The sequence below is a fragment of the Pan paniscus genome, chromosome 5 (genome assembly GCF_029289425.2).
Source record: "Pan paniscus chromosome 5, NHGRI_mPanPan1-v2.0_pri, whole genome shotgun sequence".
Lineage (NCBI taxonomy): Eukaryota > Metazoa > Chordata > Mammalia > Primates > Hominidae > Pan > Pan paniscus.
Window position 1 is genome coordinate 22,142,685 of NC_073254.2, and position 144,179 is coordinate 22,286,863.

The following is a 144,179-nucleotide window of genomic DNA, read 5'->3' on the forward strand; positions in this document are numbered from 1 at the left end:
ATGGTGGCAGCAGGGGTCTCAGGCAGGAGAATCGCTTGAACCCAGGAGGCAGAGTTTGCAGTGAGCCGAGATGGCACCACTACACTCCAGCCTAGGCAACAGGGCCAGACTCCTTCTACAAAGAAAAAGAAAAGAAACAAAGGGCCTTGGATTAGGTTCAAAGGGCTTTCAGCAGGTGAGGTTGCAATGGAGAGTGTTCTACAGAGAAGAAACAGGTAGGGAAACATGAGATTGTGTGTAGGGAGCAGTGACCGTATATTTTGGTCAAGGCGCTCCATCTGTGGCCGGAAAGGTGTTTGAGCTGGCGGCATAGAAATCCTGGGCTGGGCTTGCTGACGGAAGGCTGTCAGGACAGATCTAGGTTGGCTTAGAATGGGGAGATACTGGAAGTGGGGAGACCAGTTTGCAGGGTTTTGCAATGATGCAGGGAAGAGGTAAGGTGCCCTTGGATTGGGTGGGGATGCTGGTATTGGAAAGAGGAGGGTGTAAAGGGACCAGGGACATAGAGTCAACAGGCTTTGATAACTAGAGGTAGGGCTAAGCAGGTAGGGAAGTAGTCCAAGGCCATCCTGAAATTTTTGGGCTTGGGGTGAAAGAAATAAATTCATTTTGGGGAATACTGTGGTAAGACAACCATTGCCTATCCAGGCAGTGCAGCCCAGAAGGTTGACAATGTGTCTGGAGAAAGTCAGTGCTAGATTTGGGATCATCCTCCCAAGGTTACAGCTGAAGTCTTGAACAACAGATGATACTGTGGAGGACAGAGTGAAGAGACAGGAAGGCAGCAGAGGACGTAACCTTGCCAAACAGCCCGTTTTTGGGGCAGGAGAAGAAGGAGGCATCAAAGGTGACTGAGGCGATGTAGGAGGAGAATGAGGGCAGTGCCAAGGTTCAGAAGTCTGGAGAGGGATTTCAAAGAGGAGGTGGCATAAATCAAAAATCACCTCAAAACCCAGGACCCGGCAGGGCGTGGTGGCTCACGCCTGTAATCCCAGCACTTTGGAAGTCCTAGGTGGGTGGATTGCCTGAGGTCAGGAGTTCAAGACCAGCCTGGCCAACATGGTGAAACCCCGTCTCTATTAAAAATACAAAAATTAGCTGGGCGTGGTGGCGTGTGCCTGTAATTCCAGCTACTCAGGAGGCTGAGGCAGGAGAATTGCTTGAACCTGGGAGGCGGAGTTTGCAGTGAGCTGAGATCGTGCCGCTGCACTCCAACCTGGGTGACGGAGTGAGACTCCGACTCAAAAAGACAAAACAGCTGGGCACGGTTGCTCACACCTGTAATCCTAGCACTTTGAGAGGCTGAGGCGGGCGGATCACCTGAAGTCAGGAGTTCAAGACCAACCTGACCAACATGGAGAAACCCCATTTCTACTAAAAATAGAAAATTAGTTAGGCGTGGTGGCACATGCCTGTAATCCCAGCTACTCAGGAGGCTGAGTCAGGAGAATCACTTGAACCCGGGAGGCGGAGGTTGCGGTGAGCCGAGATCATGCCACTGCACTCCAGCCTGGGCAAAAAGAGTGAAACTCCATCCCAAGAACAAAACAAAACAAACAAAAAACAAAAAAACAAAAACCAGGACCTTAACTATTTAGCAAGCTGCTGCTGCTTTAGTATTTTGGCCAAGAGTAGATACAACCCTTTCCCTCTTTTTCCCCTCTTACTGTTAGATGCTGGAACTTTCAAAGACTTTTCTAAGTATTGCCAACAGAGAGCAAAAGAATACAGTAAACATCAGATCTGCAGGGTATACAGTTCTCATTGCCAGCACAGCCATGGTGCTCTATGGGGCTCGTGGGTTTCCCTCCAAAAGGGAGCAGAGTTCCTCACACCCCAGCCCGAAGTTGGTATGGCCCCTTGGAGTTCTTGGCTGGGCTCCCTGCTTCAGGGGGTGGCTTCCACTCGCTGGCCTCTTTCTGCTCCCATCACATAGGGGCCCCTGCTCTGACAACTGGCATTTGCATCTGGGCAAGACGGCAGCCTGTCCAGGCCTGGCCTCCCTCTTCCTTTGCCCAGCATGAATGACCCCTTGTCCTGGTCAGGGACACCAGGAATCCTGTCACTCTTCCCAGGAGACAGTGACTACAAGCAGGGCCAAGAGCCCAGTGATAGGCTAAAGAGCTACCAGCACTGCAGTGTGTAACGGACCGAGTCATGCGGTGCAGCTGGGGCATGCGGGAAAGGAGGCAGTGCTCTCCCTTGGAGCCAGGTGTAGCAAACACTGCCGCGGTGGAGGAGGCTGGGACTGAGATGAGCCTCTAGGAAAGGACGAGAAGGACGCTGGTGGCTTTTGGCAGAGCTCACTCATCGTAGGGCAGGTTGGACCAGACAAACTGCAGACGGTTATAGCGTGAGCGTGGAGGCTGTGGCGTGGACAGCCCCGCTGGAGAGATCTGGCCCATTCCTCCCTTCTCCTGCATCCCATGCAACCTGGCCGCTCCAGCTCCTGTTCAGGTCTCACTAGTCCAGGTGATTCAACCACATGGAAGCAGAGGCCCCATCATTCCCCGCAGGCTCGCTGCCCTCTGTGGGGTGGGGCTGTCCCTTTACCTTTCCGAGAGTCAGCTCTTGTGGCTGCACCCTCTGACTTAGGTTTGGGGTGTATCCTGGCAATTTAAAGATCACCCAGTGTTGCAATCATAGAATTGTGGCATTTTAGGGCTGAAACGGATTTCACATATACAATGTCATAGAACTTCAGAATTTAAATAACATGTGGTATTGATCCTATCTGGTGTTGTCCTGGAACTGGTTCATACTGGCTCCCCAGAGCCACCCTAAGAAGGTGGAATGCACCCTCTAACTAGAGTTTCCATCTCTTCCATCCATCCTTTCTTTGCCTTGCCTGTCTAACACTTTAATTTTTTTTTTCTTTTGGTGACAGTCTCGCTCTGTTGTCCAGGCTGGAGTGCTATGGCTCAATCGGGGCTCCAGTGATCCTTCTGCCTCAGCCTCCCCAGTAGCTGAGACTACAGGCTTGAGCCACCACACCTGGCTAGGCTTCAAGTTTTTTGTAGAGATGGGGTCTTACTATGGTGCCCAGGCTGGCCCTCAAACTCCTGGCCTTAAGTGATTCTCCTGCCTTGGCCTCCCAAAGTGCTGGGATTCCAGGCGTGAGCCGCCATGCATGCTGCTCTGATTTATAAGTGTCCATGCTTTCTTGACTTTTATCCTCCTGTAAAAGTCCTAACCAGAACTTTGAGCTCAGCTGTGCAAGTACAGAAAAATCACACTGTGGGGGAAAATGCAAGCATCAAAGTTAATTTGCTTTCGTGTTGAATTCACATTTATCACAAAGACAATAGAGCGAGTCCAATAACCCATTCTAAATGACATATTTCCAGTCTAGTTTGTTTCTTCTTACTTGTGGTCACGCTGTTGACCCCAGCCTACAGGGCATGCCACTTTTCCCCTCAAGGGCAAAGAAGCCTCTAATTGTTGAGGATATTACAAATACACGATTGTGTCTGCATCTCCCTGTTGCATTCCACCTAAGTATAGTAAGAACATTGCCCCATATTCAGCTTAAACTATGAGAGGGAATTTCAGGAGGGGTTTAATAGCAGTCAGTCTCTTTCCCCTGAGAACCTATTTTCAGAGGAATTATTTGTCCCTCACTCCCTATTAATAGTGCAATAACATCCTCCTGCTTCTGTTTTTTGACAGGATTCTAGGCTGGTGTGACCAGACTATGCTTTCAGCATCCACTCATTGAAATAGAATGCAAAAGGCCAGGCGCAGTGGTTCATGTCTAGGACTTTGGGAGGCTGAGGCAGGTGGATCACTTGAGGTCAGGAGTTCAAGACCAGCCTGGCCAACATGGTGAAACCTTGTCTTTACTAAAAATACAAAAATTAGCTGGGTGTGGTGGCGGGTGCCTGTAATCCCAGCTACACGGGAAGCTGAGGCAGGAGAATCGCTTGAACCCAGGAGGCAGTGGTTGCAGTGAGCTGAGATTGCGCCACTGCACTCCAGCCTGGGTGACAGAGTGAGACTCTGTATCACAAAAAAAAAAAAAAAAAAAAAAAAAGAACGCAAAAGATTTGGATTCTAAATTCTGCGGCTAATTAATAGCATGACCCTGGGTAAGTCGTTTCCTGTCTCTAGGCTGAGGTTTTCTCATCTATAAATGAAGGATTTGGACAAGGTCAATGATGGGCTGGTACATTTTTTAACAATCAGCTCTTAGTGAAGTGGGAGGGGAGAGAAGCCTGATTTGTAGTGTTTGTCAGTTTCTGTGGTGTAAATAATCCCGCTAAAGGCCCATTTCAAACTACCAATTTGAAGTAAACCGGCTTGAAAATATCCTGAAAATGAAGGCATTGGCTCTGGTGAGCCAGTTATTTAAATTCTGAAGTTCTATGACATTGTATATGTGAAATCCGTTTCAGCCCTAAAATGCCACAGTTCTATGATTGCAACACTGGGTGATTCTTTAAATTGCCAGGATACACCCCAAACCTAATTAACAGCATTCGCTTGCTGCCTCCCTGCACTGGCATCCTGATGAAAGCTGGCTTTGGTCCAGATTCGGAGCCAGACGCCGTGGAAGCAGAAGCTGTTCTGACGCTGTCGTGGCTGTGAGTTGGGGAACTCGGGCCTTGAAACTCACTCAATCAAGAGCTGCTCTTGCCTTCCCTTCTTTTGGTCAGGTGGGGATGATTCATTCCTGTGTTATTTCAGCCACTGTTTCCCAGGGTGCCTGGAAGCAGGGAAGGCCTGAGAGCTTGAAGCAGACAGAGGAAAAACAGGGAGAAGGAGGAGAAAGGGACCCGCCTTGGGTAGGGCCCCTGCTGAGTCGTGGGCAGGTGTGAGTCATTCCTCTCTGCTTCAGCAGCCACACCTTTTGTCAAGTTCTGAATGCCAGGTGGAGAATCTGCCTAGACCAAGCGCCCTTGATCAAGTCAGAACAGGTTTCCTGCAAGATCATTCCCATTAAAATTAATGGAATCAGAATAGGCTGATCTTTTCTGTAATGCGACGTGTTTCTTTTCAACATGTTTCCTAAATGCTTGGAGAGAACCCCTAAAAGTATAGAAGAGGGAGAAAAGAGGAAGAAGTGTGCTTTCACATCCCCAGGGCTCGGGACTAGAGAGAGAAGGTAGTTTTATATTATCCATTCCTGCCTTCCCAACCAACCACCTTACCAGCTTACCAAAGAACTGACCAGCAAGGACAGTGAAGAGTGTAATGAGCATGAATCCTCATGAGCTGCCATATTATGATCAAGATCTTTCCATTGAGTGTGTGTGTTGCTATTGAATTAAGAAGAAAAGATCTAGAAGGGAAAGACTTGGCATATAACTAATTTCAAAGTCTTAGGGACACACTTTACAGCCATAAGGATGGCAACTATTGAAAACAGAAACAACTCCTGTCTCTGGTCCGTGTCTTCAAGATGATGAAGAAAAGAAGGAACAATAGTTGTGCCAAAAAGAGCCGCGGCCACGTACAGCCTATTCGCTGCACAAACTGTGCCCTATGTGTGCCCAAGGACAAACCCATTAAGAAATTCGTCTCTCGAAACATAGTGGAGACCGCAGCAGTCAGGGACATTTCTGAAGCGAGCGTCTTCGATGTCTATGTGCTTCCTGAGCTGTATGTAAAGCTACGTTACTGTGTGAGTTGTACAATTCACAGCAAAGTAGTCAGGAATCGATCTCATGAAGCCCGCAAGGACCGAACACCCCCACCCCGTTTAGACCTGCGGGTGCTGCCCCACAACTGCCAGCAAAGTCCATGTAAAGAGCTGAGTCCTTAAAGACTGAAGACAAACTATTCTCTGGAAAAAAACTAAATGGAAATTGTACTTAAAAAAAAAAGAAAACAAACAAAATAATAATGGTGGGTGAGGGTGTGGAGAAATTAGAACCCTTGTGCATTGTTGGTGGAATGTAAAATGGTGTAGCCGGTGTGGAAAACAGTATGGGAGTCCCTCAAAAAAACTACACAGACGATTACCATATGATCCAGCAATCTCACCACTGGGGTTACATCCAGGAGAACTGAAAACAGAGTTCTTGGCTAGGCACAGTGGCTCACGCTTATAATCCCAGCACTTTGGGAGGCCGAGGCAGGCAGATCACTTGAGGTCATGAGTTCAAGACCAGCCTGGCCAACACGGTGAAACCCTGTCTCTACTAAAAAATACAAAAATTAGCTAGGCGGCCAGGCGAAGTGGCTCATGCCTGTAATCCCAGCACTTTGGGAGGCTGAGGTGAGTGAATCATTTGAGGTCAGGAGTTTGAGACTAGCCTGGCCAACATGGTGAAATCCCGTCTCTACTAAAAATACAAAATTAGCTGGATATGGTGGCACATGCCTGTAATCCCAGCTACTAGGGAGGCTGAGGCAGAAGAATTGCTTGAACCCGGGAGGCTGAGGTTGCGGTGAGCTGAGGTTGCGGCGTGCCATTGCACTCCAGCCTGGGCAACAAGAGTGAAACTCTGTCTCAAAAATAAATTAGCCAGCCGTGGTGGCACGTGCCTGTAATCCCAGCTACTCGGGAGGCTGAGGCAGGACAATCACTTGAACCCAGGCATGGGAGGTTGCAGTGAGCTGAGATCACGCCACTGCACTCCAGCCTGGGCAACAGAGCAAGACTCTGTCTTGAAAAACAAAAAAGAAAAGAAAAGAAAACAGGGTCTTGAAGGTATATTTGTACACCAGTGTTCATGGAAATATTATTTGTGATAGCCAAAAGGCAGAAGCAACTGAGTAACCCATGATGATGGATGAATGGACAAACACAATGTGGCCTGTCCATACAATGGAATATTTATTATTCAGCCTTAAATAGGAAGGAAATTCTGGCACATGCAGCAACAAGGATGAACCTCAAGGACATTACGCTTAGTAAAAATAAGCCAGACACAGAAAAACAAATACTGGATGATTCCATTTATTTGAGATACCTAGAGGAGTCAGATTCATAGAGAGAGAAAGTAGAATGTGGGTTACCAAAGGCTAGAGTGGGGGAGGGGAATGGAAGTTATTGTTTAACAGGTACAGAGCTTCAGTTTGGAAAGATGAAAACGTTCTGGAGATGGATGGTGGTGACGGCTGCACAACAGTGTGAATGTGCTTAATGTCAGTGAACTGTACACTTAAAAACAGTTAAGATTTCTGTGAATGTGTATTTTACCACAATTTGGAAAATATTCTACACATACACATAAGAACGACAATAACCAAAAACGTTGGAGACAAACTCCCTGGAAAAAAAAAACTCTCTTTTTTTTTTTTTTTTTTGAGACAATGTCTCACTCTGTCACCCAGGCTGTTGTGCACTGGCACGATCATGGCTCACTGTAGCCTCAACCTCCTGGGCTCAAGGGATCCTCCCACCTCAGCCTCCCAAGTAGCTACGAGTACAGGCACATGCCACCGCACCCAGCTAATTTAAAAAATTTTTTTAATAGAGACAGAGTTTCATTATGTTGCCCAGGCTGGTCTCCAACTCCTGGCCTCGAGCAATTCTCCTGCCTCAGCCTCCGAAAGTGCTGGAATTACAGGCACCAGCCACTGCGCTGGGCCTTCAATCTCTATTTTGTGTCTTTACAAGAAATACGAGCTCAGGCCGGGCTCGTGTGGTTATAGATAGATGTGATTATAGAAGTGGTGGCTCACATCTATAACCGCAGCACTTTGGAAGGCTAAGGCAGGTGGATTGCTTGAGGCCAGGAGTTCAAGACCAGCCTGGCCAACATGGTGAAAACCCCTCTCTACTAAAAATACAAAAATTAGTTGGGTGTGGTGGTACATGCCTGTGATCCGAGCTACTCGGGAGGCTGAGACACAAGAATTGTTTGAACCTGGGAAGCAGAGGTTGCAGTGAGCCAAGATCGTGCCATTGCACTCCAGCCTGAGCAATAGAGCGAGACTCTGTCTCACAAAAAAAAAAAAAAAAAAAGGAAAAAGAAAGAGAAAGAAAGAAACAAAGAAAAAAGAAAAAGAAAAAAAAGAAATATAAGCTCAGAAAAGTAACTTGATCAATATGAGTCTGTTTGGTTATCTGTAAAATGGAGATGATAATGACATGTACTTCTTAAACCTGCTGTAAGGTTAAAATGAGACAGTCAAGTAAAGCCCTTGGTACAGTTTTGGCACACAGTATGTGCCCAATAAGTGTTAGTGGCTGGGTGCGGTGGCTTACACCTATAATCCCAGTACTTTGGGAGGCTGAGGAGGGAGGATCGCTTGAGCCCAGGAGTTCAAAACCAGCCTGGCAAATACAGCAAGATCTCATCTCTTAAAAAAAAAAAAGTGTTAGCCATTACTATTATTGAATCATCGGACATCATGGTTGAAAGTCAACTAGAAGCTCTCCATGGGCAGTCTTATCTAATTTATCTTTTTAAACTGGATCCAAAAAATGGAAACAATTTTCTGCCACATATTCACATCCATCAATACATGCATCATTGAGACCTACATATAAGTGGAGCAAAAACAAGCTACTATCTCTAGTCAGCATTCTTAACCTGTCTTCGTTGCTTATTCTGTATATCAGAGTCCTGCCTTTGTCCTCAGACAAACTGCACTTGGAGCACAGGTGTTTTATGTTTATCAACACCATCAAAGATGAGACATTTGTTTTCTACGAGGAACTACCAGAATAATGTCAGCGGTGCTATGGCGTCCACATAAACTTAAGAGGAAGGCCCGCAGGAGCAAGCCAGCTCTGCAGATGAGGCAGTGGTGATGGTAGAGTATGCCTGCATCCCCCAGGGTCCCACCCTAGGATACATGGATCCTCCAAAGCCATTTCCGTGCTCGCGGCTGCAGCATCCAGCATGTCACCTTCAGGATATTTCCTGGGGAGTTCATCCAATGAGGGCACAAAAGGCAAGGACAGGGAGAAAAACAGAGAAACAATACTGGGAACACCTAATACGTGGCCTTGAAATCTTTGAAACAATAGTTAAGGATGCAATATGGCAAAATGTGAACGTGTGGGGTTGCAATGCCAGTGAATATTTCCAGAACAGTGGTTCTCAAACCGGGGTGATTTTGCCCCTCCCTCTCTACTCCCCAGGGGACATGAGGCAAGACATTTTTGGTTGTCACACTGAAATGAGGTGCTGCTATGTCTACTGGGTAGAGGCCAGGGATCCTGCAGAAAATCCTACAATCTACAGGACAGCCCTCCATAACAAAGAATTATCCCATCCAAAATGTCAATAGCACTCAGGTAGAGAAGTCCTGCTCTAGAACAACCAGAAGGGATGAAAGGAAATCATTTCCTCCTCAGTGAGGGAAGGATGGAAGAAAATAGCTATTACTATGGATGGTTACAGACGAGGCCCAAAGAAAAAGAATCTAAAGAAAAAGACTGCCCTGCCGGGCACGGTGGTTCACACCTGTAATCCCAGCACTTTGGGAGGCCAAGGTGTGTGGATCACCTGAGGTCAGGGGTTCGAGACCAGCCTGGCCAACATGGTGAAAACCTGTCTCTACTAAAAATACAAAAATCAGTCGGGTGTGGTGGCACATGCCTGTAATCTCAGCTACTTGGGAGGCTGAGGCAGGAGAATCACGTGAACTTGGGAGGCAGAGGTTGCAGTGAGCCAAGATCGCACTACTGCACTCCAGCCTGGGGAACAGAGCAAGGCTCCGTCTCAAAAAAAAAAAAAAAATAGCAATAATTTTTTAAAATGCCCTTTACCTTTTTAATTTTTCTTTTCTTTCTTTCTTTTTTTCTTTTTTTAGAGATAGGGTCTTGCTATTTTGCCCAGGGCTGGCCTTGAACTCCCAGGGCTGGCCTTGAACTCCTGAGCCCAAGGAATCCTTCCACCTCAGCCCCTCAAAGGGCTGGGATTACGCCCAGCCCAAGAATGCCCTTTGTATACTACTGGACATTTCTTAACTTTCTTACCCTTATATTCACACCCATACACCCACTACTGAGCAAAGGATACATTTATTTATCATCTTTTTGCAACAGAGATATCAACATTTAAAACTGGATTTGGTGAGGAGGGGAAAATTCCTTTATAAAAGTAAGACTTCTTCATTCAGACCTTCATCTGTGTTAGTCAGAACTTGTTTCCTATCTAGCTTAACATTCAGTAGGAATTTGTCCAAACATGAAATCATTTTAAACTTCACAGTGGGTTATACGTGTGGAAACACTTTTATGGACCACATATTAAAGTGGGGAAAAGATTTAGAAAAACTGCACTCAGTGGTCTGTCGAGAACTAAGAAAGAAGCAGCAGCTGCCCCAGGTTCTGGAATCCTAAACAGCATTGCTGTGTTCCTGGAGCACCGTCCCCCATAGAACAAGCGGCCCAATAGTGACCAGCATGTTCTATGACTGCCTGGGTTTGGGTCCAATCTTCAGGAAGACAAGCTGTGTGGCCTTAGGCCAGTTACTGAACCTCTTTGTGCTGCTGTTTTTTTCATCCAAAAAATAGAGATAACAATAGAATGTACCTCATAGCATTGTTGGGTAGATCAAGTGAGATAATACAGGTAAAACACTTAGCACCTGTCAAGGCATTGCAAGCCCTCTAGAAGTCTTAGCTGTTACAGTTTGGATGAGAAAGTGAAACATGGTATATTGATCAAGGTTAAAGAACTGGGTCTGTTTGCTTTTAAATATAATCAACTTTTGTATCTCTGTGGCCTAAAATAATCTGTAGTTTGTTTTAAAACTAGACAAAATAGAATTAATTTTCTTTTCCTCTACTCTGGAAATGACAAGCCAAAATTATACCGGTACCAAAGAATGCTTATACAATTAGAAAACAGCATTGGTGGAGAAAGAGCCCAAGAAAGATAATTTAGATAATTTACTGTGAAAGGAAGTTTAAGAATGGGTTTTGTGTTTGGGCAAATCCTAGGTGCTCAATAAATGTCTACTGAGAAATAAAACTGAGTGATATTTTTATGGAAGATGAGAAGTAATGCAATCTTAAGGGAAAGTTGCATGGGAAAAAAAGGGAAATCACTATAGAGATGATACACTGGGCTCACAAAATATTGTAGGAGTTTTGGAGAGTTCCCGTGAAGGCACTCACAGTGTTTCTCTTCCCTGGCAGCTCACTGGGGCACCTTTAAAAATCCTATTTTTGGCCAGGGTGTGGTGGCTCACACCTGTAATCTCAGTAGTTTGGGAGACTGAGGTGGGCGGATCGCTTGAGTCCAGGAGTTCAAGACCAGCCTGGGCGACCAAAAAATACAAAAACTAGCTGGGCTTGGTGGTGTGTATCTGTAGTCCCAGCTACTTGGGAGGATGAGGTGGGAGGATGAGGTGGGAAGATGGCCTGAGCCTGGGGAGGCTGAGGCTGCAGCGCCACTGCATGCCAGCCTGGGCAACGGAGCGAGACCCTGTCTCAGAAGAATCCTATTGCTCAGGGAGGATTGATTAAATCAGGATGGGCAGAAGAGGGCTGCAGCTCAGGCTCCAGAGTTTTTTATATGATTGCAATGCACAGCCAAGGTTGAGAGCCAAGGCTCTAGTCTAGACCAGTGGTTCTCAACCTTGAATGCCAAAGGAATTGCCTGGGATTTTATTAAAACTCAGATTCCAGTTCAGTCGGTGTGTATAAGGGAAGCGGGGAGCAGAAGGGAGCAGGAGGCAAAGATACCTTTTTCCTAAATAACTCCCAGAAGATGTCAGTTTTGCAGTTCTGCAGATCCCATTTGCAGCTGCAAGGCTCATATGCTTTGAAAATGGCTCTATATAAACAAATGTATGATGTCATTATAAAATGCTACTGTTGTTCTTTCAGAGGAAACTCATTTGTTCTACAAATGTTTAGTAGCCTACGTGCTTTTGGAGGGATACAAAGATGGATAAATAGATGGCTTCCCTCAAGTTATTTACAATTCAATTTATAATAGATGACATTTAAGTTAAGCAGAAAATAAAACTTCCTGATTGTAAGGCTTTCTGCTGGTGGTGAGATGGGATGGGTGTTCGAGGACACTAGGAGGGTGTTGATGGGTATTGGGGTTGAGGATATTAAGGGGAAGTTTTGCTTCAGGAAAGTAATGAAGGAAGAATATCTGTGTCACGCAACAGAAGATAAGTGGAAAATTCAGGAAAGAGGTAGAAGAAGTTCATAGCAAAAAGAGATTGAGCATCAGGGTTTGTTTTTGTTTTTTTGAGACAGGGTCTCACTCTGTTGCCCAGGCTGAGTGTAGTGGTGCAATCATAGCTCACTGCATACTTGACCTCCCAGGCTCAAGCAATCCTCCCATCTCAGCCTCCTGAGTAGCTGGGACTACAGGCATTCACCATCACACCCAGCTAATTTTTTTATTTTTTGTAGAGACAGGGTTTGGCTAATGCCGCCCGGGCTAGTCTTGAACTCCTGGATGCAAGCAATCCTCCCACCTTGGCCTCCCAAAATGCTGGGATTACAGGCATGAGCCACTGCACTGGACCATGAAAGTTTGAAAGAAGTCGTCTTATAGATGGTTATGAAGAGTTGGAAGTTTCTGAGGAAAGAGAGCCTTGTTGCTGAAGGTAAGAGGACATTGCTACTGGATTTGAGGTTGTACCTGGGAGGTCCTACTGGTCAATGATACTCACTGGGCTTCTCGGGTAAGCCAAGCACATAAGTTCAGCTAAATTTTCTCTAAGAGATTCATCCATATGCCATTTGCACCTGACTTCCAAACCAAATAGATTTATAGACATTGAGAGCAGCTTCGGTCAAGTGTTGGAACCTAGGGGTTTGTACCATGAATCTTTCTGAATAGTTTCTCCTCGTGTCTTCTCCGTGCATTTAACATTATCAGTCAACAGCATCAAGAGTGTTCAGATGCGTTCGTATGTGTCAGGCACCAAGTGGACAGACAAAAGTTAAACTGGAACCTCATCTTTATTGGTCACCTGGCTGATACCAACTTTGCTGATGCTGGCAAGCTCCACACCAGGCTTGCAAAATCTCCACCTGCTTATGAAAGCACTAATGGACCTTCTGAGTTTTCAAACTGTTGGGCAAACCTGCTCCTCCTTGTCTAAGTGCCAGCAGATTTACAAATGCCTCTGATAGTCATTCCCCAAGCTTGAGCACCTTAAATTTTTTTAACCCACCTCCTGCACACACACACACACACACAATTTTTAAAGAATAGTGTGTTTTTTTCTTATTAAAAGTAATATCTGTACTAGGCAGAACATTCAGAAAATAGAAAAGTATAAAGGAAAACATAAAAATCACCATAATCTCTCTATCCAAAGATAACTATGAGCCCTGTTCATATTTTGGTAAATTTCTTCCAAGTCATGTTTATTACAAATGTGGGATTATGCAGCAGAGACAATTTTGCTATTCTACTTTGTCGGTTAACATTCTTGTTAAATAAGTTAAAAGGGGAAATCATTTTTCTTTTCCTAGTCTGTTCATATCCGTGAAGGCAAATAGCTCTTCCATAGTGTAAATTCCTACTGGTGGGTCGTGGTCTTCATTATATACTGGAAACAGCATTTGGTAAGAGAATTATCCAGTGTTCCAGATGCCTTGTGCTGAGACTGCTGTTGGATTCAGTAAAGAATGGTTCTGTCTGAGGTAGGGATCAGTTAAGGTAGGTAGAATTTGCTGATTCTCACTATCACAATATTCTTGGGGATAAGGTGTCGTGCCAAACTCCTATTAATCTCAATAGGGAAGGTACCAGGTTCAAGAGGCCAAAGAAGAGACCAAGAGCCAGCAAATGAGACACAGGGTTTTATTAGGGAATTACATACAGGGGAGAGAGTCCAGCGGTGGCAGGCTGGACAACATAACCACATAGCCCAGTGGCAGTGGGTTGGGCAGGAAAACTGCAGCCACCTGCAAACAGCATGCAGTTTCCATAGCATTTCCACTTAACACCCTCCCCGTGACAACCTCCACCTGGCAACCTTCATTTAACCCAAAACTCAGGGCCTTGATGTACAGCCTGTGTTCCATGGAACATGCAAGGGGCTCAGATGTTTATCATAGATAAGGAACGAACTTCCAGGTTAGCTACTTGGGTTCCCCAGCTTGGAATACACATTTAGATGCATCTGCCATCCAGGGGCATTCTCAGAGTATGCTTAAAGAATTGCTACCAGGTGTGTTTACCCTACGTAAGACTATCCCAGGTTTAGGATAGCAGCCTCTACGACTTAAGAAGGCCACCTTTGTGTTCATAAAATCATCTGCATATTGTCATAATATTTGCTTAACTAACTATATAATCCACCCTCAGGACATTTTCATATTAAATGCTCATTATTTCTTAAACTTGCCCTTTTCTTCTCACCTGTCAATAGACATTGATTCTCGTGAGGCAATTCTTTCAACAAGCACTTATTGAACACTGACAGTGCTAGAGTTTTCAGAACGCTGATGATCAGGCCCTTCCCTGAGAGATGATTTTAGACTAAGGATGCATGGTTTGGGAAGCCTATGAGCAATGGTTCTCATATCTGCTATACATTAGCATCACCTGGAAAGCTTTTGCAAAGGCCAGGGCTCAGGATGCACCCAGACCAGGTGATTGACTGTTTCTGAGGATGGGACTTAGGCATGTAGCTTTCAAAGCTCCCCAAGTGATTTTAATGTGCAGCCAGGGTTGAGAACCAGTGCCAGAAAACAATGATTCTCATCAAATTGGCTGCATATGAGAATCAGCCAGGGAGATTTTTTTAATAAATAAAACTACCTGGGCCCCACCCCAGAACAAATGAGTCAGAATCTTTGGAAGAGGGATCTGGGCAACTGTATGTTTTCCAAAGCTCCTTCATATAATCTGATACATGGCAAGTACTGAGAATCATTGCTACAGGCAATCTAGTGAATGAGAAAATCTAGAGTTGAACCCATTTCTGGCTCTTTGGCTTTGCAAGCCACGCATAACTGTAGGATGAAGAGTCACCTCTGAGCGGCCATGTTGGGTAATGAACAGCAGGGCTGAGAACCTGAAGGCATGGGTCAAGTCTTGGCTTTGCCATATAACATTTGCTCTGCAATGTCACACAAATCACGTAACTTCTCTGGGTTGGTAGTCCTGTCCACCTGCCTAAAAATCCAGTGCTCTTTCTACCATACCTCTGTTTTTAGACTTTTTATCTACCTTAATTGATATTTTACTGTTTTGTTTTTGTTTTTGTTTGATGATCAGTACATAGACCTAATGATTCATTTCTATATAGTTCTTTTATTTTTTTTCCCAAACCTCCAGGTGGTATTAATCCCAGATTCCAAACTCTCCTGTGGCCTAAAAGCTATTTAGTCTATTGGAAACATTCAGCAAGCTCTTTACAAAAATGACTGCAGTGTCTTCAACACGTTTGAGTTGCACTCATAGTTTGCTCCAGTCATGTGCAAGTTTAACGTACAACTCTACATCACATAATGGGACATCTTTAACAACAAAACCTTCCCGTGCCCAAGGTCATGGACAGGAGAAGAAGGGAGTGAATTTCTACTTTATGCATATTTTAGGGAACAATACTGTGGCTATCACTTACCCTTTGAGCACTCTTGATTTTGGTGATTTATATTAGAACATGAGAAACAGTGACAGTGAATACAAATGAGTACTAACCGAATTCCTAGGCTGCTACCAGAAAATAAAATTTAAAGTCCCTTCCCATATTCACAAAGGTGGCAATAACAAAGGTGGCAATATAGACTTTTATATATATATTAAAGTCTATAAACTTACACAAAAGATAAACTCTAGCTTCTAAACAAACTACACAATCGATTTTGCCTTTATCCTTGAGTGTGACACAGAAAAATGAAAACCTGTAGACCTAGTTATCAAAAGGCACTTATCCTCCTCAGCCCAGGTATGAACTTAAAGTTTGGCCTGAGCCAGTTTGATCTTCAAGTTTTCTCCAAGTTTGTCCATGAACTCAAAAGTATTCAAGTAGTCAGAACATTGCGCACTGGGTAAACCTTTAATGCAAGCAGCCAAGTCCTTGGTCATGAAACCAGCCTCAATTGTCTCAATACAGACTTCTTCCAAAGCATTTGCAAAAAAGGCAAGCTCTTTATTGTTATCAGTCTTTGCTTGGAGGGCCAACCCTCTGGTCCAGGCAAAAATGGAAGCGATGGGATTGGTGGATATCTCCTGGCCTTTCTGGTACATGCAGTAGTGACGGGTTACAGTCCAGTGGGCAGCCTCTGCTTCTACTGTCTTGCCATGTGGACACACCAGCATGCTGGTCATCATGCCAAGAGAGCCATACCCTTGGGCCACAGAGTCTGACTGCATGTCACCATCATAGTTTTTACAGGCCCAGATGAAGCCTCCTTCTGATTTCATAGCTTGGGCCACCATGTCATCAGCGAGCCTATGCTCATACCAGATCTTTTGGGCTTCAAACTGGGACTTGTACTGCTTATCATATATCTCCTGAAAGATGTCTTTAAAACGTCCATCATATTTCTTCAGAATAGTGTTTTTGGTGCTCAGCTACAAAGGCCAATCCTTAGAGCCATTTGGAAGGAACTGTGTGCAAAATCTTCGATTGACTTATCTTGATTATACATCCCTATGGCAACACCACCACCTTCTTCCAAGTTATGTACCAGGTATATCACCTTTTGGGTTCTGTCACTTAGTGTGTAGGTTATCTCTACTTTTCCAGGCCCAGGAACAACAAAATCAGCTGCTCTGTATTGATCCCCATAAGCAATGCGACCTACGATGATGGATTTTACCCATCCACTCACAAGCCAGGGGATATTTTTGCAGATAATGGCTTCTCTGAGGACCGTGCCAACCAGAATATTTTGGATGGTGCCATTTGGTGATTTCCACATTTGTTTCAACTTGAACTCCTCAACCCTTTTCTCATCAGCAGTGATAGTGGCACACTTGACACCAACGTTATACTTCTTTATAGCTTCTGCAGCATCCTTGGTGACCTGGTCGTTGGTGGCATCACAGTTCTCTATGCCTAAATCATAGCTATGTAGATCCAGTTCCCCATAGGGAAAAATGAGTTTCTCTTTAATCAATTCCCAAGTGATTTGTGTCATTTCATCTCTTTGCATCTCTACCACAGAACCGCCATTGAATTTTTTAGACATTTTGAGTTTAATAAACCTTGAAAGTGAATCAATTTTTTTTTTTTCTGAGGCGGAGTTTTGCTCTTGTTGCCCAGGCTGGAGTGCAATGGCATGATCTCGGCTCACTGCAACCTCCATCTCCAGGGGTTCAAGTGATTCTCCTGCCTCAGCCTCCCTAGTAGCTGGGATTACAGGCATGCACCACCACGCCCGGCTAATTTTGTATTTTTAGTAGAGATGGAGTTTCACCATGTTGGTCAGGCTGGTCTCGAACTCCTGACCTCAGGTGATCTGCCCACCTCAGCCTCCCAAAGTGCGGGGATTACAGGCGTGAGCCACCGTGCCCCACCAACAGTGCATCAATTTCTTATCACCCCAATTCCTTCCAGTCTTGCAGACTTAACTGAACGTAGTTTATCTCCTGCCGGGATGATATGCTGATGGGGAGCTGGGGCGCTACAGCTGCTCACATGCTCAGACTCACACACACAGGCTGGCAATCCCAAATCGGACTCCCGCTGCCTTGGCTTCTGACACAGCCTCTGCAGAAACCCTGTATATAGTTCTTAACTGTGAGTACTGAAAATATAAAAAGCTATGCAACTGTAATTCTTTTCCAAACAGTTATTCTATTGACTTTTTAGCTTATGATTTGGAGACAAATTATTTTTTTTAGAAACAGGTTTTCAAATGCCATCCTCTTAAAACATTGAAAATTTGTTTGGTCTAAAATTTGACTAATTCACGATTTAATATAGATACTACATGCTCAAACCTGTCCAATCTTTCACAACACATTGATAAAATTATTAGGAAAAATTGGATTACCAGGAACGAAGGTGTCATGGAGGACACCCCGTTCCATCGGGGAACCCAGATCAAGGAGTAGTTTTATAAATAATTTTAGTAAAAGACAAGGGAATAAAGCTAAGCAGTATAAAATGTTTATAAGTTAAATGCATGATTACGACTTTAAATTGCCATTGGATTGTGTTTTTTGTTGTTGTTGTTTTTTTGGGGTTTTTTTTGAGACAGGGTTTCCTTCCGTGGCCCAGGCTGGAATTCAGTGACCTGGTGCGATCTCAGCTCACCGCAACCTCTGTGTCCCGGGCTGGGGTGATTCTCTTGAGTAGCTGGGACTACAGACGCGCACTACCACGCCCGGCTAATTTTTCTGTTTTTAGTAGAGACAGGGTTTTTCTATGTTGCCCAGGCTGGTCTCAAACCCCTGGGCTCAAGTGATCCACCCACCTTGGCCTCCCAAGGGGCTGGGATTAGAGACACACACCACCACACCCAGCCTGATTGTGCTTCTTGTAATGGGATGTTGGAAACTGCCAGCACGGTTTCCACCACCTCCCCTCCCCCACCCTCAGACTATAGTCAATGTCTCCGTTAATTCGATTTCCACTTATTCTATGAATAGCTAAATTGAAAAATGTATGATGTATATGGAAAAATATACAACCAGGGTGGGGAAGGGGCACTAAATAAAAGGAAAAGAAATCTAACCCCAGGCCATGAGCTTACTTCTTTAAAAAAGTATTTACCCTTATCAAAAACAATTTTTTTTTTAAGGGAAGGGGTAGGTTTCCTGCTTCTTACAAGTGTGTTTCTAGAACTATTAAAAACTTGCCTTTACAAAATAGTTGGTAAAATGGCTCTTCTGGCTTCTGCAAGAAGGCAATGCTGAGATAATCGAGGGTACTCGGTTGAGGATACTCACCAGATTTGGCTGCTTTCTCTCCTGCTTCCCCAGAGTCTGGCCTCTTCTGGTTTTAGCATCTTCATTTTCTGCAGGTGAGTCTGATTTCATAGTTTTGCTCCCCCTTTCCCTTTTGTTTACACTTTCTTACTTTTATTGTTTGTATATTTTAAAATCAGTTTCAGCATCTGCAGGAACAGGTTTGGATACCATCTTGCCAGTCTCTCCATGACTGTCTCTTGAGCTGAACTGCTCCTTTTCCCCGGCTTCCTGGCAGTGTTCCAGGCCGGCACTGCGAGGGCCTTTGCAGAGCTGTCCTGGCTGCAATTCTTACCACCCCTAAGCTGCTGGGACCCTTAAAACTTCTTAAAAGCATCAAAACTCCTTTTTTACTTGCGAAATCTTGCACAGAATCCTGATATTTCATAGGGATAGAGATGTAATTGTCCCTGCTGAAGTGGGAGTAAGTACACTTTTGTGGAATGCTCATACCCTTGATCTGGAAATTCCACCAGTCATCACATGATGCTGACAGATTTTTACCTTTGAATATGAAAAATGATTAAGAATACTTTGGGGGATTTTCTTTTCATAAAGAGAAATTACCAGTCACTTCTCCCAATTCTTTTTATTTTTTATTTGTATTAATCTAATTTTACAGAGATGGAGTCTCACCGTGTTGCCCAGGCTGGCCTCAAACTCCTGAGCTCAAGGAATCCTCCCACCTTGACCTCCCAAAGTGCTGGGATTATAGAAATGAGCCACCATGCCTGGGCTCCCAATCCTCGAAGTTGGAGAAAACGGAAAAAAGGTGATATTGATGGTGAGGAGTTTGGGAACAAATAGCCCTCATGGTCCTGTCTGCTCATGTCAATGAGGGAGGGGATCCCTGGTGGAATACCTCACGGGAGAGGCAGGAGTCAAAATCTGACTGGGTAAGAATACACGACCCCGGCAGGCCCACGTTGTATTGGCCTCCTTTATCCATAAAGGGTGAGGTGGAAAGTGAGAGGAAGGAGCATTTCCTCCTGAGAGAATAGAGTTGTGACCCAGCCATATTTGACCTGGTCATCTCTGATGGTCTATCAGGTGCTACGTAAGACCAACAGAAACTACTCACTGAGCCATCCCTATTAGGTGACCCATGACCTTAATTAATGACCACTAATCTGTGTTCATTGTTTACCAGCAGGTTAATAAGCCCTTTAGTAATACCAGAGAAGAAAACAATTAGGAAAGTACAGGCTAGATGACTGTATGACCTGCAGAGAGCCTAGACTTTTATCTGGCCCATCAGTTTGGGCTCCATGGTAAGTGTAGCACAATATTTCCTTTAATAATTATGTAGGACTAACGTCTCATCTCCCTGGGAAGCTCCAAACACTTGACTTATGAATAGGCTCTCTTTCTCTTCATTGCTAGAATTCCATCCATCACCACCCTCATTAAAGAAAATATATATAAGTTTTGAAATTGCTTGTGTTTTTATAGAGATTCAATTGCCAATGAAATAATCTTGAAATTTCTAGATAGCACTGGGCATGGTGGCTCACGTCTATAATCCATGCACTTTGGAAGGCCGAGGTGGGAGGATTGCTCGAGCCCAGGAGTTAGAGACCAGCCTGGGCAATATGGCAAAACCTATCTCTACAAAAAATACAAAAATTAGCCAGATGTGGTGGCAGGCACCTGTAGTCCCAGCTCCTTGGGAGGCTGAGATAGGAGGGATCACCTGAGCCCAGAGAGGTTGAGGCTGCAGTGAGCTCTGATAGTGCCACTGCACTCCATTGGGCGACAGAGTGAGACCCTATCTCAAAACAAAACAAAACAAATGTCTATGTAGGCATTTTGAGTAAGCTTTTTACTAAAGTGTAATATTCATATAGAAATACATACAAATCGTAAGTAGAGAGTGGGATGAATTTCCTCACTCATCAACACACCATGTCCCCAGGTCAAGAAACAAAACATTACTGTCATCCCAGAAGTCCCCTCTTTGGACCCTTTTGGTCACTCCCTACCCAAGGTAACTATTACCCTAATTCTTTTTTTTTGAGACAGAGTCTCACTCTGTCACCAGATTGGAGTGCAATGGTTCAATCTTGGGTCACTGCAACCTCCGCCTCCCAGGTTCAAGTGATTCTTGTGCTTCAGTCTCTTGAGTAGCTGGAATTACAGGTGCATACCACCACACCTGGCTAATTTTTGTATTTTTTGTAGAGACAGGGTTTCACCATGTTGGGCAGGCTGGTCTCAAACTCCTGGCCTCAAGTAATCCGCCTGCCTCAGCCTCCCAAAGTGCTAGTATTACAGGCGTGAGCCATTGTGCCTGGCCACCACTACCCTAATTCTAACGCCATGTATTCATATCATCTGTTTTTGAATGTTTCCTTTTCAAGTTAACCAGTTTAAGTTTGTTCCTGTGGACAGAAAGCTGTCTTGTCAGTATTTTTATCTCATCAGTTATAATGATAAAGAATGCTATTTTTTTTTTCATCTTTTTCCTTAGTGCCCTAGAGTGATTGGACGAGCTTGATATAAAGCTGTAGAGCTCAAAGGCTAAAACATCTTTCCCACAGATGCCATCAGTCTTTTCGTTTAATCGTTTGACCTAGAGGGGCTGTGAACATCTCTGTTCTGGTGTATTTTACAGAGAACATCTCTGTAGCTGGTGTATTTTAGTGCTTATTTGTGGATCCAATTCAAGTCATATATATTTGCATATTTTACTTTTATGCACGTGTGAAATGTGCACATACACACACAGAGCTTCCTGTTCTTCCTGCATTGATTTCTCCTTTCCTATTTCTATCCTCAGTAGACATCCTTCTCTACCCCACGCTATCCTTGCCTTGGGCTCCTCGTACAAACCTTCCTCAACAAATCCCACTCTCCAGAATCAGCCACCCCTGTACACACTGCCTTAAAATGATTGACTATTTATCATTCAAAAGGTGCACACAACCATGGAGAATCCGCTTTCACTTCTACTTTTGACGTAAAGACCATAAGAAATCCAAGTTTGGAAGGGGAAACAGTGCAGTTAAAGCAACTGGGAGAATGTGTGGTTTTCACCATCTGCCTGAAGTTCCATTCTGAGTTTTTCCTGAATGAGGATGGGATGTCTGTGTTCATACATTTTTTTCTTTTTAAAATATGTCTCAGGCTGGAGTGCAGTGGCTATTCACAAGTGCAATCATAGTGCACTATAGCCTCAAACTCCTGGGCTCAGGCAATCCTCCCACTTCAGCCTCCCGAGTAGCTGGGCCTACAGGCAGACACCACTGCTTGTGGTTTTGTGTTGAGACATTTGTTTGCTGAAGTGACAGGCACCCCATTCATGAGCTCATTCATTCACTCACTCATTCATTCATTCAACACATCTTTCCTGAGTCCTATTATGTGCCTGACATTGTTTGAGAAGCTGAACTTCTCAAGGGAGAGATCTGTTCTTCAGACCAGAGGGAAATTTGGAAGCCCAAATAGAGAACAGTATTTCTAGATCTGACCTTTAGACTGTAAGAGGCACCTAATTCCTTAAAATAGAATATTGTTGCTTTTCATTATGCCATGCACATGATAAGGGCTCTGTATGTATTTTGGGATGAGGGCAATAGTATTGTCCATGTTTCTCTAAAATAAACTGGTAAAACTCTGAATTGTTTAGATTGAAATGAATAAGATCATTATTACTTTTTAAATTAAGTCTAATCTCTTAGTTAAGTCACCACAACGTATTTGCAGTTGTTTGTGTATGGGCCTGTTTCTTTCTTGGAATAATACTCCTTTTTAGGCTGCCACCTTTCCTGTTAGTTCTACAATGATGGTGAGCATCATATTCTACCTTTGTGTATTGCCTTTCATTTTAAAGGCTTATGGCAGAAGGATCTGAGGCATCCTTAAGGAAGAATTAGGTAGATGTATGAACAAAATACTACATATCCTTTTTGTGTTATGCAATAAATCATATAGTTCTTGCTTCAGATGATTTCTTCCAGACTCACTCAGCAACACTCTTTACCCAGACTATATAGCCTTGACTTTCAATAAAAAACAAAGATGAGGCCAGGTGTGGTGGCTCACGTCTGTAATCCCAGCACTTTGAGAGGCCGAAGTGGGAGAATCACCTGAGGACAGGAGTTCGAGCCCTGCCTGGCCATCGTGGTGAAACCCCCTCTCTACTAAAAATACAAAAATGAGCTGGGTGTGGTGACACATGCCTGTAATCCTAGCTACTTGGGTGGTTGAGGCACAAGAATCACTTGGACCCAGGAGGCAGAGGTTGCAGTGAGCCAAGACCACTCAAGGGTGGTGCCTGGGTGACAAAGTGAGACCCTGCCTCAAAAAAAAAAACAAAAACGAAAACCAAAGATGAGTTACCAAAAAAGTTTTAACAAAGGGCACAGGGGAGAAACTCCTCGTCTTCCCGTGGCCAGCATTCTGTTACCAGTTGATAGTTTGCACACAGCCAGCTTTGACTGAACTCACCCCTGTTAGTTCAAATTTCTCTGAGATCTGAACTGGAAAGAGGAAAGAGACATTAAAAATGAGCTCACTGAGTTGTTTTTAAATTTGTCGCACTGAACCCACGACTGTTAATCCCAATCCCGGCTGTGGTAATTATATCGCATAATCAGTGAGGGGAGACCCTCCCCCTTTTGTACTCTTATTGAATAGAGAAGACAGAAAAATGTCAGAGCTCCGCCGTAAACTAAGATTCCTTCCCACAAAAGAATTCTGGACTCAGAAGGGAAGCATGATCCTTTACAAGGTGAGCTCACCCTGTCCACTCTCAGCTCAGGGGTAGCGAACTCATAAATCAGTGATTCCTAGTCTATAGGACATGGATGCCTGATGAGGCATTTAAAATTGTGGGGCTGCAAGCATTATCTATAGACTGCATGCATAATATTTTACACCTACTCATACTATTCTAAAACATGGGGAAGTGTAATTGCAATTAATAAAATACAAGTTTGCTCGAAGGCATCACTAAATTCATGACAGTTTTAAAAATAATACTAATACATAATATTTATTCCATTAGTTATTGTCAGAAGCTTTTCTTTGCTTAGAAGCAAATTAGGAGTTTCTAATAACAAGATGGCCCTTGTAATTTAAAAGTTTGGGGGTCACTGTTTGAGACTGTTGCTGATCTATGTTTAACTCACGGATGACCTCCTCCTAGTTCTATAAAATATTGAGGTGTTGACATCCCAAACCTGTTTTAACTGGAACATACATATGAATCCCACTCTGCACAAGGCATGATATTCTTGATTTCATCCTTTCCTAACTCCCTTTGTCTCATGGCATTTACAAATCTTTTTATTTGAGACGGAGTCTCGCTCTGTCGCCAGGCTGGAGTGCAATGGCATGACCTCGGCTCACTGCAACCTCCGCCTCCCGTGTTCCAGCGATTCTCCTCCCTCAGCCTCCCAAGTAGCTGGGACTACAGGTGCACACCACCACGCCCAGCTAATTTTTTTGTATTTTTAGTAGAGATGGGGTTTCACCATGTTGGCCAGGATGGTCTTGATCTCTTGACCTTGTGATCCGCCTGCCTTGGCCTCCCAAAGTGCTGGGATTACAGGCGTGAGCCACCGCGCCTGGCTCAGCATTTACAAATCTAATTGAAGAAATACGAAATAAGTGCACACAGAAGTTACCTAATGAGTTAAGAAAATGCAAGGAGAAAACATATAGTACATGATCAATTGCGAAATGCTGTGAACTCAAAGAGACAGCAGGAGGGAAAGGTAGAGAGAGAGGGAGAGGAAGCGTGTTCCCAGGGCGGACATCAGAGCAGGTTTTTATAGACTCGCATTCCTGGCTCTGCTGATTGCCACCCGAGTGACCATGGATAGATAACCTGACCCCGCTAAGCCTCTGTTTTATCGTCAATAAAATCAAGATTATAATTATAATACCTCTCATATTGTGTTATTGTGAAGATAATTTATGACAAAATATATTAAATGCTTTGTACTATAGCTAGTGTATAATATGTGCAAACTAAATGGTAGCTAGTGTTTATTCTATTAGACTGTGAATCCCTCCGGGATGGGAAGTATGACTTACTTATTTTTGCTTCCACAGAATCTAGCACAATGCTTGACTCATAAGTACTCAGTAAAAGGAAAACATTTGTTGAATGAAGGGAAGGATAAATGGATAGATGGCGGGATGAATTTTTTTTAAATGAACTATGGGCTTTGGTGACATGGAAGGGTGTCATGGAGAGCAAGAGGTGAATCTAACCGTGCATGGAGAAGAGAGGAGGGCACTGCAGTGGGAGAGGGCAGGAACCAAAGCACAGAGGCAGGAAGGCACCTGGGATTGAGTATTGGGATTCGGCTGTGGAGGGAGTGGCCTGCCAGGCTGCGGAGTGTGTATCTTACCTGTGGATAGTGGGAGCCAATGAAGATTCGTGAGGAGGAGAATGGCATGAGGAGGGAACTTTTCAGAGGGTTAGCCTGGTGCTGGTGTGGAAAGGAAGGGGGCAATCCATACTAAGCCAGAAGTGGTCAAGTTCCTGACCAGAGTGACAACTATGGAAATAGAGACAAAGGACTGACTGTGGAGAGGTCAGAGGTCTCACATCTCAATTCATTTGGAATTGGTAAGGTGGTCACTTAAACCATCTACCAACACGCCTGCTGACTCTTGAAAGGCCACATTTTTGGCTGGGCACAGTGGCTCATGCTTGTAACCCCAGCACTTTGGAAGGTCAAGGTGGGCGGATCACCTGAGGTCAGGAGTTCGAGACCAGCCTGGCCAACATGGTGAAAGCTTGTCTGTACTAAAAACACAAAAATTAGCTGGGCGTAGTGGCACACTCCTGTAATCCCAGGAGGATGTACTCGGGAGGCTGAGGCAGGAGAATCGCTTGAACCTGGGAGTCGGAGGTTGCCGCGAGCCAAGATCATGTCATTGCACTCTGGCCTGGGCAACAAGAGCAAAACTCCGTTTCAAAAAAACAAAAAGAGAAAGAAAGACCACACTTTTGAAAATCACTGTGGGTGAGTACTGAGTTAGAGAAGAGACATTGGAGGGATGGATTGATGAGAAGTGTGGAGCCTGCTGCATGAACTGAGTCAAGGAAAGGTGATTTGAGGGGTAGGCTTTCTTTTGTTTTTGTTTTTTTTTTTTTAGAGACTTGGGAAGATCAACAGCGGTGAGTATTAGAATGGGCAATGGAGAGGGAATAATCTATAAACATGGAACTGAACTCAGGGCTAAACTGCCAATGACGGAGACTCACTTGCCTGAACAAAAGTGAACTGGAAGTCCAGCAACGGGGGCAGAGCCTGACGGCTCTGCCTGTGGTGGGGCCGAGGGCACAGGTGAAGCCTGGTGGTTGGAGCCACACTGGGCCACTCCCCTTCCCTGAGGAGGAAGCAGAGCTGTGGTCACCTCCCTTCCCCCTCCAGCCTCCATGGAGATCTCCCCTCCCTCCTCCACATCCCGCGGATACTTCCCTTCCCCTCCACGATGCACGGAGACCTCCTCTGCCCCCTTCAATTTCACTTGACTAGGAAGACACAGTGGAGCTAGCGCAGGTGGCCTGCTTCTTTTATGTTTTTGGAAAAGCGGTCTGTCTTTCTGGAGGAAGTTATTTTTTCTTAGATAAAGGGACTATCTCTGGGGGGAAAATGATTCCAAAAAAAAAAAAGAAATAAAGAACAAAGAAAAATAAGGACTCTCCTTTCTCCTACCCTTGGGGGGAATTCACTCATTCATTACCACATTTAACTAAATTGAAAAAATAGCCACTTTCTTCTTCCAATAACTACTATTGTCGGTGACTACTTGATGTTGTCTTCTGTTAACCACATGACATCCTCTGTGAGTCTGTGGAGCACCAGGGAAGAGGTAAGAACACCCAACTCAGTACTGCTTTTCCGTAACACAGGAAGATGCTGTTAGGGCTAGGTATTCTCTGGGGTTCTTAAAAATTAGATCAATCCAAGAAGACTGAGAAAAATCACATGTATTTCCCCAAAGAACTTTACAAAGGGTAAGACGCTCTAGCCCGGAACTAGAACTTTAGCATAAATCTGGTCTGAAACCTTGGTTAAGGATGTAACAGTTTATATTGGGGAATCTGTATGTGGATCTGAAAAGCAGGCAGCTTTCTAGGTTTCTTATTCACAACTGGTGCAGATATAAAGTGGTGCCACCATCTGAGATGACACTTTGGCCTTTTTGTGTGTGAAAATTGACATACTCTATGTGAAAATTCATATATTCTATGGTCTAACCTTCCATCCTTGGGTATATACCAACAAGAAAACCCAGGAGACATATCTAAAGATGTTCAGAGTAGACCTTTTTGTAATAGCAAAAATGTATAAATCAACCAGTTGTCCATCAACAGCAGAAAAGATAAATCCAATGTAATACGTTCATACAATGGAAAGTTATTAAATCATTAAATGGCAGATGGTCTTATAGTGACACGCAACAAAGTGGATAAATCTGAATAATATAATAGTGAGAAAGTTAAAGCCGGGTGCAGTGGCTCATGCCTGTAATCCACTTTGGGAGGCCGAGGCAGGCAGATCACTTGAGGTCAGGAGTTTGAGACCAGCCTGGCCAACCTAATTAAACCTAACTCTACTAAAAATACAGAAATTAGCTGAATGTGGTGGCGGGCATCTAATCCCAGCTACTCAGGAGGTTGAGGCACGAGAATCACTTGAACCCACGAGGTGGAGGTTGCAGTGAGCTGAGATCACACCATTACACTCCAGCCTGGGTGACAGAACAAGACCCCATCTCAAAAACAAACAAACAAAAAAACAAAAATAAAAAAAGCAAGTTAAGTCCAAGAATTACACACGACATTAAGCTCCCTTCACAATGTTAAAAACAACTAAAATGAAACAACAAAGTTTTCCAGAATAGGTATATTTATGATAAAACTATAAAACACACATATACTTAATAGGAAGTGAATAGTAAACCAAAAACTCAATATCCAGGAGAGTTCGCTCAGGTGAGCAGATGGATATAAATTACACTCGTTTTGGGTGGTGAGCTGGTGGATGTTCTTTATCTTGTTTTACAAATAGGGTGATGGGGAATGCAGGGACCGGTGATGAGTGTGTCATGAGCCATGACGTATGATTAATCCAGTTCTGCACATCTGAGTGGGGTAGGGGTTGTGGGAAACCATCGCAGGTCTTGTGGGACACAGACAGACCTGATGACTTTTCAGATAGAATTGCAGGCTGAGTAGGCGGAGGAATGGAGTAGATACATTATTAGAGTTTGTCATCCAGGGCCTGGCAGGATAATCAGTGTCATGAAGGGCAGCACTCCTGCCTGGAGGAGTTTTCAGCTTATTCCAGACAAAACAACAATGGAGACATTGAGTCTGAGTTAAACATTATGGCCATGGAGTCTACTGTTTTTATTTTTCTAAAGATAAAGATATTGTAACTCAAATGTCTTTATTTTATTTTTTCTGTCAAGAAAGTTATTGCAGAGACAAAAATTTGGAAAATAAAGGATAAAAAAGAAAATATTATTCCAATATCCAGAGATCATCACTGTCAACCTTTTGGTGTGTTTGCCTCCTGTGGACTGTGATAGATAAGAACCACTAACTACCCACCCGTTGTATATTTTCTGACCGAGGCGACCTAGCAAAACTGTTTAGAGCTTAATTCTATGGAGTGAGAAGAACTGAATTTGAATCCCAGCTTTGCACTTACCAGCTCATGGCAAGCCAACAGCCTTCCGTAAACCCCAGCTCGGTGATGGCACTAGTGGGATTTGTTTTGAGGATTAACCAAGAGGAAACGTTTACAGTGTCTGGCACACAGTCAACCTTCAATGAGAGTTGTGAGTTATTATTAAGATGATGTGCCTGGTTTGGGGCAGTGAGGTTCATTTAGTTAAAAGATGGGGAACTCCAAAAAACACCCAAACAGTGGAAGGGATCCTAGGGTTGTGAAGGTGGAAAGGGCTGTGTTATGTTTGATTTGAAGACAACCTGACGGGTGACTTCCAATGTGTGAAGAATGAAGGCTGTCTCAGAGGATTTGAGAACCCAGAAAATAAGCTTAATCCTGCTCTTTCAGCATAATAGAAAGTTTATTTATCCTCCTCCAGTGAGAAAAAAAAAAATAACTTCAACATGAGAAGAGGAAAGGGCAGGGGAGGAAATGACAGGGACAAGCAGTATCATCTTTTGAGCCTTTGTCTTGGCCACAGCAACTCTCTGAGAATAATAATATACTCTATTTCTCCTGCACTGGGGACCGAACAAGGGGGTATCTAGGTTGAATGCCTCCAAATTTATGTTCTAAAAGTGATGGGACATCCTCACCACTGAAGGTTTTATAAAATGTACAACGGACCAGAGTGGCCTTGGGCTTCTCAACAGCAATTCTGCCAACAGCAGATAATGGAGCAATGCTTCCAATAGTCTGAGGGGCCATTATTTCCAAACTTAAATTTGATATCTGGCCAGATGATCAATGAAGTTTGTAGTGGAATAAAGACACTTTCAAACACACAGGTTCTCAAAAACTTTACCTCCCATGTCAGTGGAAGATGTGTGCCACCCCACTGAAGGAGTAAACCAAGAAAGCAAAAGACACTGGACCCAGAAAAGAGAGGATCCAACCAACACGCAGCAGGCAGAGGGGATGACGGTGAAGGAGACCCCACCTCAGCAGCTGAGAATCAGGTCAGGTCTGGAGAGCAACCAGTTCAGATTGGAGCCAGCCAGAAGATGCCAGGAAAGATTGCTTTGAGCAATGAAATTAATAGAATAACTGATACGAATGTATTGAGAAAATCTTTACTCAACTAGGGGAGAGTGTGGGGATAAATTAATAATAGTAACAGACTACTAAGCAAAAGGGGAAAAAAAGACAGTTCTTAACACTGGGTGATGGGGAAATTGTAATGAAAAGGAAAGTTAAGGCTGGGCGCGGTGGCTCATGCCTGTAATCCCAGCACTTTGGGAGGCCGAGGTGGGTGGATCACCTGAGGTTGGTGGATCACCCAAGGTTAGGAGTTCAAGACCAGCCTGGCCAAAATGGTAAAACCCATCTCTACTAAAAATACAAAAAAAAAAAATTAGCCCGGTGTGGTGGTACGTGCCTGTAATCCCAGATACTCCAGAGGCTGAGGCAGGAGAATCGCTTGAACTCGGGAGATGGAGGTTGCAGTGAGCCGAGATTGTGCCATTGCACTCCAGCCTGGGCAACAAGAGTGAGACTCTGTCCCCAAAAAAAAAAGAAAAGGTAAAGTTTATAGTAATTTTACTACTTAGAAACAACATAGCAGTGTTATTTACAGTATCCAAAAAGTGGAAGCAATCCAAATGTCCATCAATTGATGACTGGTAAAAAAAAAATGTGGTGTATTCATACAGTGAAATGTTATTTAGCCTTAAAAAGGAGAGAAATTCTGACACATGATATAACAAGGATCAACCTTGAGGACGTTAGGCTAAGTGAAATGAGCCAGACACAAAAGCACAAATACTGTGTGATTCCGTGTTCATATGAGGTCCCTGGAGTAGTCAAATATATTATAGAGACAGAAAGTAGAATGGCAGTTACCAGGGGTGGTTGAAGTTGGGGAATGGGGAGTTTGTGGTTTTTGTTTTTGAGACAGGGTCTCACTCTCTCGCCCAGGCTGGAGTACAGTCACAGCTCACTGCAACCTCCGCCTCCTGAGCTCAAGTGATCCGCCCGCCTCAGCCTCCGAAGTAGCTGGGACTACAGGTGCACACCTGTATTTCTGTAGAGACGGGGGCTTGCCCTGTCATCCAGGCTGGTCTCAAACTCCTGAGCTCAAGTGGTCCGCCCGCCTCAGCCTCCCAAAGTGCTGAGATTACAGGTGTGTGCCATCGCGCCTAGCTGTGAGTTAGTGTTTAATGGGGACAGTTTCTATTTGAGATGATGAAAAAGTTCTAGAAATGGATCGTGGTGATGATTGCACAACAATGTGAATGTACTTAAGATCACAGAACTGTACACTTAAAATGATTAAAAAGATAAATTGTGTTATTTATATTTTACTGCAATAAAATATCTGTGCAGAAAACCCCAAAACACCCGGTAAGGTGCTGTACAAATGAATTGAATTACAATTATTTTTCTCATAGTGATATCAGATTTTAAAGACTCAGATATTAGTGAGATCCCAATACCTCACTTTGGTAAGGAAAAGGAAATTACCTTTTCCCAACAAAATCACATATCTTTATTTTTAAAATCTATAATTCGAAAGGCATACCCTAACAAATAATCCTGTATATCCATCTTCCAGTGATAACCCCTATGCCTCAAGATCCTTTATCTGTCTCTTCTAACATATAATTTTCAGTGTAAAAAAAGTCTGACCATACTACATATATGGTTTAAAAATTGCTTTCTAAACAACTTTACAATATATTTTGCCTTCTTTCCACATCTATGTTTATATGAACACACTCATTTTTTAACTTATTTTTGGGAACTCTGGGATCAAGGTATATTTTATATTAATGTAAGTCCCTCTTCTAAAGACAAGCCCCTCTGTAGTTAGAGGTTTTCAAAAGCCTCCTTTGTATGTTTTCTATTGTCTCAGAGACACATGAAATAAAAATATTTATTTTTGTTTTAAGAACACAGAAATTCCAATTTTAGATCATGAGATTATTTTTTCCTTATTCAGTAAAGCAAAATAAAAACCTGTTTAGAGATGATGGTGATGTTTCTTCTGTGTGCCTTGGTGGGAAAGGACTCCGAGTTGCTTTGTTCATTTCCACCTGAAGCCAAACTGCTAAGCAGTTAAAACTCAAGGAGCCATCGGACAGGTTTAACGAGAGTGAAGTGTGCCGCTCCACACCCACCTTTGCAAGACAGAACTGCTTCACGGGTTTGTTGAAACTGCTGTGGAACTGTGCTATAACTTCTTCCTATATTGGAAATGTTTCTGTCTCAAGCCAGCATGGTTTAAATGTTTCAGATTAAAATTCTGCAAATTAGTAAAAAATGCACACATTGAATCAGGTTAAATCTGCTGTCACGTATATTAACTTATTATTGGAGAAGAAACAATCCCTGGGTCTGTTCTCCTGATTTGCACGACTTTTTCTTGAATCCAGCTCTTGCTGAAGGGAGGCTTTCTCATTTGGAGGTTTATTTATTAAATTGTGAGGAGCTGGTTAAAGAAAGTAGAAGTATGCCGGTTTTCTTAGAGTTTCCTAAGTATGAATGGCTGGTGAATTTCTCAAAGTTTAAGGAGGAAACTCTCCTGTTTCTGACGTTTGCAACCCACCCTTCATTGAGGTCTAAGGAAGCATTGCTGGGAAGATTCTACAAGGAATTGTCTGCACCCCGCAGGGCTGGATTGTTTTCCTAAACACCATTTGGTGGTGGTTGTAACTCCCACCACTCAGTGATTGCCACTGCCTCACCCCTTCCTGTTTCCCATCCATAGCGAATGCTATTTGCCATTGATGTGAAAAGTTCTAGAACAGGAGTGGATCACTCGCATGGAAAGCTCCAGGACCGGCTGGGTGTGGTGGCTCATGCCTGTAGTTCCAGCACTTCGGTGGTATCGCTTGAGCTCGGGAGTTTGAGACCAGTCTGGACAACACGGCAAAACCCTGTCTCAAAAAAAAAAAAAAAAAAAAAAAAAAGCTCCAGGATCTGTACCTTGTCACTTTCAGAGCCTTTTTAAAAAATCAAATGCCACCAGGAAATATTATGCACCTTTAAAAGCAATGCTAACAAGACATTTACACGAGGTTGGAAAATGCTCATGATATTATGATCAACTAAGAAGCTGAGGCTGGGCGTGGTGGCTCACACCTGTAATCCCAGCACTTTGGGAGGCTGAGGCAGGTGGATCACCTGAGGTCAGGAGTTTGAGACCAGCCTGGCCAACATAGTGAAACCCTGTCTCTACTAAAAATACAAAAATTAGCCGGGCGTGGTGGCAGGAGCCTGTAGTCCCAGCCACTAGGGAGGCTGAGGCAGAAGAATTGCTTGAACCTGGGAGGCGGAAGTTGCAGTGAGCCAAGATCATACCACTGTACTCCAGCCAGGGTGACAGAGCGAGACTCTGTCTCCAAAAAAAAAAGAGCTGAATACAAACTTGTGTATAACCTGACATTGGTTGGTTAAAAAGTTCATTAGGGGAAAAAACTGGAAGGAACCTTCCAAAAATATTTAGAATGATCACCTTGTCTGGTTGATAATTTGCTTTGCTTTTCTTTGCTTCTCTCCATTCCCTTCTGCCTTTTCTGAGTATTTTACAGCAAATACATAGACTTTTATAAGCAGGAGGAAAAAAAATCCTAACTTCAGGTACATCCTTCTAAGCAAGCCTCTTAATTGATTTGCTGAGTGAGCTCTCAGCTCCAATCTGGGCTTTGCCCTTTACAGACTTGGGCCTTGGCAAGTAATGCAGGTTCTTTCTCATGGCCTCACTTTTCTTAGCCAGTGTAGGATAAGATGAGGAGTTTGAATAGGGTTTCTTCCCTGTGATCTGTGATCTTACCAAGCTTCTGACAAAAACAAAAACAAAAACAAACAAACAAAAAAACAAAACAACCATAAAAACAAAAACAAACCAAAAACCCCAAACTTTTTGGGACCCTAGATGAGGGGAGTCAGTTGAAACTTGAAACTAAAGATGACCTTCCCCCAGCTCCTGCTCTATTTAAATGATCACTTTCTTTTTCTTTTCTTTTCTTTGAGACAGGGTCTTGCTCTGATGCCCAGGATGGAGTGCAGTGGTGATCTCAGCTCACTGCAGCCGCTGCCTCCCAGGCTCAGGTGATCCTCCTGAGTAGCTGGGCCCACAGGTGCGCGCCACCATGCTAGCTGATTTTTGTATTTTTTGTAGAGATGAAGTCTCGCTATGTTGTCTAGGATGCTGTCAAACTCCTGTCCTCAAGTGATCTGCCTGCCTTGGCCTCCCAGTGTTGGGATTATAGGCATGAGCCACTGCACCTGACCTAGATGTTCATTTTCTGTGTGTTGCTATTATAACCAGTGGGTTGTTTGATATTTTGTCTCCTGCTTTAAATGTTAAGATCAGTGAAGACAGAAATCTGGACATTTTTCTTATTCTTTAGTCTCCCGTATACCTACACCTCTATCTGTAGCAGGGAAACAATGTATGTGCAATAACTAGCTCATGATGATAAGATACAAATGGTTTATGAAATTTGTTGTTGCTGATGCCTAAGATTTTGAAAGGTGGTCACTTTGGAAACCAGGTTACATTTCGTTGGCATTACAATCATCCAAAGTCAGATCATTTATGGCTTAGTGTCCATTTTGATTTCATGTTGTTTAGTATATGAATCTCTAATTTCATTTTTTCTTAACAATGGAAGCTACATTCAAACAAAACAAGACAAAACAAAACATGCAAATACATGCACTGTGATTTGAGGACACCAAGAAAATCACCACAGCTTTGGGAATACAACTAAAAAAAATAAGAGTAGCTGGATGTGGGAAGATCACTTGAGCCCAGGAGTTTGAAGCCAGCCTGGGCAACATAGTGAGATCTCTAAAAATAGGTAATAAATAAATAAATTCATTAATTCAATAATAACTGTAATGCATTTTGGTGTGACTTCTGCAAAGCAGGCTTATTACTCTAGTGGACGAAAATAACAATTGAGGTTGGGTGTAGTGGCTCATGCTTGTAAACTCAGCACTTTGGAAGGCTGAGGCAGGAGGATCACTTGAGGCCAGGAGTTCAAGACCCGCTTGGGCAACATAGTGAGACCTCACCTCTACCAATAATAAAAAAATTAGCTGGAGGTGGTGGCACATGTCTGTGGTCCCACCTACTCAGGAGGCTAGGTGGGGGAATCGCTTGAGCCTAGACAGTTAGGGTGCAGTGAATCCTGATTGCCCCATTGAACTCCAGCCTGGGCAACAGAGCAAGACCCTGTCTCCAGAAAAAAAGAAAGAAAATAACAATTGATGGGATAATTTCTTGGTTTCAAGTTGATACCAAATCATTGCTCAGAAATGTGTTCTTTCATGACTGATGGGACAGGAATTTTGACATAATGGAAAGGGCATGAGACTAGAAACAGATGGAATTCTGCTATTTTAGGTATCAAGTAACTCACGGACGTTTCTTAACTTCTTCAGGACTCACTATTTTCTGTTTAATTAAAAGGTGAGTTCTGGTTTATATAGTGCTTATGTTGGGGACATGCCTTCCTGGCCAGAGCATGTGTGGTCCAGGTGCAGCAGGTGGGAAGTGTCCTACAACCACTCTGGCACCACCATGATCTGTTTCCACTGGTGGCCATGCTCAGGGGGTTTCATTTGGAGAATGAGTTCTGAGGCTTTACAAGTTTTTAAATAACTGGTGCAAAAGTGTTTTAAGCAAGCTTCTGTTTCTGAAATTCTCTATGGAATATAAATGTTGAGTGCCTTCAGTAAAGGATGATTAGCTATTCAAAAGTTTCTTCATGTAACCATTAGCACATTATATCTCCACGTGGTGTTTGCTGATAACTGGGTTTACTAGCAATAATCTGCATCTTGCATTTGTATATATATAAGTTTGAGTAAGTGTTCCAATCCTAGCATGTTCTATAGATTGACAGTCCCTCACAATCATGATAAGCTTAGAAAATTACTTCCAAAGTATTTTTAAAAGGTAAACTTACGTGGCTCACGCCTGTAATCCCAGCACTTTGGGAGGCCGAGGCGGGCGGATCACGAGGTCAGGAGATCGAGACCATCCTGGCTAACACGGTGAAACCCCGTCTCTACTAAAAATACAAAAAATTAGCCGGGCGTGGTAGCGGGCGCCTGTAGTCCCAGCTACTCGGGAGGCTGAGGCAGGAGAATGGCGTGAACCTGGGAGGCGGAGCTTGCAGTGAGCCAAGATCGCGCCACTGCACTCCAGCCTGGGTGACAGAGCGAGACTCCGTCTCAAAAAAAAAAAAAAAAAAGGTAAACTTACTTGGCTGTTGTATTATATTTATTGACTGTGTGGCTTACCCACTAAAGTAAGTGGGAGTTATTGTTTAGCTTTAGATGTCACTTGGCCATGGGTGTGAGTGGCTCCTCTGTGGTCCATAGCGGTACTTGCCCTCACCGGGAACTTTAACCTCCAGCCTCGCATCTTGCAAATCTGGGTGCTACGTGAAAACAGGATCAGGCAGGAAAGTATGGATGAATCCCCAATATCCATGCTATCCAATGAAAGGCAGTCAAAAACTTACTCTATTTTTTTTCTTTTTGGAGACAGGGTTTCACTCTGTCACCCAGGCTGGAGTGCAATCGCTCAATCTTGGCTCACCGCAGCCTCGACCTCCTAGGCTCAAGCGATCTTCCCACTCTAGTCTCCCCAGTAGCTGGTGTATACGGCCATGCCAGGCTAAGTTTTGTATTTTGTATTTTTGTAGGAAGGGGGTCTAACTATATTGCCCAGGCTGGTCTCAAACTCCTGGGCTCAAGTTATCCTCCTGCTTCAGCTTCCCAAAGTGCTGAGCTTACAGGCATGAGCCACCGTGCCCGGCCCAAAAAACATATTCTTAAAGCACAATGGATAGCACAATTTACCTGTGCCAAACACAAACCAAATGGCAACAACAATAACAATAAAAACTCATCACTTCAGTGACAAAAAATGAGAAGTTCCTTTGAGCTATTTAATTTCCACAAAGTTAAGTACCCTCCCCCAGCAAAAATGAAAAATCACTGCAAACAGACAAACTCCCCTGTTCCTGAATGACACTTAAACCAAGTAAACCAAAGATAGTTTGGGGTTAATGTATATATTTTACAAACATTTTCCTATTTTTGAAACGAGCTTTGTCAAACAGCTTTCTTCATTTTCACAATTTTAATTAGGAGAGGCCAATCTTATTTTTGTGATAATTCAGATCCTAGATTCATTATTTCTGGAGGATTCTAATTTATTCAGACAAATGGAAGAGAAAAAGAAAGAGTAAAATATACATATCCATTTTATTATTAAGATTTTAATTGTCTGACATTTTAATAGGCATTTTCTTTTCCTTCACATTATGGTTCCAATCCTAGCTTCTGCCTGTAATTTTGACTTATTAAAATACTACTCCTTGGCCGGGCACTGTGGTTCATGCCTGTAATCCCAGCACTTTGGGAGGCCAAGGTCGGTGGATTGCTCGAGCCCAGGAGTTCCAGATCAGCTTGGGCAACAAGGTGAAATCCTGTATCTACAAAAAATACAAAAATTAGTCCAGTGTGGTGGTGTGCGCCTATCGTCTCAGCTACTGGGGAGGCTGAGGCAGGAGGATGACTTGAGCTCAGAAGGCAGAGGTTGTAGTGAGCCAAGATCATGCCACTGCACTCCAGGCTGGGCGACAAGAGTGAGACTCTGTCTCAAACAAAACAGAACAAAACAAAAACCCCAGAACTATTCCTCTGTTAGGCAGAACAGTTATTTTAACTCATGGGCTATAAATCTTCTTGTGATGAAGAGATATCATTTACCAACACAAAGATATAGAGAGTTCCCATGGGATTTTGAGCAAGTAAATGATTCTTCTTAATCTCACTGAAATCGAAGTGTCGTTTTCTTTTAAAAATCTGCTCTGAATATGACTGATTCGTCTTTCCTAACTGCAAGGTGATTTCTAAGGTCAGCCAGAGAGAAAGTTGCCTGTCAGTGATCTGTTTTATCACTACAAGGGGAGCTATCTATGAGTGGCAGGGAAAAAATAGCTGACCTTAGGTCAGCCAGTGAAGACTCTGCCAGACTTTGGATTCTGATTTTTTAAACCAAGTTGTAGGAAAACAAGCTACTTTTAAACCTCTTTGCTGCGCTTTCAAAATTCTATAAATGTATCTTCATTATAGCATACTTAATGTTGTATTGTAATTATTTGTTTTGCTACTGCAGACTTTGATATCCTGCAGAAAAAGAGTCATGCTTTATTCATCTTCATGTGTCTAGCATTGAATCTGTTGTGTAACATGGTAGATGTTCAATAACTTCTTTCTAAATGAATGCATCTTAAATGTGTCCAAGAGGGAGGTTTACTGATTTACATGTGGGATAAAGACAGGAACATTAACGGTTAAAATTTCGCATCCAGCAAAGAACTTTTGGCTTAACAGGTGGTACCTTAAGCTTTATATGTTTCACAGTGTTCAAGAATGTTCACGTATTTTATCTCATTTGACCCTCACTGTGGATTTGGAAGGTTGGCAGAGCAAGTGTTATTTCCATTATACACATGAAGAAATTGAGCTCTTGCATAAGTAAATTGTAGCACTAAGATTATAACTATGGGCAAGTTATCCTCGCTCTTCACTGTGTGATGAGCCAACCTGGACAACTGATGTGTGTGTGTGTGTATGTGCATGTGTGTGTGTGTGTTGAGGTGGGGGGGGTTCCATCTGTCGGGCATGTCAATCTGTTTATTTTATCCTCTTATCTTTCTTTATCACCCTTAGAGAAAGATAAATGAAAGCCACTGTCTTCCTAGAGCAGGCATGTTTGGTAGCTGGAAGCCGTTCGTGTTCTTGGGGATGCCTGGAGAAGCCCAGGAAGCAGTAAGATGGGTGAGGAAGCAACACAGCCAGAGGTGTGATTGGTGGCGTGGGCTCTTCGCCTCCTCCTCTGTGTTGCCTGCAGATTGAACAGTTTTGTGAGTCTGGGTGGTGTTTGGGTCTGTGTGGAGCCTGGTTCCTATGACCGTAAGGGGACCCTTGGCTAACAAGAGCTTTTGTTACCACTGGGGGGTGGTTAATAGATATGTGGTTTTTTTTTAAAGGATAATTCTACTGTGCAATTGTGTAGCCTTTTTATTACACATTAGGGAAGAATAATCCCTGAATTTTTTTTTTTTTTTTTTTTTTTTTTTTTTGAGACACAGTCTTGCTCTGTTACCCGGGCTGGAGTGCAATGACACGATCTCTGCTCAATATAATCTCCACCTCCTGGATTCAAGCGATACTCGTGCCTTTGCCTCCCAAACAGCTAGGATTACAGGCGCCTGCCACCACACCCAGCTAATTTTTGTATTTTTAGTAGAGATGGGGTTTCATCATGTTGGCCAGGCTGGTCTCGAACTCCTGACCTCAAGTGATCCACCCGCCTCTGCCTCCCAAAGTGCTGGGATTACAGGCATGAGCCACCGCACGGGCCCCTGAATTTCTTAAATCAAAGTTTTACTATGATATATTTAAGGGCAGTGACTGGACCCTATTTATCTTTATATGCTGCAGAGTATTTCCATATCCTAGGTTATAATTATTTGCTGAACAAATGAGATGTATAGAGGGAAAACATCCTAAATGAAATGTTGTACATTATGCACTGACATCTTCCCTCCATGCATGTCTTTCTCTCCTCCACCAATGGATATTATGGGCCGTTTGTGCAGAGGCTGACTTCCAGCCATTGATTCTGTTTGAGAAAAACCACTGTCTTGTCTATAGATCAGTGTTTGTACAGGTTGAGCATCCCTAATCTGAAAATCTGAAATCCAAAATGCTCCCAAATCCAAACTTTCTGAGTACTGACATGATGACCACAAGTGGCGAATTCCACACCTGACCTCATGTGATGACTTGCAGTCAAAGTGCAGTCAAAACTTTGTTTCATGCACAAAATTATCTAAAATATTGTATAAAATTACCTTCAGGCCATGTGTATAAGGCATATAGAAAACATAAATAAATTTCATGTTTAGGCTTGAGTTCCATCCCCAAAGATCTCTCGTTACGTCTATGCAAATATTGCAAAATCCAAGAAAATCCAGAATCCAAAATATTTCTGGTCCCAAGCATTTTGGATAAGGGGTACTCAATCTGTATAATCATTTAAACACTTGACCACTTTGGTTTTATTAAAGATTCGAGGAAATTGAGACTACGATGCAAATTACTGGTTGTGCTAACAGTGATAAACTTTTATCTCATTATATGTGTTTACTCCTTGAATTTAAGACGTTCAGCTGTAAAAAGAAAAAGAACAAGACATTTTGTCAAAAATTATGCCTAAAGGGTCAAGTTGTCATGAGAAGTGCTATAATACGACAAATTTTAGAAAGTCCCCCCCACTCCCTTTACAACATAAAAATGTAGTTTTTTATTTTTGTTTTCAGTTCATAAACATTTTGGAAACGCACTGTATCAGAAGGTAATTAGCGGCATTGTTTGGAAAGATGAAAAATTTTTTAGAAAAGATCTTTAAATGGCTTTTACTAAAGCGTCATTTAACAATTTTCCATATTATAGAAACAGCTTTTCATGGATGGTGTGACTGGGTCTGTATCCAAACCCGGTTCGGTTCCTGGAGCCAACGGTGTAGTTAACACTCAGCCTCTTAACTGGGAGTGGCCCTGGAGCAAGTCGCTGGAATGTTCAAGCTCCGCGTCACTCATCGGTACCAAGTTGATGATCTCTGCCTAGGGTTCTTTGCCACCCTCAGGCTCAAGTCCCAGGAGGCCTCCTCCGCTGACTTGGGTGAACAGCTCTGAGTTCCGGAGAGGGTTCGGTCTGCGGAGAAGCGCGCGAGAGACAAGCATCCGCAAGGTTCTGGTACAAAATTTGGAAACGACCTGGCGTTGAAATCTTTACTCCTCGTTTAAAAAGACCATCGAAAGGGAAAAAATAAAAGAAATTGCAACTTATATTTTTGTTATCCCATGAAAAATTAGCAGCAGTGTTTTCCTCTTCATGCCAAAGAGATTAATATTTACGGTGAAGACTTTTCCAGGAAGTCGTGGTTTTCTGTAAAAAAAGGTTTTACACATCAGAAATCGGACTTCTGGGGCAATTTCCTGAATTCCTGGAATAAAACAAAACAAAACAAGCCCCCAAACAAAACTCTATCATCTAAAGCGTTCCCTCCTCACTGTGGTCCCTAGTCAATGCGTGGTAGGCAGCGTTTCCAGTGATCAACAAAAGTAAATATTTGACCAGTAAGTCTCCAATCGAGAGGCCCCTCCATTCCAGCTATTTCCGCCCGGGGACCGAGGAAATCCTCAAAAGCCGGGCCACGCATTCCCAGCCCGAGAGGCCCCAGCGCAGAGCGCAGCAGCCCCCGCGAGCGCACGTCCTCCCCGCGGTGGCTTCGCCCAGGGCGCTTGGGTCTCGGGGACCCCGCCTCCGCCCCGCCCGGTGTTACTCAGGCCTCGGTGGCGCAGGGCGGAGTCGCGGGCGGCGGGCGCAGGTGGGGAGGGGCGGCCGGAGCGCGTCGGTGACACCCGCGGGGGGGCGGGGAAGGCGCGGCGGCCGCACCCCACCCTGGGAAGAAACCGGCCAGGTGTGGCCTAGGCGCCCAGTGCCAGCGGGGAGGAGACTCGCTCCGCCGCCGACCAACACCAACACCCAGCTCCGACGCAGCTCCTCTGCGCCCTTGCCGCCCTCCGAGCCACAGCTCTTCCTCCCGCTCCTGCCCCCGGCCCGTCGCCGTCTCCGCGCTCGCAGCGGCCTCGGGAGGGCCCAGGTGGCGAGCAGCGACCTCGCGAGCCTTCCGCACTCCCGCCCGGTTCCCCGGCCGTCCGCCTATCCTTGGCCCCCCTCCGCTTTCTCCGCGCCGGCCCGCCTCGCTTATGCCTCGGCGCTGAGCCGCTCTCCCGATTGCCCGCCGACATGAGCTGCAACGGAGGCTCCCACCCGCGGATCAACACTCTGGGCCGCATGATCCGCGCCGAGTCTGGCCCGGACCTGCGCTACGAGGTGACGAGTGGCGGCGGGGGCACCAGCAGGATGTACTACTCGCGGCGCGGCGTGATCACCGACCAGAACTCGGACGGCTACTGGTGGGTACCTGCCCGGAGAGCGCGGGCTGCGGGGCTCGCGGGACAGGGAGGGACCATCCTCCTCTGGACGACTGGGAGACTCGAGTCCCGAAGGTGGAAAGGTTTTTTTGCCCCAGGTCCCGAAAGAACTTCCCGGCCGCGCTGGGAGCAGGACCGGGTGTCCTGACGCGTGCGGAGACAGGTTGGCCCCTGTCCTGCGAACAGGAACTCGGTCCTACCTTTCTCCCCTCCCGCGAGCCCGGGCGGGTGGTCAGAGGGGGCGTCGGGCCCGCGCGGGGCTGTCCCCTGCCTGCTGGACACGGCTGCAGCCGCCTTTGTCCCAGCCCGCGAATGGGAGGTCAGGCGAGGTGGGGCTGCGACCACAAAACCCAACCTCTCCAACCGTAATCAAAGTAAAAGAGGAAAGGAGCGGGGCCCCGGTCCTGTCTGGTGGCCGAGTGGTGCTCGGGGCTCCGCAGTCTCTACCGGCTCACCCCCAATCCCCAGTAACCCCGAGACCACGACTGCAACGACTCCTGGACTCCTCGGCCACCCAAGGACGTTTGTATCAAGGCTGCGCCTCCCGGCGGCGCGGGGTCCTGTCCCGAGGAGGCGCTTCGGCTTCCCCTGTCCGGGAAACGAAACTTCCCCGCCGGGGCGGCTGCCGGGCCCGGGTCTCGAAGTTCGGCCGGGACGTGCCTGTTCCCTTCGGTCGTCCGCGCCGCAGCCCCCGCGGGCGAGCGCACCTGGGGCCCTGCCTCTGAGCCTTTTGTTTCCTCCTTTTTAAAAACACCGGATGAAAGACCCCAGTGTGCCTTGGATCGCAGAGCGCCGGCCGCATGTCTGCTTTGATCCAGAATGTGTGGGCAGGGGAGTGGGGGGGTGGGGGAGGACGACGCTGGGGGTCCGCCCTGGCCTAGGTGCCCCGGGAAGACCCCCCGGTGAGAGGGTCAGCTTCTCCGGATCCTAGCGGAAACAGACCGAGGGCGTCATTTGGGTGGGTGGGGAAGAGATCCTGTCCCTGCTTTGACCGGGTCTCGGGAGCTGGACTAGATGCCCACGTGAGCCGTGCGCGTTTTGCAGCCCGCCCCACCTCCCCGCCCCCTGCTAGTTGTTCCCACGTCGGGCGTTTGGGAAAGAGGCCCTGAGCGCCGGGACGTTATTTACCAGGCGTTGTGGCCCTAGGCCTGGGAGGAGCAACCTGAATGCGCTCCAGGGAGTTTTGTTTTGCAAGCAGTTTTGAAGGCAGGGACTACTCGAGTTGCAACCTGTTTTCTGCTTAGATTCATTTATTTATTTCTGGGGCATCCTGAAAATCTATTTTCGCTTTTTTTTTTTTTTTTTTTTGAGTTAGCAAAGAATTGTCTCAATCGTGGAGTTCTTTGTTTCCTGAACAAAATGTGTCTGGGGATTTCCAGGGAAAATGTGCCAAGCAATAGGAGGAATGAAAACTTGGGTTTTCATTACATTTGTTTTAAAATTTTGCCAGCCATTTAAATCTGAAATTTAAATTTTCTCTCGCAGTCCTCCAGGATTTGAGACGCACATCCTTTAAATGTGTGGGTTACACACAGTTTAAATCCAAGTCAGAATAGAATGTGAAGGACTCTTTAGTAGCTCTTTTTGGCGTTTTCATGAACTAAGTATTTATTTTGATTATTATTTATAACTATGCTTTTGCTAGCCTGGATTTCTTATCTTTTAAATAGACAATAATCAGTACTATTAATCGAATGTTTCACTCCCTTGGCTTCTTATACCTTTCGTAGGGAAGTAAAACTTTAATAAGTTAATTGGTTAATGAACTGCATCAAGATACATGTTTTATTAGGATTCCCCATTGAAACATTTAATTTTGGGCAGGCTCCATGTTTTTTCCTTGTGTAGTATCATCTCTTGTGCTCTGTTTTTCCAACTTAAAGCCTACTTATAAACTTGTCAAGTCTCACATCTCTCTGGGAAGGGGAAAGAGACCCAAGTGAAAAATTACCTGACTTTGAGGAAGGATGTTTTTTCTTCTCATTAATGTTGCTCTGCCCGGCAGTAGGGCGTCAAGCTCAGGGCTTGAGTCGGGAGGCGGTCATTCTTTCTGGGGATCCTGGCAATGGAGGTTCCTCTCGAGCTTGACCCAGCCTGCAGTGGTGCTACTGACTACAAAATAGCCCACAAATGCTGACTTCTGCGTTTTCAAATAATAGCGACTGCCTGAAGGCAGGGCATGTCGCAGTTTTTCTGGTGGCATTCTGGTTTTGTGTGGAGGGATATGTTTGGCTGTGGCGTGCACTTTGTAGAAGCAGGGTGCCCTCTGTGCCCAAGGGAGCCACTGCTCTCTGCTAAGTGAATGATGATTAAGAATTTCATAAGTATTTTTCTGACCCGAAGGTTTTCTAAATAAAGGTTTTTGTGGTTTTCTTTTCTTTCTTTCTTTTTTTAGTATGAAAATTAGTATAAAAACTATTGGTTGACTTTAAACTCATTTATTTCAAAAACTGCTACTTTATGGCTGAATTATTAATAGATTGGTGATTTTTGAGATGAGTGTTTTGTATCTAGCCCTTCCCTGAATAAAGAAATTTGAATGTGTGGAGGGCCCAACTCTTAGTTTTCCTTTGAAAATGACTTTAAAACATCTCTCTCTCTCTGTCCTTTCCACGAACAGCACTTACCCGTTTTTAGGACAGTATTAGATCTCATTGTATCCTAATTCCCTCTTTTTCCCCCCCGACCACCTGCCTGTTCTTTGTGTCTTTGTTTTAGATTGAATGGAATCTGCAACTACTTAATTTTGTTAACATTTGGTAAATGTTACAACCTTGATAATGAAATAATAGACATGTACATGTTTTGAAATGTAAATTTTGGATTCTTCTTGGATAGGACGTTATATTAATACTGTTTTCAATTACAGCAGAATTACTCTAGTCTTATTCCTGTCATTAAAACAAATTACAAATAGTGAAATTTGTTACCAAAGTAACAAAGTCTCACAGTTAGATCTTTCTTTCACCCATCAAAGGGTGAATTTGTGGGAGGATTAAAAGCAGAAAATAGTCATTAAGTTTCAGAAATATGTGGTTATAATATTAATGCTTATTTTTCTTCAGATCTCATGATTTCAAAACTGAGATACATGTGATCATTATTTCATATACATTTTAAAGTTAGTCTTAAATTAGGTTTTAAGAGAAGCTTATTTCTTACTATGAGACAAACAGGTCAATTTGCCTGAATTTTAGAGCAAGGGGGACCCCTAAGGATCACTTAGCCTAGGCAGAAACCCCACACGCACACGTCAGAGACAGGAAGCTGAGGACGTGCCCAAGATCCTAGAATCCACTTAGGGCTGGGTTGGCCTGAGGACCCAAGGATCCTCACCTTGGTTTTCCCTGTGCCTTCACAGCCTGACTTTTAGAATGGACAGGCCTGTAATTACACCATGAAAGTATCTCAAATTCCATTAATTCCTTAATTCAGCAAGTATTTACCGAGCATTGGCTGCATTCTGTGTTAAGTGTCAGGGGAGATCAAGGCGGAAATCTATAGCCTTGAAAGGAGTGTAGGCCCTTCCAAGGAAGATAAGTACAGGAAGACTAGCACGCAAAAGCGGAATGCACAGGAGGGGTGGACGTGACTTCAGAGACTTCACAAGGAGGTGAGAGAACATCTGTCCTGGGGGCACTGGGAAGACTTTATAAAGGAAGTGGTGTCGAACTAGACTTTGGAGTATTTCAGCTGTGTCAAGATGGGTGGGCAGAGAGCCTTCCAGGGGGAGAGAAGAGCATGAGAAAAGTCTGTGAAGCCTGTGGAGTGATCTCCTTTTTGAGCATTCCCTCTGAGCAGGGAGGCAGTAAGATGAAAAGAGGAAGCATCCTTTTTGACCAAGGCATTGGAGACCTTGAATGCCCTGGAGAGGGATTTGGATAGGCAGAGGGAAGCTGGTGCAGGTTTTCATTGAAGCCATTGAAAGTCTCCTTCATTGGAGGAGCAGGGAAGTGAGACAATCATAACTGAGCTTCTGGACTGTTTAGGCGTTGGCTTAAGGAAGCCATTGCACCAGTGAAGGAGGGAGGGAATGAAAGTCTGAACCAGGGTGAGGGCGGTGGATGGGAAAGTAGGTATTGCCAAGGTGGAGTGACAGCTTCAGCTAAGAATTGGATGCGAGAGACAAGGGAGAGTCTGAGAAAACAGGCCCAGAGCTCGAGTGACTCATAGCGTAGATAGTCTAAACACTTTTCTGGGAAATGATTGCAAAGCAAGATTTAGTTTCGCTTAATATATGGCAGGTAACATTTACATGGTTATTAAATTTAACTTGTATATTTTATAAAAATATCAGGTCTGTGGTTAATAATAGTTACCATTACCCAGCAAATACCTGTGATGTGCCTTGTATAGGATGTTTGTTATCTCAAGCCTCATAACAAAATTCCCAGTTTACAGATGGGAAGCTGAGGTTAAAATATTTAAATGGCTTGCCTAAGGTCACTCAGCTAGTTAAGTTGTTAAGCTAGATTTGAATCCAGTATACCACAATGACCCAAGAGAAGATTAAACCTGCAGTGTGAGAATTCACTTTTTCTACTTGTAAACCCTTTTCTATATGAGTTATTACTGATTTTTAATCTGTTGAATTCCTCAGTCTGCGTTCCTGTGAAATATTTCATAATCATTGTATTCTTTCATTAATACTCTTGTAGAGTTTCTATCTGCTTAGGAAAAAAGAAACTCAATTTGATTCTGCATTAAGCCAACTAATTGTTAGTCAGATCTATTTAATGGGATAATACAGCTTTCAACAGTCATTTTTTTCTCTAAATATGGGCATAATTTCATGGTTCAGGTAATGGAAATGTCTTGGAAAGGGAAAAACTGCTGATGCCCCTGATGCCTCAGTGCTGACTTCTTAAGGTGGAGCAAAGGAGGGCTTGGGTGTGAGACTTGGAGAGTGTGTCTTGACTCTCAGCTAACCAGTCTTTCCAGACCAGGAGGTTCTAGAAGGAGTGGTTTCAGTCTGGAGGCCTTGTTGCTGCAGCTGGGAGCAGTGCCCCACCCCTTGATTTTCTCCATCTCCCTCCCGCTGGGCTGGTCCCAGTGGCCCTGCCGCTTGAAAACGTTCAGGTGTGGTTCTGATTTTGAAGTCACAGCCCCACAGATCCTAAGACTCAGACATAAGCTGCTCATTTGAGGTGACATCTTGTAAAATACTAGTGTAGTCCAATAATTTATGCCTCACCACCGACACCTTGGGCTGGAAGGGCTCATGAATGTGAAATCTACATTTCATGAAAATGAAGACAGTTTAGTGAGAAGCTGCAGCAAACAGATAAAGGTTCTGCTTGGAATTACATTTTGTTTGTTTGTTTGTTTGTTTGTTTTGAGATGGGGTGTTGCTCTGTGGCTCAGGCTGGAGTGCAGTGGCATGATCATAGCTCACTGCAGTCTTGACCACTCAGGCTTAAGTGACTCTCCCACCTCAGCCTCTCGAGTAGCTTGGGACCACAGGCGTGCGCCACCGTACACAACTAATTAAAATTTTTTTTTTTTTTGTAGAGACAAGGTCTTGCTATCTTGCCCAGGCTGGTCTTGAACTCCTGGGCTCAAGTGATCCTCCCACCTTGGCCTTCCAAAGTGCTAGAATTACAGGCAAGAGCCAGTGCACCTGGCCTTTGAATTTTCTTACCCTCAATAAGTTTTTCTCATGCTGTTAAAGGGTATCACTCTCTATGAATTGTCTCAGTTATTTTTGAGTCTTGTAGGGAACCTGAGGAACTCCTGAAATGCCTCACACTTAATACCCAATACATTTCTTCCTTCTCCTCTTTCTCTTTTTTTTCTTATCACCCCACTTCCATTTTGCTGCAGGACATCCTTAAAGTTATGGACTGGGGCAAAGACAAAACACAAAACAGCCGGGCGCGGTGGCTCACGCCTGTAATCCAGCACTTTGGGAGGCCGAGGTGGGCGGATCACGAGGTCAGGAGTTCCAGACCAGCCTAGCCAATATGGTGAAACCCCGTCTCTACTAAAAATACAAAAATTAGCTGGGCATGGTGGCGGGCGCCTGTAGTCCCAACTGCTCAGGAGGCTGAGGCAGAAGAATCGCTTGAACCCGGGAGGCAGAGGTTGCAGCAAGCTGAGATCATGCCACTGCACTCCAGCCTGGGCAACAGAGCGAGACTCCATGAAAAAAAAAAAGAAAGAAATTTCAGAACCATAACAACAGCAGCAGCCTCCGCAAGTAAGAGCTATCACTAAGTGAGGTCTCCGCCTCTGCAGTGCCCCTCTGAGCCTCACCTCAGCCCCAGGAGGGGGGTGTTCTACCTGTCATAGAGGCAGAAGCTCCAGGCACTGCCAGTGGATGTCACTTTAAGTTGCTCAAGGTCACAGGCTATATAACTGGAAGTGGCTGAGCTGGGCGTGGACTCCAACTGTGCCCTACTTCAAAGTCCTTCTGAAGTTAATGATATGTGATCAGTTTTCCACTATCCCACAAACACAATCTGCCAAACACACAGTGTGAAAATCGAGAAAACCGCCTGAAAAAGAAGCAGAACTTTTATTAGAGTACTGTTTCTGTAGCTCCTGGGCGAAGACAAAATGCAGGATCAAAGGAGGCTGTCTTTCTAAAATCTATAGAGACAAAAAATCCACCATGTTTGCTCACTGCTGGAGTGGGAATGGGGAGGGGAGAGCTGTGCTCTCTGGTTGAGCTTTTGAAATCAGGGTAATGAGATGAGCCATAATATCCTCAGATGGGTCTTTTGTTTGCCTTTGTTTTTCTTCCACTTTACTAAGCCAAACAAACATGCATTCAGTACCTTCTGTGTGCCGAACCTTATTTCTGTTGTTAGGTTAAGTGTTTGTAGGAGTCCAAGATGACTAAGACATGGGACTTTGCTCTCCAGGAGCAGGTAGCCAGGTGTGTTTAAACTAATGCAAGAGAGGAGACGATGCAGAGGTGTGATATGGAAAGCTCCTTGCAGAAGGCTGTAACTTTTGAAGTTCTGAACTTTTGAAGGATGGCTAACACGGCATTTCAGCTGAAGTATATAGAGGGTGTTCAATGAATTTTTTTTTTTTGAGACGGAGTTTTGCTCTTGTTGCCCAGGCTGGAGGGCAATGGCGCGATCTCGGCTCACTGCAACCTCCACCTCCCAGGTTCAAGTGATTCTCCTGCTTCAGCCTCCTGAGTAGCTGGGATTACAGGCATGCGCCACCACGCCAGGCTAATTTTGTATTTTTAGTAGAGACGGGGTTTCTCCATGTTGGTCAGGCTGGTCTGGACCTCCCGACCTCAGGTGATCCTCCCGCCTCAGCCTCCTGAAGTGTTGGGATTACAGGCGTGAGCCACCGTACCCGGCTAGTGAATCTTAGAGGTAAAGTATCATCCTTAAATGAAGTATTAAAAATGTATTTTTCTTTTTATGCAAGATCCTTTCAAGAAACTCAAACAAAATAGTATATGTGAAAAATGCTTTGAAAATTATAAAGAGCTAAGCAAATAGGCCTCACGGTCAATATTAAAGCATTATATAACTATCATAATTCCTAACACGCATTTCCTGAGTTTTTCCTAGGCAATTATTCTGTGAACCTGAAAACAGAGAGACATATGAGTCTTTCTGGCATATGTACAAGAGCCTGTGTTGACTGAATGAACAAAAGAAGAGGAGAGAGAGGAAGGGAGAGATGGAAAGAGGAAGGAAGGAAAGGAGTCCAGTTAGAGAGAAAATATATAAACAAAAAGAAAGGCAAAGTTAGGGGGCATGGTCCAAGTGTCTAATGAGCAACGTAGTTATTATAAAAGTATTTTTATAAAACAAAGAGAGTAACTCTTCATTTAAAAACTTTTTTTTTGCCTATAATGTCCCTCTTTGAAATATTTGTCTTGTTTTTTTGTGTTTTTTCTTTATCTTTTTGAAAGTATGAACTTTTTTTCCTTTATCTTTCTGAATATTTTTATTTTTTTAAGACAAGGTCTTGTTCTTTCGCCCAGGTTGGAGTGCAGTGGTGCAATCTCGGCTCACTGCAGCCTCTGCCTCCCAGGTTTAACCATCTCATCTCAGCCTCCCATCTCAGCCTCCCAAGTAGCTGGGACTTACAGGCGTGTGCCATCATGCCCAGCTGTTTTTTTTTTTTTTTTTTCTGTAGAGATGGGGTTTCGCCATGTTGCCCAGGCTGATCTTAAACTCCTGGGTTCAAGCAGTCCGGCGGCCTCTGCCTCCCAAAGTGCTGGGATTACAGGCATGAGCCACGGCACCCAACCTTGTCTTGTATTTTTAAAAATAATATTTTTGGCAACACATGTAAAGCTAATGCCTTAGGACAGCTAGTTTTGGAGTCCTATTTTTAAAGAAAAATGTTTTTTTGAAGGTAGTAAAATGAAACCTTGAAATCTTGGTAATATTGTTCACACATTCATGTGGTCCGTCTTTGGATTAGAATCCAGAACTTGTTTTCTTTTTAACCACTGATGAAGGGCTCTCTATGCAAATATTTGGAACACTTACTTGTTTAAACAAGTTTTAGGATGAACTTAAAAAAAAAAAGTATGTGCAGGTAGGTTCTTTGTAATATGACTCATTTATCTCTCAGAAGAGTTAAAAGCTTTTAAGGATGAGTTATTTTTTTCAAGGGCACCTATTAATTTTGGTTTAGAAGTCAATATTCTTTTGATACATTTGACCCAAATGAGTTGTTTTCTTTTTTTTTTTCAAAAAGCACATGACATCTGCCATCTTCTGTGCCACTGAAATGGGATTTAAAAATTGAACTTCATGGCTTGTTAATTTAATTCCTAACATGATTTGAAAATCTCTCAACCCCTAACACCCATATGTAGCAGTATTAAAAATTTCTTTGAGGGTAGGGATTTAAAAAAATGTGTATACGCTTGTAAGTACATCATTTTAAAATTATTTCTTTATCCATTATAGAATTTTGCATTTTCCCAAACTGCACTATATGAATTAAATTTAATTCAATTAGCATGAATTAATTTATTTACCATGAACTTAACATAGACATTTGTATTATTTTCAGTAAGGAAGAATGAGTTTGGTCATTTCCTAAAATTGAGTTACAGAATGAATGAGGTGAAGAAATCTTACATACCATTTAGCCCAACAGATGGAGATAGAAATTTCTGAGATTAAAAAAAAATCTAAAATTGTGTGGTCAATAACATATATATATATATAATCTGACTTAGAAAGGTTTGAATTACAGCTTTTAAAAAAATGCATGTTTCCTGGCTGGGAGCGGTGGCTCCCATCTGTAATCCCAGCACTTTGGGAGGCCAAGGCGGGTGGATCACTTGAGGTCCGGAGTTTGAGACCAGGCTGGCCAAAATTTGGTGAAACCCTGTCTCTACTAAAGATACAAAAATTAGCTTTGCGTGGTGGCAGTGTGCCTGTAATCCCAGCTACTTGGGAGGCTGAGGCAGAAGAATCACTTGAACCCAGGAGGTGGAGGTTGCAATGAGCTGAGATTGTGCCACTGCACTCCAGCCTGGGCGACAGAGTGAGACTCCTTCTCAAAAAAAAAAAACAGGCATGTTTCCTGAAGCAAGCTCTCCTGGCTCTCGTGCTGAAGAATCCAGTGCTACACATACAGCTGGTGTATGTCTGACATCAGACTGACCCGATGGGTCGAAATCCTTTCCGCTGAACTTCCTCCCTGATTAAGTACAGCGAGTTCTGTGTGGATTCTTCATTGGGCTAAGACAAGCAAACTGACCTGGCAAGGTGGATTCCCTATACCTTAGTTGGCCTGAGTCTCCCTCTGTCTTGTTTTGATGGACCGAGCCATTCACAAGGTGTATACCTAGTTCCTTTTCTTGCCTTGGTCTGTTTCCAAAGGGAATTCTTGGCCACACCTAAGACTGAAGTTGGATCTTACAGATGAAAGATAGAAGTAGACCTTGTTTTAAGGATCAGACGCGGTCTTGAAAAGTTGTGTATATGATGAAATTTGGTTAATCAGATCACACTTCCCAATAGACAAATAATGATATCAAAGATTCTTTACTTCATTGTTCCAACACTTAAGCTTTTTATATTTTCAACCCTTCAAAGGATTAGATTTCTGTGCATTCCCCATTCCTATACAGTTGTTAATTTATTTACTAAGATGCTGTGCAAAACATGTTTTTTAGTGGGTATCAGGAACATATGAGACAGGGCGCGGTGGCTCACGCCTGTAATCCTAACACTTTGGGAGGCCGAGGTGGGCAGATCATTTGAGGTCAGGAGTTTGAGACCAGCCTGACCAACATGGTGAAACCCCATCTCTATTAAAAATACAAAAAAAAATAGCTGGGCGTGGTGGTGCATGCCTGTAGTCCCAGCTACTCCAGAGGCTGAGGCAGGAGAATCACTTGAACCCAGGAAGTGGAGGTTGCAGTGAGCCGAGATCATGCCACTGCACTCCAGCCTGGGCGACAGAGCAAGACTCCATCTCGGAAAAAAAAAACATATGGAAATGGAAATCCTTTAGAAAACCACGAAGAATTTATTTGGTATTATTAGCAGCATATGAAGTTACCTGTTGTTTTTTTTTTTGTTTTTTTTTTTGAGTTCAAATATGGGTAGGCAAGGGAAGGCAGGCAAGGTGTCTTCTCTTTATAGGATGTCAACTGATCTCTAGAGAAATAGGAATGTCTTCTAAAACTAGGGGGAGGGAATTAAAAAACAGAGCAAACCCACCAATGTTTTAAGCCAGTGTTTGGTTGCCTTACCTCCTTTATCCTGGATATAATTCGTTTCTAACTGTGGTATAACTAACCAGTCTAGTTCTTGGGTAAAAAGAAGTTGGCGAGTTTTATATTTTGTGGTCAAATGAATTTGGTCTCATAAATTCACTTTTAAAAACGTGTATGTACACTTCGGTGCGTTCATTCACAATTGTGTTTGTCCTCCCTGTCTCCGTTTTTTAATACATTTTAATTCTAGAATAGTTTTAGATTTGCAGAAAAGTTACAAAATAGTACAAAGTTTGTGTATACCCTCACCCAGTTTCCCATGCCGCCATCATTTTATTTTTTTTTAACAGCTGGGTTTTATGCTGTGTTGCCCAGGCTAGTCTTGAACTCCTGAGCTCAAGCGATCCTTTTGCCTTGGCCTCCCAAAGTGCTGGGATTACAGGCATGCCCCACCCTCATCTTACAGCTCAGTTTGTGATTGTTTTTACAGTGGCACACATTATTAAATCATTTAGGAAACTCTGACTTTCCATTGTGCTAAGAGACAACTCTTTCATTTATCTGCTTGGGACTGGCATTCTTTGTGGGAATCACCTTCGGAGCCAAATTGCTGAACAGAATTTCTTAATGTTTCAGAATAAAGGTATTCCTATGCCCCTTCAATGAAGAAAATAAAGATAATTACACAGGACCTTCCTAATTTTTTAATTCATCCTAGGGTTCTAAGTGAGGTTGCTGGGCTTCTTAATGTTTTCCTTTGTCTCTTGAATTTCTTTCCTCTGTTTGATAACAGGTACGTTTTGGAAGGTGTTCTAAGTCAGTTGGAATTCTGCACAAGTTAGGACAACAAATGTGATCTTGCTTGTACCTCAGCAGTATGAGAAACGGACCTCATTTCCTGTATAATTCGGAGTGGAAGACAGAGACTGGTTGCATTGGTGGTGGGTGGGGGCAGTCCTGGTTTTCAGAGCTGGATGGCTCTGGCACCACCTCCCCTGGGCCTGCCTGGAGGAGCCTGTGTCTTCTTCTGGGAGTAGTTCCCAGGGAGGTCTGGGCTCCTCACCCACATTCATCTAGTCCTGGCTTGTTGGGGAGCCTTGCCTGCAGGGAGAAACCCCAAATGGGTGGCCAAAAAAGAAATGCTTTCCCATGGTGAGACAGTGCAGCCAGGTGCTTCGGGAGAATTCCCACATTACTGTGATCGTATCCCATCTATGCATAATGCAACCATTGTTTGTCAAACATTTTTTTTTAAACAGTGAAATTCTTTCTTTAAAACACACACACACACACACACACACACACACACACACACACACACACACAAATATCCAGTTGGTTAGACAGGCATCAGATAAAAGCAGGCTCAGGCTGGCCCTGGCTGAAGGTAGGAAGAGCCAACCTCTTGTAGCACATCCATGAGGACTTTTCGCAGACGTTAAATAATCACTTGGTCTGCTTTAAATCTCTCTGAAACCAAACTACAGTAGGCTGTGCTGTGGCATAGTATATCTTGGTAAATTTAAAAGCCAGACTTTGGTTATACCTTGCTTGAAGAGCAAATGAAACTCTGTCATCTCTTTCTTTAAGATACAGACCATCTGCAACATTTTCCGCCAACACCACTGTTGTTTTAAGGTTTCTGCTAGGTGTCTTCCAGAAAAGTGCCTCATTTGAAATGTACATTGAATGAGCTTCACTGTAGAGAAAAATAGGTATTCTAGGAACATCTTGAAAGGAGAATGGGTTTGTTTTGCGATAAAGATAATGTATTTAAATTTTCCATCACTTTCTTCACACCATGATTTTTTAAAAAAACATTATTGTCTTTTACAGGAATTACAGAAAATATATATATATATTTTACAGACAGGGTCTCACTCTGTCACCGAGGCAAGAGTGCAATGCTGTGATCATAGCTCACTGTAGCCTCCAACTCGTGGGCTCAAGTGATCCTCCCACCTCAGCTGCCTGAGTAGCTAGAGCTACAGGCATGCATCACCATGTTTGGCTAATTTAAAAACAATCTTTTTTTTTTTTGTAAGACAGGGTCTTGCTATGTTGCTCAGGCTGGTCTCCAACTCCTAGACTTAATCAGTCTGCCTGCCTTGGCTTCCCAAAGCACTGGGATTACAGGTGTGAACCACTGTGTCCGGCCAATACTTTTGTAGAGTAAGCTTTTTTCTCCTCTCCTACCTTTCCTTCAGCCCGACTTGCCAGTGAAATCTTCATGCTCTGTGTCTGACACCATGAGGTCTTCCTGCAGAGGGACTTGTGGTGTTGGGGACTGTCATTAGGGACCACTGTGTGATGAAGCAGGAGTGAAGCTGAAATAGCTCTGTGTCATTGTCATTGCCAGAAGTGTGTTTTTATAACTCAGAGAGATATATTTCTGGATTGGATCCTGGACCTGGGCGGGGAAAACTTGCTGTGAATGACATTATTGGGCTAATTGGTGAAATCTGAACAAGTTCTATAAATTAGAAAATCGTTTGTGTCAATTGTAAATTTTCTGCTTCTCATCATTGTATTGTGGTTATATATAAGTGAATGTTTTTATTCTTAGGAATGATATGCTAAGATATTTGGGGGTTAAAAAGCCATGTTTATTCTCAAATGATTCAGAAAAAATAATATGTATACATAGATAAATATATGCTAAAATATTTGGGGGTAGAAGGGCATGGTTATTCTCAAGTGGTTCAGAAAAAATAATACATACACACAGATAAATACACACACATCTATGGAGAGGGGAGAAGGGGGATAAAAGAAACACAACAAAATGTTAACAATTGGGATTCCGGGTAAAGGGTCTCACAGGAGTGGTTTTGTCCCGTTTTTGCAACTTTTGCAAGTTTGAAATTATTTCAGAATTGAAATAGGTTATTTGATGTCTGGTTTCTCTGTGTTTGCCTCCTTAGTCAAACCGGCACGATGTCCAGGCACCAGAACCAGAACACCATCCAGGAGCTGCTGCAGAACTGCTCCGACTGCTTGATGCGAGCAGAGCTCATCGTGCAGCCTGTAAGCTTTCCCTGTTCCCATCGCTTCTCCCAAAGCCTTGGCCACACCCGGCTGTCCTCTGGTTAGCTTCTGCTGGCCGGGGCCTATTCACTGACCTCTTTCACGTAGTGTTTAGAGACACGCTTTTTCGGAACAGACTACAGAGAGATGTGTGTCTTCTTAACCTATTTGTAATGTTGGTTTAACAATGGGAACCAGCTTTCAGACAGTTCCCCGTCCCCCTCCCAACAAATGTTTACACTACAGATTGCCACCTTTTTGGAAATAAAGCAATTTATGATTTACGTGACTTTTTGATACTTTCCCTTCTGAGAAATGCAACCTGGCATGTTTCTGTTCCTGGGTTGGGATGGATCTTCATGTGCACCATCAATTTAGTATGATTTTTTTTTTCAGGGAAAATGACTATATTGAGATAACAATTCTATCTGAGAAACAGAAAAATGGGGAAAAATAGGCAATGGAAAATGGAGGAGAAATGGTAACATTTGTGAGAACCTTGCGATGTTTCTTAAGATAACTGAGACATCCTAGGATCTCATCGAATCCAGATTAGAAATCATGGAGTTCGTGGTATTTGCTGTGTGAAGTCTTCATTTTAAAACACTAGCATTCACCTTTGCTCCGAGTTTGCTAAAAACAGAATAGAGAATGGTGGGGCCGTAGCCATCTTTTCTATCCCTTTCCTGAGTCACTGAATCTTTTCAGCGAAGTCTCCCTAATGCTGACACTGGTATCAAGGTTACATCTGGCATCTGCCTCTTCACAAAGTACCCCTTCTAAATAGCCTACATTTGAAACAGATTTTAACCAGATGAATTTACGGGCTCTGTTTAGATAATATTTTAATGTTCTAATTTCTTAATTTAGATATTGTGTGGGTTCTAGTTCTGAATTTCTTCATCCAGTTAAAAAAAGAATGTCACGTTTGTCCATGTTCAGAGATATTTGGGGCTCAGCAAACTAGCTTGGCTCCAGTTCTAGTTGTTTCGAGTGTCTGATTTGAAACATACTCCTTGAAATGTTCCTCGCAGTGGCCCGATTCCTTTACACAAAACAAAATAGCAGACACCAGTGACTTAATAGTGAACATACACACACACACGTCATTTGTAGTGACTACGGATACGTTTTACATGTAGCTCTGAAAATTTTGCATGGCCTCGTGTTCTCAGTTTATTTTTGCTTATATGCATCAACGTGCAATAAAAACAGGTTAGGGAAATAGTGTCATATTTGCTAACATTTCTGTTTAGAGAAAAGAGGTTCATTTGACTAAAGCCAAGTAAAAGCAGCAAATAGAAAATTCCAGAGAAAGATCAGTAGGTGTTACTGAAGCAGAGGAGGAAGCTTTCTGTTTTTGTTTTTCTGAATACAAAACCCTTTTTAAATTTTGAAGTAGTTATAGACTCATAAGAAGTTGCAAAAATAGTACAAAGGGGTCTCTACCCAGCACCCAGCTTCGCCCAGTAGTGACATCTTATATGATTATAGCGCATCATCAAAACCAGGACATTGATTGGCCCAATACAGTTAACCAGGCAGAAGCCTTCTTTTTAAGAACTAAAACGTTGGCCAGGCGTGGTGGCTCACGCTTGTAATCCCAGCACTTTGGGAGGCCGAGGCGGGTGTATCACTTGAGGTCAGGAGTTCAAGACCAGCCTGGCCAACATGGTGAAACCCTGTCTCTATTAAAAATACAAAAATTAGCCTGGCGTGGTGGCACATGCCTGTAGTCTCAGCTACTCAGGAGCCTGAGGCAGGAGAATCGCTTGAATCCAGGAGGCAGAGGTTGCAGTGAGCTGAGATCGTGCCACTGCACTCTAGCCTGGGCAACAGAGCAAGGCTCTGTCTCAAAAAAAATAAAAATAAAAATAAAAAAAGAATTAAACATTATGTTCTCATAAGGTATAGGAAAAACTCTGTGCGTAAGAGGCCCCATCTGGCATAATGGTGCAGTGTCCTTGTCACAGTGAGATTCCCATTAGATGAGACTTGTGTGTAAATATGAAAGATCAGCATTTAACATACTGAAGCAAGGGGAAGGTTAGCATTCAGCAAATGTGACTTTAACGGCCAAGTGCAAATTTAAAAGACAGTCCACAAACTTTGGTTCATGAATCTCCGTCTGTTTACCTTCTTATCTCAATAAGATCATTTTCACTGGGGAAACTTACAGTTTTTGTCATGTTTACAGTGGAAGCTCTTGCTTCCATTAATGCCCATGAAGGTTTTCTTCCTGGTAGTATGTGTTTTCCTTCATGTGAGTGTTTTCTTTCAGGAATTGAAGTATGGAGATGGAATACAACTGACTCGGAGTCGAGAATTGGATGAGTGTTTTGCCCAGGCCAACGACCAAATGGAAATCCTCGACAGCTTGATCAGAGAGATGCGGCAGATGGGCCAGCCCTGTGATGCTTACCAGAAAAGGTATTGTCCACAGAGCATGGATCGGGCAGTCCCCATGAAAAAGAACACCACATAACCAGTTACACTCAATTCCATGACCCAGGTCTTCCTTTGAAGGCAGCACAAATGTTCCCAAGGAAAGGTTTGCTTACTTGGTATTTTGCAGCTTTATTATGTATCTCTAATACAAAGTGACCATTTCATTATAGGTGTTAACTGTACCTCCCTTTAGAGGACAGAAAGGCCTTTGGCATGGCATTTGACTTTTTTTTTTTTTTTTTTTTTTTTTGAGACAGGTTCTCGCTCTGTCACCCAGGCTGGAGTGCAGTGGCACAAATGTGGCTCGCCGCAGCCTCAACCTCCTGGGCTCAAGCAATCCTCCCACTTCAGCCTATCAAGTAGTTGGGCTATCGGCATGTGCCATACCTGGCAAATTAAAAAAAAAATTTTTGGGGAGACAGGGTTTTGCCGTGTTGCTTAGGCTGATCTCGAAGTCCTAGGCTCAAGCAATCCTCCGTCTTGTGCTTCCCAAACTGCTGGAATTACAGGTGTGAGTCACTTAAGGGTCTAATATCAAGTCAAGCTTAGTTTAATAAATATGAAAATGAGGCCCTTAGAGTTGGAAACAAAGACTATAAGGCAGAAAAATGTAGTCTGAATTTGTTCTACTACTGCCTGGGGCCCAGGGTACTAGGAAAACTCCCAGGACAAAACGCAAGAGAAAATGAAAGTTGCTCCCAGGTTAGGCAAAGGCAGTGACGCTTTCTATGCTGTTACGCACTTTGAACCTCTTCCTAAGATTTAATTTTTTGTATGTGATTAAGACTTAAGTCCTGGGGTAAAGAAAAAAAAATCTTCAAATACCATAAAACATTTATAGCTTCTCTATTGACACAAAAGACTCAGAAAAGGGGAAATTTGCCCAGAACGGGTTTTCATAGGCTGTTTTCCTGCAGTGGTTTAAAGGTTTTTTTTCTTTGCAGGCTTCTTCAGCTCCAAGAGCAAATGCGAGCCCTTTATAAAGCCATCAGTGTCCCTCGAGTCCGCAGGGCCAGCTCCAAGGGTGGTGGAGGCTACACTTGTCAGAGTGGCTCTGGCTGGGATGAGTTCACCAAACATGTCACCAGTGAATGTTTGGGGTGGATGAGGCAGCAAAGGGTAAGCAGCTTCTTGAACAGCCCAAACCTGTGCAGGCCAGACGTTCCAGCACGATGAGGTCAGCCCATGTGTTTGTGTGACAAAGAGTCTTCTAGACCTCAGGTGGCAGCAGCAGCTTGCTGTTTGCAGGATTTTCCTCCTATACAATTTGAAAAGTGGTCTTCTATTTTGGAATGAATGAGATTTCAGTGTGGTTGGAGAATCAGCCTCAATGCTTTATAGTCATCCTTTATCACACAGGTCATATTTAACATGTGTAATTTAGTTAGTAGACTTTGAATATCCAGTTCTTATATTGACCACCGGAAAAATCTGTTGTGGGAGTTTATGTGCTAAATAACTTCATTGTTATATGTGAGTGGCAACTGACCTCATCTGTTTTACTCATAGGTACTTGAAATAATGCCCATTGTGGCAGTTCATTTAAAATGGTCACAGATTGGAGGAGCTGGAAACAGTGAAACTAGCCATTCTGGTTTAGGCTCATTGGTTGCTTACCTTAGACTTTTGAAGTCTCAGTTGTCTCATTGTGCAACCATCACGTCACCAGTGTGGGAGTGAAGTAAAATAATGTTGGAAGGATATGCTGATCCTTTCCCTAGAACTGGAGTTTCTGCAAAGTATTTTTCAAGACTAATGATTGTTGTGTTGTTTCATGTAGTCATTATGTCCTATAATGAACAGGTGGTGGTAGAAATATGCCACAATCATGTAGATGGGAATTTTATAATGAAAACCTACTCCTAACCCTTCCCTTGAGAATGTGGATGTATTAGAGTGATAAGTTGTGGAGAGATTGTTACGCAATTTAGATGTGGTTGTAAGAAAGCTTGGTTTGATTAGTTGTTAGACTAATTCAGCAGTGGTTCTAAAATTTCTCAACTCCTTTAAAATTTTTATGTATTCTTTCCTAAGTAGTGAGGACTTCAGTGACTAAACGTTTATTCATTCATTCAGTTACCTTTTTCTCCCATTTATTATAAAGAATATAAGCTATTACAGAAGGTAAGGCTTAGAAAGAACAAAAGTCAGTTAAAATATCAGAAACCTAAATACAAATCTATTTGTATGTTTTTCAAATTTCCTTCTAATCTTCGAGCACATTTCTTGAGGATTTTATATGTAGTGGCACCCAAGGGTACAAAGATTATGGTCCCTAGTCCTGAAAATGAATGTTATTGAAGAAAACAAGATGCATACGCTCAAATGCCAAATTTCTGTCTAGATCAGCTATAATACATTCTTGCTTAGTTAGAGGGGAGGGTGGCCAGCTCCTGTGGAGTGGAACAGTCACAGGAAGACATAGCGGAGCTGATGGGGCTTAACTACATCTTAAGGATCCACAATGATGGGCAAAACAGCCTTCCAATCAAATTAGTTATGAAATGTCATATCTCCTAAAGTTTTCTTAGTATGACAGTTATAAAAAAAGACAACCTGTAATTTGTCGTTTTTTTTTTGTATTTATATTGGGTGTAGCTTAAGAATGTAGTAAATGCTCAATGTTTTTAAATTTTGGAAAAGTATTACCACATGAATTCAGTTTTATGTCATTTTCTTTTTTTTTTTGAGAGGGAGTCTCACTCTGTTGCCCAGGCAGGAGTGCAGTGGCATGATCTCGGCTCACTGCAACCTCTATCTCCTGGGTTCAAGCAATTCTCCTGCTTCAGCCTGCCGAGTATCTGGGACTACAGGTGTGTGCCACCATGGCCAGCTGATTTTTTGTATTTTTAGTAGAGACGGGGGTTTTGCCATATTGGTCAGGCTGATCTCGAACTCCTGACCTTGTGATCCGCCCGCCTTGGCCTCCCAAAGTATTGGGTTTACAGGTGTGAGCCACCGCGCCCAGCCAGTTTTATGTCGTTTTCTAACAGAAGCAATTGATAAGCGATGCTTTCCGGGTTAGGCACGCAGCCCTCATGGTTGCAAACAAACTAAAAGCTGTTTGATTGCTTACTGCAGGTTCGCTCTGGGATTTGCTGTGGCTCCTTTCCTCTTATCGCTTGTTCCCCTGCATGCTTTACCTCGTTCCCAGGAGACTGAGCTGCAGGGCCCAGCTGATAAGGGAACTGTTGCCCCAGCAGCCAGTCAGGAGGCAGGCACTCCTGAGCCAGGTTTTTGTTTTGTTTTCCCGATTTGTGTTTGCCGATGGACAGGTCAGATACGATACACCTGGCTGGTAATGAGAGGCGTGAGCTGGAGCCTGGTCACGTTGCTAATGTCCCACTGCACGCACCTGGCTGTCTCTGGCTTAAAGCCGAGACAGCTGTGGGAGAGAAGGGTCAAAGTCCCGGGTAACCTTCTGTTGTCTGACTCTGAGATGGCTCCCCTTTCTGAAGCCTTGCCAAGTGTATTAGAACATGGATGTGGCTTAGAACAATGTGTTTTATGTTCTTGCTGCAATCCCAGATTGGAATGTTTGCCCTTGGCATGTCCAAGAGATGACACAGGTGATTTGGAAATTTACATGTACTCATGCAAAAGAAGGGTGAGATAATGGACTTGCCCCAGTGTGGAACTGGCGGAACAGTGTGTGTGATTCTTATTGTGAAACATTCTTAAATTTGAGGCTCAAATAATAAATTTAGTCAGATTTAATTTTTTAAAAAAGGTAACTTAAGTCCACAATCCTAATATTGCCAACACTCATGGAAATTGAATCCTTGAGTAGATATAGTGACTTCCCTTTGAAATGGCCCATAGGGAGTTTTGCATCCTAAAAGGGAATGGTATATCCTGGATTTTAAAAAGCCAATAATTACATCCATCAAGACAATATAAAGAAATAAACAATGAAAGATGCTTTTAGGTCGACTATTTAGTTTGGGGAACAGTGTATGATTGCATTTATGTAATGATTTTTTATGCACATTTAAGAATGATTAAATGAGTATTTTATAACATATCATACATATATATGCACACATATGTTCTGTGCACATGCTTGCTTGCCTGTGCACAGGTAGATTTGGTGTTTTTTTTTTCAGAAGACATGATCTTGGTTTTCAGGTTCCCATTTCTTAATTTCCTTCTCTGCCCATCTTGAGCTGGGGTCAAGCAAGTCGAGGGAAGTATTTGGCAACCCTGCATTAGCCATTTGGGAACCTTTAAAAAATATTCTGGCTTCAAAAATACTCCATATTTACATCTTTGGTTCTATCTGAAATAAAGCCGTGATGCCGTATGTAAGTGAAACAGGTGCAAAGGGGCAAAAACAAAGGGCGCCTCTCTTTGTCTTTGTGTCGCAGGCGGAGATGGACATGGTGGCCTGGGGTGTGGACCTGGCCTCAGTGGAGCAGCACATTAACAGCCACCGAGGCATCCACAACTCCATCGGCGACTATCGCTGGCAGCTGGACAAAATCAAAGCAGACCTGGTACTTGTCTGTGTTTCATTTTAGAGTCTTCAAAATATCTACCGAAGGATCGTGTAATTACTCAATCCCAGGGAGTTTCTTCTGAAACATTGCTATTATTTCTTTCCCAGAAGGCTGGAAATGTTTAGAAATCCCACTTCTTAAATGGGGAAGTGGAATCAGTAGCCCTATTAGAGATTATGTTAACACTTGAAGAGGAGTTAAACCAGAGGCTGAGGGTGTGCAAACACTCATTTGCAGTTTGTGAATAAGTCTCTTTAGGGGTGGCAGTTTGTTTCTGCGGTAAGCAGAACATCTTTTTGAATAGGGGAAATGCAACAGTCTTATACAGTAGTTTGTGTCATTGGTGAATCCTTTCCTAGGTGGTAATTAAAACATTATTTCTACTGAGCAAAGCCATATGTCATCCCGACACCCGCTCTCCCATGCTGAAGTCAGACTTGAAACTGGGTTGAGAATTACAGCATAAAATCGTAACTGATCTTAAGTGCTTAGTTTCCCCCAGGTCTCTACACCTGTAAATCACTAAACTTTTTTTTTTTTTTTTACCTGAGACCAAAGCTTCTCATCCTCATTTCTTCTTCTGGCTTTTTGGGGGCTTACTTTTGTCCACCTGAGCACCTGACCAACTTTCTCCTTCATTTCTCTAAGACCTAGGGAATCCTAAATGATGTCTTTAAACTTTAAGACAATTTTCTAACAAGTGAGTCTTTAAGTGACCCTGATCTGGGCTTTCCTTTGTGGAGACGGTGCTGCCAGGCCAGCAAGGGTTTGCTTTCCAACCGCCTAGGAAAAGGTCCCCATGGGTGAAATATCTCATAGAGCTAGTACTTCTTTCTTTCTATGGAGGGATCTGAGGCCAGTATCTGAAGAAAAGGAGGCTTAGAAGGGCCACTCTTTTCTATACAATCCACAAGGGGATTTATATCTACCTGCTTTTTGTTGTCTTCTAGCGTGAGAAATCTGCGATCTACCAGTTGGAGGAGGAGTATGAAAACCTGCTGGTAAGCTGATTTATTTCTCAAGTGCATCGACTTTCTGTTGCTTCCAATTCAATTCAGTTCGAGAAATACCAAGCACATCCTGGCGGGGAGGCGCCTGTTCATCGATGCTAATGTTGTTGCTGCTGCTGAGTTTCCTTTAGAAGTGAATTTTAAAAGTTGTTCTCTTTTCTTTTTTTCTTTTAAGTAGAGACAGGGTTTCACCATGTTCACCATGTTAACCAGGGTGGTCTCAAACTCCTGACCTCAAGTGATCCGCCCGCCTTGGCCTTCCAAAGTGCTGGGATTACAGGCATGAGCCACTGCGCCCGGCCTAAAAGTTGTTTTCAGAAGTCAGTCCCTACTGCTGTTCTGTTTTCAAGTTGTGTCACATAAATGGCACTTGTTAAATACTTGCAGTTGAAGCAAGAAAACGTTGCCACTTGTGAATTGTGGTCTTTTTTAAGAAGTGGAAGCAAAAATAAGAGTTATTTTTCTCAAGATAGAGGTCTACCAGATCGTCATCACAATTTTATGACACTCTGTCATATCAGTTACTTGATTCATAAGAGGAGAGATATCCATTCTTCTGCCTATTTGTGTCATCATATCTTTACTTTTTAATGTTTCCATGTTGGCAATGATAATTTTAAAATAAAGTCACTCGTGGTGACACAGTGATTTTCCTATTGGGCTGGGGTGTGACTTATGGCACTTTGAATTTTTGGGGGGAAAGTAGGAAAAGCTTGATTTCTCTAAGAGTCCATTTTCCCCCTTATAGTCCAAAACTAATTATTGATGGGTACAAAAATACAGTTAGATAGAAGGAGTAAGTTCTAATATTTGATAATACAATAGGGATATTAATAGTTAATTATAATTTATTGTATATTTCAAAATAGCTTGAAGAAAATATTTGTAATGTTCCCAACACACAGAAAAGATAAATGTTCGAGGTGATGGATATCCCAGTTATCCTGATTTGATCATTATACATCGTATACATGTGTCCAGATATCATGGGTACCCCCAAATATGTACAACTGTATCAGTAAAAAATACCAAAAAAAGACCTTATTTAGAAGAATAAAAAAAATTTAAGGCCAGGTGTGGTGGCTCACGCCCATAATTCCAGCACTTTGGGAGGCCGAGGTGGGCGGATCATCTGAGGTTGGGAGTTCAAGACCAGCCTGGCCAACTGGTGAAGCCCCGTCTCTACTAAAAGTACAAAAATTAGCAGGACGTGGTGGTGCATGTCTGTAATCCCACCTACTCGGGAAGCTGAGGCAGGAGAATCGCTTAAACCCGGGAGGGGGAGGTTGCAGTGAACCGAGATCGCTCGTGCCACTGCACTCCAGCCTGGGAGACGAGAGCGACAGTCTGTCTCAAAAAAAAAAGTTGCTGCCTTCTTGTTCATTGCAAATTTGGATGGGTCTTTTCCCATACCAGGTGGTCAGTGAATGCACAAGGTTAACATTTTTCCTATCCGTGTGATTTTTTTTTTTAAAGGGACCACAGGGTTAATCTTTAAACCTGCAGAGAACACCAGTCACTGCATATTGTTATTTTAATGCTGCCTTTGAACTTCCTGTGCAGAAAGCGTCCTTTGAGAGGATGGATCACCTGCGACAGCTGCAGAACATCATTCAGGCCACGTCCAGGGAGATCATGTGGATCAATGACTGCGAGGAAGAGGAGCTGCTGTACGACTGGAGCGACAAGAACACCAACATCGCTCAGAAACAGGAGGCCTTCTCCGTAAGTTCACCCCACGCGGCTGTAGACGCTTGTCTTGAGCCTGTTGCCTTGAAGAGCTGGGGTCTCGGGGAATGAATGGTCTATTAATAATTTAATCAGCCACTTGCAATTCAGCCTCCTTTGAAATGGTCATGAAAAATCCTTCCTTCCTGAAAACTTCTCCGTGTGGAGGCCATTATCCTTAGCAAACTTATGCGGGAACAGAAAACCAAATACCACATGTTCTCACTTAGGAGTGGGAACTAAATGATGAGAACACATGGATACATCGAGGGCAACAACACACACTGGGGCCTTTCGGAGGGCAGAGGGTGGAGGTGGAAGGAGGGAGAGGATCAGGCAAGATAACTAATGGGTACTAGGCTTAATCGTGGGTGATGAAATAACCTGTACAACAAATCCCTATGATACAAGTTTACCTGTGTAACAAACCTGCACATGTATCCCTGAACTTAAAATAAAAGTTAAAAAGAAAAAGAGGGGCAATACCTTGTTTAATATCCCAGAAGACCGTAGTTTGTTTAGAGAGGGTAAGAACTGGTACATTCAGATAACCCAGGGTATGTGTGGCACTGCAGGCGGGTGGGTGGAAGCCTGGGATTAGAAAACCTCAGGATGGATGTAGCTCTTCTTTCCTCCTGTGTCATCTTGAGTAAGCCTCCGCCACATCCTCTCCTGTAGCAAACATCCTTTTCAGCCTTAAAAAATGCTGTGATTCTTGAGGAAAACAGCGTGATTCTTTGGCATTGTTCATTTCCAAAATGCAGTTTTGTATTTCACTTTTAAAAAGTACTGTGGGGGTGATGGAAGTTTAATGATGACTTGCTGCAAAGGATTTATTTCTTCATTCACAGATACGCATGAGTCAACTGGAAGTTAAAGAAAAAGAGCTCAATAAGCTGAAACAAGAAAGTGACCAACTTGTCCTCAATCAGCATCCAGCTTCAGACAAAATTGAGGTAGGCTTCATGAGGTTTATATTTTTGTTAGGAAAAAAAAAAAACTTTTCACAAAATAAGACTAACCAAATGAGTAATTCTTATATGACTTAAAGCCGTGCCAACTTTATTTTCTATTTTGGGATCAATACCCTACACCAGGGGTTGGCAAACTCTTTTCAGGAAAGGACCAGACAATCAGTATTTTAGACTTTCAGGCCATTTGGTCTCTGTTACAATTACTTAACCCTGCTATTATAGTGCAGAAGGAGGCATAGACACTGTGTAAATGAATGAGTGTGCCTGTATTCCAATAAAACTTTATTTACAAATAGAAGTGGGCCACATGTGGCCCTTGAGCTATAGTTTGCTGACCGCTGCCCTAGACTGCCATCTTTGGGCCACGCTCAAGGCTGACATTAGCTGGTACCACTGGTATGGCCATACTGCTTGTTAAAAAACACAGAAAGTTCCATATCAGTTGGTAAGAATCACTGTCTTGAGCCCCCTAAGCCCTTTGCTTGGATGCCTCGAACCTCCCCATGATTCAGCAATCCTCCAGGAACAGGGCTTGGTGTGGCAAAGGGATGCTACTTCAGTGCCAGTCCCAGTGACAGTTCTGATTGGTCAGTATCTCTGCTATTTGGGTGATACATATTTTGACTAAGACTCCTCATGGTGTCTATTTGTGAAAGCTGATTTTAAAATTTAGTTTTGACCATACCAAGAGATATATGGTGAGAAATTCTCTTTCCAACTTTTAGAAAAATATCTGCTTGACTTAGAATGAGATAAAAACTGCTTACTAGCTTTCATGCAGGCTCACCTATCTCTTGGTGTTCATGCATCTGTACAACTGAGCTAGGCTAAGACAGCTGACATTTTCTTGTTTCAGGCCTATATGGACACTCTGCAGACGCAGTGGAGTTGGATTCTTCAGATCACCAAGTGCATTGATGTTCATCTGAAAGAAAATGCTGCCTACTTTCAGGTTTTTATATTTAGTGATAATTTTGTTGTTATTTAGGTCTTAATACCTAATCTTTTGAGTGTGTTTTATAAAGCACTGAAAATAATCTTCAAAATGTTGCATAAATCCTCTTCATTGATTTTGAGTGCAGAGTAGCATAGATTTGTAACCTTGCCATCAGTCCCACAAATAGTTTCCCACTGTCACATACCTAAATAGTTTCTGCACGAATTTTTTCCTTTAGCCACCTGTCAAAGAGACGTTTAGGGATGACAGTCCTTGAAACAGAACTACTAGATGAAATTGCTTATTGAGTTGCTGTTCATTCACTGATCACTCTCATCCTTCACAGTTTTTTGAAGAGGCGCAGTCAACTGAAGCATACCTGAAGGGGCTTCAGGACTCCATCAGGAAGAAGTACCCCTGCGACAAGAACATGCCCCTGCAGCACCTGCTGGAACAGATCAAGGAGCTGGAGGTATCGTCTCAGACCCAGAACCTCAGCAGCTGTGCCTGGTCAGGGAGATAAAACACATTCCTTGGATGCAGCTGGCTCTGATTAGTATTATTGTACAATGCACGCCCAGAGCCAAGCAAGCATTTTCTTCAGCTTCCAGTGGCTTTTCTCAAAATTAACTTCTTTACATGCCCAACTACTCTTGACAGTTACTTTTGCTTCAGTCTGGGCAATTTGTTGAAAATAAGAACAGGGAGAACATTACTTCACATGACAATTCCTTTGGGAACGCATACTTCAAATTTTATCATCATAGCCCTTTCACACAAGGATGTTCTTCCCTGCCCACTTAATTCCTGCCTGCATAGCTTCTGGAGAGTGTTGTCATGAAAGGTTCTCATGTTTCCTGCCGACGAATTTGTGATTTTTTACAGCTGATGCAACTGCAGTGATACTCAGTGTGTCATGTAGCTACATTAATGCAGGTTGAAAATCTCCTCTAAAACTCACAGGGTATCTATGTTAAAGTATGATTTTATTCACAATTGCAGAAAGAACGAGAGAAAATCCTTGAATACAAGCGTCAGGTGCAGAACTTGGTAAACAAGTCTAAGAAGATTGTACAGCTGAAGCCTCGTAACCCAGACTACAGAAGCAATAAACCCATTATTCTCAGAGCTCTCTGTGACTACAAACAAGACCAGGTGTGTACTCATTTAGAATGATACAAAAGTTTTCCCTGTCTTTACACACAAATTTTTGTCCATCAAGAAAGCAACATTTAATCTAGAGTTCAATAATCACCACAGTCAATGTCTTTGATCTATGAAAGCAGCAGCTATGGAACAAAAGCAGCAGCTCTGTTCTGAATCATATGGTAGTTGTCAATAATAAGGACAGTAGTTATTTTTAGAACTTTTAAAAATTCGTAAGGCTTAATACTTTTCTTCTAGTATGTCAAACTTGTCTGTGATCACTCTCATCTTTAAATTTCTGATAAAAGAAATGAGAAATGATGCTTTTATGTTGCATATAAAGTGAATGTCACTCACTATGGGTGACACAGTGAGACCAAATAAATAAATAAAATGTAGCTCACTTCATGTATACCTTTTAGGCTCACATGTATTATTTAAAGCATCGGTATTGTTGGGTTGTATGATGATCAGCTTCATTTGAGGGGAAAAACGTAAAAGCTTTAATAATTTGCATGTGTTCATCTCTGTTTCTATCATTGAGAAAAAAAATAAAAACACATACTTATGAATAAAGCCAAACCCTGGGGCTGCTTGCCTTACAGAAAATTGTGCATAAGGGGGATGAGTGTATCCTGAAGGACAACAACGAGCGCAGCAAGTGGTACGTGACGGGCCCGGGAGGCGTTGACATGCTCGTTCCCTCTGTGGGGCTGATCATCCCTCCTCCGAACCCACTGGCCGTGGACCTCTCTTGCAAGTAAGTCATCCAAGTTCCCAAAGCCACGCATGCACGCATGAATGTGAGGGCAGAGGAAGAGGGCAGGTGTTTATACCTGAAGCTTAGACACACGATGCCTTGCCATAATAAACACCTTCTAAAAAAAGGAACCTTGTGAAGGTCACCTTCACTTTGTCTTGCAATTTTATGTTGAATAGACAGTCGTTATTGAAGAATAAAAGGGAATATCTGGCCAGGTGTGGTGGCTTATGCCTGTAATCCCAGCACTTGGGGAGACCGAGGTGGGCGGATCACCTGAGGTCAGGAGTTTGAGACCAGCCTGACCAACATGGAGAAACTCTGTCTCTACTAAAAATATAAAATTAGCCAGGTGTGGTGGTACATGCCTGTAATCCCAGCTACTCGGGAGGTTGAGGCAGGAGAATTGCTTGAACCTGGGAGGGGGAGGTTGCAGTGAGCTGAGATCGTGCCATTGCACTCCAGCCTGGGCAACAAGAGCAAAACTCCATCTCAAAAAAAAAAAGGATGTCTGACTGTAGGGGGGCCAGAGTGAATAATACTTGTCATGCACTTCAAAGGCATCATTTTAAGGTTCTCCTTTTCTTAGAAAATCAGTTGTTTTACATGTAGCCACAAATACAAAATGCCTTTAATATCAATATTCACTCATTGTAGGAAGAACATTCATTTAACAGATTGTCCATGGCAAATTCCTTTAAACCATTTAGTATGGAAATCTTCAACCACACACAGAATAGGGAGAGTAGTGTAGTAAGCTGCTGTGTGCTCATGACCAAGCTTTGGGTCATTGGCATCTAATGCACCTGCCATCCTGCCTTAGACCTCTGTCAATTACAAAGTTGCCAAAAAACAAGACAACAACAAAAAGTTGTAGTATATATGTCAGCCAATAATGTAGATAATTCAGAATGTACTTCTGGGGAGTAAATGAATCCAAATCCATGGACTGTTTTCAAAGTTATACCTCTACCTGTTACTTTATCAGTGACTGTTGTAGGTTTATTGTGCAGTGGTGTGAGCGTGTCCAGGTTTCCCATTTGGGATGAAGTGTGAAAGCCTGGCTCTAGCATGTTTTCCCTTTGTGCCTCTTAGGATTGAGCAGTACTACGAAGCCATCTTGGCTCTGTGGAACCAGCTCTACATCAACATGAAGAGCCTGGTGTCCTGGCACTACTGCATGATTGACATAGAGAAGATCAGGGCCATGACAATCGCCAAGGTATGTCCTCAGGGCCACTTAGGCTTCCTGGAGGGAGGGCAGCGCTGCCCCCCGCAGTGCCTGTGTCCAACAGTTCAACCTTCTTGCTGTGTAGCAGTGCTTTTGTGTCTCGTCAAGCAAGTCAGCTCAGCCCTCCTTAGAGGTTCTGGTCTGTCCAATAGAGAACGGGAGGGATTAGCATATGGCTGATTATGAGAGAAAGAAGCAATACTAATTCAGGTGGCCTGACAAGCAAGCCAGAAGTGCCTGTGGAAAAGCCATGCACTCCTGTAAGATTCTGGACCCTATGCTCCTTTGATGTAATGAAAAGTTAGGTCATAAAGGATTAACTGGGTATCACAGAAGTAAAAGGTGGGATAGAATTCTTGGAAGAGCACCCAAAGCATTACTTACTCTAAATCAGTTGTTTTCAGATCGTGGTCTGAAGAATCCTAGGAGAGGGAGATCCTTTAGGAGTGACAGGGATGGAAGTGAGGAGAGGGGCACTGAAAGTACCTTTTGGGGTCCCCCGAGCCCTTTTCCTCTTTTTAGTTGGAGCAGCTTTGCTGGGCTCTGCTTTACATTTAGGGCTTCTGAATAATATTTCATTTGAAGAAAAATATTCTGTAGGCAAAAAAAAAAAAAATTAGCAACCCATTCCTGTGGCTCTTGGGAACAATGTCTAAAACCTAAAAGACCTTTTACATCTTAATGAGCCTGTGATGAGTGTTGCTTTGAGTCCCATCTAGTGGGTGGCATTTTTTGGCCAACTCTTCTTGATTGCATTGTGGGGCAGTCATAAATCCCAAATCACTTCTGCCTGTCTCCTTTCAGCTGAAAACAATGCGGCAGGAAGATTACATGAAGACGATAGCTGACCTTGAGTTACATTACCAAGAGTTCATCAGAAATAGCCAAGGCTCAGAGATGTTTGGAGATGATGACAAGCGGAAAATACAGTCTCAGTTCACCGATGCCCAGAAGCATTACCAGACCCTGGTCATTCAGCTCCCTGGCTATCCCCAGCACCAGACAGGTCGGCTTGGGACATCTTTCTCTTAGTATCAACCATCCATGCCATTTTAAAAAGAAAGGAGTTTGCATAAAACTGGTTTCAGAACCATTTCTCTGAATGCTATATAGCCAGTGTTCTTCATGCACTAAATTTTCAGAATTGATTCTGAAATTCAAAGGAAGAAGGTATACTTTTAGGTAGTGTGGATGTTTTTTGAGGCCTAGCACCTTGATACCTAGGTATTCTCTGATTTTTGTGGCCCTAACTTCTTTTTACAGTGACCACAACTGAAATCACTCATCATGGAACCTGCCAAGATGTCAACCATAATAAAGTAATTGAAACCAACAGAGAAAATGACAAGCAAGAAACATGGATGCTGATGGAGCTGCAGAAGATTCGCAGGCAGATAGAGCACTGCGAGGGCAGGATGACTCTCAAAAACCTCCCTCTAGCAGACCAGGGGTCTTCTCACCACATCACAGTGAAAATTAACGAGCTTAAGGTAGGTATCTGCTAGTATTTTGCCTGGTTACCCTGTATATTTTTATTTACCTGCAAATGAATTTTAAAAAATCCTGGTTTAAATGTTTGTAGGCAAAAATATTAATTTTCAAGAAAACAGGCTTCTGGCAGGATTTCCTTATGTCTTATGTTTCCAAATTTGTAGACGGTTATCAGGCTGGGGGTTAAACTGTTCGTTTGTGTGTTGTTGAATCAGGCTACCGTCCATCTCAAAAGTTTTCACAACCATTAATTTGGCTTCTTGCAGAGAACAACCTATGATATGGGTTAGACAGGGGGAATGATCTTTATTTGTAGACATGACACTGACATGAAGAGATTTGGTTGGTGAGATACGATCTCAAAGCCATAGACAGAGTGTGACTACGGCCCAGGTGTGTCAGCTCCTAACTCAGTGATGTTTTCTGCTCAACCAAGCCTGGGCACACTGCACTGGAAGGCCTAAATAGAGATATTCTAAGAGGATCACATTTACAGTGCTAATGAGGCCATACTCAAGAAAGAAATAGAAGGTCAACTCCTCTCTCTTACTTGAATCCTTTACTTTTAGTGGACTTTTTAAGAGCAAAAATGATCATAAGATTCACACAGCTACAATGCAGAGTACTAACCTCTGTGTGATCAGTATGCCAAAACTGTGGAATGTAGTTGTGTTGCTTAATGACAGGGGCACATTCTAAGAAATGCATGGTTAGGCGATTTTGTCATGCAAGCGTCATAGAGCATACTTACACAAACCTAGATGGTATAGCCTACTATACACCTAGGCTACAAACCTGTAGGGCATGTTACTGTCCTAAATACTGTAGGCAATTGTGACACAATGGTAAGTGTGTATCTAAATATATCTAAACGTCAAAAAGATACAATAAAAATACAGTATTATAATCTTATGGGGGCTGGATGCAGTGGCACATGCCTGTAATCCCAGCTACTTGCTTGAGCTCAGGAGTTGGAGGCTGCAGGGAGCTATGATTGTACCACTGTACTCCAGTCTGGGCAACAGAGCAAGACCCTTCTCTTTAAAAAAAATGTGTGTGTGTGTGTGTTTATATGTATGTATGTACGTGTGTGTGTGTATATCTTAAGGGACCACCATTGTGTATGCAGTTCATCATTGACCAAAACATCATTAGTAGACACATGACTATACACACACACAGTGGGGTACTATTTACCTTTAAAAAAGAAAGAGATCCTGGGGCCAGGTGCAGTGGCTCACGCCTGTAATCCCAGCACTTTGGGAGGCCGAGGCGGGTGGATCACAAGGTCAGGAGTTCAAGACCAGCATGACCAATATGGTGAAACCCCATCTCTACTAAAAGTACAAAAATTAGCTGGGTGTGGTGGCGTGCGCCTGTAATCTCAGCTACTCAGGAGGCTGAGGCAGGAGAATCGCTTGAACCCAGGAGATGGAGGTTGCAGTGAGCTGAGATCACGCCATTGTACTCCAGCCTGGGCGACAGAGCGAGACTCTGTCTCAAAAAAAAAAGAGAAAGAGATCCTGCCATTTGTAAAAGCACGGATGAATGTGGAGGACATTATGCTAAGTGAAATACACCAGACACAAATACTGCTTGATTTCACTTATGTGTAAATTCTAAGAAAAAAGTTGAATGCATAGAAACAGAGAATAGGATGGTGGTTACCAGGGGTGGGGAGGGAGGAGGAAATGGGAAGATGTAAAGGATACAGACTTGCATTTGTGTGGGATGAATAAATCTAGAGATCTAAATTCAGCGGAAGACTACAGGTAGTAATCTTGTAGTGTGTATTGAAATTTTGCTGAGAGTAGATTTTAGGTGCTCTTACCACACATACAAAAAAAGATAACCATGGAAGTTGACTGATGTGTTAATTTACTTACCTGATGTAATCATTTCACTGTGTCTATGTGTATTAAAACAGCATATTGTACACCTTAAATATATACAGTAATAAAAAGAATCAGCTAAATCAAAAGAGCTTTCCTTCATTTTTGACAGAGTGTGCAGAATGATTCACAAGCAATTGCTGAGGTTCTCAACCAGCTTAAAGATATGCTTGCCAACTTCAGAGGTTCTGAAAAGTACTGCTATTTACAGAATGAAGTATTTGGACTATTTCAGAAACTGGAAAATATCAATGGTGTTACAGATGGCTACTTAAATAGGTAAACTCAGCTAACACTAATCTCATATTTTCCTTTTCTCAAGCTTCTTTTTCTGGGTTTTCATTTGCTTTAGATGCTTGCCTTACAGTTTCTCTGTTACTAGAGATTTACTTACATCCTTCTGTGGTTTGGAGAGCATGTTAATTCCGTTAGCCTCGCATGTTAATTCCACTATTCTGAACTATAATGTTATCTTAGAACTAAGTTATGCTCTAAGGGCCAGAACTTGAGAATTCTTCAGCGAATACAGAATGTTGGTCTGAATCACAATAGACCAAAAAATAGACAAAATAAATTTTTATCTGCTTTGACGTTGTTCTCTTTCATTACTAGCTGTGAGAGGCAAATCTTCACAGACTAATTATGTCACTGGCAATTTTATGTGCTTCTTTTGCTCTTTCCAGCTTATGCACAGTAAGGGCACTGCTCCAGGCTATTCTCCAAACAGAAGACATGTTAAAGGTTTACGAAGCCAGGCTCACTGAGGAAGAAACTGTCTGCCTGGACCTGGATAAAGTGGAAGCTTACCGCTGTGGACTGAAGGTAACTTGAAAGCTTATAACAGTGGCCCAACTTACAGGAACGAATTCAGAACTGAGCTCCCAATTATAAAGCCTCACTGGGTTTTCACGAGTTTTGAGGATTATTGGGTTTCAGTGGCCACACAGGTTGACATCAGTTGTCATCTCTGTAACTCTGTTTTCCAGACTGTGTTAGCAGGAACTACATAAGAAAGTAATTCGTGATGGGATTAGTTTGGGGAATGCTGAGTTAAACTGGTTTCTTTACTGTGGGACTTCTTAGAAACTTTAATATGTTCATATTATTATTATAACAGGATAGCACAAGGAACTAGATTATTGGAACAAATACTGGGAAATGCAATTCAGTAAATATATTTCCCTGGATTGACTGTTAGCACTTTAAATTATGAATATTCTAAAGTGTTTTATAAACTTTGCCCCCCAATTTGGTGACTTGTAGTGTAGTATACAATGGGAGAAGGGATTAATTTGCAATCTTTTTTTTTTCATCTTGCAGAAAATAAAAAATGACTTGAACTTGAAGAAGTCGTTGTTGGCCACTATGAAGACAGAACTACAGAAAGCCCAGCAGATCCACTCTCAGACTTCACAGCAGTATCCGCTTTATGATCTGGACTTGGGCAAGTTCGGTGAAAAAGTCACACAGCTGACAGACCGCTGGCAAAGGATAGATAAACAGATCGACTTTAGGTATGCCAGCCTCCTCCTGCTCCTTCCCCATCTTCTCCCCTTTTGGTTGTTCACAAGATAATGTCACTTGAAGGGAACCACTGTAGAAAACAGAGGTTTAGTTTTTTGTGTAAATTAGGCGTAACAGATGCTCTTTTCATGGACTGCCTGTATGCAGCTTTGTTAGAAATGGAAGGAGAATGCATCACGATAGCCAACCCTGTGCAGGCCAGGTGCCATCCAGGGTCTTAGAGAAACAGCAGAAGCCCTTTAGCCAGCTCTTTTGTGTCCTATAAACTCTTGTTATGACTCTTGGAAGGAGTAGCTGCCTTGAGTTAGCATTCTCCAAAAGTTTATGAAAATTCAATCTTAGACCAAAAAAAAATGCCTTTCTGCAAATAAGAGTTTAAAAAATCTCTGGAATATGAATCTGCCTATTCTGGAAATTTTATATGACTGGAATCATACAATATGTAGTCCATTGTGACTGGCTTCTTTCACTTAGTATCGTGCTTTCAGAGTTCATCTGTGTTGTATCATGTTTCAGTACATCATTTTCTATTTTTTTCATGTGTTTTTATGATTGAATAATATTCCATTGTTTGGCAGTGCCACATTTTGTTGATCCTTTCATCAGTTGATACCTGAGTTGTTTCCAGTTTTTGGCTGTGATAACAAGTGCTGCTATGAACATTCATGTATAAGTTTTTATGTGGGAATATGATCAGTTGTCTTGGGTATATATCAAGTGAATTTCTGGGTGATTCTATGTTACATATTTTAGGAACTAATAAGATAATGATTTTATTGTTATCTATTTCCCCCCAGATTATGGGACCTGGAGAAACAAATCAAGCAATTGAGGAATTATCGTGATAACTATCAGGCTTTCTGCAAGTGGGTCTATGATGCTAAACGCCGCCAGGATTCCTTAGAATCCATGAAATTTGGAGATTCCAACACAGTCATGCGATTTTTGAATGAGCAGAAGGTATAAGCCAACTTTTTGTTCCATAGCTGTTTTGAGATTAATTGGGTGTAATTCATGTTTTCCTCTGGTTTTTGTATCAGTGCGTAGGCTAGAAATGATGAATATTTAATATTACTAATCCATTTTGTGAAGGCTTAAAGAATGCCCAGAGGAAAAGCAACTGAGATGTTTACAAGGAAATGCAAATTATGAACATAGAAATAACGTGATATTGTTCTCTTCATGTTATCATAAATTATCTTTGTAAATTGAGGGGATAGGCCCAGAAAACAGGCTACTAGAAAGTAACCTCTTACAGATAGTAAGTTAAAGGGCTTGCTTCTCTTCTCTGAATGGAAAAAATGCTCATCTCCTAAGCTGTAACTATAAGAATATGAGACAAGTACATGTAGTAATAAACTGAAAAAAGGGTACAAATAACAGTGGTAAAAGAGTGAAATCACATTTATTTAAAAATATTTGTATGCATTAACATTGGTAAATATTTCACTTTTTGTATAGAACTTGCACAGTGAAATATCTGGCAAACGAGACAAATCAGAGGAAGTACAAAAAATTGCTGAACTTTGCGCCAATTCAATTAAGGTATGTTGGTTTCATAAAGAATGTTGGTATTTCACCAAGATTATTATTAACTGCATGACTTGCTGATTTGTTGTAAAGAGTATACACTTCCTGAGGATAGCAATTACGGTCTGTATATATTCTTTTCTGAACAAACCATAAAAATTAAAAATCTATTAGCTTGAATTCATTCCACATTGGCAGTATCCATTTGAATGGCTGGTTTCTGTTCTTTGACTGGTGGTAGGTGCTGCATTCTCCATTTAGCATACAAAGATGTACTGCTTGGTTTAATAATGGTGTTTGTTTGTTTGTTTGTTTGGAGAGAGTTTCGCTCTTGCTGCCCAGGCTGGAGTGCAGTGGTGTGATCTCGGCTCACCGCAACCTCTGCCTCCTGGGTTCAAGTGATTCTCCCGCCTCAGCTTCCTGAGTAGCTGGGATTACAGGCATGCACCACCATGCCCGGCTAATTTTATATTTTTAGTAGAGACAGGGTTTCTCCGTGTTGGTCAGGCTGGTTTTGAACTCCCGATCTCAGGGGATCTGCCCGGCTCGGCCTCCCAAAGTGCTGGGATTATGGGTGTGAGCCACCGCGCTAATGTAGTATTAGTTGCTTGGCCACTAGTGGCGCATTGTCTTTGGAGTGGGCAATTAGACATGCAGCCCAATGATTTAAAACTGTGGAACTGTGGCTGTTAGTGATGCTTTTTAAGTCTATGAAGGACACTTTTCTTAAACTTCATTATGCTGCAGGATTATGAGCTCCAGCTGGCCTCATACACCTCAGGACTGGAAACTCTGCTGAACATACCTATCAAGAGGACCATGATTCAGTCCCCTTCTGGGGTGATTCTGCAAGAGGTATATATGTTATCACATATCTCTTAAAACCTGCCCCTCCTTCTGCTTCTTCCCTTTTCCCTGTCTCCTGCCTCTTCCCTTTTCCCTGTCTCCTGCCTGTCTTCCTTACCATTGCTGATTTCATCCCATTACAGGGTACCACTTTAAGAGGTTTAATAGCAGGTTATGTGCCCTCCAGTGTGAGTCATTGATGTATGATACATTTTCAGAAATGATCAGGAATCTGTTATTTAGAGTCTTTGTAGAAATTGGGCTTAAATTTCTGGGTTTGATGAGAGAGACTTCTAAAAAGTGGAAAATACAGAAATTTCTAAAAAACAGCCTCTTCTCAAAGATGTCAGAGACTATCGTACCTGTCAGATGGTTTAGGGGAAACAGCCTGGAGAGATGAGAATGGGATACATTTTTGGCCCTTTGTTTTGCTGTACTTTCTTTTGCTGATTTTGGAATGAACACACTAAAGAAGAGAATTCACTCTTTATAATTTCACTATTTTAGAAAACAAAATCGGTCAAATTACATAGGACTTTTTTTTTAATGCAATATCTTTTTCTTTCTTTCCTTCCTTTTCTCCAAGGCTGCAGATGTTCATGCTCGGTACATTGAACTACTTACAAGATCTGGAGACTATTACAGGTTCTTAAGTGAGATGCTGAAGAGTTTGGAAGATCTGAAGGTAATTTATACTGTCTTTTCTTGGAGCATCAAAAAAGAAAATAGAATAGAACCTTATTATTACTTCCACATTATAACATGGATTTGGACATATCCTGGTGAAACTGTATTTCCTCTAAAGGTTTAGTGTAATACTGCTTGTTTGTAAGTCTGGGGTTACTTCCATGCTCCAATACACTGCTTTAAATGAACTTAAGTAATAGTTATAATATTGCAACAACTTTGCCAAACAAAAGTCACTTGATTTAATGTTTGGTTAAGGAATTTGCTTTATTTCTCTGTGTTAAAGATAACATCTTGGACTAGGTATATTTGAATTTTTTACATTCAGTGATTGTTCCCTTTATTCCTCATTTATGATACTTAAATTGAGATTATATGTAAACTTATTTTAATGTAAACTTGAAATAAAGGGAATATAATTTATGAAATCATAAGCTTTTGATTTTGAAAGAAATTACCTCATTTTACAGATGAGGTAGCTCAGACTCAAAGATAATATATCATTTGCTAAGATCATATGAGCAGCTGGTGCAAGAATTATGATGAGAATCCAGATGTCTTGAATTTTTGCCTAGTCACTCTTTGCATGTATGTCCGTGTGTGTAAAGAGAAATGAGAATGCACATTGGTCTGGGAGGGGAAAAGTACTGCTTCTTTCTTGGAATGTGAGGTGTTTTTCTTTTGACATAATTTCTGATTTCATTCCACAGCTGAAAAATACCAAGATCGAAGTTTTGGAAGAGGAGCTCAGACTGGCCCGAGATGCCAACTCGGAAAACTGTAATAAGAACAAATTCCTGGATCAGAACCTGCAGAAATACCAGGCAGAGTGTTCCCAGTTCAAAGCGAAGCTTGCGAGCCTGGAGGAGCTGAAGAGACAGGCTGAGCTGGATGGGAAGTCAGCTAAGCAAAATCTAGACAAGTGCTACGGCCAAATAAAAGAACTCAATGAGAAGATCACCCGACTGACTTATGAGATTGAAGATGAAAAGAGAAGAAGAAAATCTGTGGAAGACAGATTTGACCAACAGAAGAATGACTATGACCAACTGCAGAAAGCAAGGCAATGTGAAAAGGAGAACCTTGGTTGGCAGAAATTAGAGTCTGAGAAAGCCATCAAGGAGAAGGAGTATGAGATTGAAAGGTTGAGGGTTCTACTGCAGGAAGAAGGCACCCGGAAGAGAGAATATGAAAATGAGCTGGCAAAGGTAAGAAACCACTATAATGAGGAGATGAGTAATTTAAGGAACAAGTATGAAACAGAGATTAACATTACGAAGACCACCATCAAGGAGATATCCATGCAAAAAGAGGATGATTCCAAAAATCTTAGAAACCAGCTTGATAGACTCTCAAGGGAAAATCGAGATCTGAAGGATGAAATTGTCAGGCTCAATGACAGCATCTTGCAGGCCACTGAGCAGCGAAGGCGAGCTGAAGAAAATGCCCTTCAGCAAAAGGCCTGTGGCTCTGAGATAATGCAGAAGAAGCAGCATCTGGAGATAGAACTGAAGCAGGTCATGCAGCAGCGCTCTGAGGACAATGCCCGGCACAAGCAGTCCCTGGAGGAGGCTGCCAAGACCATTCAGGACAAAAATAAGGAGATCGAGAGACTCAAAGCTGAGTTTCAGGAGGAGGCCAAGCGCCGCTGGGAATATGAAAATGAACTGAGTAAGGTAAGAAACAATTATGATGAGGAGATCATTAGCTTAAAAAATCAGTTTGAGACCGAGATCAACATCACCAAGACCACCATCCACCAGCTCACCATGCAGAAGGAAGAGGATACCAGTGGCTACCGGGCTCAGATAGACAATCTCACCCGAGAAAACAGGAGCTTATCTGAAGAAATAAAGAGGCTGAAGAACACTCTAACCCAGACCACAGAGAATCTCAGGAGGGTGGAAGAAGACGTCCAACAGCAAAAGGCCACTGGCTCTGAGGTGTCTCAGAGGAAACAGCAGCTGGAGGTTGAGCTGAGACAAGTCACTCAGATGCGAACAGAGGAGAGTGTAAGATATAAGCAATCTCTTGATGATGCTGCCAAAACCATCCAGGATAAAAACAAGGAGATAGAAAGGTTAAAACAACTGATCGACAAAGAAACAAATGACCGGAAATGCCTGGAAGATGAAAATGCGAGATTACAAAGGGTCCAGTATGACCTGCAGAAAGCAAACAGTAGTGCGACGGAGACAATAAACAAACTGAAGGTTCAGGAGCAAGAACTGACACGCCTGAGGATCGACTATGAAAGGGTTTCCCAGGAGAGGACTGTGAAGGACCAGGATATCACGCGGTTCCAGAGCTCTCTGAAAGAGCTGCAGCTGCAGAAGCAGAAGGTGGAAGAGGAGCTCAATCGGCTGAAGAGGACGGCGTCAGAAGACTCCTGCAAGAGGAAGAAGCTGGAGGAAGAGCTGGAAGGCATGAGGAGGTCGCTGAAGGAGCAAGCCATCAAAATCACCAACCTGACCCAGCAGCTGGAGCAGGCATCCATTGTTAAGAAGAGGAGTGAGGATGACCTCCGGCAGCAGAGGGACGTGCTGGATGGCCACCTGAGGGAAAAGCAGAGGACCCAGGAAGAGCTGAGGAGGCTGTCTTCTGAGGTCGAGGCCCTGAGGCGGCAGTTACTCCAGGAACAGGAAAGTGTCAAACAAGCTCACTTGAGGAATGAGCATTTCCAGAAGGCGATAGAAGATAAAAGCAGAAGCTTAAATGAAAGCAAAATAGAAATTGAGAGGCTGCAGTCTCTCACAGAGAACCTGACCAAGGAGCACTTGATGTTAGAAGAAGAACTGCGGAACCTGAGGCTGGAGTACGATGACCTGAGGAGAGGACGAAGTGAAGCGGACAGTGATAAAAATGCAACCATCTTGGAACTAAGGAGCCAGCTGCAGATCAGCAACAACCGGACCCTGGAACTGCAGGGGCTGATTAATGATTTACAGAGAGAGAGGGAAAATTTGAGACAGGAAATTGAGAAATTCCAAAAGCAGGCTTTAGAGGTATTCACAAATACTTGATCACAGCTTCACTGTTTCTCAAATTATTCATCACATTATTATCTCATCTGAACTGTGCTCTTGCTGCTTAAATAGATGCTTATAGAAAATCTAATTTTTCTTTTTATTGCTCTACTACTTCCTGTCATAATCCAGGTAACTGCTTTAAAATAATTTCAGTGCTGTGTGCCCTGCTGTTCTTTAATTGCATCAAATGCTGATCTCTGGGTAGCCTGTGTTTGGCCCTGCTTTTAAGAACACTAATACATGTATAACTTCCTCCGAATGTTCCATTCTACTTCTTAGAAGTTAGCTCTTATTTAGTGAGCTATGACATACATTTGTAATGAAAATTTTCTTAAATAGAAGCCATACTAAAGTGTTTCCCTATGCAATTTTTAAAACACTTTTCTTTTGCCTGCTTAGATGATTTTGTTGCATGGATTATTTAGTGTTCGCTTTTGATCATGGCCCTAGTGTGTTTCCTTTTGTTTGACTTTCCTTCTCCTAACCCTTAATTTAAAAATAACTTATTTAACTTCTACAGACAATATTTGTGTGTGGCTGGGTTGGTGTGTGTGTGTGTGTGTATATATATCTATATATTATATATATAATTATATAATTACATAATATATATTTATCTATAATATATATTTTATATAATATATATCTTCATATATTTGTATTGCTTCATTAAGTATGTTCATCTAGCTGTAACAGGTGAGATGTAGGTGTAGCAGGTATGATAACCTGAAACAAAACTCCCCACATTTTTTCAAAGCATAATTATTGTTAAGAGTAAGACAGGTCTGCAACTTACAGTTCCTTCTATAGAAAAAAATAGTAAGTATGAAGCCATTTATTGAAGTGGCAACATATACAGAATTTTTCCCACAAATTTGTAAAATAACAAGCTCACAGTGTATCCAGGGACAATATAGAAAGAAAAAATAAGCAAGGCTTTTTTTTTTTTAAAGATAGACACACAAAAGAAAGTTAAGTCGTAATAGTAATATGATATGATTCAAAACATTATTTTTTCCCATTTCTTTCTTCTTCAATTCCAGGCATCTAATAGGATTCAGGAATCAAAGAATCAGTGTACTCAGGTGGTACAGGAAAGAGAGAGCCTTCTGGTGAAAATCAAAGTCCTGGAGCAAGACAAGGCAAGGCTGCAGAGGCTGGAGGATGAGCTGAATCGTGCAAAAGCAACTCTAGAGGCAGAAACCAGGGTGAAACAGCGCCTGGAGTGTGAGAAACAGCAAATTCAGAATGACCTGAATCAGTGGAAGACTCAATATTCCCGCAAGGAGGAGGCTATTAGGAAGATAGAATCAGAAAGAGAAAAGAGTGAGAGAGAGAAGAACAGTCTTAGGAGTGAGATCGAAAGACTCCAAGCAGAGATCAAGAGAATTGAAGAGAGGTGCAGGCGTAAGCTGGAGGATTCTACCAGGGAGACACAGTCACAGTTAGAAACAGAACGCTCCCGATATCAGAGGGAGATCGATAAACTCAGACAGCGCCCATATGGGTCCCATCGAGAGACCCAGACTGAGTGTGAGTGGACCGTTGACACCTCCAAGCTGGTGTTTGATGGGCTGAGGAAGAAGGTGACAGCAATGCAGCTCTATGAGTGTCAGCTGATCGACAAAACAACCTTGGACAAACTATTGAAGGGGAAGAAGTCAGTGGAAGAAGTTGCTTCTGAAATCCAGCCATTCCTTCGGGGTGCAGGATCTATCGCTGGAGCATCTGCTTCTCCTAAGGAAAAATACTCTTTGGTAGAGGCCAAGAGAAAGAAATTAATCAGCCCAGAATCCACAGTCATGCTTCTGGAGGCCCAGGCAGCTACAGGTGGTATAATTGATCCCCATCGGAATGAGAAGCTGACTGTCGACAGTGCCATAGCTCGGGACCTCATTGACTTCGATGACCGTCAGCAGATATATGCAGCAGAAAAAGCTATCACTGGTTTTGATGATCCATTTTCAGGCAAGACAGTATCTGTTTCAGAAGCCATCAAGAAAAATTTGATTGATAGAGAAACCGGAATGCGCCTGCTGGAAGCCCAGATTGCTTCAGGGGGTGTAGTAGACCCTGTGAACAGTGTCTTTTTGCCAAAAGATGTCGCCTTGGCCCGGGGGCTGATTGATAGAGATTTGTATCGATCCCTGAATGATCCCCGAGATAGTCAGAAAAACTTTGTGGATCCAGTCACCAAAAAGAAGGTCAGTTACGTGCAGCTGAAGGAACGGTGCAGAATCGAACCACATACTGGTCTGCTCTTGCTTTCAGTACAGAAGAGAAGCATGTCCTTCCAAGGAATCAGACAACCTGTGACCGTCACTGAGCTAGTAGATTCTGGTATATTGAGACCGTCCACTGTCAATGAACTGGAATCTGGTCAGATTTCTTATGACGAGGTTGGTGAGAGAATTAAGGACTTCCTCCAGGGTTCAAGCTGCATAGCAGGCATATACAATGAGACCACAAAACAGAAGCTTGGCATTTATGAGGCCATGAAAATTGGCTTAGTCCGACCTGGTACTGCTCTGGAGTTGCTGGAAGCCCAAGCAGCTACTGGCTTTATAGTGGATCCTGTTAGCAACTTGAGGTTACCAGTGGAGGAAGCCTATAAGAGAGGTCTGGTGGGCATTGAGTTCAAAGAGAAGCTCCTGTCTGCAGAACGAGCTGTCACTGGGTATAATGATCCTGAAACAGGAAACATCATCTCTTTGTTCCAAGCCATGAATAAGGAACTCATCGAAAAGGGCCATGGTATTCGCTTATTAGAAGCACAGATCGCAACCGGGGGGATCATTGACCCAAAGGAGAGCCATCGTTTACCAGTTGACATAGCATATAAGAGGGGCTATTTCAATGAGGAACTCAGTGAGATTCTCTCAGATCCAAGTGATGATACCAAAGGATTTTTTGACCCCAACACTGAAGAAAATCTTACCTATCTGCAACTAAAAGAAAGATGCATTAAGGATGAGGAAACAGGGCTCTGTCTTCTGCCTCTGAAAGAAAAGAAGAAACAGGTGCAGACATCACAAAAGAATACCCTCAGGAAGCGTAGAGTGGTCATAGTTGACCCAGAAACCAATAAAGAAATGTCTGTTCAGGAGGCCTACAAGAAGGGCCTAATTGATTATGAAACCTTCAAAGAACTGTGTGAGCAGGAATGTGAATGGGAAGAAATAACCATCACGGGATCAGATGGCTCCACCAGGGTGGTCCTGGTAGATAGAAAGACAGGCAGTCAGTATGATATTCAAGATGCTATTGACAAGGGCCTTGTTGACAGGAAGTTCTTTGATCAGTACCGATCCGGCAGCCTCAGCCTCACTCAATTTGCTGACATGATCTCCTTGAAAAATGGTGTTGGCACCAGCAGCAGCATGGGCAGTGGTGTCAGCGATGATGTTTTTAGCAGCTCCCGACATGAATCAGTAAGTAAGATTTCCACCATATCCAGCGTCAGGAATTTAACCATAAGGAGCAGCTCTTTTTCAGACACCCTGGAAGAATCGAGCCCCATTGCAGCCATCTTTGACACAGAAAACCTGGAGAAAATCTCCATTACAGAAGGTATAGAGCGGGGCATCGTTGACAGCATCACGGGTCAGAGGCTTCTGGAGGCTCAGGCCTGCACAGGTGGCATCATCCACCCAACCACGGGCCAGAAGCTGTCACTTCAGGACGCAGTCTCCCAGGGTGTGATTGACCAAGACATGGCCACCAGGCTGAAGCCTGCTCAGAAAGCCTTCATAGGCTTCGAGGGTGTGAAGGGAAAGAAGAAGATGTCAGCAGCAGAGGCAGTGAAAGAAAAATGGCTCCCGTATGAGGCTGGCCAGCGCTTCCTGGAGTTCCAGTACCTCACGGGAGGTCTTGTTGACCCGGAAGTGCATGGGAGGATAAGCACCGAAGAAGCCATCCGGAAGGGGTTCATCGATGGCCGCGCCGCACAGAGGCTGCAAGACACCAGCAGCTATGCCAAAATCCTGACCTGCCCCAAAACCAAATTAAAAATATCCTATAAGGATGCCATAAATCGCTCCATGGTAGAAGATATCACTGGGCTGCGCCTTCTGGAAGCTGCCTCCGTGTCGTCCAAGGGCTTACCCAGCCCTTACAACATGTCTTCCGCTCCGGGCTCCCGCTCCGGCTCCCGCTCGGGATCTCGCTCCGGATCTCGCTCCGGGTCCCGCAGTGGGTCCCGGAGAGGAAGCTTTGACGCCACAGGGAATTCTTCCTACTCTTATTCCTACTCATTTAGCAGTAGTTCTATTGGGCACTAGTAGTCAGTTGGGAGTGGTTGCTATACCTTGACTTCATTTATATGAATTTCCACTTTATTAAATAATAAAAAAGAAAATCCCGGTGCTTGCAGTAGAGTGATAGGACATTCTGTGCTTACAGAAAATATAGCCATGATTGAAATCAAATAGTAAAGGCTGTTCTGGCTTTTTATCTTCTTAGCTCATCTTAAATAAGCAGTACACTTGGATGCAGTGCGTCTGAAGTGCTAATCAGTTGTAACAATAGCACAAATCGAACTTAGGATTTGTTTCTTCTCTTCTGTGTTTCGATTTTTGATCAATTCTTTAATTCTGGAAGCCTATAATACAGTTTTCTATTCTTGGAGATAAAAATTAAATGGATCACTGATATTTTAGTCATTCTGCTTCTCATCTAAATATTTCCATATTCTGTATTAGGAGAAAATTACCCTCCCAGCACCAGCCCCCCCTCTCAAACCCCCAACCCAAAACCAAACATTTTGGAATGAGTCCCCTTTAGTTTTAGAGTGTGGACTGTATAACCCATATACTCTTTGATGTACTTGTTTGGTTTGGTATTAATTTGACTGTGCATGACAGCGGCAATCTTTGCTTTTCTTTGGTCAAAGTTTTCTGTTTATTTTGCTTGTCATATTCGATGTACTTTAAGAAGGTGTCTTTATGAAGTTTGCTATTCTGGCAATAAACTTTTAGACTTTTGAAGTGTTTGTGTTTTAATTTAATATGTTTATAAGCATGTATAAACATTTAGCATATTTTTATCATAGGTCTAAAAATATTTGTTTACTAAATACCTGTGAAGAAATACCATTAAAAAACTATTTGGTTCTGAATTCTTACTAGAAGGTGGTCTTTTGAAGTTAGTCCTTTCTGTACTTCTCAGATGCCTGTCATGTACCCGATGGAGTCCTTGGAAAGAAGGCCTGTGTTAAGAGGCCAGCCTGGAGGTCAATACCCTGTTCTAGTTTATTCTGGACATTGAGTACCAAGTAGCATTGGCAAAAGTCACCATCATAGCATTGAAAAAACATGAAGTTGCTAAGATGCTTTTGGGGTATCCTCAAAATAGATAGTGTTTCACTTTGTCCCGTAAGAGGAAAGAATTGTCCTGGAACCCGTGAAAATGATTTCTGAAGAGTTCTTGGCTCTCTGTTGAAGGACAAGGAAGTATAAGCCTATTCCTTTGGATCAAAGAGAAACTACTGAAATTCACACATTTGTCATTAGATTAACATGACTTCACTGAATACCTACCATGTCTAGTATCGGGTTAGGTACTATGAAGACTGAGTAGAATTTACAAGCCCCCGACAACAAAGCATTGGCAATATGGGTGGGGACAGAAACAGATAAAGCAATCAGTGGGACAACTTTCAAATGTCAGCAGTATATATTAATACAAATTTTATAGTACAGATAGAAAATAGGAAAACATGCTAATTGTATAGAACAAAAATCAAGATTAGATTTATTATTGGGGGCTTTTGGTACTTAGGGTGAAAGTCACCTCCATTCTCATTGCATGGGCTATTTTTCCTCCACAGCACTCTTTTCTTCCTTATTTCACCTCTTCTTCCTCTTACTCCCTCTCCTAATTTGGAGGAGTTGAAATTAATTTTATGCATTAAATACTGAGTTCGCGTGCCATGCATTGTGCCAGAAGCCATGGAGTCTGTGCTAGAAATACATGGTGAAAAATAGCCCTCATAATCCAAAAGGAAGAAGAAAATGTGGTAAATGCTGTATTGGGAAAAATGAAGGAAATTCCTTATGCTAGAGCTGGGAGACTATATTAGTCACCTCACCCTGCCATAACAAGATGCCACAGACTGTGAGTGGCTTAAACGGAAGTGTATTTTCTCACAGTTCTGGAAGCTAAAAGTACAAGCTCAAGATGCAGGCAGGGCTGGTTTCTAGTGAAACCTGGCTCATGGGTGGCTATCAGTCTTATCTGATAGAGTACCCACCCCTCCTTTATGACCTCATTTAACCTTAATTACCTCTTAGGGCTCTATCTCCTTATACAGTCACATTGTGGGTTAGTACTTAAACATAGGCATTTTTGAGGGACCCAATCCAATCCATAACAGAGGCCTAGCCTAGAACAGGAGTCTGGAGACCACTCCAGGTAAGTGATATCAAAACAGGTCAGCAGCATCAGTGTAGAGCAGTTCCTCGGGCTGAAACAGTAACTAGAGAGTACAGTCAATTGACAAATCTTTCCTACTCCCTCCAGGCTTGTGCCAATGTTGTCATGAAGCTCTGAGATGACACGGGGCTGTATCCTGAAGAGAGGATATGTTTGACGTGGGCTAAGTTTTAATTTGGTTCACATATACAAACAGGGAAATATACACTAGAACTTTTTATCAGGAGTCATGTCACATCAGAAATAGTCTCACATTTTTCCAGACCCCAGCTAACTATGGAAATGCAAATAAAAAGTAAGGATACCGAGCTGGGCGTGGTGGCTCACGTCTGTAATCCCAGCACTTTGGGAGGCTGAGGCGAGCAGATCACAAGTTCAGGAGTTCGAGACCAGCCTGGCCAATATGGTGAAACCCCATCTCTATTAAAAATAGAAAAATTAGCAGGGTGTGGTGGCATGTGCCTGCAGTCCCAGCTACTCGGGAGGCTGTGGCAGAAGAATTGCTTGAACCCGGGAGATGGAGGTTGCAGTGAGCTGAGATTGTGCCACTGCACTCCAGCCTGGGCGGCAGAGCCAGACGCCGTCTCAAAAAAAAAAAAAAAAAGGATACCGTAGGCAGAGTATGAATACATTAACTTCATACTCCTCTCTTACCAGCTTCTAGCCACTTCTGTATTTTATGGTGCTGCCTATTTATAGTCTTATGACTATTTTTTTAAGTGAGAACCATGCTATTTGCCTTTAGAAATAATTGTTCACCAAAAAATTCCCCCACAGTTCCTTCACACGGGTAAACAAAGTGCAAAAGGAAACCAAGGTTTGACACTTGGGCTTGAAAAAATTTTAAAAAGTAATATAAAATGGGTTAGATTCTGGGAGTCAAAACCATTTGGGGAAACTACAAGGGCTAATTCCAGGTGTTGGGTAGGAAATGTACAAAGTTAAGCTTGTGTTATCAAAGCAAGAAAGCATTCAAGGACTAATAGGGATACATGAAAGACACAGATGGCTTAATGTGGCTTCCACTGGCCACATTTGGGACAATTTGAGCATCAACAAGAATTATGATGTTAAAGGAGTATATTATATTGAATTAAAAAAAACCTTAAATCAATAACTTTAAAAACACCTTGATTCCCATAGTGAAGCAAACACTAAAATGGAGGTGTGGAAAGAATGCCAGTTAATAAACATAAAAGGCATGATACTATTACGGAATCATTTATAACTCCTAATGTAACAACAGATTCCGTGAAGGACTGTATCAAGGAGTTGGGGAACAGGGTATTCTTATGGACTCAAGGTATAATCCACAGATTGCTTACCAATTCCTAAGAGGAAAATGTACTATTAGAATGAAGAGATGTAGCCACCACCTTTACCAAGTGATGAAATTTAGCATTACTAATATAACTGAGTTATGTGTCCCCGTGAGTTGGCAACATCTCTTAGGTAGTATTGCAAAAGTGCTCAAACTGAATCTAATCATGCGGGAAACAAAATCTGACAAATCCAGAATGAGAGAGATTCTACAAGACAACTGGCCTAGGCTCATCACAACATGTAATGATTTAATTTAAAAAGGAGGGTGAAGGAGGCTGATCTGGATTAAAAGAGACAATAACTAATTATAGCTTATGAGTTGAAAAAATAAAACTGCTATAGAAATAATTTTGGGGACAATGGGGAAATTTGAATATGAACTGTATAATAAATGATTTTATGGACTTACTAATTTTCTTAGGTTTGATCATGTATTGCGGTTACACAGGAAAATGTTCTTATTCTTAGAACATGCATGCTAACATATTTGGGGTGAAAAATCTGCAACTTACTTTCAAAGAATTCAGCAAAAATCATTGGGTGGGGCTGTGAATGTGGAGAGAAGAGACGGAGAGAAATCAAACCTGGCAAAATGTTAACAATGAGCTGAAGGACGGCTAAACGAAAGCTTATTGTACTATTTTTAAAACTTTTCTGTAGCTATAAGCCGTTTTTTCTGAGGAAGTCGAGGAGGGCGAATATCTTTCTGGAAAGGCCAGAGCAAATGCACGCAAGAGCTGAGAAAAGATTGGAAAACGCCTCTCAAAATAACAGTCCCGCCCTTCCCGGGACTCTTCCCTATAGGCTGTTCAAGTCACGTGGCGACTGTGACCCCGCCCACAGCTCCCAGAGGCCTGCGCGTGCGGTCTGCAGTTCGGCCGCTTCCTCTTGGCGGGTGGGCTGCAGCTATGGAGGGCGAACCTCCACCTGTGGAGGAGCGGCGGCGGCTGCAGGAGGAGCTGAACGAGTTCGTGGAGAGCTGCTGCCGGACGCTGGAGGAGGTGACGGCGTCCCTGGGCTGGGACCTAGACAGTCTGGATCCCGGGGAAGAGGAGGCGGCGGAGGTGAGGGGCGCGGCCGCGGGGCCCTTTCGGGGACTATCGGCCCGGGGTCTTCTCTGGAAGAAGGGAGGTCCGCACTGGCAGCCACGGAGGGAAGGGCGAGGAGTCCTCGTCCGTGTGCAGAGCCGCGATGGGCGCCTGGGACCCGTGGGGCGCCGCGGGCCCTGGAGCAACCCTGACGTCCCTGGGTCCCGGGCTGGAGCGCGCGAGGGACTCCCGAAGGCTCCACATCGACCTCCAGTGCGGCGCTCCTCCCGCGCAACTTCGAGTTTAAAGAAAACCGGGGGCCGGGCGCGGTGGCGCACGCCTGTAATCCTAGCACTTTGAGAGGCCAAGGCGGGAGGATCCCTTGAGCCCAGGAGTTCCAGACTAGCCTGGGCAACATGGTGAAACCTCTTCTCTACCAAAAGTACAAAAATTAGCCGGGTGTGGTGGTGTGAGCCTGTGGCCCCAGCTATTTGGGAGGCTGGGGTGGGAGGATCGCTTGAGCCCAGGAGGTCGAGGCTGCAGTGAGCCGAGATCGCTCCACTGCATTCCAGCCTGGGCGACCGAGCAAGACCCTGTCTCAAAAAACAAACAAACAAAATCCAGGAAGATGTGTTGAGTGAGGAGGGAATGGCAGATTTGGTATTTATTTAGAAAATAAGTGAATGTGTCTCAGAGCGCTGCAGAGGGATTGGCGGTTTGCATTGTCATCTGTCATACGGATTCCGCAGTTGCACCAGATTCGGTGTCAGGAGAGCTGGGAGTTTGCCAGTTCGCCTTTCTATGCCTTAAAATTGGACACTTCTGACTGGGACAGCACCAATTCTAGGATTATTAAAGGTTGTCACCAAGAGATGGTAACTGGCAACTCCTGTGGACATTAGAATTGCTTTTTTAAAAATGTAGGCAAGTGTATTTAGAGTGAACATTCGTGATTTTTGTTTTTTTGTGGGGTATTTTCGGTGGAATGAGAGGAAGGGAAGTGCTCCAATGTGGGGTAATTCATTATCTTTACTATTACTTCTGGGTTTACCATGCTGTGATAATTTCTCCTGGGTTTAAGTTACATGACTGATTCCTCAGAGACATTTAAAATATATTTGATTTCTGTATATACCATTCATTATTTATTGTATTAAAAGCACAGAGGAAATTAAAAAATCTTTAATATTCATTTAGAGGGGTATTTGAAGCTGGGAATTCCATTGAGTGGGGCTTACCAGACCCTTCCATACATTGTTTACTCAGCATTGCGGTAACATTGGATTCCTTGTATTAACGTTTAAATAGCACTTTGTTTGCCACTTACATTACTTCATTTAATACTCAAAATAACCCTATGAGGTAGGTATCTTTGGCCACATTTTATAGACGAGGAAAGGAACACAGAGGTGATAATTTGTCGAAGGATACACTGCTAGTAAATGGCAGTTAGGATTTCCGCCGGTGTTTTAGTACTGAAATTTAGTGAACAACAGTTACAGTTCCTAGTCCTCACAGAGCTTATTGTCTGGTGGTGATGAGGGGGAATGGATAACTGAACCATTATATTATCATGGGTCTGTGATGGGTGGGGTTGGAATTGCTATAGTACAGTTTATTGTAGGCGGTGGTGGACAAAGTGGTGGCCAACAAAGGCTTCCTGGACAAAGTGAATTCTAAGCTGATAAATAAAAGTGAGTTGAACTAGCTAGGGGGTTGGCGGGTGCGGGGAAGAAGCATCAACAGCATGTGTAGAAGTTCAGAGACAGGGAGTGACCAGATCGGGAAGCCTCAAGTAGTTAAGGATAGCTAGAGCATAGGGTGTAGAGTTAGAGTAGAATGATGATGGTGGGTAGAGGTCAGATCTTAAAGGTCCTTGTCAGCCATATTAGAAAGTCTAGATTTTTTTGTTTGTTTGTTTTAATGAAGGCAGTGGGGAGGTATGGAATTATTTTAAGCCAGGGCATATTATAATCACATTTACCTTTTAATAAAATAATAGCATACATTTATTGAATGCTTGCTATGTACCAGGCCCTATTTGAATTCCTTTATGTGTATAAACTTTGGTATACTTTTTAAAATCTTCACAATCACTTTGTGAGAGAGGTCCTGCTATTATTTTTATTTTATATAATAGAAAATGAGGCAAAGAGAGATTAAGTACCTCACCCAGTTTCATGCAGCCAGTAAGTGGCAGAGCTGGAATTCAAACCAGCTACAGGATGGAAACTGAAGGGGAGGGCAGCAAGACTGGAAGCAGAGAGAGAGAGCAAGAGTGAGAGAGAGCGAGCGAGCGTAGTCAGGAGATGGTGTTGTATTCCAGGAGAGAGTTGATGATACCCTGAGTTGGGGAAGTGGCAGTGGGGATGGAGGATGTTGAGGGATTTTCAGAAATATTTAGGAGTTAAATTGGCAGGACTAGGTGATTGATTGGATGTGGGTGATGAGGGAGAAGAAGTAGTTTCTTGCTTGAGCAAGGGGGACCTTTCACTGAAATAGAAAAGTACAAAAGGAATAGATTTGAGGGTTGGGAGATGATGAATATAATTAATTTATTTTTGTTTGTGTTGAACTTTTAGTGTCTTTAATATACGGTACTGGAGAGGAACAAGGTTTAAAGATCTAAATTTTGGGAGTCCTCACTGTATAGTGAGAGTTGTAGCTTTGAGATCTTTCAGTAAGCATATATTAAACAGCAAAAGGTCAGTGGTTATATTAATACTTAGATGAAAACCAACATCTAAAGGGGGACAAATAGAGCAAGGAAGACAGATATTTAGGATATTTAGAGGAGACCAAGTAGAAGAAGCCAGAGAGGTAGAAAGAACATGAGGGGTGTGTCAGAATCACAGATGGACAATTGGAGTGTGACCTTCCAAGAGTTCAGATAAAACAAGACAGTGACATGTTTTTGGCTTTAGTAACAAGGTTACTAGTGACCTATTGACTGGTTTCAGTGGGGTGATGGTGGCAATGAGTGAGGAATTGTTATAGGTGAGGTGAGGTTGTTTAGACAGTGAGTGTAAATACACCTTTCAAAGAGTTAGGCTTTGAAGGAGTGGAGAGAGGACAGGGGCATTTAGGGAGTTAGGGGTTGAAGGAGTTTTATTTTTCTTTAATACACAACTACATGGGGGTTGAGAGAGGCCTGTAGAAGAGGATGCACTATACAGTACTGGTACATAATTAAATGGTAAACATTTAATGGTAATTATTTATTTAAATATTATGTACCTATTTTCTTTGTTTCTGTTTGATTTTTATAGGATGAAGTTGTGATATGTCCATACGATTCCAATCATCACATGCCTAAATCATCTTTGGCAAAGCACATGGCATCTTGTAGACTGAGGAAAATGGGCTATACCAAAGAAGAAGAGGTACCATATATTCACTATATTATATATACATATATGTCATGCATTTTACACATTAATTCACAATTTTTGGAAGTTACAATGTGAGGTTCACTGACAAAATAATAGCCCTTACTTGAAGGGTTGGTTGGTACTTGCCTAATTGCACAAATTATTGTGAGAAATAATTAAGTGATACCAATCTATTGTTTAGGTCAAGTCTTAAAATAGTCAATTATCTGATACTTAAGAACAGTAAGATTCTTTTTTTTCAGGATGAAATGTATAATCCTGAGTTTTTCTATGAAAATGTGAAGATACCTTCGATTACTTTGAGTAAGTATTAAGTTATTATAATTTAAAAATATCTTAGTGTAGATATTGATTTTTCATTTTTGCATTATGAAAAGAATGGATTGTATAAGCATGCTTATGACAAGGACATTTAGTACCTTAAGAGAATGTAGAATTAATTAATGTACAAGGCAACTAATTCACATAATCTGAAGTTTAGAGACCAGGCTTGTATTAATAGGCAGTGAAAACCTTACAAAGCTTTGTATAGTAGAGCAGACACCTTCTTTCTCAGTTACAACAAAAATTTGAGCATGTGACACAGATTGAAAGATGAGACTGAAGATGGACATGTGTTCCAGGGATTGACAGCATATATAGAGGTTAAAGTCTTGGGCTCTGGAAAAAGAATGTCCTGATTCAACTCCTGTTTTTATCATGAAAGATGTGACTTTCAGCGAGGTAATTAACCTGTTTGTTGCCTGAATTTCTTTATAAAATGGAGATGGTTATAATAGAACTTTGCGAAGATTAAGTGATATATATATATAATATTCTTAGAATAGTGTCAGGCACTTAGCTGGAGTCAGCTAGAGTGTCACAGAGTTGTGACCATTACAGCACAGGCTTCAAGAATGTTAGCTATTATTGGTCAGTAAAATTTGTTGCTGCTACTGCTGCGTGCCTAATTATAGGCATGAACTGCTTGAAGTCTGATTACTTACTGGGCTGTAGATAAATCTGAAAGGATTCTGTGTTCAGATTTCATAGACAGGGATGTGGATGTTTCTTAAGATTCTGGAAGGTTTGTCCACGTGCCCAAAGGGCTTGGATCAGAAACCAGTTAATAATTTAATTGTGGTCACTGATGATTCATATTGTATTTATGGATTTTTTTTTTTTTTTTTTTTTTGACAGATAAGGACTCACAATTCCAGATAATTAAACAAGCTAGAACTGCAGTTGGGAAAGACAGTGATTGTTATAATCAAAGTAAGTGGCATTACAGTTTAAGTGAATTAAAGAATGAAATTATTATTTTTCTCGTAAGCATGTTACTAATTTTCTTCAAGAAAAACCTGTGAAAACTGTTACATGGGAAAGGTAAAGTTTTACATTTAACATTGGGCTAATTTGCTTCGTTTCAACTTCATTTGTTAGATATTTCCTGTTGAGATACACCAGAGTCTCACTAAGACACTATCTTAGCTAGGGGTTCATCCTTTGGAATTACCTGGCGATTTATAGGTGAGATTGTCTTGTGGCTAATTAAAAAAATTATTATTTAGTAAATACAGATGGTCCCAACTTAATGATGATTTAATTTAGGATTTTTTCAATTTTATGGTGTTGTGAAAACAATACACAATCACAAGGTTTTAGACTTTAAGTACTAGTGATTCTTTTATCAGACGCTGGGCTGCATTTTCAACTTAACGGTATTTTCAGTTTATGATGGGTTTATCGGGATGTAACCCCATGTAAGTCAAGGAACATCTATAAATGCCACTGAGTGAGGCTCTTTTACTCTTGAGATTTCCTCTCTTTAGAGTGTTGAAATGCAGTGTAAAGAAAAGGCTTAGGCTAAAAGAGATTAGTCTCCACAGCTACCCTCAGATTGTTTGCTACCCAGTAAGTGAGTTGGTTTGAGGTGATGAATGCTTGGGATCCCCTTCTCAGAAAAAAAGTACAAACACAAAAGTTTTACATATAATTTCAGAGGATTCATATTAATAGATCCTTTCATGCCCAGCTTTAGAGCTGGGTTAAAGAGTTTCTCCCTGGGAACCTCAGCAGAGAGTAGGTTAGAAGTTTTAAGCATAAGCTTTTAGGAAATTGAAAGAAAACTTAATCCATCAAAAACATAGACATAGGCCAGACACGGTGGCTCATGCCTGTCATCCCAGCACTTTGGGAGGCCGAGGCGGGTGGATCATCTGAGGTCAGAAGTTCAAGACCACCCTGGCCAACATGGCGAAACCCTGTCTTTACTAAAAAATGCAAAAATTAGCCGGGCATAGTGGCAAGCACCTGTAATCCCAGCTACTCAGGAGACCGAGGCAGGAAGAATTGCTTGAACCCAGGAGGCGGAGGTTTCATTGAGCCAAGATTGCGCCATTGCACTCCAGCCTGGGCAACAGAGCGAGACTCCATCTCAAAAAAAAAAAAAACACACATAGACAAACGAGTTAATAAAAGTTTAAATTTCTAATGAATGTAGATATGACATCTAGCCAAAACCTGAACAGCTTCTCTTGTAAGGATTTCTGCATTGTCTTCTTTGAACCTTCTGTAGGTAGCTTTCTCTGGACAACTTACCTTTTTTTCCTCATTCTTTTTTCTAGCTGAATTATATTTACCAGGCTGTAGTCATGGTTGGTTTTCTCCCTCATTGAAATTGAGGATCTTTACCAAATACTGTTCTAAGCCAGTATCTGGACTTGATTTCTCAGAGTTGCGCTGTGGCTTCAGAAGAAAGACCATCTTATCCTTAGTTGTCTATATTACATGGGTTCTCTACAATAGCCAGAAGCACATTTCTTGTATTTTTTGTTTTGAGGTTCCCACTTTTGTCCCTGTCAGGGAAATTCCAGGTTTTTTTCTTTGAGGGAGACAGTTGACTCATTTTATTTATTCGGAGAGATTACTGAGCTATGACTAGTCAAGCCTTTTTTGGCCTCTGCTATTGGTTCTACTCATATCCCCTGGTAGTGTACCCATAAAAAAGTTGAGGTTTTTGGTTTTTGAAAGGGTTAATAATACTTAAAGGACTTTATTTGAGTCTTAAGTGGTTAGATTTACTGAATTTTAGAGTTGAAAGAGAACTTGGAGATCATCTAATCCAGTGTCTGCATTTTACAGATAAGAAAAACTGTCTGATAGAGACATGATAAAGTTCTAGTGTGTTTGTTCTAAAGGTTCTCCGTATTTTTATTTTTTAAAAGGTTATTTTTTGAAAGCTCTTTTATGAATTACATTTCTCTTTCACAACAAACTTGTGATAAGTTGAACAATATTTTCCCCTCCATAATAGGTGAAGAAACAGGCACACAAAAGTGAAGTAACTCACCTCTGCTAGATAATAGCAAAGTGGATCCAGAACTAAGTTCTGAATTTTGACACAAACTCTGAACTGAGTTGTTTGATTTTCTGTTAGAAACCCTACATTTAGTAAAATTTGTGGACCAGGATTCTAGATATTGCTCAAATTTATTTATGATGTCTTTCATGATTAAGTGGAAGAATATCACAAACTTCATATCTCTGCATACTAATCATGACTATCAGTGCTGTTCATTGTTTATTCTGCTTTGTGTAAACCTGTTTTAAAGAAATAAAAGTAGCTGCTTGGCCATGTATTAATGATGATAACTGAGTTTTTGTTTCCTTATCTGTAATACAAAACTCTCATAGAGTTGTTGAGAGGAGCAGAGATAATGGATGCTAAACAAGCCCTAGCTCCAAAAATTGGTAGCTTCTATGGTCTAAGTGAAAATTAATATACAGAAAGTAATATTAAGATAATGAAATGGATGAGTTTTATATATATGAGTCATTTAGAAAATGTTCTGCTTTTTAATTTTTATAATGGTAATAAGGGAGATTTGGACATTGAGCTTAGTTCTTTTCAAAAGCAAAGAATTACTTTGAATGAATAGTTAAGAGGAACTATTATATTATTTTGATAATTAAGAGGAACTTTAATTTTGAATTCTTACACTATCTTAAATTAAGATTTAATTGTTAACCGTAACCTTTTTTTTTTTTTTTGAGGCGGAATCTTGCTCTCTCGCCCAGGCTGGAGTTTAGTGGCACAATCTCGACTCACTGCAAGCACTGCCACCTGGGTTCACGCCATTCTTCTGCCTCAGGTCCCGAGTAGCTGGGACTACAGGCACCTGCCACCACGCCTGGCTAATTTTCTTGTATTTTTTTAGTAGAGACGGGGTTTCACTGTGTTAGCCACGATGGTGTCGATCTCCTGACCTTGTGATCTGCCCACCTTGGCCTCCCAAAGTGCTGGGATTACAGGCGGGAGCCACCGCGCCTGGCCAACGGTAACTTTATATGATCTTCAACCTTCTTTAGAAATTTTTTTTGGCCACGTGTGGTGGCTCCCGCTTGTAATCCCAGCACTTTGGGAGGCCCAGGTGGGCAGATCACCTGAGGCCAGGAGTTCAAGACCAGCCTGGCCAACGTGGTGAAACCCTGTCTCTACTAAAAATACAAAAATTAGCCAGGCGCTATGGTGCGTGCCTGTAATCCCAGCTACTCGGGAGGCTGAGGCAGGAGAATCACTTGAACCTGGGAGATGGAGGTTGCAGTGAGCCAAGATGGCGCCACTGCACTCCAGTCTGGGCGACAGAGTGAGACTCTGTCTCAAAAAAAGAAAAAAAAAAATTTTTTTATATCCTCTGTAGAGTTATGCAATTTCTCAACAGATTATTTTTGTGGCTCACTTATGTCTTAGACATTTTAAGATCTTTTCCCTCAGGACAGGACTTTCTTTAAATATCTTATTGATGTATTTACTTTTAAGGGAGAATGACTAACATGAAAAATTTTACATTTCTCCATCTAATTCGTATTTTGTTTGTTACACACTACAGTGTAAGTTTTTTGACAAGGTTTTATATGTATGTTTTCATTTCATCTGTCATGTCAGGCCTAAACTCAGTGTACAGAATTCTCAATCTTAAACTTTATGAAAGCTCATACAGCTATTCAATCTATATACTTATTTTCAGATATAGTTACTTCGGTTAATTTTTTAACCAAGATATTTCAATCATAAACAATCATTTTATGTTTAGTGGTTTATCTTTTTCTTTCAATATTAAATATTCAGGTTGTATACTTCAGTATTGTGAAGTGTGTTTGAGTCATGGCCATGATATGAAGATCAGTGTACTATCAAAGAAACTTAAAAAGACAGGATAGGATGGGCTTTAGATCCAGTCTGTTCCTATCACTTGTGAGACTTTGGGCAAGTCATGTTACTTCTATGACACTTAATTTCTTTATCTGTAACGTTAAGGAATTGACTCTGAATGAATTCTCCCTAAAATTCTGAATTTGTATCTTTGTGACAACACCTACTAGTACTATTTAATGTTGAATGTTATATGTTTAAGATCCCCTTTGATGACAAAAGTAACAAGAATGAGAATTGGCATTATTAAAACAATAGATTAGAGTTTCAATTTGGGGTGACGAAAAAGTTCTAGAGATGGATAGAGGTTGCACAACAATGTGAATGCACTTCATGTCTCTGAACAGTACACTGAAAAAATGGTTAGAATGTTAAATTTTATGTTATATATATTTCGCCACAAAAAACCTGCAAAAACAGGCAGCCAAAGGGTCTTCGAGTTATTATAATTACAGCACATTCATATGTACCTTTAAATCATTTAGAAACATGCATTTTGAAAATTTACATTTTATGTAAATGTAAGTTTATTTAAGTATGTTTATCCTTTTTGTTGTCAGAAATATCTATGTTCCGAATGAATTGAATGCAGTTTGTTGCTTAACCTTTCCTGTACTTTTTCTTTTTCAGTAATTGGGGTGAGTATAAAGAGGAATTAGGAACCTGAATGTACTCCTTATTTAAAGATATGCAGTATCCTTTTTGCAAATGATATCCTTTTAAAAGTATCACTCAAATTTCTAAACTTTATCTTAATACCTGTCACATATTATAGTCTTGAATTGGAATTTTGGTTGAATTACAAGGAATTTAAGTATCAGTCTTCATCATAAAGAAATTTAAGATGAATAAATTGAAGAAAAGGCTAAAATAATTTAAGAAGGAAATTATATTTCTTTGTTTAAAAATAACAGGCAAAGGTTTATATGGAGCTTGTTTGTAATACATCATTATTTTCTAATCTGTGTTTTTCTCCCAAATTTTTATAGCCTATATTCAAAGGAATTAGGCTTATTAAAGCTGTTTTTATAACTTTGTATTATGAAATGCCTACTATAATTAGAATAAAATTGATTGACTTGAAAGGGAACCCTTTTTTCCCCATTAATTCAAAACCCTTTGACGAGTAAAAATGGCCATATATTGTTATGTATAGCCGTGTTAAACCATGGCCTCAGATTCACTGCAGCTCTCCTCTTAATATGTAGACAAGTAGTACCTCTTTTTTGTTGTAATGCTTAGTTCATAGTATGCTCTTATTTGAATTCTTTTTGCCTCTACCTAGGAACTTAATGAGGTTAGACTTTATCAAATATAAGTATCTGGAAAGAGCTACTGATTTTATGTTGTTCTATGAACCAGTTACTACTTTAGAATAAGTTAGCGAACAATAAAAGGATTCCTTTAGTAGCTCATGTTCTTTGTTTGCATTAGTGAGTAATGAAGTCTAGAAAGAATTGTTTTAAATTGCTTTTTTTACAGTTCCAATCATTTTTTTATTTGAGAAAATTTGAATCTCAAAACAAAAATTTTCTTCAATGTTTAATACATCATATCAAGGTATTGTATTTACTTTTTTTCACTAATGAGCAGATTTTAGAAAATTCTGTAACTACCGGGGGGCACTGCTATTAACTTTTTTCAATTAATTTGGTTAAGCCACTATGCTTCCTCCTCAGGAAATTAAAATGAGTTTAATTTAATCTGTGCTTTCCTGGCGTGAGGAGGTGTGGGATTTCTGCTACTTAATTATTTTGTGGCCCCTAGCTCTAAGTCCTTGCACAAGTGGGATATATTTTGAATATTGACCATCTAGCTTGATGTCTCATACAAAAAGATATTTTTTACACAGTTTTTAATATTTCCATAGTTTATTTTCAAAGGGACTGTAATGGCATATTACTTATTAAAAGCATTTTTTCCCCCAACTTTGATGGGGAAAAGCATATCAACAGATACCTACTTTTGTAGATGGCTATAAAAATTGTTACCCAAAAGGCTTTCTTAGAGCAAATTGTCTCTTATGATTATTCCTGCCTGCCTCCATGGGATCTGTCTTTATATTGTTGGAGAGAATAGCAAACATCCATAATACATTTTTTTCTTTGTGGATGTAACATTCAGGATAGAATTGTTTGTCATTTATTGCTTAGATTGATATTTTTTATACTTAGGGATTATGGAAAAAGTTTGTGTTAATATTGCATTATTAAAGCACATGTTTAAAGATAATTATTAGATTTTAAGTTCACAATGCTTCATGTATTGTTTATTCTTGTGATTTTATTTTTACTTTAGGAATTTATTCTTCATTGCCTGTTGAAGTTCCTCTGAATCACAAACGGTTTGTTTGTGATCTAACTCAAGCTGATCGTCTTGCCCTCTATGATTTCGTAGTTGAGGAGACAAAGAAAAAGCGCTCTGATTCTCAAATTATTGAAAATGACAGCGATCTCTTTGTAGACTTGGCTGCCAAAATCAATCAAGGTTTGAGATGCACATCATAGCTTTACATTTCTTCATTATCATTTTATTCTGTGAGTGTTATTAAGATGATTTAATTCTTGGGCCACTTTGAGTTAGAGTAAAATGGTTTTGTATCATTTAATATTGACATGAAGTTGGCCCTCTGTGTCTGTGGGTTCCATATCCATCAATTTGACCAACGGTGGATTGAAAATATTTGGAAAAAATAAAAGTGTGTGGTTGCCTCTGTACTATACATGTAGAGACTTTTTATTCTTGTCATAATTCCATAAACAATATATTAACAACTATTCATGCAGCATTTACATCGTATCAGGTTTTTGGTGTTTTTTTTTGTTGTTTTTTTGAGACTGAGTCTTACTCTGTCACCCGGGCTGGAATGCAGTAGCGCGATCTCAGTTCGTTGCAATCTCCGCCTCCCAAGCTCAAGCAATTCTCGTGCCTCAGCCTCCTGAGTAGCTGGGATTACAGACATGTGCCACCACGCCTGGCTACTTTTTGTATTTTTAGTAGAGATGGGGTTTTGCTACGCTGGCCAGGCTGGTCCCAAACTCCTGGCCTCAAGTGATCCTCCTGTCTTGGCCTCCCAAAGTGCTGGGATTACAGCGTGAGCCACTGTACCCGGCCTGTATTAGGTATTGAAAGTAATTTAGAGATGACTTCAAGTGTACTGGAGGGTGTGTGTAGGTTATATACAAATACTACACCATTTTGTATCAGAGACTTGAGCATCCATGGATTTTGATACCCTTGGGGGATCCTGAACAAATTCTCCATGGATACTGAGGGATATTTACTCAGTACCTGAGGTTTTACTCTGACTTTTACATTAAATGTACCTTCTTTCTGTAAAAATATTACAACTGTGCTGTTACTTTAATCTATGTACCTAAGCACTCTTATGTTCAACTAATGGCTGGAGAGAAGAAATGACATAAAACTTAGCCCGTGTATATAAATAGTATACAATTTTTAGAATGTTTTTATGTGCTACTTTGAAACAAGTTGAAATATAGGATTGTGATGTATTTATTTGATAATTCATAGAATTTAAAAGCTTTGAAGGATATAATACTTTTATTTTATTCTTTCATTAGATAATAGTCGAAAAAGTCCAAAATCCTACCTTGAAATCCTGGCAGAAGTACGAGATTATAAAAGAAGACGCCAGTCCTATAGAGCCAAGAATGTTCACATAACCAAGAAATCATATACTGAGGTAAGTTTTACATAATCTTTGTTGATAAGAATTTCCCTTAGGTAATTTTCTAAATCTGTTCTATGAATTTCCACAATTCTCTGGAAATTTTCTGAAAGTGTCTTCAGGGTGGCCACACCTGATTTGTATCTGTTCCATCACTTCTAGATCCACCCTTTAGCAAGCAAAGGCTTTCATAGTACAAGAACCTTATATAAAACAATTGTACAATCTTAAAAGATATCTCCTTGTGAGAAAGTAGTAGTGTATCATGGTAAGAGCATGAGTTTGGGCTTTAGGTAGACCATACCTTGACTTTTGATTCTGCTGTTTCTCATTGGCTCTTTGACTTGAGCAAGTTATTTGAGCTTTTTAGATTGAATGTTTTCTTTTCATAATAATAATAATATAATCTTTGCAGGGTTGTTATGAGAATTGACTGACAGAATGTATGCAAACACAAATTTCTTCATGAATATTAGCTATTATCTTTTTTGGCAGAAAGCATGTTTTTATGTACTCTAGTAAATATTTGGACTTAAGAAATGTCTTGATATACATTATTTATGTATTAGTCTCTTGGTGTATGTCTAGACTTATTTTCAGATGCCATTTAATGGCTCGTTAGAGTTGATGAATTTTTTTGGTATGTGAATTACCTTGCCCAGACTCTACAAATAATTTCCTCATTGATTCCCTAGTTGTTCCCATATTATTTCTTACTTCTCTCTGATTTAAAAGACCTTCCGTAATCTGGCCTCCTTTTCCCAAGCATTTCTTTTGCTTTAGTCAAGCATGTCTCTTAAACTATATCTGATTGCATATAATTATTCTTACCTCCATGCCCTATTACCTGTTACTTTCTTACCTGAAATGCTCTGTTTTTGCCATTTTAAATCTTGTTGAGTTTAAGGGCCACCATTTCCATGAGGTGCTAGTTGACTAATCTATCACTAGTTTATTGTACTAATACTCTGTACCACACAGCTTAGCTCTAAATTTTATGCTGTTCTTTTTACAGTTAAAATCTGTGTTTTAGACTTACCTTAGCAAGTAGAGACCTGGGTCCCTGTCATACTACCTTGGTGATTCTCATAGTCCCTAAGATACTTGGCTCATCAGTTATTTCTTCTCTCGTCTCATAACCCTTGTAATCAAGCTTAAATGTTGCTGCTAGCATTCTTTACGGTTTTATAGTTGATATTTTATTGTGGAAATATTCAAACATATACTAAAGTGGATAGCATCGTCTAAGGAACCCTTATGTACCCATCACCCGGCTTCAAAAATTGAAATAAAAGATTGGCAAGGGCTTCATAGAGAACAGCATTTGAGGGAAAGGGAGAAGCAAGGAGGAATAAAGGAATGTCTGCTTATTGACTCTTTCCTATGCGGTGGAGCCTGAGCTAGGTGGATTCTGTGCAAATAGCAGGCTTCAAGGCGCTTATGTAGAGCTGCTAACAGGGAGGCTTGTAGGCCTGCGAGGGAAGTGCGAGAGCTGGAACTTGAGATAGGTGTGTGTGACTCATGTCACTCCGCTAGGTTGGACCTTGGCATATCTTAGGTTTTCCATGGGAGAATATAGTGGAGGAGGAGAAGTGGTGGATAAGGATTTTCCGGGTGGAAGAACTAGCATTCTGAAAAGCAGATAAAAGTATAGGAGTTTTTCAGAGACTCATTAGTAACCCAGGGTGGCTAGAGCTTAGGGCTTCTCCGTTGAGAGATGAGGCTAAGTTCTATCTTATGTAGGAAAATCCTGGAGGGCTCTGAAGGCTTCATTAAGGAGTTTGGATATTGTTCGATTTTACTTTGAGAGCCATTGAAAGTTTCTTTAAGGTGGGGAGAAATGCAGTCAGGCCTGAATGAATAGTGTTTCTGAGATTGCCCCGTGTCCCCTATACCTTTTTTCTGAAAACATTTTCTATTTAATCATGAGGGAAGTGTAAACTCCTATTTTAGTTTTGTCTTTGCCTCTGCAGTGACTAACCCTGTGCTTGGTGGCATGGGTAAATAGGAAAGGAAAAACTTTCAAGTGGTTTTTACCTATTTGAAAGTTTCTTTATAGAGTCATTCAGAAAGTATCTGTGAAGTGACTGTATGTTTCATATTTTGTCTTATTAAGTCATATGATTAAGTCAAGATGACTTAATTATAAGGTTTTAAAAAAATCATTTGTAAATAAGCTCTAATAGAGAGATAAATTACGAAACTAAAAATCGTACCAAGAACTCCCATATTGCCTTTACCCAGATCACCCATTGTTAGCATTTTGCCACATAGCTTCTCATTGGCACTCTCTCTCTCTCTCTCTCTCTGCACATTTTTCACTCTCTCGATCTCGATCTGTACATATTTTTTTCCCCTGAATTCTTTAAGGGTTAAATTACATACCTCATAACCCTTTATCCCCAGTATGTATTTCCTAAGAACAGAGATGTTTTCTCACATAAAGGTAGTACAGTTATAGCAACTTCAAATTTAATATTGCTGTAAAACTTTTATCTACTATTCATATTCCAGTTTGACCATTGCCTTTTCTGTGTTCTCTAAACTGCACAAGTCCCACAGTCCATTATGTCATAGCACTTAGTAAATATTTGATTATTAGCACTGATTTTTCTAGTGTTACAGTCTTAATTTTTTGAGCAGTTTTCTTACCTGAAGTTCGGTGCTTACCTCTCCCAAGGTGATTCGAGATGTGATAAATGTGCACATGGAAGAACTCAGCAATCATTGGCAAGAAGAGCAAGAGAAGGCAGAGGATGATGCCGAAAAGTACGTCATTATCTTTATTGGTGAAAATACTCTCTCTTTGATAACAGATAACAATTAACTTATAATTGTTAAATTTTAGCATTTCCAAAACCCTTGATAGCACACAGTAAACTCATGAAAATGCTTTTTGTTTTTCGTTGTCAGTGCCCAGGGTTATTGTACCAGAGTTGTTCTGACATTACCCTTTGACAGTTTTCAGGGGATAGCCATATTAGTGAAATATTTAAATAGCAAAACATACTAACATTTATGCCTAGTATTCCATTATGGGAACACCAAGCATGTGGGAGTTATTTATGTCCTACTGCTCAAGGTCATCGCCAAGGTCTCATTGCAAAAATTAAAAAAATGGCAACCTCAGGCATAAATGGGTTAAGAGCTGTGTTTATCTGTCCTTTTATATGGGTTATAGGATTGTGCATATTTAGAACATACCTACCATTGGTTTGATATAGAATATTACACTTTAGACTGGTGTGTCTATGTGTGTATACTGGAGACCAGTGGTAACACAGACTGATTAACATTCTTTTCTATGTTTTAGGAATGAAGAAAGGCGATCAGCTTCAGTAGATTCACGGCAGTCTGGTGGAAGCTATTTGGATGCTGAGTGTTCACGACATAGAAGGGATAGGAGTAGAAGCCCACATAAAAGAAAAAGAAATAAAGATAAGGATAAAAACTGTGAGTCGAGAAGAAGGAAAGAGAGGTGGGTCTAACCCTGCATCATCCAACATTGAATTCTGTACTTTTTAAAAATAGAACAGGTTCTTCTGTTGTAGACCATGCTGAGAAAATAGATTTTAAGAATAAGCTAAAGTAAGGAGAGTAAACAATTGACAATGATTCTTAACATTCATTATAGTTCAGTTCAAATAACCACCACTCTAGTGACATAGATCTCTACATGTGTGATTGGATGTTTTTTTCCCTTTTTTATCTCTTACTTGCTTGCTTCCTAAACAGGACATATGAAAGTATTGTCTAGGCAGGACATTAACTGTTAAACACGGTTTTCCTAGATCCCTTTCTTCTGCTCATTCCTTCCTTCCTCTTTCTCTTATTCTTTCTTTCTTTTTCCTGCTAATTCCTCAAATAAGGGTATGTAGGGTCAGAGAGAACATCTAAATTTTGACAGTCAATTTTGCCTTTGTTAGTAAAATTTTGATAGCTTGAGAGATGTGAATTAATACCGAATTAGTAAATGTAAATCATTTGAGGTCTATTTCTGTAGTCCAGCTGCTTACAAGGCATGTACCTGGATCTGAAGTTCATCAGGTCTAGAACTAAACTTACCTTTTTCTCAATCTGCTCCTCTTTCCCCAGCATTACTGTCCTGGTTAAAGAGATGACTCTCATCTATTAACCTAAGCCAGAAATCAAGGAGTCATTTTAGATACTTCCTTCCACTCCTTATCATCTGGTCAGTTCCTAATGAAATGATGGTCATTTTCCTAATTTTTCTACTTGTCTCTAAATTTACTGCATATGATTCCATTCCCTTGTATACTGCTAGAGTGAATAGTCACCTCATAGAACTCTTCCGTGGCGGTCTGGCATGGTGGCTCATGCCTATAATCCCTACACTGTGGGAGGCTGAGGCAGGTGATCACTTGAGCTCAGGAGCTCAAGGCCAGCCTGGGCAACCTGGCAAAACCTCGTCTCTACAAAGAATACAAAGATTAGCCGGGTGTGGTGGTGCATACCTGTGGTCCTAGCCACTTGCGGGGCTGAAGCAGGAAGATTGCTTGAGCCTGAGAGATTGAGGCTGCAGTGAGCCGTGTTCTCACCCCTGCACTCCAGCCTGGGCAACAAAGTGAGACCCTGTCTCAAAAAAAGTGAGAACTCTTCAGTGGCAAAATTCACATTCTTTTGAATGGCTCTCAAGACTTCTGGGATCCTGGCTCCTACCTACTTCTTGTAGTTTGCTACTACGCCATGAAATGCATAACTTGTGCTCTAGCCAGCCTGAGTTACTTAGAGTTCCTCATCCACACTGTGCCACATCTATGCCTTTCCACTTTTGTGTTCTGCTGCCCACCTCTTTTTAAAAGCCTACTTGGTAAACTCCTCCTCATCCTTTAAGACCCATCTCAGCCATTTCCTGAAGCCTTTTTCTCACTTGTTCAAGCAGAGCTGATCATCTTTTCCATTTTGTTGCCACCCTACCTAGCTTATAGTTGTTCTTGAGCTTAATAGTTATTATTATCGCTGCTAGACTGTGAGCTCCATGAAGGCAAGGTCTGTATCTTACTTAGTTTTATACACAAAGTACTTTCAAATATTAGGCTCTCAAATAATATCCTGTCTCTCCAGGGCCACTGGTAATCAGGAATTAAAGCTTATTGTATTGGTTTGGTAATTTTGTTCATCTTACTATCATTCAGTTAATTAGGTTTAAAGCCACCTATGACTTAGTCCTTTTCTTATACAAATGAAATATTTGCTTAGTAATCCTTTTTGATTCATATGCTGTTTTATAATAACTATAGTGCTTCTTCTACTTAAGTAATTTTTGACATCTCTAATCAATCCCTGTTGACTTAAATACATTAGAAGTCCTCAAAATCTAAACATTAAATAGTTTTTATTTAAAGAAGATAAACTGGATATAAGTAAGAAATACTTCTCAACAGGCTAATCTTTGATATCCAACCCTGGGGTGGACTGAATTATAGGGATTTGGTTTATCTGACGTAAACCAGAACAAGTAAAACATTCATTTCGAATTAAAGTGTTTTTTTTTTTTTTAAGAGTATGTATGAAAAATGCATTATTAAAACTAAGAGACAGGCCGGGCGTGGTGGCTCATGCCTGTAATCCCAGCACTTTGGGAGGCCAAGGCGGGTGGATCACCTGAGGTCAGGAGTTCGAGACCAGCCTGGTCAACATGGTGAAACCCTGTCTCTACTAAAAATACAAAAAATAGCCAGATGTGGTGGTTCGTGCCTGAAATCCAGCTGCTTGGGAGGCTGAGGCAGTAATCGCTTGAATCCGGGAGGCGGAGGTTGCAGTGAGCCAAGATCGTGCCATTTGCGCTCCAGCCTGGGCAACAAGAGTGAAACTCCATCTCAAAAAAACAGAAACAAACAAATAAAAAAACTAAGAGACGAAACTGAAATAGGAATAATCAAAGTGATTTTTTTTTAAATTACGCTTTGAAATTCTGCTTTAAAATTAACTTTGAGTATATGTAAATGATAGATAACCAGAAAATTCTTTTCAAATAGAATGTTAAGGTAGCATATTACTGTTGAAAGTGGTGTATTACTGTTGAATTATTTTAAAGCTCTGATATTAAAATGTCCATCATTTATAACCATTTTTTTTATACCTCTTTTATTTCAGGGATGGGGAAAGACACCATAGTCATAAAAGAAGAAAGCAAAAAATATAAATGAAGTACTTGTACCTATATTAATTATGCTTATGCCATGATAACCAATATACAGATATATTAATTGGAATTCCTTTGCATAGGAGAATGTTTTTATATCTGTTTAGTGCTTATTATTTTCCAGTAAATATGCTTCAAACCATGAGTACACTATTAGGCCCTACAACTTTGTTTTCCTTATATTTTATTAGATGATTTGCTTCCTATAACTGATGTTGTTTTGTTCGTTTTGCTAATATATGTATCTCAAAATTCTTTAAGTCAATATTTATCATATGTAAATTAAACATGAATACATTCTCATCTTATAACTACATCTTATAAATAAGGCTAATAACCCTTAGAACACCACCTGCGGTTCTGTCCTCACCCCAGTGGCGACTACTGTTTACCACTACACTGGTGAATTGTAGTAGGGAAAAACAATCTAAATATTGAAGAGGAATGGCCTAATTAAAATATGATGTAGTCATAGGATAGATTATTGTATTGGAGTTAAAAGAAATAATCTAGATCCATATTAACCTGGATTGGTCTCAAAAACATAATGCTCAGTGAAAATAGCAAGTTGTAGAAAGTTATATACAAATTATATATATGTACAAAACAATACTATGCATTCTCTATGGCTATATAATGTACGTAAGTCTATTTTTAAAGGTTCAGAAGAATCCATACCAAAGTTCTAACAGCGAGTAGGAGGTATAGATGAGAGATTAGGGGTGCAAGTCAGGATTGGGAGGGTGGTCAGAGGGAACTTTAGCTTTATCCATAACACATTAATTTTTTTAAAAAATAAGGTCTTAATGTTTCATTTAATTTAAAATATACTGTCACGTTGTGTTTTGTAAATCAACTGAATTGAGGTACTATTTACTTAGATTTATTGCACCCTTTTTAAGTGTGTATTTTATTGGGTTTTGACAGATTCATACCTCTGTGCAGCCACTATCACGATCAAGATACAAATATTTTCATTGCCCCCAAAATTCTCATACCCCCTTTCCCAATCAATTCCTCTACCCCTAGCCCTAGGCAGCCACAGATTTGCTTTTGGTTACCACTGATTAGATCTATCCATTGTAGAATTCATGTAAATAGAATACTGTAGTATGTACTCTGCCTTCTTCCTCTCTGCAGATGTTTGAGATTGATCCCTGTGTGTCAGTTGTGCATTTTTTTTTGTTGCTGAGTAGTATGTTCTATCATATGTCAGATCATTCACGTGAGACTTTGGCATGAAATGTTAAGCATCCGACGTCTAAATAGCAATATTTTGAATACTGGAAACTCAGGTTAAAGATTTTGTTTCCAAGTAGAAATGAAATCTTATTATTTTAATAAGTAGCTGACAATGACAGAAAGATTGGATTTGGATCAGATTGGCTGTTAGGCTTCAGGTATGGGAAACAGCTCTCAGATTTATAAATTGGAAATCACCAGGTTACTTGCCAATATATAGTCATATTGCTGCCATTGTACTTAATTTCTAAATATATAAAATCCACATTTAAAAATTATAAAAGCAAGGACTTGGGAGTGACTCATGAATCATGAAATTGCTGCTTTTATAGATCAAAACTACTTGAATCATCAGGAATTTCATATTTTTCATATTGTGTGACAACTTATAATTTTGTTTTAAATTGTGATTTCATTGATTTTACTAACTGGAAGGAAGAAGAGTAAAATTGGCATATTTAGGTTTTTTGTAGAAGAAAGATACAAGTGAAAATTAGGAGTGGATTGGAGAAATTGGGGGAAAATAGAAGAGAACGGAGAAAGGAAGAGATTGAAAATGTTACCAGAGTTCTTTAAAGCTCACATTTTATAGTATCACTGCTACAAACTATTTAATAAAATGTGGCATCGGGTGAAAAGAGGCATTTGTTTGATCCTTGAACGAATTAATCTTACATACTTCCCTGTTTGTGTTTTGAACCTTTCACTGGATATGAGCTACTTGAGAGCAGGGTTTATACCTTCTTCAGTGTGACCCCTGTGCCTGCAACCTCATAGTTGTTAATCTGTAATTTTAAATTTTGACAAAAGCATTTTCACAGCCCTGTCACATAAGATCTAGTTTTTATTTCTAGAGTGCTGCTATGAATAATTACTATAGCTGCTGTCCATCTTGCCCATCCATTAAGGTACCTTCTCACAAACATTTCTAATCTACTGGCTGGAGTGCAGTGGTGTAGTCTGTAGCTCACTGCAGCCTCAAACTCCTAGGCTCAGGCGATCCTCTTGCCCTGGCCTCCCATGTAGCTGCAACTATAGGTGTGTGCCACTACACCTGGCTAATTTTTTTAGTTTTTTAGAGATGGAGTCTTGCTATGTTGCCTAGGCTGGTCTTGAACTCCTGGGCTCAGATGATCCTCCTGTCCTCAGCCTCCCAAAATGCTGGGAGCCACCAGGCACCAGGTGTGATCTACCACACCTGTCTAAAAAGTATGTATTTTTAAATTTTTTTGTAGAGACAGGATCTCACTATGTTCTCCAGCTGGTCTCAAGCTCCTGGCCTCAGCCTCCTAAAGTGCTGGGATTACAAGTGTGAGCCACTGTGCCTAGTCACTTTAATTGAGATATTGGCAAGTCAACTGCCATGCAGAGCCCAGGGCACTGGTTATATTCAGTAAGAAACTGAACTCAGCACTCAGAATTTTAAATTAAATCAATGATCTTCAAGTATTTGCCACTTTCAAGTACAGCTAATTGGATAATCTCAAACCCTTTCGTGAAAATTCATTGTCAAATGGTAAATTTGAGATAAAATATCTTAAATGCATTGAGAATATTTTCTAATTACCTGTGTATGCTACAGTACAGACATTAATTCTATAAACATGTTCATAGGTCTTCCCCCTCGCCCCGCCCGTCTTCTAAGGGCATTTTCTGTTTCTTTTTAGTGAGTTCATGAATGTTTAACGATTCTGGTGCAAAGCTTTCTTGCATTCTGAGCATAAAAATAATAAAACCCACTTATATTTGCTTGAGTGTGTTTACAAGTCAATTTCCTTTTATGTAGCTTGCTTTTTCATTTGCTATAATTGATTCTGCAGGTGTGTGAATTATTAAACTAACGCTCTTTTAAACCACACTTGTTTTATTAGTGATTTTACTTCCTGCTGTGGTCACAGATTTAGGAGTTTTTGGTGTTACAGAAAGTGCTCATAGCTTTTGGATATTTGGACTGGGACCAGTGATTTCTAGAGCTCCCTTTCAGGAAAGAAAAAATAAGATTTGCCAGATGTAAGGGGCTCTGAGCTAGATTCATCTCTATTGAATAAGTCAAGTCACTTTCCCATTTTAAAAACGAGTCCGCCTACGAAAAAAGAGGCAGCCTTAAAATAGAATATAAATTCCTAAACTAGTTTTTAGTCCTTTGTTTTAGTATTATAAAGCAGGGGCACTTGCTACATACAGCCATTGGGAGAATGGTAAATGAAGAAAGGCTGCAGGCTCCAGGGAGTCCTTCCTTAGGAGTTTCACATCTTGTGTCACCAATTAAGGGATCTGGGTTTGAGTTACTTGAGTACTCTTTATGAGGATAATTTCCCATAATTGTGGAGCTTTAGTAACCCATGTTCCTCCAGCTGCAAGCCATGACTCCTAGTCTAGAATGAGAAAGGTAATTAAAGGGAGCATCAGGAATACAGAGATGAAGCAGGAGCCTGGGCTTTATTCGGTAATGCCGACACAATTAAAAAACCAATACTTCAAAGTAATAAATTCTTCACATACTGACAGAATAACTGATCAAAGAGGGCAGTAAGATGAGTCAGGTACAATACAGGCTGTGTAACCCTAGGCAGACTCTTAGTCTCTCCATGCCTTCTCCATACTGTATGCCCTCAGAAGATTGTCAGGCATAATGTGATTTGGCCCATGCAGTGTCTGACATGTCGCAGGTACTGAATGCCCACTGTTACTGTGATTTGTTACAGATGTGAGCTCATCCTTTCTACTCTGGCTCCTGTGACTGGTTTGGATTCTCAGATCGGTGTTCTCTCTCATTCTGCATGCTCTGCCCAGCAGCTGTGACCCACTCTTAGTTTTAACTATGCCAACAACCAATTCCATGACTTCAGCCCAGACCTCTCCTCCAAGCGCCGTGTCTATGCGTAAAATAGCACAGCTTCTCCTAGTGCTGTCCACATACTTCTGACTCCACACTGCAAAACTACAGTTACCACCCTTCCGTCAAACCTCTGCCTCCTCACTCTGTCTTTCTGCATTTAGTTCACATCACCATCTTCCTTTTCAGTCATGCTAAAGACCAGAGAGCTGGCGAGGTGTAGTGGCTCATGGCTGTAATCCCAGCACTTTCAGAGGCCAAGGCTGGAGGATCACTTGAGCCCAGGAGTTCAAGACCGACTTGGGCAACATAGCAAGACACCATCTCTATGAAAAATTAGCCAGGTATGGTGGTACATGCCTGTAGTCCCAGCAGCTGGGGAGGCTGAGGCAGGAGGATCACTTGAGCCCAGAAGGTTGAGGCTGCAGTGAGCTGAGATTGCACCACTGCACTCCAGCCTGGGTGACAGAGTGAGACCCTGTCTCAAAAAAACAAAAAACAAAAACAAAAAAAGGACCTGAGAGTCATTCTCGATTTCCCCATTTCCATTACCACTGTAGGTTACCTCCTAAGTATCTTGTACAGGTTGAGTATCCTTAATTTGAAAATCTGAAATCTGAAATACTCCAAAATCCAAAACTTTTTGAGTGCTGACATGCTCTTGAGCCTCAAGAGGAAAATTCCACACCTGACCTCGTGATAGGTCTCAGTCAAAACTTTGTTTCATGCACAATATTATTTGAAATATTACATGAAATTGCCTTCAGGCTATACATACACGGTATGTATGAAACATAAATGAATTTCATGTTAGATTTGGGTCTCATTCCCAAGATATCTTAATCTGTATATGCAAATATCCCCTAATTTGAAAAATATCCAAAATCTGAATTGGTCTCAAGCATTTCGGATATGGGAAACTCAACCTGTACTGAGCCCACCCCGTCTTTCCATACTACTATTTTAGTAAGAAAAAGCCAGCGGACTGTTCTCTCTTACTATACTCTCACCACAGAACACTTTTGTGACCAGATGTGCATGGATTTTCCCCACTCGTCACTTCTCTGGGGGACACGAGCTGGGCATCCTACAATTTAACTGATTTCTGACATTGTCTACCTGGAGTTATCATCAGATCCCACAAGTTAAGGGCTCAGTCCCACAAGACTAATCCCCACTGCAGATACAGTCAGATGCAAGTCTGGGCCCCTGGTACTTCTGACGAACTGGCTATAAATTGGGGGTTCCCACAATCCCCTTTGCAGTTTGATCATTTGCTAGCGCAGCTCATAGAACTTGGGAGAACAAACACTTTACTTGCTATTGCCGATTTATTACAAAGAATATTTTAAAGGCTACAAATGAACAGCCAGATGAAGAAATACACAAGGCAAGGTTGAGAAGGGTCCCGCTCACAGGACCCTGCGTCCCCATGGAGTTGGAGCGCACCACCCCTTCTGAATGTAGATGTGTTCAGCAACCCAGAAGGAAACTCTGAACCCAGTTTTTTTAAGTTTTTATGGAAGCTTCAATAAGTGAGCATGGGCGGGGCGTGGTGGCTCACGCCTGTAATCCCAGCATTTTGGGAGGCTGAGGCGAGTGGATCACCTGAGGCCAGGAGTTCGAGACCAGCCTGGCCAACATGGTGAAACCCCGTCTCTACTAAAAATACAAAAATTAGTCAGGTGTGGTGGTGGGCGCCGGTAGTCCCAGCTCCTCGGGAGGCTGAAGCACGAGAATTGCTTGAATCCGGGAGGCGGAGGTTTCAGTGAACCAAGATTGCTGCTGCCCTCCAGCCTTGGCAACAGAGAGAGACTCTGTCTCAAAAAAAAAAAAAAAAAAAAAAAAAAAAAAAAAAAAAAAAGTAAGCATGATCGATGATATCATTGGCCATTGGTGATCAACTCAACCTTCAGCCCCCCTCCCCTCCTCAGAGATGGGGCACAGGGAGGGCTGAAGGTCCTAACCCTGTCATCATGCTGCCAGTTCCCCTGGTAAATAGCCCCCATGCTGAGGCCATCCAGGAGCCCCCAGCCACCCGTCAGTTCATTAGATACAAAAAGACACCTATCACTGGAGATTGCAAGGAGTTTGGGAGCTATGGCTCAGAAAATGGGACAAAGGCCAAATATATGTTTATTGTAAATCACAGTGTCTTACTACCCTGCCTCGTTTGAGTGGCAAACATCTCTTGCCTACATTACTACAACCGTCTCCTCATTGCTTTTCCTGCCTCTTTTTGCCCTCAGGCCAGCCCCACTTACAGTTGCCTAAGTAATTGCCTGAATTCCTCCCCCGAGCTCTTCCCTCTGTCTCCATTACGGCCACATATGCTTTCGGAGTCTGAACAGTTATCACCTCCTCCAGAAAGCCTTATGGACCTACCTGGAGAGGCTAGACAGGGAAGGACTGACTGGGAAGATGCTATTTAAGACGAGGCCGGGCCTGTAATCACAGCTACTTGGGAGGCTGAGGCAGGAGAATCACTTGAACTAAGGAGGCGGAGGTTGCAGTGAGCCGAGATTGCACCACTGCACTCCAGCCTGCGGAAGAGAGCGAGACTCCATCTCAAAAGAAAAAAAAAAAATATGAGGCCGGAAGGATGAGGAGCACATTCTTCAGAATACCTGCCATGCCTTTAAAAACATATACTCAAAATTGACTTTAGCCTTTGCCATTTTCCCAAAGGTGCTCGCTAAGGGTTGTTTGGTTCATACACAGCTGGCTACTGCCACCTTATGGCAAAAAGTTGAACAGAAACTTCCATGCATAAAATTCTGCGAACTTATAAAAGCCTGACAATTTTCCAGTTCATCTCACCTGGTACAGTGGATGAATTATTCTGCATTTGATCTAAGAATATCACCTCTTCTCATGTGCTGGAGACCGTCCCCTCTCACCTGCTCAAAGATGTTGTTCATAATATTTCCCTTTATCTTGCATCACCGACTGTCATCTCTATTGACTCATTCTCACCAGCACTCAAACCTGCTGATAGAATATCTGAAAACAAAGAAACAACAAAGACCTTCCCTTAGCCCTACCTTTCTCTAGTTACCACCCCACTTTTCTGCTCTCCTTGATGGCAAGCCTCTTCAAAAGAGTTTTCTATACTTGTCGTCCTCACTTTCTGTTTTCTTATCTCTTGAGTCTATTCTCAATCAGATTTGCCCCAGCACTCCACTCAAACTCTCAGCTAAGGCCAGAAATGGTTTCCACACTGCCAAATCCAGTGGGGGAGTCTCAGTCTTCGCCTTGACCCAACCATAGGTGGCGTTGCTCTCTCCCGGTTCTCCCTCCACTTCACAGGCTGTTCCTTCTCACTATCTGTGGCTCGTTCCTCCTCTTATCTCTGAGCTTTAAGCATGGTAATGCCCACAGTTCACTCTTTCCACCTCTTCTCTGTCTGCATTCTCTCCCTAAGCCCCCCACCTCCACTTTTTTTTTTTTTGAGACAGAGTCACTCTGTTGCCCAGGCTGGAGTGCAGTGGCCGATCTCAGCTCACTGCATCCTCTGCCTCCCAGGTTCAAGCGATTCTCCTGCCTCAGCCTCCCGAGTAGCTGGTACTACAGGCGCCCACCGCCACACCCAGCTAATTTTTGTAATTTTAGTAGAGATGGGGTTTCACCACATTGGCCAGGCTGGTCTCAAACTCCCGACCTCAGGTGATCCTCCTACCTTGGCTTCCCAAAATGCTGGGATTACAGGCGTGAGCCACCATGCCCCGCCTAAGCCGTTTTTGTACTGACTAATCCAAACACCACCAGCTTTTCCCCCTGAATTCCAGACTTGGATACCCAATCTTATTGGCATCTGAAAGCAAATACATTTAACAGCAATTTTTTTATTTCTTCTCCACTTCCCATCCTAACCAGCCTTTCTCTGGTTTTTCTCATCTCAGTAAATTGCAATTTTATTCTTCCAGTGGCTCATCTTTCACTCTTTTTCTCATATCCGCCTCTAATCCGTTGGCAAATTCTACTGATTTCAGTGTTTTCCCATTTCTTACTACCACGCTTGCCATCAGCCTAATCAAAGCCAGTATCATCCCAGACCATCGGAAAACTTTCTTCTGGGTCTGTATGCTTCCAGCTTGTCTCCCTTCTTGTCTACTTCTCTGTGTAGGAGCCAGGAGCCTGCATGGTCCTGTAATAATGAAGGTAAGACCATGTCACTTCTCTGCTCAGAACCCTCCAGCGGGTCCCCATCTCACACAGAGGAGAGTCCAGATTTCTCACCAAGACCTAAAAGGCCGGCATGGCCTGTGACCACCCCTCACTCTAACCTCACCTCCCACCGTGGCCTCCCTCACCCATCCTGCATCCACTCCTTGCTCCCCAGGTGCGTGAGGTTTGGTCCCATCTCATGTTCTCGCTCTTCCTCCTGTTGAAAATCTCGTTCTTCACGTCCTCTGGTTCTCTATTCCAGAGTCATCTTTTCAGAGCCGCCTTTCCAGACCCTCCTATTTAAAATTAAACTTCTCCACCCTTTCCCCTTCCATTGTTTTCCCCTGTAGCACTTTGTAGCCTAACATAGCTTATGAGATTGTAAGTTTCACAAGCGCAGGGACTTGGTTTTTCTGCTCCCTGCTGGATGCCCAGTGCCTGGCAGATGGTGGACGCGTCACAGGTATTTGTCAGATGAATGAATGAGGACCAGTGTCCAAGGCGATCCAATTTCAAAAAAAAGGAACATATTCTCTCTAACCTGTATACGTCTGGTTGACTAAAGCAACAGTATTTTAAATCAATTTTTAACTAATTGATGACTTATTTATATGGAGAGGAGCTGCCATTGCTCATTGTTTCTCTGTCGGGACGGAGACAGCAAGGCAGATTTTCTCTGTCCTGGGAAGAATGGGGTGAATACATTTGCTTCTGTGGACGTGCAGCAAGCTTTGTTCTAGAGGGGTGGGCCAGGGCCTCTTTGGCGACTTCAGGAGGCTGTCCCTTTCTTTGGTCCCTCCTTCAAGTGTAGGGAGATAAGGAACTTCCTTTGAGGAAGGAAATGAAAACCCCAATCTTCTCCTTTTTGAAGTTGAGCATTATCCAGACTTCTACATTTGGAGATAGTGCCTGCTGAGACGGGTCTACTGACAGAAGTAAGCTCCAAGGCCTCCCTCAGACAGCTAACCTGGTGACCTGGGTTCCATGGGACGCCCAGATTGTCATGGACATGAAAAAGGTTGTGGGCAGTGCTGGGTGGAGCACCTCTCTGCCTGGGGTACTTGCTTGTGAGTAGGAGCCTGGGGATCAGGCTTATTCTGAGTGTGGGACTTCCTGGGTGGAAATATTCTGGAAAAAGTGGAATTTTGCTGCCTTAAAGAATCACTAAGTCTTGGAACCCGCAGTAGTGCCCACGACGTCTTTGAATTAGACAAGAAGAGTGCTTGATTGTAGCTCTTGCAATCCTCACTGCCTGGCAGGGCAGCTCATTCCGGAGCAGCGTCGTTCTGGGGTAGCTGTGGTTTTCTTCAGCCCCAAGGGCATTTGCTGAGTTTTGCTTTATGTGACTGGATGGGACTGGCCTTGGAGACACTAATAAGCACATGGGGGTTTTTGGACAATGCGAAGAGTTGGTGCCAAGCCACAAGTGGGAGATGTTGAACTTCCTGCGAATCTGGTGTGTTGTAGCCTGAGTCGGTTTCAATATGAAAAATAAAAGTGACAGTGCCTTCCTTGTATGCTAATCTGGTGAAGTGGCTCATGCTGGCCATGTAACAACCTGGCAGCCTCCTACAGAAGCAAGTGGGGTGTGGCATTCCTGCTGTCTGCATCTTCTGTTTGTCACCTCGCCCACTCTGTGGCCATATCGCTTGTCCTGATGGCTTCCATCACAGCAGCTGGGGGCAACTCAGCCTGGACTCATCCAAGCCTTTCTCTTTGTTCCTACCCGTGTGCGGCTAGAGAGCATCAGAAGACCCCAGCCTGGTGCCACAAAGGGGTAAGGACCCCAGTCACTCCCCTCCACACCTTTAACTCCCTGCTTCCTGTCCTCTTTGCTTTCCTCAAACTGACAGCCTGGCCACTTCCCACCTCACTTAGAAAATAGAAACCGGCAGACACAAACTTCTTTCCCACCCTGCCACAAAGGCTGCTCCTTTCTGGGCATCTGGGATGATGAGAGCTGATGGGTACTGAGTGTCTCCAAGGAGCCAGGGCTGCCCTCCAGGCCTCACACGCTAACTCATTTAATTGTTTGTTCTCTCCTACATAAAAAGCCCCAACCCCAAACCAACCAACAAAACCCAACGCACAGAGAGATTAAGCAACTTGACTGAGCTCACACAGCACTGGGATGAGACCTCAGGCAGCCTGACTCCAGAGCACCCAGCACCTGCTACGGAGCCTAGAACACAGAAGGCACCCAGGAAAAACGGGTTGAATGATTCCATGCAGGAATCTAGGAGGCTGAACTTCAGCTTTAGAGTAGAATGCCCATCAGCTCAATATCAAACACAAACGGAAAATAATGATGATTTTGGGGAGGAAGAAGTGGTGAGACACAGTAAATTTATACTTACATTTTATTTTCCAATGCAAAAAATATCTTCTAAGTGAAGAACATGTGACAAATTCGCACAAGCATAAAGAAGGAAAATAAAGCCACTAGGAAACGCAGTACACTTTGTTCCGTTTTGAAATCCAAATATCTCTGGGAAAAATACTTCTACAGGCCACTCCCCTTTACATCTTTGTCACAATGAATTTCAGATCCCCACTGACATTACTGTTATAAGCGTTTAAGATTCAGAGGTGCCAAAATGGAGATCAAAGTCCTAACTGTGGCAGGATGCGTGGTGGCTCACACCTTTAATCCCAGCACTTTGGGAGGCTGAGGTGCATGGATCACTTGAGCCCAGGAGTTCGAGTTCAGCCTGGGAAACATGGCAAAACCTCCTCTCTACAAAAAAACAAACAAACAAGCAAGAAAAAAAAAAAACCAACAAAAACAAAGTCTGGACTTTATTAATGACAGCAAGGCAGGTGCTCACTCAGTCTCAGGTTCTTGTGAGACCAACTTGGAGACTGAATGTGGACTTCTCATGTCCTGTCTCAGTTTGAAACTGTGTGGCTCTGCCCTGGGCTCACTCACTGTATTTGTCAGGGTTTTTCCAGAGAAATAGAGTCAATAGGGCGTGTGGAGAGAGAAAGAGAAAGAGAGAGAGAGAGAGAATTTATTTCAAGGGATCAGCTCATGCAATTGTGGAGGCTGATAATTTCGAAGTCCACAGGGTGGACCAGCAGGCTGGAGACCCAGGGAAGAGTTGATGTTACAGGTGAAGTCCAAAGACCGTTTTCTGGCAGAATTCCCTCTTGCTCAGGGGACACCAGTCTTTTTGTTCTGTCCAGGTCTTCCACTGATTGGATGTGGCCCACTCACATCCAGGAAGGAGATCTCCTTTACCCAAAGTCTGCTGATTTAAATGTTCATCTTGGCTTCAGGAACTGTGGGTTATGGTGCAGACATGGGCAAGTTCAAGAACAACACTACAAACAACCAGTCCTGAAAATAGTACAGAAACACATCAAGAAATCCTGATCACAAAGATTGATTTCTTAAAGGGATGGACCCCAAGTTCCCGAGGAACATGCACTTCGCCTAGAAGCACAACGAGAAGGGCCTGGAGAAGAGGCAGGACAACAACATGCGAGCTGAGGCTATCGAGGCCCCCCAAAGCCTATGGAAGTCCAGCCCAGGGTTCCAAAGAGCACCAGCCACAAGCTCGATTTGCCTGCACTGCCCACCCCGAGGCTGGGAAGCACGCTCGGGCCCACATTGCCACGGGTCTCAGGCTCTGCTGGCCAAAGGCGGAGGCCAAGAATCAAACCAAGGCCCAGGCCTCGGCTTCAGCTGCAGCTCCAGCTCCAGTTCCAGCTCCTGCTCAGGCTTCCCAAGGTGCCCAGGCCCCCACGAAGGCTCTGGAGTAGAGAGCTTCATCTGCCAATGTGAGAACAGAAGGACTGGTGTGACCCCCGGGCTGCTGTCTGCATGGGGCTGGTGTCCTCCTGTGCTATTTGTGTGAATAAACCTGAGGCAGGAAAAAAATGCTGATCTCGTCCCCAAACACCCTCACAGAAATATATAGAATAAGTTTTGACTACACATCTGGGTACTATGGCCTAGCCAAATTGACACATAAAGTTAGCTGTCACACTTAGCTAGCTGCAGGTGTCAGAGCTGGGAAAAGATCCCCTTCCATGATCAGAGGCCCTGGATGGCAGGGAGGGGGCTACCACGTGGAGGCTAGAGGTGGGGGGCTCATTGTCCTTCAATTCGGGTGGTCTAAAGGCAATACGCTATGCTGGACAAGGGCAGGTCCTACTTGGACATCTTAAATAGAATTGGGGGCAGATTCCATTTTTGGGGGGCCCTCTTTTTAAGAAAATAATACAAAATTGGGGTCTGGGTGCAATGGCTCACACCCGTAATCCCAGCATTTTGGGAGGCTAAGGCGGAAGGATTCCTTGAGGCCAGGAATTCAAGACCAGCCTGGGCAACATAGGGAGACCCTGTCTCTACAAAAAAAACATTTTTTTTAATTAGCCAGACGTGGTGGTGTGTGCCTGTAATCTCAACTCCTTGGGAGGCTGAAGTGGGAGGATTGCTTGAGCCTGGGAGGTTGAGGCTTAAGTGAACCATTATGGTACCACTGTACCTGGATAACGGAAGCTGGAGTGACAGAAACTAGGTGATACAGAGTGGGAAAAAAATTAGGTATCAGACCTTGAAAGGAACTCCAAGCATAAATTTCATTACCCCATAGTAAATCATCTATGAGAAAGAACGCAGATAGAAAGGAAAGACGAGAGTGGCCTACTTCTCCAGCATCCCTGGAGCAGGTAGAGAATAGGTTATCAATAATTGCATTTGAATAGGTGACTGAGGGAATGAAACTTTAAGGGTGAAAGTTGGGTGAAGTTTTTGGTCATTGGCCTTGCCGTGCTTCTGAACCATGACTCACCATCTCCATGGATGGACCAGTGTTTGAGCTCGTCCAAGTTCATATGTCTTTCCTCTGAATCAGGGGTTGGCAAGCTTTTTCTGTGAAAGATCAAAGGGTAAATATCTTAAGCTTTGTGGGCCATACAGTTTCTGTGGCAATGACTTGACTCCGCTGTTGTAGCACAAAGCAGCCAGAGACAGTTGGTAAATGAAGGTGTGCGGCTGGGCACCAGTGGCATTTCATTTACCGAAAGAGGTGATGAGCAAGATTTGGCCCCCAGGCTGCCATTTGATGAGCTCTGCTTTAGGTCACTGCTTTTCAATATTTAAAAACGGGATATTTTCTTCAAATCACCTTCAAGAGCATCTAACACATAAGCCTGATGAAAACAGTTGCTGCAGTTTAAGTTTGGGTGGGTGGGGGTCAGCCTAGAGCCCGGTCCTTCTCATGGTGACACCAAAGGAAACTCCATGGAGCTCCCTGGGTTCTGAGGAACCCGGAGTGAAGTCCACTGCCCCACCCCACATGGCCTGTCCCCAACACGCTTCCAAATGATCCTTCCTACATTTGTTGTGATGTTACTTATTATCCCCACAACTAGACAGTAAGACCCTTGAGAGCCTGGGCCAAGGCCTTGCCAGCTTTTCCCCTTCTCTATGGTGCCAAGCATGAGCCGAGACTCAGGCACAGCTGTTTAACGTGGAATAACCTGGGAACTTGGTCTAACCTGAGTTAGTCCCTGACTCGAGGTAATCAGTCGCTGAAGTACAGATGCTAGAGCTGGAAGAAGGCAGGGGTTCACTTTCTTCTCTGTGTGGGCCCCATCCCCCAATTTGTCAAGTGAGAGAATGAAGCCCATTCATTCATAATGTCATTCACATCCAAATTTGTGCTCTGACCAAGATTTTACTTTCTCACAGATATTAAGTTTGGGTTTATCCCCAACTAGGTTTATCCCCAGTGTTTTTGGAAATAAGCTCTCAAGGTTGTTATGGAATTATTAGAAGAAAAACAGTGGGTGGCGGTGGTGGTATGTGTGTGAGTGGGTTGGGGTGGGGTGGGGAAGTCGGTCAATGTGTGCAGTTCCTGCAATAGGAAAAGAAGCATGTGCTTCAGGTGAAGGGAATGCCGCTGACAAGGGTCCTTACTTATGCCTAGAATGATGCTGGGCAGACATCCTCAATATTGGGAGAATTAAATGGAATGGTAGCCTCCAGGAGCCCTCACTATCCTGCTACTCATTTTCTGAGTTCCTGAAGTTATAGAGTTAGTTACACAAAAAAGCAAAAATAGACACATCATGAAAATATTTAATGACCACAAATAAAATCTTCCCCTGCTCGGCCAGGCATGTTGGCTCACGCCTGTAATCCCAACACTTTGGGAGGCAGAGGCGGGTGGATCACTTGAGGCCAGGAGTTCGAGACCAGCCTGGCCAACATGATGAAACCCCATTTCTACTAAAAATACAAAAATTAGCCGGGCATCGTGGCATAAGCCTGTAATCCCAACACTTTGGGAGGCAGAGGCGGGTGGATCACTTGAGGCCAGGAGTTCGAGACCAGCCTGGCCAACATGATGAAACCCCATTTCTACTAAAAATACAAAAATTAGCCGGGCATCGTGGCATACGCCTGTAATCCCAGCTACACAGGAGGCAGAGGCAGAGAATCACTTGAACCTGGGAAGTGAAGGCTGCAGTGAGTCGAGATTGTGCCACTGCACTCCAGCCTGGGAGACAAAATGAGACTCCATCACAAAAAAAAAAAAAAAAAAAAAAAAAAAATTCTTCCCCTGCTCAAACAACTTGTGTCCCAGATGCCAAATATCTCTGATGACAGTCTGGTGTTGTAAACACTCAATGCCATGATGCCAGAACACAGGGACTGCATAATGACAAGGTCCATCTAGCAAAACAGGTAGGGGTTTTTCATGAAGTTGATGAAAATGATGATGGATCACTGTTCAACCCCCCTGCAAAGCTGTCATGATGCAAATGAGGCTCCGGAAGAGGGAGAGACAAGTTGAGAAATGAAAAAGAGAAAGCTGACCAAAAAATCAGGATGGATTCTTGAAAAGGGGATGATTTGAACATCAAAAGATGCAGAGAGACCCACGGGAGAACTCATAAAGCAAATTTTTTTTGTTGCTGTTAAAATGACCATGCTGTAAAAAATAAAGGCAATGATCTTACACAATCATAAAATTTTATCAGAAATATTACCTTCTTTTGAAAAAGTCTGATTTACTTCTTGTTAATTTTGAAAATTAGTATATGGTTGAAATTATAACAAAAATTTTGTTAGATATAGGATTAAAACACATTTAATTTCATGTCCCCCATAAAATTTCAACCAAAACTCTTTTTTGATTATTTCAACCCAAAACTCTTTTTAAAAATTATTTGTTATGAAAACATTTTACCCCTTTTAATGGAGCTCACTCTAAGCCATCTTTCCTTGGTACCGAGTATACTTGGATAATGAGGACTGTTTTCCATAATGTTGGTGTAGAAAAAAACCTTCTTATAAGCAAGACACAAAATGCCAGAGGAAAAGAATGTGAGAATTGATTAGTAAAATGTTAATACTTTTGCATGATGAACTAATAGGCTACAACACCCTGGGTGAAAATATGTATAACAGATATAATCACAGAGAGGTTAATAGCCGTGATATAGAGAAAGCAATACGAGTCAAGAAAAAGAAAAGTAACCTGGAGGCAAAATGGGCCACAACCATAGTTGGTGGATTCACAGAAGAGTAAAAAGGGAGAAGGACTGGAGCACGGTTAACAAACATGTGAAAAGATACCCACTCCTACAGGTAATCAGGTAAGGGCAAAATAAAGTATCAAACACCACTTCACCCATATGTGTGTGTCCTTTGACTTCACTACTAGAAGTAGGAATGTATCCCCTAGAAATACTCACACAGAACTATTTACAAGTTGTTAGCATATTATAATAGCAAAAATAGGAAATATTGTATTACTATTGTGAAAGTTGTCATAATCAAAATGAAGTCACTAATGTTAAGATAACTTCAACAAATAGAGCTGAGGAAGGCCATGAAGAGAGGGTTTCATGGTTGTATACCTGATCACAATAAAGACGGAAAAAACCACAAAGCTTCTTGGATAAAGTTCTCTTGCACAAAGGCCATCACAACCCTATACAAAAAATACTTCCTCAAGGACATCTGCCCAGCAACTGCCTGTCCAACCACAGACTGGTATCATCCTTGCTGTTGATCTTTGTGGCCAAGGATAATTACTGAAAACAATTATGTAATCTTCCTCATTTTTTCCCTTTAAAAATCTTTGTCTTCCTTTACCTCCCTGAATACACACATGTTTTACTATGGCACACATATTCCTATTGCAGTGCTTTACTCCCAAATAAACATCTTTTCTTTTCAGGAGCCGCTGTTTGTTATTTTGGTTGACACTATTCATAGCTGATACTTGCATAAGGCCTTCTACGGGTGGGCACTTTTCTAAGCACTTTACATAAATGAGCTCAATCCTCCATGACAACCCTGTGAGAAAGTACTTTTATTACCCTTAGTATGCAGACAAAGGACCCAAAGCACAGAACAGAGCGGTTTATTCAGGGTCACTCAAACAGCAGGAGGCAGAATTGTGATGTGCCCCAGGCAGTCTGGCATGCATCTGTGCTCTATACTTCTTACTATACAACTTACACCCAGGGTAGGATTGGCTAAATAACCCATAGAAAATCCTTACAAGGAATAACAACACATATTGTAAAAGGAAACAAATGGGTGGCAGTGTAATCCTATTTTTGAAATATGCAAACTGTGTATGTGTGGTTTATGGGGTGTGTGTGTGTGTGTGTGGTTGTGTGTGTGTAAATGCATGGACGACAGCAAATGGAATAAAGACACAAACTCAATAGTGGCTGCCTCTGCTAAGGAGCATGTGATGGGGGTAGATGCTGGGGGAGGCGGGGTGCTGGTATAGAAAGACTTCTAATTTCTGCTGCATAAATTTTTGGATTGTTGAATTTTTAGGAGAATGTGTATTACTATAGATAGATTTCTTTTCTCTTCTTTTCTTTTCTTTTTTTCCTTCCCTTCCCTTCCCTTCCTTTTCTTCTTTTCTTTTCTTTTGGGATGGTCTCACTCTGCCACGCAGGCTGGAGTACAGTGGCATGATCTTGGCTCACTGCAACCTCCGCTTCCCAGGCTCAAGTGATTCTCCCACCTCAGCCTCCCGAGTAGCTGGGACTACAGGCACGTGCCACCACACATGGCTAATTTTTTATATTTTTTAGTGGAGATGGGGTTTTGCCATATTGCCCAGGTGGGTCTTGAACCTGAGCTCAGGTGATCCACCTGCCTTGGCCTTCCAAAGTGTTGGGATTACAGGCATGAACCACTGTGCCCAGCCTGTATTACTATATAATTTTTAAGATGTGCAAATGAAACACGAAGGGGTTATAGGCATGCCTGACCTGGTCTATGAATGGTGTCATTTGAGGCTCAATGATTGTTTATATGTTTTACCCAGGGATGGATAGCTGAGTGCAGGGAGGAAAACCTGGGTGGCTGGGGAAGTGGCCCAGCTGGGGGAGTGGTGGGTGGGCAGCTCTCTTCCTCCATCAGTACTCTTTGATTGGATTAAGCCTCAGTCATAGGGATGAGAGAGGAAATAGGGATGTTTCTCATCTGGGAGATGTGTTAACTCTAGTGCCCAAGCAGGCAATGACATGCTTAGTATAGCTATGCCATTGTGGATTGGCAAACCCAAGGTCATTTACAATTCCCCTTGCCTTCCTCAACTATACAACTATAGACCTGTTTTTTTGTTTCGTTTTGTTTTTTTTCCGAGAAGGAGTTTCACTCTTTGTTGCCCAGGCTGCAGTGCAATGGTGCAATCTCGGCTCACTGTAACCTCCACCTCCTGGGTTCAAGCGATTCTCCTGCCTCGGCCTCCCAAGTAGCTGGGACTACAGGCATGTGCCACCACACCTGGCTGGCTAATTTTTGTATTTTTAGTAGAGATGGGGTTTTGCCGTGTTGGCCAGACTGGTCTCAAACTCCTGACCTCAGGTGATCCACCCCACTCAGCCTCCGAAAATGCTGGGATTACAGGCGTGAGGCACCGTGCCCAGCCTAGAGATTTGAAAACAAAAATATCCACTTTCCCAGACTCCCTTGCAACTAAATGGTGGCTGTATGACCCAGTCCTGGTCCATGAGACGTACATTGATGTCACTGCTTGGACTTCCAAGAACGCTTCTTCCAGGTGCAGACTAGACTGGAATGGTCCATCAGATGTTTGCTCTTTCCCCCTTCCTCCTGACCAGACCACAGATGTGATGCCTAGAAATGTAGTTGCCATCCTGTGGCCATGAGGATGAAAATCACACACTCTTTTGGTGTCGTAGGGCTGCTGTAACAAATTGCCACAAACCCAGTGGCCTGAAATGGTAGAAGTTTATGGGCCGCACGCGGTGGCTCACGCCTGTAATCCCAGCACTTTGGAAGGCCGAGGCAGGCAGATCACGAGGTCAGGAGATCGAGAGCATCCTCGCTAACACGGTGAAACCCCATCTCTACTAAAAATACAAAAAATTAGCCGGGGGTGGTGGCAGGTGCCTGTAGTCCCAGCTACTCAGGAGGCTGAGGCAGGAGAATGGCATGAGCCGAGATTGCACCACTGCACTCCAGCCTGGGCAACACAGCGAAACTCCGTCTCAAAAAAAATAAATAAATAAAAAATAAGACAATTGAAATGTATGCAGGGCCTTGTATAATACCTAACTCTGACTTGGGGCTTAAGGAGTTTTCCTGGTGACTAAGAATGGTGGTAGGAGAAAGTACAGAAGCCAAAGAGAGATGGAGAAACAGAAAAACTGACTGTGACTGACTCATGGAAGGCAGGGAAGTGGGGAGTGAAGAGAGGGAAAGGGGAGGTAACGGAGGGAGAGAGAGAGATTGTGTGGGTGTGTGACTATTAAAAGGTCAGTCTGGAAAGATGAGGCTAGAGACAGAAGCATGAACACTTGGGATCATTCTTTAATATCTAAGCCCTTGAATGCAGGACTACTATATGTATTTTAAGGGCAGGGGGTCTGTGAGTGGGATGTCTTTTAATCTGTAAATTACCTGACTAATATGACAATATGTACAACGTATCACAGAGAAGAAAGAACCTTACGGTGTGAGCATCGCTCTTTCGTATGGTTGGATGCTGCCCTGGTAAATATGTGATTCTTGGGTCAATAGCGTCTGCAAACTCAAGTTGTGTATTTTATGTAGCATGTGTTAATACTTAAGGGCTGTTTCCAGTAGGTCTTGCTCTAGCACATCATCCTTATGCAGCTGTGTTTTTTGGATGAGGCCATGGAGAGCTGGTTGACGCCAAATGCTCACTCTGGATACTCGGATTCTCGCCTCGCTTCTGGCTTGACAAAGGGACAGGCGTAGACAGCTATCCTTCCGTGGGCTTCCTTTTCTGCATCTCTAAAATTAACTTAAAAATTTCAGAAAAAAGACATAAAACAAACAGTGCCTTGTGCGTAGTAAGTGCTAAAAATTGATTAAAAATGTACGTAATTTAAATTTAACATCATCTATAATCCCATATAATCCCTTATCATTGTGAGAGGGTAAGCAGAAAACAGGTTGCTTTTGTGTCCCACGGCTCCTTGTGGTGAGCTGGTCCCTGCCCTGGCCCTGGATTAATACTCAGGCAGGATGGTGGCTTTTCTGGTCATCTTCACTGGTAGTGACTCAAGGATGTAGCATTGGTGTGCTCCAGACTTAGCAGATGTTTAAAGCTGAGTATTTCTCTTGAGGGTTCTTTTGTGGGTTCTTGGGAGAACCCCCATTAATGTGGATCCCTCACCTTCATTCTCTTGACAAAGTTGTAGCCCCTTCACAGCCCCTGGGCATCTGCTACTCCCCTCTGGACTCTTGTTTTGGGGTCTTCTTGCCCCTGTAGAGCAGCCTTTTTGGGGCAGGATCTAAGACAGCACCTCCCAGCCTTATCTCACCCATGGCCCCTCCTCTGCCCATCACATCCTTTGCTATGTCAAGTTCAGGGCTCTCAGGCCAAGCCAGTGTGGCAACCTCTCCTTGCCTCTGCCCACAGCTCAGGAACTAACCCTGCTCGCTTTAGACAATGCAAGTCAGACACCAGTCCTTTGGGTCCCCCAAACTACAAGGGACACACTAAATGCTTTCTAAGTGATCCCACTACTCCATTCTTTAGGCTTGAGGCAAGAGGTAAGCATCCCCATCCTACCCCAGTGAGGGAGGGGTAGACAGACAGCACGTCGAGAACTCTCTATACATCCCCCTTTGTCAGCACCCCCTGCCCTTCCACTCTCCATGTGGTTGAGGAACCCAAGAGTCATGGAACAGTTTTGAGAAATTTATAATGTACTGTTGTGTCCTTCCAAAATTCATATGTTGAAATTCTAATTTCCAAGGTGATGGCATGAGGAGGTGGGGCCTTTGGAAGGTGATTAGGTCATGAGGGTGGACCCCTCGTGAATGGGATTAGTGCCCGTATAAAAGAGGCCCCAGGGACCTCTCTTGCTGTTTCCACTGCTGTGAAGACAAGAGGAGAAAATGACCATCCACAACTGGAAGTGGTCTTGGGGCCATCTGGGCAGGGATCCCAGGGTTCTGGGTACCCAGAGCATAGAAGATCATGGCCTCTGAAGGGGCATGTTTCCTTAGTCTTATGGACTCATCACCCTGTGAGATGGAGCATGTCTAGAAAGCCAGAGAAGGGCCCTTAAATCATGGGGCTCAGGGCAGTGGATCCTCTTACCTGAGTCTAATAGCCATTCTTGACTGTCAAGTAGGGTTCCTAAATGAAGCTATATTTCAAGAGAAGATACGTTGGCTGCTGAAAAAAAAAAAAAACACACACACACACAAAACAACAGACAAGAAAGAAGGCTGGAAGAATTGGCAGGATGAATAGCTCAGTTTAGTGGAACCAGGTGCAATTGTTCCAAGTATGGGGTGAGGCTGTGCTGGACCAACCCAGCAGCTCTTCTCTAGCAGCCCACCCTGGACCTGTGAGTGCTGGGAAATAGAGGATTTTCACAGAAGGAAAGCAATCATATCCAACCTAATTGCTCAACAGCTCTGGCGTGGGGAACCCCTCTGAAAGAGCTGGCCATGCAGATCAGGAAGCACCTTCCATAGGTCCGAGGAGGAGCGCTGTGGAGGCTGGAGGTATAGCAGGCTGGTGGGTATAAGGAGGGGAGGGGCCTAAAGTTAATTGGGCCGGGGGAGGCAACAATGAGAGGGCAGAGAAATAACAGTCAGTGGGGCAGAAGGTCAGAGAGAAGCTGGTGGACCCCGAAACAGGGCCTGGAGAGCTGTTGGCAGCAACCCTCACTGTAGGTGAACTTCTTGGGACACTAGAAAGAAAGGCTCAGAACAACCTGGTGAGAATCCCTGTGGGGAGTTTGGGGACCACTGAGAGGAGGATTCTGGGGAAAGACAGGCTTGCTTGTAATTCAAGGTGATTATTCAAGCGCAGACTCTGAGCTTCTAGATGTGGAGCCAATCGAACTTGATTAATGTGAGCACCTAGGCCAGTGAAGACTGGGGTTTTCTAGTTTCCTATGCTTTTTCTTGGGTAGGAGGGGAAGGTAACCTAAAGAATGGACTTACGTTTTATAAAGAGGAGTCTGGGTGCCTTATATACTCATAATATATTCTTATTGATGGTTTGTGGAATAATGGGGCAGATACACAGCAGAAAATGCTTCCTATATCCCGGAAGCCCCTGAAATGGATGTTCCTCAGTTGTATCTCAATCCTCACTTGTAACCTTTCTCCAGTTAATTCTCAGAAAGACAGATGTTTCCAATTTAGCCTTGAAAAGTACACAGTAATAAAATAATCTTCAAATTAGCATGTCGGCAGGGCCTAGTGTTTACAATCCATTTTGAAAACAAGTCCCCGCCTTTGCCTGTTTGCATTTCCATCGGGAAGATGGGATTGCCAAGCAAGCATTACTGTGTTATCTTTTCAGGTTTTATGTTCACGTTCTGGTTCAGACATAACATTCTTCCTTTGAAGCTCTCTGCAGAAGCTGACCAAGTATTTATACTTTTTAAAACATAAAGTTCCTTCTTCTTTTTTGGTGATCAAAAAATCTGCCTTTCTGATAAGACCTCATTACATCTTATTTGAACAATTTTGAAATGCTTTGGAAGATGGTAGAGACCTGTTTGATTGGTTAAGCCTTTAAAGATGTGAGAGATTCTCAGAGAGGTTCTTGATCTGTTTAATTTGAAGGAGGTTTGGATGAGTGGTGGAGAATGACAGAAACTGCGTAAGGATAGGAACCTGGCCGTCGTTAAAGGTGTCCCATGGAGCTACATAAGAGAACGTGACTTCTAACACATGGCCTCTGCTTCAGATGTTTGGTGGAAAATCCTTTCTAGGCTGAGGCCAACCACCCCAAGCTTCTCGGGAGCAGGATCTGAGTGCAGCTTGCAGTCCACTCACGAGAACTTTGAATTCTCGTTCTCTTGTGCCTCCATCTTCATCCGGGCTCCAGGTCTGTGCTCATCCTCAGTGGGAGGGCCTTGTGATGGATGCCATTTCTTTGGCACTTCTCCTATCAATAGGTAGTGTCAACATTCCCCTCCTTGAATCTGGGCTGGTCCATGACAGCTCCGCAACAGAGTGTGATGGAAGTAGTGCTATGGCAGTTCCAGGCCTTGGCTTTGAGAGGATGACAGCTTCCATTCTGGTCTCTTGGAGTCCTGGGCTGCCACGACTCCAAAAAGTCCACCTACTGTTTTAAAAAGACCACATGGCAAGGCCCTGAGACCACACAGAGAGAAAGGGGGGGTCCAGCTCAGCTCAGTCTTCCAAATGTTTCCATCGAAGCACCAAGCCTGTTAGTGAAACATTCTTAGGCTCTCCTGACCCAGACCAGCCTCCAGCTGAACACCATTTAGTGACCCCAGTCAATATAGCATGGAGAGCAGAAGAATCCGCCAACCGAGTCCTGCCCAAGTTCCTGACCCACACAATTGTGAGCAGTAATTGTTGTTTCAAGCCATTGCATTTTGGATCATGTATTTATGCAGCAACAAATAACTGGAACAGGCATGGAGGCCACCCAGGAAGTATGCAGAGAATTGAGACATCGTTATGTTGCATGTTCGTGGAGCCCATTCGTGGGGATTGCACTGTAGGAAAACAAACCCAGGAAGAGGGATTCCCCTCAACATTTCCCCTCTCTCCAGGGGAGAGTCACAGACACCAAAATTGAAGGATACTAGCATCCAGGTTACACGTGTCTGCCTAAGTCTGTGCTTTTTGCTAAGCCTTAGCCTCTCTACAACTAGACTCCAAGTGGATGGGCTCTAGCATTCCATCATGCTGTGCGGGTCTGAATCTTGCTGGTACATACAGCCTGTGCTCAAGCCAAAATCTGCTGTCAAAACATATCTCTTCTAAGAACAAAGGTCTATTAAAAAAAAAAAGAAAAGAAAAAGAAAACAGTATCTTACTTGTACCCAAGTCAGCATCTCTGATCTGTCAAATGCTCCTTCTCCATTACCATGAATCAAATGACTCCACCATTACCATGGTGACAGAGGAGTGTAGGTGACATTGGTCTCCCATCAAATGTAAACCTGATCTATATCACAATTGTCTTTGGCTGGGAGTATTCACCATAAGTAAGAATCCTCATAACAAGTACGGCTATTGTTTGTGGGAAAGAAAAGAACAGTGGAATGCAGCTTTGTAGATAAGAATACAAAATATTTTAACGAAAATGTACCAGCTGTTCGACCCTCAGTATATATCACACAGACAATAAAATAAACACAATCAGCATTATTTACTCAGTGTGAATGACTCCTGGCTCTGGCACCCTGGCTGTTTAGTTGAGTTAAGCTGGCTTTAGCTGGGTTGTGTCTGCCAGGTTGCCTTCTGAAGGTAATGGCTTATAAAACTGCATGAAAAAATCTTAAGGAGTAGCCTTATTTTTAAGGCAATAATCCTCACTAAGGAAAACTGTGTTAAATAGATTAGTGTAATGAACTCAACTTAAGGATTTTATTGATTCTTTTTCCATTGTTAGGAAAGGTAGCATGACACTGAATTTTCTCTCCATTATTATTACTGTGTTTTTGACAGAGTCTTGCTCTGTTGCCCAGGCTGGAGCGCAGCGGCGTGATCTAGGCTCACTGCAACCTCTGCCCCCTGGATTCAAGGGATTCTCATGCCTCAGCCTCCCAAGTAGCTGGGATTACAGGTGTGCACCACCACATCCGTCTAATTTTTTGAATTTTTAATAGAGACAGCATTGCACCATGTTGGCCAGGCTGCTCAAACTCCTGACCTCAAGTGATCTGCCCACCTCAGCCTCCCAAAGTGCTGGGATTACAGGTGTGAGCCACCTTGCCAGGCTTCCATTAATTGTTTCACGTTTATTTTTTGTGACTTTTTCTGTACTGAATAGTAACATTTTGATGTGAAGGATTTCTGGATAGAAAGCAAAACAAACAAAAACTCAACTGGTTTAATTTCCCCAGAAGTGGTCTCAGATCACCTTTGTTACGCTTTTCTGTTCAGTAGGAATGTTCTGGCAGTGTGTTGAGTTGGCATATTTGGCTTCTGTTACAGTAGTGTATATATTCTAGGAGACTCATGAGTTCTCTGTGAGATTTTTATATTTTCTGTTTTAATTTATATCACATAAGAAAATTAATATTAGCGTATCTGAATGTTCTGACTACATAATCACCAAATACTGCCACATGGTTTCAATGCCAGTACTAATTTGAATTTAATATATTAATTTGTTTTAATTTTATAGTTGTATAAAACAATAGTTATGCTTTAGTCCTGTCTATATGTTTGTGTATTTGTTATTTTATTAAGCTCTTTTCTTTGTGCCAGGTGCAGATCTAAAAACTCTACATGTATTATCATTGCCTTGCTAATATTATTTCTTTCTTTCTTTTTTTTTTTTTTTTTTTGAGACAGAGTCTCACTCTGTCACCCAGGCTGGAGTGCAGTGGCTCCATCTCGGCTCACTGCAAGCTCCGCCTCCCGGGTTCACGCCATTCTCCTGCCTCAGCCTCCCGAGTAGCTAGGACTACAGGCACCCACCACCGCGCCCGGCTAATTTTTTGTATTTTCAGTAGAGATGGGATTTCACCACGTTAGCCAGGATGGTCTCGATCTCCTGACCTCATGATCCACCCACCTTGGCCTCCCATTGCTAGTATTATTTCTATATTGCATATGAGAAAACAGTGACACAGAGTGGTAAAATTTAAGTAACAGAAAACTCAACTCAAAATTTCTTAAATGAGAATAGAGGTTTGTCTACTCACATCATTGAAAAGTCCAGAGGTAGAGTGAGTTTCTGGTGTGGTTTGGCTGGGGCTCTGCCTCAGTTTCTTAGCAATGACTCTGGCCTGATTCTTTCTATGGGTCGGCTTTATTTTTTGGTAGGTGTTTCCTGGTTGGGTAACAAAATGGCTGCCTTTGTCTGTCAGGACCACATAGTTCCTCACCTACATCTAGGGAGAAAGAGTCACTTCTACAGCTACTACCGGCTTTACTGTGATTTGCAGTCACATGGTCTGGGAGATGCCCTGCACTGATTAGTTTAGGCTTGACGTCATCACTCTGCCCATGAGGTTGGGGATTATCGTGATTGGGATTGCACTGCAAACCCATGGAGCTAGAGTCTACCCATGGAGTTTGAGGGCAATTTATTCCCACGCGAACTACCTAGCTGCTACACAAGGGTGGTCTGCTGAAATGGAGGTGAGGGTGGACGCAATCACAATTTCACCCTACTTAGGAAGTTGCCCAAGGTCATGTGGTTAATAAGTGGTAGCTGGGATGCCCATCCAGCAGAACCACTCCAAGGTCAGCAATCTTAACCACTATCCTATAGATCTAAATAACTTCACATTAAAAATTATTTGAGTGGCCGGGCATGGTGGCTCATGCCTGTAAACCCAGTACATTGGGAGGCTGAGGTGGGTGAATCACTTGCGGTCAGGAGTTTGAGACTAGTCTGGCCAACATGGTGAAACCCCGTCTCTACTAAAAATACAAAAATTAGCCTGGCGTGGTGGCAGGCACCTGTAATCATCAAGTCCATTCAATACTCGATTTTAAGAAAGACTATGGGAGAGAATATTTTATAAGAAGAAAGAGAAAAGATTAATAATCCTGTATCAGTTCTCTATTATAATGAACAAATCATCCCCAAACTTAGTGGCTTATCTTTTATGGTTTCTGTGGGTCGGGAATTCAGGAAGGGCTTTGCCAGGTGTTTCAGGCTTCCATCTCCGGTGTGGTTGTGATCAGACAGTGGCTGGAGCTGGAACAGCTGGGGCTGGTCAGACATCTCTCTTTTTTCACATCTTTCTTTTTTCACCAGGGACTCTCCATGTGGTTTCCCTGGAGGGGAGAGTTTGTGCTTCCTCCTAGCATGGAGGCCTTAGAGCAGGTAGATGGCTGACGTTGTGACTCAGACCTCCAAAGGCAGGAAGTCCAAGAAAACCAGGGAAAGCCGTAACATTTTTTGCAAACTAGTCTCAAAAGTCATACAACATCCCTTTCATCACTTACAAGCCTACCCAGACTCAAGAGATTTCACCTCTCTGTGGGAGGGCTGTCAAAGTCACATTGCAAGAAGAACATGTGGGATGTGAGATAATTGTGGCCGTATTTGGAAAATACAATCTGCCACAATTTCTGTACTTCTGTTATTGATGGGTTCTCATGAGCTTTAAAACAGAATTAACACCTAATGAGTAGCCTAGACAGTTGCTTATGGACACCCTATTGCTTGCTTTCAAATTTCAAGTGAAATCTTTAAAACGTGGTTTCAAAGGAGTGTAGTAATTTCTTCCCCACCACAGTCATGTCACGCCAAAATGTACTTCTGTGTACCATTTTCAACTGCGAAACTTTGTTTCTTATGTTTGCAATTTAGAAAAGAATAACATTGGGAGGTTGGTGTCTTAGCTCAGTTTTTGTTTCTTCTAACAGCATACCTAAAACTGGGTAATTTATAAAGAAAAGGAATTTATTCTTCACAGTTCTGGAGGCTGAGGAGTCTAAGGTTGAGGGTTTGCGTCTGGTGAGGGCCTTCTTGCTGGAGGAGACTCTGCAGAGTCCTGAGGTGGTGCAGGGCATCACATAGTGAAGGGCTGAGCATGGTGGCTCAGGTCTCTCTTCCCCTTCTCTTAAAACCACCAGTCCTGGCCGGGTGCAGTGGCTCACACCTGTAATCCCAGCCCTTTTAGGAGGCCAAGGCAGGCGGATCACGAGGTCAGGAGATTGAGATCATCTTGGCTCACATGGTGAAACCCTGTCTCTATTAAAAATACAAAAAATTAGCCGGGTGAGGTGGCATGTGCCTGCAGTCCCAGCTACCCAGGAGGCTGAGGCAGGAGAATCCTTTGAACCCAGGAGGCAGAGGTTGCAGTGAGTCGGGATCGTGCCATTGCACTCCAGCCTGGGCGACAGAGTGAGACTCCATCTCAAAAATAAATAAATAAAATAAAACCACCGGTCCCCATACCATGATAACATATTAATCTACTAGCCCATTAGTCTATTAACACATTAATCCATTTACCCATCAATCCATTAATGTATTAATTCATGCATGAGGTCAGGGCACCCATGATCCAATTACCTCTTAAAGGCCCCACCTTTCAAAACTGGCACATTAGGGTGACTCACCATGAGTTTTGGAGGGGACAAATTCAAACCATAGCAGTTGGAAATAGAAATAGAAGATAAAGTGAATGGCAGACCAGGAAGAGAGGTTTTTTTCACTAAAACTTGGGAGAAAAAAAAGGAAGGGAAAGAAAGTTTAATCTGGGATTTAAAATCTGTCCATGGGATGGAGGGAGGTGAGACATTAATCAGAGGAGCTGACAGCTCCAAATTAGTCTTGAAGTGATGCTGGGCAAGTCAAGGCTGCATAACTCTGAGTATTGGGAAAGGATGTTAAGAACGTGTACTCACCCATGCTGCGGGAGAATAAGAAATACCTACTCAACCATGCTGCTGTTGTGCTCTGGGGCCAGTATGAAGTATAGCAAGTGTGACTTACACAGAAGCACTGCAATGTTACCACTGTCTATCTGAGAACCCGGGAGGCTGATAAGCGATTAATAGGTGGGTACCGAGGACGGCATGGATCTGCTTAACAAAGGATGACCCATGGCCCAGGCAGGATGGCTCAAAATTTCATCATGCTGCTTAGAACGATGTACAATTTAAAACTTAGAAACTGTTTATTTCTGGAATTTTCCATTTAATATTTAAAAACTGCCATTGACTCTGGGTAAATGAAACCACAGAAAGCAAAACTGCAGATAAGGGAGGACTACTGTATTTGCATACAATGGAATATTATTCAGCTATAAAAATAGAAGGGAATCCTGTCCTAATCTACAGCATGGATGAACCTGGAGAACATTATGCAAAGTGTAACGAACCACTCACAGAAGAACAACTACTGCATGATTCCACATATATAGGGTGTCTAAAGTAGTCAGCCTCATGGAAACAAGAAGAATGGTGGTTACCAGAGGCTGGGGAGAGGGGGAAATGGAAGCTGTTATTCAGTGAGTATAGCGTTTCAGTCATCCACGATAAAAACGCTCTGGAGATCTGCTGGACAATATTGTGTCTACAGTTACCAACACTTAGAAATGTATCAAGACGGTGGGTTTTATGATATGTGTGTTTCACCACAATAAAAACATCGTTGGTCATTTATTTACCCCGTATGTTGCCTTTCTGCTTATTTTTTGTGAATATAAAATGTTATAATGATATTCATATGTTTCCTTGTAATTTCTCCCTTCCCACCTTATTTTTGCCTTAGCATTTCTCAAAATTAAGCCATACCCTGAGGCTCTTGGAAAACTAGCTCTCTGTGTCAACTAAACACAAAAGGAAAAAAGATAAAGAAAAGTAGCTCTTACCCCATCTCACAGGGATGAGGTGCTACACTAATGCCAGCTTCTTGTGGGTAACTATATGTGGCTGTAATTTTTTTAAATTTAATGAGAAGTGCATCTGAGTCTATAATGTGACCAATTTTCTAAAAGAGTTGGTTGTAGAAAACATGGAATTAAGTGGGAGCTCTTTTAATTAATTGTTTTCATGGTTGGTTACTCCTTCATTGCTTGTGTTTACAACCAATTTCCAGAAATAATTTTTGCACTTCAACGTGAGCACACAAGGTCAGGAGAGTGACTCAAAAATATAAGCCTGCAAAGGCAGAATATCAATACCATTAAAGAGATTTCATGTCTTAGAAAAAGGCTTCTGATTAAAGTGATTTATTCTTTTTTTAGTACCTAATGCTTTAAAAAAAATCTACCGTTCACTTCTCCACAATAGAATAAAAAACATAATTTTAGAACATGAGAAACTTTTTGACATTTTCAGAATAGACCAGTGACCAAGAACTTTCTGAACCGGAAAGTTTGTCTCCAATTTTATAGATTTTCCCTTCCTTTGAAAATGGATCTTATCATCTATAGCAGGGCTTTGTAGTTTTGAAAAAATATAATTATCCAAACTATTTTCTAGGTCAAGAATTATTAACAAGGAACCACTGAGGATGGCTAGAATGCATTTCAGGTTTTTAGGCCCACAAGAATAATCTAGACCCACAAGGATAATCCATTCCTATCTCTTTTCTTTTTCAAACAAAGAAAAGTGGACACTTAGTCTGGGGCCTTATCTGACAATGCAATAGAATACTGGAAATTCAGATTAGAAACCAGGGAACCTGGCACACTTGGTTGTAGTAATTGTGATCTTGGCTTCTGTATTAGTCAGCTTGTGCTGCTATAACAAAGTGCCACAGACTGGGTGGCGGCTGAAACAACCGAAGTTTGTTTCTCACAGTTCTGGAGGCTAGAAGGCTGATCTCAAAAAGTACTGTCTGATCTGGTTGCTGTGAGAGCTCTCTCCCTGGCCTGCAGACAGCTGTCTTCTCACTCTGTCCTCACAGGGCCTTTCCTCCGGGCATGCACGAGGAGAGAGGGCTCTCGGGCTTTTTCCTCTTCTTATAAGGGAACTAATCCAATCTTTAGGGTCCCACTCTCATGGCCTCATCTAACCCTAATCCCTGTCTGAAGTCCCTGTCTCCAGATTCCATCACGCTGGGGGCCAGGGCTTCAATATATGAATTTTGGGAGACACCATTCAATTCATAGCAGCCTCCTTTATTACCTTTTTTTCTGGAATATATTCTAAGCTCTGAGAGTATCTTCTCAGCATCTTGGTTTTAATATCTGAAAAAATGAATCTTACTAGCAACTTCTCAGGAATGTCGAAGTTTATTTAGAAAATAATTGCATGTTATAAAAGACCAAATCTATTCTGATGCCTTAGATGTAAAAGTAAACCTGAGGAATATTTTAATGATTATTATCACTTTGATTGGGAAATTGTTGCTACAAACACACATTCTTGTTATCATTCCCTTTAACTCGTGGGGTCCCCTTGGTGTAGTAGATAGAATGAACTGTAGTCTGTGTCTCGAAGCTCAGGTTCTAGCTCTGCTCTGGAACTTGCAAATCTAAACTGTCAGTCTTTCCACCTTTTTTTTTTTTTTTAAGATGGAGTCTCGCTCTGTCGCCCAGGCTGGAGTGCAGTGGCACTATCTTGGCTTACTGCAAGCTCCGCCTCCCGGGTTCACGTCATTCTCCTGCCTCAGCCTCCTGAGTAGCTGGGAATACAGGTGTACGCCACCATGCCCGGCTAATTTTTTGTATTTTTAGTAGAGATGGGGTTTCACCATGTTAGCCATGATGGTCTCGATCTCTTGACTTCGTGATCTGCCCGCCTCGGCCTCCCGAAGTGCTGGGATTACAGGTCTTTCCACCTTTAAGAAGTCCCTTCCCTCTATAATATTGGGGAAAGAGGGGTGGATGTCTCCCATCTGCTCTCAATTGACCTCTCAGAGTTATATTCTCACCTTTTCAACTTTACGCTTCACTTCCTTCACTGCTGGTCTCAGTCTGGAACCCACTGACTACAGTGCCCTTGCTCTTTGCATATGCACGTGTGTGTGTATGTGTGCCTATGGGTGTACATGTGCATGTGTGTGCACAAGCATGTATGTGAAACGATGCTGATTAAACAGGATGATTATCCAATACCAATCAACTTGGATAATCTGATTATCCAAGGAAACTCAGAGGAATGTATTGACTCACATGAAAAGTAGTACAAAGGTTCTTTATCACTGGAGTCTGGTGAGAAAGAACAGTCGCATGAGTCAGGCAAAGCAACTTTATTTCTCACAGATAGGTGGTGAGGATAAACAGAAGCCTAGGATCCACGGCAAGCCAGTTCCCCCAGGCTCAGTGGGGCTGCCCAGGGTGGCTGGAGTCTTGTCTGCACATGACCCATGTTGCATTGCAGCTAAGGGACCGCAAAAGCACTCCACTCTGAGTTTTATGCCCTTGGTGGAACTTGGATCACTGAGTTCAAGTACTGCAGGCCATCCTGTTCTAGGAGGGATGAGGACACAGCCCAGGCAGTTCTGGACAGTCGCCCCTTACCTTAGGATGTTGCAGTCTCTGTATATTCTACAGTTATTCCAAGAACTACCAGCAGGAGTAGGGAGAGCCGGGTAGTACAAAGCCATCTGGGCACCTGTCCTCCTGTAGATAGAAAACACGGGGTTACCCACAACTCAGGCTCTGTCTTTCACCTCTTTCTTTCTACATGCCATTGTTCTCCTAAACTGTTTCACTCCATAGGATTAAAATTACAGCTGCTGGCAGCATTGGGCACAATCTTCCCAACTTTCCCACCTGATAGGAAAGAGCTTCTTCCAGCTTTAGCTGAAAAAACCTGAGCAAGGGTTCTCATTGGCCTGGCTTGCCTCCTGGGTCAGCTTGACGAGCCTAGCTAGGGCCAAAAGCCTCCTCTGGACGCATGTGGTCATGGGAGTGGTCCCCTGCAGCTGGCACATGGATCACCTGCTACAGTGAGGCCATTTCACCAAAGAAAGGAAGGTAAAGATACAACCACCATGTGGATGTGAGCTGGGCAGTCACCCTCACTTCTCAGTTTCTGCTCTAGTGGGACAGGTTTTGCAGCCCTCTTTTGGCTCTGCAGAGGTCCTCTTTACAGCCCACCACACATAGCTACATGGGTACATAGGATTTACTGAAGGACTGGGGAAAACTAAAGGGAATGACAACACATAGTGGGAAGAACTGCAAACCATAAGCTGGCAGTGCCCATAGTCTAAGGGCAAGCATGCAAGGCAGTCCACCTCCCACAGGGACCCTGTTCTGACGTACTGGTTTCTTTTCTTTTTTGTTTTTGTTTGTTTGTTTTTGAGACGGAGTTTTGCTCTTGTCGCCCCGGCTGGAGTGCAGCTCACTGCAACCTCCGCCTCCCTGGTTCAAGTGATTCTCCTGTCTCAGCCTCCCGAGTAGCTGGGATTACAGGCATGGGCCACCATGTCAGGCAAATTTTTGTACTTTTACTAGAGATGGGGTTTCACCACGTTGGCCAGTCTGGTCTCGAACTCCTGACCTCAGATGAGCCACCCTCCTTGGCCTCCTAAAGTGCTGGGATTGCAGGTGTGAACCATTGTTCCCGGCCTGTTGTTGTTGTTGTTGTTTTTGAGACAGAGTTTTGCTCTTGTTGCCCAAGCTGGAGCGCAGTGGCACAATCTTGGTTCACTGCAACCTCTGCCTCCTGGGTTCAAGCGATTCTCCTGCCTTAGCCTCCAGAGTAGCTGGGATTACAGGCGCCACCACCCCCCGACTATGCCTGGCTAATTTTTGTATTTTTGGTAGAGATGGGGTTTCGCCATGTTGGCCAGGCTGGTCTTGAACTCTTGACATCAGGCAATCTGCCTGCCTTCGCCTCTCAAAGTGTTGGGATTATAGATGTGAACCACCGCGCCCAGCCTGAGGTACCCAGTTTCTGCCCTCAGGCCCTCAAGCCTCTGTACCATGCACCTCCACCCTCTAAGCTCCAACTTGACTCTCCTGCCATTTGGGAAACCTTGTCACATGCATTGTTATGCCCCAGCATACACCTTCCTCCTCCCAGCAGAACTTCTGCAAAGTCTCAGCAAGTCAGTCTGGAAATAGCATCCCAGTAGCTCAGGGAGGGACAGGCTGTGGTGGCCTTTGCCATCCAAGTTCTGCAGAATTGTGCAGGCGATGGACTTTGGTTTTACTGCTCCTGAATATGCTGTGTCAGACTCTCCTATGAGACTGCCTGGCAGACTTGTTTATGCCCTGCCTAACAGTGTGAGTTGCAGATGTGGATATGGTCAGCTCTCCATATCCGTGGGTTCCACATGCATTGATTCAACCAATTGCAGATTGAAAATATTTTTAAGAATCGTGTCTGTGTGGAACATGTACATTTTTTTCCTTGTCATTATTCCATAAACAATATAGTATGCCAACTATTTTCATAGCATTTACTTTGCATTAGGTATCACAAGTAAACTAGAGAGGATTTAAAGTATATGAGAGGATGTGCATAGGTTATATGCAAATACCATGCCATTTTATATCAGAGACTTGAACATCTGTGAATTCTGGCATCCTTCGGGGGGCCATGAACCAATGAACCAATCTTCAGTGGATACTGGAGATAATTGTATTTATTTTCCTGTCTAGCAGAGAGAAAGAGATCAATACTTTCCTCACAGTTCCATCACTGCAAGTCCTACTTACTCACAATAGGATTCTGTTCACCTTGCATTTTAAATTGTCTCCCTGTGGGTCTGCTGGGGATAATAAACAGGCCCATTGCTCAGCCAGACACAGTGGCTGTTCCTTGGCTATTAAGAACACCTTGCCAAGTCACTGAGCTTTCTGCTGAGAGGATTAACTTCTTAGATGAGGATCATGCTTCCTCGTCTCTGCCTGAAAGAGAAAGTTGTTATTATTATTATTATTATTTTGAGATGGAGTTTCGCTCTTGTTGCCCAGGCTGGAGTGCAATGGTGCGATCTTGGCTCACCACAATGTCCGCCTCTTGGGTTCAAGCGATTCTCCTGCCTCAGCCTCCCGTGTAGCTGGGGTTACAGGCATGTGCCACATGCCCGGCTAATTTCGTATTTTAGTAGATACAGGGTTTCTCCATGTTGGTCAGGCTGGTCTCGAACTCCCAACCTCAGGTGATCTGCCCGCCTCGGCCTCCCAAAGTGCTGGGATTATAGGCGTGAGCCACCGCGCCCAGTCAACAAAGGTGTTTTTTTTTCCTCTTTGTTATGCAAGTTATTTTAGTTTGGGTCTCCACAGCAAGCTTGAATATTTCTTTGAAATTTATGGCTTATCTTAAAATTATTGTAAACTTTTCAATCTACTCCATTATATATCTGTTTGTTATATAAGTAATGTTTTAAATTACTTTCTATTAAGCAAAATAGATTTTCTGAAAAGATATGCCATATTTATCTTTTGATTCTATTATTCTCTAGCTGTGAGTTCTTCTTGGCATTGAGCTTGAGCATGAACATACGGAATTACAGCCTGACTACCCACCACCCGCAACCCCAATCCTCTGGAGCAACTTTGAGAGCTTGAGCCTTTGTAAAATTGCATCTTTGGAACACACAACCATATCCAGCTCTTAGAGGGTGACAAACGGAAAAGAACTTTCCAGACAAGCTCAGGACAGTCAGAGTCACTGCAATGCCCTGTGGCATATGCAACATCCATGCCTTCTTTCAACAACTTCCTTCCTGATTGGGACGTTGGCATCATGTACTCACTGGCCTCAGGTGAATCACTGATTTATTGAGTTCTCAGCTGAGTGCAGCAGCACCAGCTCCTGGTCAACCTGAATGTTATTTAGAAAGCCAGGGATAGAGATCCTGGGCTGGGTGGGTGTGTGAGTCAGGATGTCCCCACGCCTCTGGATCTGGTTGATGTGCCTTACTGCCCAGCATCCATTCACTCTTCTCTGATAACCACACCCCAATATCCTTCTGGGGAACCACCCCTAATGCACTTCCATTCTATCTCCTTCAGGTGGCCTTGGCTTCTTCGGGGTGTGGAACATATGACTGAGGTCTGAGCAATCAGGATATTTCAGTTCCCAACCAGGGACTGAATATGACACAACCAGGGCAAATAAAGTAAAATCCTATTGAGCTTAAAGCCTAAAAGATACACAATCTAGATCTTCTGTAGAAATCTCAGGATCAGGAAGACAGACTCTCTGAAAATAAGGCCAAAACACAGAATAGGCCATGGCTAATTGACCATGTGCTGAAGAGAAGCTGGGTCCTGGTTAACAGGGGTTGGTATTTGCAGCAAACTACCCTTGAAGCCAATGCTACCCCTGAACTTTTCTGTTATCTTAGCTAGTAAATTACATTTTTCCAAAGGCCTAGTTGGGTTGGATTTTTGGTCTTTTGGAACCAAATGTATTCTAACTATACGTTCCATGTAAGCATGGCTCTTGCTTCCATGGGCTATGGAAGAAAATGGGGAGGGGGGAGCCTCCCAGGGCATCCAGGCTGCCTAACCAAGGATGAAAGTCCAATGCCAGGCAGTAATTCAGTCTTGTTATTCTTGTTGAGCAGGCCATGACATGTGCTCTGGATTGGTGAATACTGTAAATTTTTCTCGTTCTTGCCTTTCCCAAGTGGTGGCTTTATGGCCATTCTCTTGTTCTCTCTCCACCATGGTACGTTGAATGAATTAGGGGTTGTCAAAATTATTATGAGGCATGATATTTTGCCTTGACTGATAAAATTGCATATCATCCAGAGATCTTAGGCTTGATGCTGGAATAGACTTGGATGATTTTTTTTTTGACAAGTAGGGAGTTTATTTTAAGTAAGTACAGAAGCTTGCAACGTGTGGAAGGAAGGATGTATGTGTATGTGTGTTCCAGGCAGCCAAAAGAGGGGATGTAATGGATTTCAGTTGTATTTTGCCACCCAGTCAGTATTTACTCTTATTCTGACAACTCTATGTGATTTCC

At 42.5% G+C, this 144,179-nt stretch overlaps 2 protein-coding genes and 2 pseudogenes across 3 annotated transcripts; 3 read left to right on the forward strand and 1 right to left on the reverse strand.

Moving 5' to 3' along the window:
• Nucleotides 1–3,666: 3,666 nt before the first annotated feature.
• On the forward strand, nt 3,667–8,798 carry LOC100983780 (small ribosomal subunit protein eS26-like; annotated as a pseudogene).
• Nucleotides 8,799–15,791: 6,993 nt separating this feature from the next.
• LOC100979376 (isocitrate dehydrogenase [NADP] cytoplasmic-like) lies at nt 15,792–17,599 on the reverse strand (annotated as a pseudogene).
• A 22,922-nt stretch (nt 17,600–40,521) lies between these two features.
• DSP (desmoplakin) lies at nt 40,522–85,903 on the forward strand. Of its 2 annotated transcripts, none has more exons than XM_003827523.7 (24): nt 40,522–41,478; nt 55,084–55,186; nt 57,468–57,616; nt 58,579–58,753; nt 62,002–62,130; nt 63,084–63,134; nt 64,707–64,868; nt 65,723–65,827; nt 66,702–66,797; nt 67,129–67,254; nt 67,785–67,937; nt 68,534–68,688; nt 69,784–69,910; nt 70,724–70,925; nt 71,183–71,409; nt 73,415–73,581; nt 73,986–74,124; nt 74,623–74,816; nt 75,624–75,786; nt 76,288–76,371; nt 77,104–77,211; nt 77,789–77,887; nt 78,600–80,894; nt 81,962–85,903. In XM_003827523.7, exons 1-24 carry the CDS (start codon nt 41,309–41,311, stop codon nt 85,196–85,198), a joined length of 8,616 nt encoding a protein of 2,871 aa, XP_003827571.2. In that variant the 5' UTR covers nt 40,522–41,308; the 3' UTR covers nt 85,199–85,903. The 2 variants fall into 2 exon arrangements, with proteins under 2 accessions (XP_003827571.2, XP_003827573.2); XM_003827525.7 differs by having other exon boundaries at nt 40,526–41,478; nt 78,600–79,097.
• A 1,376-nt stretch (nt 85,904–87,279) lies between these two features.
• On the forward strand, nt 87,280–111,244 carry SNRNP48 (small nuclear ribonucleoprotein U11/U12 subunit 48). Its single transcript, XM_003827526.6, has 10 exons — nt 87,280–87,329; nt 89,478–89,737; nt 92,971–93,084; nt 93,336–93,396; nt 94,273–94,347; nt 100,586–100,774; nt 101,872–101,993; nt 104,659–104,747; nt 105,292–105,456; nt 108,096–111,244. The coding sequence occupies exons 2-10, from the start codon at nt 89,582–89,584 to the stop codon at nt 108,142–108,144; spliced, it is 1,020 nt and encodes a 339-aa protein (XP_003827574.1). The 5' UTR covers nt 87,280–87,329; nt 89,478–89,581; the 3' UTR covers nt 108,145–111,244.
• Nucleotides 111,245–144,179: the final 32,935 nt, after the last annotated feature.

Coding starts and splice junctions, on each gene's coding strand:
- DSP (XM_003827523.7), top strand. CDS start 41,309: ATGAGCTGCAACGGAGGCTCCCACCCGCGGATCAACACTCTGGGCCGC. Junction 74,125..74,622: donor CTTACCGCTGTGGACTGAAG/GTAACTTGAAAG, acceptor TTCATCTTGCAG/AAAATAAAAAATGACTTGAA. Junction 80,895..81,961: donor TCCAAAAGCAGGCTTTAGAG/GTATTCACAAAT, acceptor CTTCAATTCCAG/GCATCTAATAGGATTCAGGA.
- SNRNP48 (XM_003827526.6), top strand. CDS start 89,582: ATGGAGGGCGAACCTCCACCTGTGGAGGAGCGGCGGCGGCTGCAGGAG. Junction 94,348..100,585: donor CAGTGATTGTTATAATCAAA/GTAAGTGGCATT, acceptor TTTTTACTTTAG/GAATTTATTCTTCATTGCCT. Junction 105,457..108,095: donor TCGAGAAGAAGGAAAGAGAG/GTGGGTCTAACC, acceptor CTTTTATTTCAG/GGATGGGGAAAGACACCATA.